Source organism: Arvicola amphibius, chromosome 15 (genome assembly GCF_903992535.2).
Source record: "Arvicola amphibius chromosome 15, mArvAmp1.2, whole genome shotgun sequence".
Classification (NCBI taxonomy): domain Eukaryota; kingdom Metazoa; phylum Chordata; class Mammalia; order Rodentia; family Cricetidae; genus Arvicola; species Arvicola amphibius.
In genome coordinates this window covers 30,981,239-31,124,771 of record NC_052061.1, presented here as the reverse complement: position 1 = coordinate 31,124,771, position 143,533 = coordinate 30,981,239, and the positions used below count along the sequence as shown (strand labels likewise).

The 143,533-nt window shown below is 41.9% G+C and overlaps 4 protein-coding genes and 1 non-coding gene across 6 annotated transcripts in view; 3 read left to right on the top strand and 2 right to left on the bottom strand.

Annotated features, from left to right (window-relative positions):
* Positions 1-25,934: 25,934 nt before the first annotated feature.
* Ca7 (carbonic anhydrase 7) lies at positions 25,935-34,610 on the bottom strand. The gene is made up of 7 exons (XM_038313071.1): positions 34,528-34,610; positions 31,855-32,052; positions 28,168-28,286; positions 27,703-27,798; positions 27,538-27,600; positions 26,924-27,079; positions 25,935-26,493 (listed from the first exon to the last, which is right to left on the bottom strand). The coding sequence occupies exons 1-7, from the start codon at positions 34,565-34,567 to the stop codon at positions 26,371-26,373; spliced, it is 795 nt and encodes a 264-aa protein (XP_038168999.1). The 5' UTR covers positions 34,568-34,610; the 3' UTR covers positions 25,935-26,370.
* Positions 34,611-43,007: 8,397 nt separating this feature from the next.
* Nae1 (NEDD8 activating enzyme E1 subunit 1) lies at positions 43,008-73,045 on the top strand. Its single transcript, XM_038312983.1, has 20 exons — positions 43,008-43,116; positions 48,164-48,267; positions 48,555-48,615; positions 50,088-50,118; positions 51,113-51,184; positions 51,411-51,490; positions 52,334-52,443; positions 55,026-55,135; positions 57,111-57,173; positions 57,823-57,886; positions 58,162-58,253; positions 61,462-61,521; positions 61,608-61,741; positions 63,202-63,277; positions 63,558-63,597; positions 64,626-64,712; positions 65,362-65,454; positions 69,414-69,528; positions 69,617-69,666; positions 72,807-73,045. Exons 1-20 carry the CDS (start codon positions 43,064-43,066, stop codon positions 72,914-72,916), a joined length of 1,605 nt encoding a protein of 534 aa, XP_038168911.1. The 5' UTR covers positions 43,008-43,063; the 3' UTR covers positions 72,917-73,045.
* A 3,914-nt stretch (positions 73,046-76,959) lies between these two features.
* LOC119802417 lies at positions 76,960-77,066 on the bottom strand. Its single transcript, XR_005283429.1, has one exon. It is a non-coding gene; the product is annotated as a U6 spliceosomal RNA (small nuclear RNA).
* A 12-nt stretch (positions 77,067-77,078) lies between these two features.
* Positions 77,079-131,263, top strand: Terb1 (telomere repeat binding bouquet formation protein 1). Its single transcript, XM_038313345.1, has 18 exons — positions 77,079-77,182; positions 83,071-83,181; positions 83,969-84,097; positions 85,235-85,366; positions 86,828-86,888; positions 86,976-87,091; positions 87,185-87,307; positions 95,447-95,599; positions 101,045-101,176; positions 102,203-102,328; positions 103,498-103,655; positions 113,004-113,350; positions 117,365-117,429; positions 117,709-117,801; positions 124,567-124,716; positions 125,528-125,593; positions 129,841-129,963; positions 130,668-131,263. Exons 1-18 carry the CDS (start codon positions 77,143-77,145, stop codon positions 130,853-130,855), a joined length of 2,313 nt encoding a protein of 770 aa, XP_038169273.1. The 5' UTR covers positions 77,079-77,142; the 3' UTR covers positions 130,856-131,263.
* A 2,730-nt stretch (positions 131,264-133,993) lies between these two features.
* Dync1li2 (dynein cytoplasmic 1 light intermediate chain 2) overlaps positions 133,994-143,533 on the top strand; it is a 25,804-nt gene continuing 16,264 nt past the window's right edge. Inside the window, exons 1-4 of one of the 2 annotated variants that reach the window (XM_038312738.1) lie at positions 133,994-134,310; positions 134,448-134,521; positions 136,365-136,481; positions 139,232-139,462. In XM_038312738.1, coding sequence (XP_038168666.1) covers positions 134,204-134,310; positions 134,448-134,521; positions 136,365-136,481; positions 139,232-139,462 — 529 coding nt within the window. In that variant the 5' untranslated portion in view covers positions 133,994-134,203. Of the gene's footprint in view, positions 134,311-134,447; positions 134,522-134,683; positions 134,705-135,380; positions 135,430-136,364; positions 136,482-139,231; positions 139,463-143,533 lie in introns of those variants that run through there. The other variant, XM_038312739.1, reaches the window with a different exon arrangement.

Here is a 143,533-nt window from a genome sequence, read left to right as displayed (position 1 = left end):
TGGTGAAGCACTCTGATCATGACTTAGAGGCCAGTCTGGGCTACAGACCAAGACTTTGTGTCAAAAACAAAAGCAGTCAAGGATGGTAGCACTTGCTTTAGTCCCAGACTCTAAAGGCAGGGGCAGCTGGCGTTCTATAAATTCAAGTCCAGCCTAGTCTACATAGTGAATCCAGTTGTGTCAGGACTACACAGTGAGACCGTCTTTCAAAATCAAACAAGCAAACAAAGCAAAACCTGCAATGAAACAAAACAAAAACAAGAATCCTAGTGACAGCTATCCTGTTAGCTTCTTCCTGTTCATCTTTTCAATGTCCTGTTCCAAACTTCAGAAAGGGACCCAAAGTTTCTAGTCTTTGTTTTAGACCTACAATCATCTCCACTGCTAAGACTAGCACAGCCTCACAAATATACTGTCCCCAACATAAGCAGTGGCCTCCCAGGAATGAGACTGGCCCCTTAAACAATGAGGACTTCCAGCCAACTTACTGGTTTTGTAAGGAGACAATCAACTAGACATCCCCAGGACCAGGGTTGCTAACTTATGCACACCTCTTGCCTCCTGCCTCAGGTCTTCATCCATCTCAAGCTTACGTCAGTACCTGTAGATAGACTGAAATTCTGCTCTCTGTCTTTGCAACATGGTTATGCAGATTAAACTCCTTCCTACCGTCTCACCATCAGATAGGTTTGCTATCTTTTGAGTGGGTGGTTAGACTGGACAAGTTGGAGCCTCTAGAGGACCACCTTCTGCATCCTAGTACTCTGTTACCCTTTCAATTTGTAGTAAAGAGACAAAGTGAACCTTGCAATGATAATTCTCCTTTTTGGATAATAATTTATTATCATTTTAACATCTGGTTCTGCATTTCTAGGGAACCTCATAACCTGTCCATATTTAATACAGGATAAGATCAACGTGAATTTATTCTACTTTAAGTGGAGTGCATGGTCATTGGGTGGGACCACCTAAGACAGCAGAGGGCATGACTAGAGAGCAACTAGGATTATTGTAATGGTCTGCTCTGTCCCTTTAAGAGACAAGCCACGCCCACTCCCCCTCCACCAAGGCAAGCTGATCTAGCCTGAGTCCCTTCCTTTCGATCTCTCTCTCTCTCTCCCTCTCTCACTCAGAGGCAGCTCTGTCTCTCCCTTCTCCCTACTTCTCCCCTCCCCCTTCTGTTTCTCTCTCTCTGCCTCTCTCTCTCTCTCTCTCTCTCTCTCTCTCTCTCTCTCCTCTTCTCAACCTTTTCCCCTTTCCCATCCATAACCCACTAAATAAATATCCAACCTCACTCTGCATGGCGTCCCTATCCGTCTGTCACTTGCCTGCCAGTGTGGCTCCCTACCCAGGACCAGCCACCTTTGGAGACCTGCAGCATGGTCTCGTGGCATGCCCATCTGTCTGTCTCTCCTCAGGAGACTGGCTTCCCCATTAGAGGTCTCTCACCCACCACGGCTCCCTGCCTGGGACTTGCTGCCCCTCGTGGCCTGCTGCAGCCACTTGGGGAACTACACTGTCCTTGCCTGAGACTGGCTGCTCTCAGGACCTGCAGTCCACTGCCTGCTGCCATTTCAGGACCTGCAGCATGGTCTCATGGCCCACTGCCCACTGCTGCCACTCGGGGACCTGCAGCGTTTTACTTTTACCATAACAATTATGGCTAAGGAACTTCTTTGGTATTCAGCTGGAGTCTCCAGCTGACCCCTGAAGTCTGAGAAGCCCCATTCCTATCTGTCTCCAAACCCCACCCACTCAGAGAGTCTCTGTAGGAGGGAGAGAAAGCCGCTTGTTGGTTCTTGGACCTCCCACACCAAGTCTCCAAACAAAGATACCAAAAGTCCAGTTCTGCCGTTCTTGGTGACTACTGCAATTTCCCTGTTGCCACCAGCCACCCAAGTCCCTGACTAAGCGCTCAGCTTTTGACCATACTTGGGCACAAACTTATTTTGTGGGAGACATGCCATCACCCCTCACCTACAGTCTATAGAACTTTCCCGCCCTGGCCTGGGTGCACAACTTCTCTGGCCTCAGTCTCTGGGACCGGTGAGCTTGCCCAGGAGTTGCTCTGTTCAATAAACCTGTTGTTTTACCTTTTCTGTTCAGCGTGATCTGTGGTGTACACCTTTAGCAAATCAATTTCCATATACCAAAACTTCTTATCTAAGCTGCTCAAAGGAACAATGCCAAGTGCAAATTCAAGTTAAAAATTGGTCCTCCCTCAACCAAGTTTTTCTTTTTTTAAAGATTTATTTATTTATTATTATGAATACAATACTCTGCCTGCATGTGTACCTGCACTCCTGAAGAGGGCACCAGATCTCATTATAGATGGTTGTGAGCCACCATGTGGTTGCTCGGAATTGAACTCAGGACCTCTGGAAGAAGAGTCAGTCCTCTTAACCGCTGAGCCATCTCTCCAGCCCCTCAACCAAGTTTTTCATAGGCTTTGAACCCCTAGGAAACTCTTGGATAAGACTTCCAACAGAAGGTACTGGAGACAAAAGATAGCAGTCACAAAAGGCAGATCAAAGCTAGGTGCTAACACTCTGGACTCCAACCAGCTACAGAAATCTGCAGGAACTCCCCCAATATTGATGGCTTCGTATTGGATAGCCAGTTGGGCCTTCTTCCCTGGGGAAGCCTATTTCTCTTGCTCTAAGCACTCCTTAGTTGTCTACAATTCTCTTCCAAGGTTTGGGACTTAAAAAGATTTAACCCATGTTCATTGTTTTCTTGTTAAGATCTTTTAAGGCAGCCATGTCAATAAAACTTGGTGAGAGTGGTTTCTAACATTCCTAGATGAACTCTCAAAGCCAACTTCCTCTTCTTCTTCTCTTCTCTTTCTGCCCTCCTCCTGTGATGATTCCAGAGCCCTGGGTGCAGGAGTTGTGCTGTAGATGGACTGGGTGGGGCTGTGCACCACGTGGTCACTTACTCTGCATTTTGATAGGTTGTGGTTTTTTTGTTTGTTTGTTTTGTTTTTTTTCTTTTTCTTTATGTTTTTTGATTTTTTTGAGACGTTTCTCTGTAGCTTTGGGGCCTGTCCTGGAACTAGCTCTTGTAGACCAGGCTGGCCTCGAACTCATAGAGATCCGCCTGCCTCTGCCTCCCGAGTGCTGGGATTAAAGGCGTGTGCCACCACCGCCCTGCTAGGTTGTGGTTTTCTGCACTGTCTCTTTTGCAAAGAGACATTTCTTTGACAAGAGGTGAGGTCTATGCTTATATATGAATACTTGAAAGTAGAAACTGTAGGACCCAGTCATGATAAGCTTAATAGAGGCCTGAGTCTCAGTAGTTTTCCCTAGAGCAATACCTGGTTGGAAGAAAGATCATAAATTGAGGCTACCCAGGCATCACCCAGGAACAGACCTTCCAAAGGAAATTCCTAATGTTCCAACCATTGTAGATAGGATCACCTGCCAGCACACACCCATCGCTTTTCACCAGGGCACCCCTAGACAAATGTCAACCAATCAGGATTGAACCTATTACCCCAAACCCTGCTAATGTAACTTTTCTGGTTTTTGCCTTTAAATAGTGCTCTCTAGAAGGGTGGGATACCTTCTTTAGCTGCTGCACTGATGAGGTCCCTACCGGCTTGTACTCATGCATGATAATAAACCTATAATAAATCTTGCTTTTGCATTTCTGTCAGTCAGTCTCCCTGGTGGTCTTTTGGGGTCCCCACGGACTGGGCATACCAGAACCATGGATGAGAAAGAACCTGTGACCTTTGTTTTTCTGGGTCTGGGTTACTTCACTCAGTATGATCATTTCCAGTTTCACCTATATACCTACAAACTTCAAATTTTTAATTTTTATGGAGTAGTATTCCATAATGTGTATGTACACATTTTCCTTATCCATTCGTCAGTTGAAAGACATTTAGATTGTTCCCATGTCCTAGCTGTTGAGCACAGAGCAACAGTGAGCATGACTAAGCAAAGAACAAAGGAGTAAGACACTGAGTCCTTTGGGCATATGCTGAGAAGTGGAACCGAAGGACCACATGGAAGACGTGCTTTAAGCTTTTTCCTCCTTTCTTCCTCCCTCTCTCCTTCTTTCTTTTTTCTTCCTTCTTTCCTTTTTTTTTCTTTCTTTCTTCCCTCTTATTGAAAATAGGTTTCTTTTCTCATATAATATATCCTGATTATGCTTCCCTTCTCCCAGTTTCTCCTCTACTCCCTTCCCATCCAGATCCACCCCTTTTCTGTCTCTCATTAGAAAAGAAACATGCTTCCAAGGGATAATAATAAAATAAGTTAAACAAAAACTAACACACCAGAATAGGACAAAACAAACAAGCAGAAGGAAGAGAGCCCAAAAATAGGCACAATAAACAGACATAGACACAGAGAGCCATTCATTTGAACACTAAGGTGTTGTGCAATATTATTTTAACTAGGCAAAGGTGTGCTAACTTTGTTTATGCTGCAGAATATTACTTTTACTGTATAAAGGCATGTTGTTTTGTTTATGTTGCGTTTCTTTTTTTCTTTTTTTAATTTTTTTATATTTATTGAGCTCAGGGATTGTTATGCCTCCAGAAGTTCTTTTATTGTACAGGATTGTTTTGGCTATCCTGGGTTTTTTTGCTTTTCCATATGAAGTTAAGTACTGTTCTTTCAAGGTCTTTGAAGAATTTTGCTGGGATTTTGATGGGCATTGCATTGAATCTGTGCTACGTTTGTTAATGATGTAAGGGCGTGTGTTTAATTATGTAAAGATGTGCTGCATTTGTTGCACCTTGCCTGCCTCTGGCAACTGATGGAGCTAATAAGGAGCAGAACAGCCAATAGCTAGGCAGGAGAGGGATAGACAAGGCTGGCATGCAGAGAGAATATATAGGAGGAGAAATCTAAGTTCAAAGGGAGGAGGAATGAGAGAAGAAAGAGAAGAGAACAAGAAAGAGATGTCTGGGGCTAGAAGCCAGGTAGCCATGGCCAGCCAGCAAACACAGAGTAAGACATACAGAAAAAAAAGTAAGAAAGGTAATAAGTCCTGAGGCAAAAGGTAGATAAAGAAAAACAGGTTAATTTGATTTAAAATAGCTAGCCAGAAATGAGTCGAAACTAGGCCAAGCATTCAAAATTAACATTAAGTCTCTGTGTCATGATTTGAAAGCTGGTTGGTGGCCCAAAAGAAAAAGCCTGGTACACTCAGAAATCCCACAAAAACACTAAACTGGAATCCATAATATATATTCAAAGTATTTGTAGGGTAAAAAGAGAGAAAAGATAGATAGGTAGATAGATTAGATAGATAGATGAATAGACAGACAGACAGAGACCCTATGTAGGTACCAGCTCAACTTCTACATGTTCAATAAGTTATGTAGGTGTTGTCTTCAGCAATGGGGACTTGCTGAAGTTTTTGTAAAGCAACCTATAGTCTTGGCAATGCCCTGTGTTGTTTAGGGGTTCCCATGAGACCCCATTAACTGACAACTTCCTTTCCGGGGCTTACTGGTTATGGTTTAAGTATGGCCAGCTGTAATCTCACAGAAATGGCATTTTCACAACTGAGGCACCCTATCAGTCTCAATATGTAGCACAGCTCAGGTTGTCCTTGAACTTGCTGGATAGCCCAAGCTAACCCTGAGCTCTTGGTTCTTTTGCCTCAGCCTTCGTCCTGTATGCAATATCATACTCAGTGGGAGGCATTTTCTTCCTAGGAAACCAACTGTGGTGGTTTGAACAAGAAAGGCCACCATAGGCTAATATATCCGAATGTTTGGTCCCCACTTAAAATGGAACTGTTGGCGAAGATTAGGAGGTGTGGCTTCATTAGCATGGATGTGACCATGTTAGAGGAAATGTGTCATTGGGTCTCGGCTTTGAAGTTTCAAAAGCCCATGCCAGGGCTACTAGTCTCTCTCTCTCTCTCTCTCTCTCTCTCTCTCTCTCTCTCTCTCTCTCTCTCTCTCTCTCTTTCCCTGCTGCCTTTGGTCAGGATGTAAAGCCCACAGCTACTGGCACCAGGCCCGTCTGCTTTCCAGCCATGATGATCATGAACTAAGTCTCTGAAAACTTAAACAAGATTCCAATTAAATTCCAATTAAATGCTTTCTTTTATGAGAGTTGCTTTGGTCACAGTGTCTCTTCAGAGCAACTAAGATGTGGGGGCCCACATATGTGATCCTGTGCCACCTTGACTAAAGCTCAGAGAGTTTGAGCTTCTTTTTACTCTTTCAAAGTTGTTGACAACAGGTGAGACCACAAGGGAGATGTCCTGACCTAGGGGTGTGGTTATTTGGTGTTTTGGACATTAAGATGGCCTATAGAGGTGGATCCATTCCACATTGGCCAAAGGTCAGAGAATTCAAGCCTATTCCTGCTCCTTCATTTTAAAATAGGAGGCTTGACCCAGGGAGTGGCTGCCTACAGGATACTTGGTCTAAGGTGTATTGATTGCATAATCTGCCCAAAACATCAGGATGCTTAACTCAAGAAATAGTGGCTTGATATCTCAAGTAATTTTTTTTTTTTGGTTTTTCAAGAGGGTTTCTCTGCAGCTTTAGAGCCTGTCCTGGAACTAGCTCTTGTAGACCAGGCTGGCCTCGAAGTCACAGAGATCCGCCTGCCTCTGCCTCCCGAGTGCTGGGATTAAAGGCATGTGCCACCACCGCCCAGTGATATCTCAAGTATTGAAGCAAATAATTGTTCCGGTTGTCCTTTGTGTTGTGTTAAAGCAGTCTTTTGACTCCCCCCACTTTTGGAGTTGGGTATATAAGCGTATAAAAAACAAACACAGGTGGACTCAGTATTCACTGAGTTGTCCTCCGGGTGCTATCCTATGTCTCTGTGTTTCTTTCATAGCTCTGTTCCTCCTACCTAATTTTTTAATCCGCATGCCCCTACCCTGGAATGTACAAACCTGTCAAGGCTGGACCCCAACACTAAGGCACCAACCAAGTTGCCTTTTGGTCTTCTGGTCTTCTGAGGGGAAGCTAGGGTATAGGTTAGGTGAGAGGTCAAGGGAAGCATGGGCTCAACCTTTTTCCTATGCCTCCAGAGGATCCAATACCCTCTTCTGGACACTGTGGGCATCTACACTTACACACACACACATATACACATATGTGTGTGTGCACACGTGCAATTTAAAACATTTTTTAAAGATGCATTTCTTTTATGTGTATGAGTTTGCATGTGTGAACCACGCGTGTGCCTGGTACCATCACAGGTCAGAAGAGGGCATCGGATGTGAGAGCTAAAGTTACATTTTAAGTTTTAATTACTAGGCCTAAAAGATCTATGAAACCAAATGCCTCTGATCTGCAAGACCCTTGCCCAAGGACAGACAGCTCCTGAGATGCTGGAGGATAGTGTTTATGGGAGATAGCAAGCCACGTGGTTTTCATTCCCCTAAACAAGTTTATTTGACCCAGCTGCACTGGCTGTGCTTGATCACATGTGGACGGGAGGTTCACAGGCTGGAGGTAGTCAGGATGTATGCTTGCCCTTGGTTGGAGCTGATAGGAAATGCAATGAACTGTGGATTTTCCTTCAGAAGCCACTGCAAACAGCGATTCTGGACCATTTCCCAGGAACCTGGGTATGAGCTGGACCAGAACCAATCCACCTGGCCAATATTTTAAAAAACCTTTTTTAAATATGGCTTTAAACTGTGTAGTGGTTTTAGTCTTGATCAGTGGGGTAAATACGGATTCCCCTGGAATTGTAGGTGCAGATGGTTGTAAGGCATCATGAAGGAGCTGAGAATTGAACCCGAGCCCTCTCCAAGAGCAGCAAGTACTCCTAGCTGCCAAGACGGTTCTCTAGCCCAACTTTAAAAAAATGCAAAGCCGGGCAGTGGTGGTGCACACCTTTAATCCCAGCACTCGGGAGGTAGAGGCAGGTGGATCTCTGAGTTCAAGGCCAGCCTGTTCTACAAGAGGTAGTTCCAGGACAGGCTCTAAAACTACAGCAAAGCCATGTCTCGGAAAACCAAAAACAACAACAACAACAAAAATGCAAAAGAAAACCACAAAAAAGCAAACAAACAACTCAAAAGCTAATAATCTAAAAACTTAAAACGAATCACTTTGAAAGTGATGTAGTTGTTAGATGGGCCTTGTGGTTATAGTTTGCACGCCAAGTTGCAAATGACTCATATCCTTTCGTGAAAGTATATTTGGAGAAGGGTGAAAGAAAGCCTTGGAAATTTGGCGTGGGAAGTGGCCAAAAAAAAAGAGGGGGGAGCAAGAGCAGCATTTCTGAGCCCGGTGGGAAGTGTGCTCTGGCTGTGCTTTCGCTTGCAGTAGCAACCAAGCAAAGGCTGCCAGTAGGGGGCGCCTCAAGCTCGCTCATCGAAGGATTCCAGCTCAGGGTACACGCAACGTCTTCTAGGTCAGCTAGCAAAGGTCTTGAATCCCAGTTTGTGTTACCTAATGGAACTGTAACTCTCCAGGAAACTGCGAGTGCCAGAGTCCCTCCCCGCCTTTCCTAGAGAGGCGCTGACTAGAGCAAGCCAGTGGTCAGCTCCAGGCAAAGCGGGGGACCAGCAGGTAACCTGGGATGTTCATGAGATTAGAGAGGTGTAGGGTGTCAGCGTCTGGGTCTCCCCTAGCAGAGCGTCTCCGCCCTGGCCTGAGAAAACACACCTTCCATCTATCAGTAGGAATAGATTTATCATTGGGTTGGAGTTAGCTAGGACGGAACGTGAAATAGAAAAGGGTGACTGTGACCAAGAAGAGAGAGCATGTGGATCATAACAATGGTGTGTGCTACCCCCACCCGTCCCTTATTGTGCTAGCCTATTTATCTGGAAAGAAAAGTTTAATGGGGCAGAGAGTTAAAAATGCTTGTTTCTGGGGAATGAAACTGTAGGAACTTTCACATCCTTTTAGAGTTGGTTGACTACTTTGCAGTTGAGAGACAGGGTGGGAATACAGCCCACTTTCCTGAGCACGCGCAGAAGAAATGGCTGGGTAGTGGGCAGGTCTGGTCCCTGGCCCCGGGGGGGTGGAGACTGTCTCTCTGCCTCTCTCTTTCTGTCTCTTCTCTCTCCCTCCCCCACCCTCAGATATTTTCGTCCTGGAGGAGGGTGCGGGTGTACCTGTGTCACAGCACGGACTTTGAGATCGGAGGACAATTTGCAAGAATTCTCTCCTTTCAACACTTGGCCGGCGGACGTCAGGCTTGGGGGGTAAAAGCCTTCACTAGCTGAGCCCTCTAGCGGCCGGTAGAGTTGCTTTCCTGCGAGAAACCTGGGAAGGCTCTCTCTGGTAAGGCTTTGGCAGAGATATGAAGTAACGAGGAAAAACACTCCCTATGATGCAAACAACAGGCCTGGCGGTCCTTGACTTGGAAGGACTTGGATGCTGTGGCCGGACCTGCCTGCCCTGTCTCCAGGCCGGCCGTTGAGCCGGGGCTGGATAGGACTGAAGGGCACAACTCCTCCGTGCTTACCGAGTTGTGCTCCTTGTGAGGCTCTATCCCACGAAACGCTCCGAGATAAAGGGCCAGAGTCCATTCCTTGGGAAGAAGGACAATTAGATGGATTTCCTGGTTATCATTCCCAATTACACAATGGCCTAGCTCAGGCTCTGTGGAACCCTGAAGAAAAATGACTTCATCCCACTTTGCAGCGAACGCAAATGTTGTTGTTGTTGTTGTTGTTGTTGTTGTTGTTGTTGTTAAATACATCTCGTTGTCCAGTCCTGGCTGTGTAGTCCAGGCTAACCTCCAGCTCATGACCGTCTTGCCTCCATCCCATAAGTATATAGGTTATATAGGAGTGATGGTTGCTTATGATTGACAATTTGATTGGATTAACAAAAGCCTAGGAGATTAGGAATGCAACCTATGAGTGTGTGTCTTAGGGTTTCTACTGCTGTGAAGAGACACCATGACCAAGGCAACTCTTATAAAGGAAGGCATTTCACTGGGGTTGGCTTACAGGTTCGGAGATTTAGTCCGTTTTCATCATGGCCGGACATGGCAGAAGGCAGGGAACATGGTGCTGGCAAAGGGCTGAGAGTTTTAAGTCTTGATCTGCAGGCAGCAGGGAGTGAACTGACTCGAAGCCTGCTCCCACAGAGCCACACTTCCTCCAGCAAGGCCACGCCTACTCCAGCAAGGCCACACCTCCCTGTGGCACCACTCCCTATGCAACGAACATTCAAACTCATGGGTCTCTGGGGGGGGGGGTCATTTCTATTCAAACCACCACAGTGTGTTTGTAATTTTTTTTCCAGCAACAGCTAGAGCATGGTGACCAGATGAATGCATGGCTTCTAATAGGTTTACATTATTGAGAGGTGGTAAAGGTAGAAGCTTATCACTGGGGACTCCTCTTGGTGGCTGTGTCTTGTTCTTGCTCCTTTCTGTAGGCCATTTTCCCTGCTTCCTGGGTGCCACATGGAGTGAATTGTCCTGCTCTGTTATACTCTCTATGCCATCGGGATTGGACTTTTAAAAGAAGGAGACAAAGTAAATCTTCCCTCTTTAAGTTGCTTTTCTTGGATATTTGGCGTCAGCAACACAAAAGCCTGACTGAATACACCTGTGTATGAAGAAGTATGAAAAGATTTGAGCCGGGCAGTGGTGGTGCACGCCTTTAATCCCAACACTCGGGAGGTAGAGGCAGGTAGATCTCTGTGAGTTCGAGGCCGGCCTGGTCTACATGAACTAGTTTTAGGACAGGCTCCAAAGCTACAGAGAAACCCTGTCCCGAAAAATGAAAAAGAAAGAAAGAAGGAAAGAAAGAAAAGATTCAGAGACTCGAACTGACTTTGCCTGATTCCTCTGGGTAACAACTGTAAGTTGATGGGTCAAATAAATGAATTTAACCTGGCTCTATGGGCTTCAAGTCTCCTTGAAGGGAGTATCTACAATCAGTTTTCTGAGGGGCTAGTGTGTTGTAAGTATTCTGTTGGAAGGCCTGAAAGGCTCTAAATGCATTTGAAAGCCCCCTCAACCCTAAGACATTTTTCTAAAACCTTACACTCACTCTCTCTTGGAAACGGACAGTCGCCCACACACACACATGCAGGACTGCTCATCCTCCTGTGTCCTTGTGAATAATCTTCAAACATAACTCCATTCTGGGAATTGAGGCAAATACAACCCAAAGATGTTGACTCAGTTCCTGATGTATTGATTTACTCACTAGAACAAAGTCAGGAAGACCACAGAGATGCTCCCTTATCTCACCCGATCACGCAGCTATTCTCCTGCTCTGGAATAGACCAATCACTAATCCAATAAGTTGGAAAACAACCTTCAGGTCCCCCCCCCCCCGTGTCTGTGGCTTTTTGCTTTAAAAGATGGACTGTAACAGCTATCGGAGGTCCTTCATATCCTGAACCTGAAGGGCCCTGTCATGACAGAATAAAAATCCTTTTGGTTTTGCATCAATTATGCCTGTGTGAGTGGTGTCTGGAGCGACTCCTCTCTGATGTTTGGACTTCTAGTCCAACAGCCAAGCATTCTTTCATCAACCAAAGGCAAAATCCAAAGCCCACAAGCTTCCACCTGATCAAGCCTTCAAGGAAGACCGAGAGCTCACTGAGGGCTGGGTGCTTTTTCTCTCCTGTGGACCAGGGTGACTCCATTAACCCTGAGGCTCATGGATGGACTGACAGACCCTTAACAACATTTCACATTTGTTTCTCCAAGAGTTTGGAAGTTCTGCCAGAGGACATCCTGTGTGGTGTGGCGGCCTACAAGGTCAGGTGGGCGTGAGAAACAAAGCGTTATCACTGACTGGATGTGCGACCTGGGCGGGGGACTTCTGTTGAATTTAGAGTCCTTTTTTCTGTACTCTCATGATGTTGGGCAGACACTTCACCTCCAACTGTGGGGTGACTGGCGAATGAGGGCGGGGAGGTGTATGTGGGGTGTGGGGGTGGCGCTGGCCTCCTTTCCTTGGCTCCAGAGTTATTTCTGTCTGAAGAACTGGGACCTGTGACTATAATCAGGGCACCCCCATCTCCAGGCTATGCTGGAGACTGGGTCAAAATGAATTGTTTTTTTCTCACATTACAGAACTACCTCCCAATTTTCCCCTTCCTTTTCCTCTGCTTGGAACGTCCTCCATCTCCCATGCCTTTGGGGAACAGTACAGCCAATAACTCAGCCCTCCACGTCAGCCAGTGGCTCTGGCCAGCTGTTCGCTGTGTCCACTGCACCTTTCTTGGCCAGCAGAGGAAGCAAGAGCTGAGAGCTCCAGAAAGGCCAGAGCACAACCACCGGCCGGAATGTGTCAATAGTGTGTTAACTAGTAGCCTCTTTCCCCTCATAGCCAGGCTTTGCAGAGGTCCCTAGTGGTGCATCAGTGGCTAGGATGACTCAGGGACCAAACAGCAGCTTTATATGAGCCACCAGGGGGCATAAACATGGCAGGAAGTGCGTGAGTGCGTGTGTGAATTTTGCTTGCTGCTACCCAAGCTAGCTTAGCATTAGGAAATGACATTGTCCTGGAATAATATAGCCGGTGATGGTGGCTGCTTAACTCCTGTTAAGGGCACTAAAGAATGACCGGACTCATCTGCAGATGAGAACAGTGCCTACCTCTCCGGGTGTGGTGGTTTATACATACCGTTAATCTCGGGAACAAGGCAGAAGGGTCCCGAGTTCCAGGCTGGCCTGGGCTACGTGGTGAAATCCTGTTTCAAACAAAAACAAAGACAAAAACAAAAACAAACAAAAAAAAAACCAAGCTGGATATTATAGCACACCCCTGTAATCCAAGCCCTTGGGAGCTGGAGACAGGAGGGTAACGAATTCAAGGCTAGTCTTGTCCACATAGCAAGCCTGAGGCCAGTTTCAGCTACACGAGATTTGTCTCAAATAAATGCTTACCTAAAATGGTTTGAATCTGATGGAATGATAGGCTCCATGGATTGCCGGTGTACCACAAAGAACAGGTCCTCAGGGACACCAGAGGAAGGGACTTTAAAATAATTTGTCCCCCAAAAATAAAATAATTGGTGCCTCCCATTTTAAAATAATACAGCATGAGGGACAACAGAGGGACTTTCCTCTTCCATATTATCGCCTGTCGTTGGGTATTATTTCATTTCCTTTCAAGTCCACATAGGGTTTTGAGCCACCTGCCTCCAGAAACAACTCTGCTCCCTGGGGACCTCGCTAGGGTGCTCTCACCTACCCCTCTACTTCAGCCAGACCCAGCCCTCCCCACACTCCCTAGACCCATGCTTCCACCCTAGTGTGTTTAGGAGAATCTAGGGGGGTTGGTACTGGTTGGAGAGACCTCAGGAATTTGGGGCAGTCAGGGGCGCTGGAGTCCCCCGAGACTGTGTGGGTGCTACCCTATGTTCAGAGAACCCACCTGAATGTCCGGCTGGGCGATCAATCTGCCTGTGAGCCCTGAAGCCGACACACTCACGCCACTTAATTTGGAAACACAAAATAATTCTTCCACAGTGTTCAAAGATAGCAAAATATCCAAGAATACTGCCATGTACAGTGAGGGGAGACTGTAGCACGTTCCTAGGCTTTGAATTGGGTTTGTCTTATCAAAACCCACGTGATAAGGCATTGATGTGCAATGAAACTTTCTTCTTTTTGAGCCAGGGCTCACCGTGTAGTCCTGGCCGGCCTGGAACTCACAACATCGATCAGGCTGGGCTCAAACTCCCAGGTACCTGTTTTTACCTCCAAGTGCTGAAGGCAAAGGAGTATGCCACCACACCCTGTGAGGGGTGATAAAGTTTTAAGATCGAATCAAAGGGCTAGGGATGTAGCTCCATTGGTAGAGCTTTCCCCCAAATACACAGAAAGTCCTGCGTTTGATCCCCAGCACCTGCACAATCTGGACAGGATGCCATACACCTGTGATTCTCAGCACCCTGGAGGTCGTGGCAGGATTCAAAATTTAAGATCATTCTTGGCTGCACACTGAGTTCAAAGCCAGCCTGAGTTGTATGAGACCCCGTCTCAAGAAGAAAATTAGGGTATGGGTATACATACATTTTTAGTGGAAGATTATCATAGTAGCAGCGAGACAGATCTAGCTATACCTCAGAACAGACTGTGAAAACAGCAAGTCTTTCTCCTTGACACGTTTTGTTTTGTTCTGTTTGGAGACAGAGTTTCACTATGTAGCTCTGGATGTCTTGGAACTCTCTCTGTAGATTAGGCTAGCTTTGAACTCACAGAGATCTGTCTATTCTACCTCCTGAGTGCTGGTATTAAAGGTGTGTGCCACCATGCCCAGCTTCTCTTTGACACCACCACCACCACCACCACCACCACCACCACCATCATCATCATCACCTCCTCCTTCCTCCTCCTCCTCTACTTCTTCAGCTTTCCTTTCCTTAAGATTTATTTTGTTGGGCTGGAGAGATGGCTCAGAGGTTAAGAGCATTGCCTGCTCTTCCAAAGGTCCTGAGTTCAATTCCCAGCAACCACATGGTGGCTCACAACCATCTGTAATGGGGTCTGGTGCCCTCTTCTGGCCTGCAGGCAGACACACAAACAGAATATTGTATACATAATAAATAAATAAATATTAAAAAAAAGATTTATTTTGTTTTAAAATTGTGTGTGTGTGTGTGTGTGTGTGTGTGTGTGTGTGAGTTTGTGCATGTGCGAGTGCAGTTGTCCTAAGAGCTCAGAAGAAGCCACTGAATCCTCTGGAGCTGTAGTTACAGGCAGTTGTGAGTGTGGTGGGTGAACTTAGGTTCTCTGCAAGAGAAATATGTGCTTGTTACCACTGAACCGTCTCTCTAGCTCCAATTCTGCTTTCTTAAACACTTTCCTGTCATCCCAATCTCTACTATGGAAAAAAACAAACAAACAACACAAGGAGCTGGGTGGTGGTACACACCTTTAATACCAGAACTCAGGAGGTAGAGGCAGGTGGTTCTCTGTGAGTTTAAGACCACAGCCTAGTCTACAGAGTGAGTTCCAGGACAGTTAACGCTACATAAAGAAATCCTGTCTCTGGGTGTGGGGGAAGCAACACAAGGCCCACACGAGGAATTGAGTAGATACCAGCTTTGAATCTTCATTTTTCTCAGATGCCAGAATTGTCACCAAAATTAAACACTCCTCCTCCTCTCCTTCTTCTCCTTCTCCTCCTCTTCCTCCTCCTCCTCCTCTTCCTTCCCTTCCTCCTCCTCTTCTTCATTTTCTTCTTCCTCTTCGTTTTTTGAGATAGGCTTCCTCTGTAGCTCTGGAACCTGTCCTGGAACTTGCTCTGTAGACCAGGCTGGCCTCAAACTCACAGAGATCCACCTGCCTCTGCCTCCCAAGCTCCGGGATTAAAGGGGTGCATCACCACTGCCAGGCTAAAACATCTCTCCTTTATAAACTACTCAGCGTTGGGAATTTATTACAACAATGGCAAACAGTGTTTGGAATTTTGCTGAGTTGTTCGACACCCAGGAGAAGCACTCACACTCCTTTGTTTCCTGCTGTGTATGGGAGTCTTGAATATGAATACAAACATTAGATGACATCAGCACATCGCATTTACATATCCATGCACACCACATTAAAATTACATAATTTGGGTATGTAAATGCAGTTTTGATTATGGCTGCATAATTGAAAGCCTATGTTGTGGAACACTGTTCTCCAGGTATGGCATGACCTTTGTCCTCTTGAAATCAGAGCTGCCATTAGTACCCATGTGAGACCCTTGGAAAAAGGAGCCTATTAACTTTTGCTTATGGAAAGTGGGAGAGCTCACAAAAGGAGACACGGTAAGAAATAGTCTGCTTAAGGCCTCATCCCTGGGGGAGGCAGGTCTTCTTTGGGTTTAGCCACTAGCAATTAGCTCATACAACTAAATTTATTGGTTCACCAAGCTCAGCTGAATGGACTCTTTTCTCTGGTCTGTTGTCATACCCTTGCTAGGGTGACTAGACATGTGTTTATCTCTCTCCAGAAAAAAGCAATACAACAATATCTTTTGTTGTTGTTGTTGTTTTTTCAAGACAGGGTTTCTCTGTAGCTTTGGAGCCTGTCCTGAAACTCTGTAGATCAGGCTGGCTTCAAACTCACAGAGATCCACCTGCCTCTGCCTCCTGAGTGTTGGGATTAAAGGCGTGCGCCACCGCAGCCTGGCTACAATATCTTATTATATGTCACAAATTACTATTCTTGCTATTACAAATAAAACATTTAATTGATTTTTTTTGAAATTGTATGTACAGGTAAATTATATTTTCTTTTTATTTCCTTTGAGGTTCCTACTGGGAGACAATGTAAAGTAATGTAATGCAATATAAAGAAGAGTTGAAGCCAGGTGTGGTGGTGCATGCCTTTAATCCCAGTAATGGGGAGGCAGAGGCAGGCAGATCTCTGTGAGTTTGAAGCCAGTCTGGTCCACTTCCAAACCTGTGCTCTGCAAGGACCTCTGATTAAATTTAGTGTGTCATTTTTTTAAAAAAAAGGAATGGAAGTAGGAAGGGAACTTGCTGGTAAAGAGGGGGTTCAAAAGGGGTGGGAAGGTATCAGAGAGGTTCATGGGTGAACAATATCAAAATACATTATATATACATGCAGGAAACTGGCAAAGATAAAAGAAAAGAAAAAACATGCAAGCAGGATCCTGGAGCACTCTAAAACAGGTCTGAGCATCCCTCATACATAAAAGTGAAAGAACCAGAAACTGAGAAGGTTTCTGAAGTGATGCCCTCCCTTACTGCAAGTTCAAAATCAGTCAAATGTGATTTGTGCTACTGTTAAGTCAGAATGGGTGTTTCTTTGAGAACATAGCCATTTAATGGTGGTATAAGAAGGTTGAGGTTCAGGAAAAGCACTGTGTTGATCTGGGTGCTGGGTACACAGGTCTGTTCGATTTGTAAATGTTTAACAAGGGATGTACTTTTTTCCTGTGTGTAATTTAATTTGCACAATTTAAAAAATATCAGAAAGGTCTTGCCAAGTATGTATGAGGCTCTGGATTCAAACTCCAGCATCACAAATGAGCCAACAAATGAATAATAAATAAATACTAATGGTGTTAGTAAAGAAGCATGCTAATGCTATACACCTATCAATATATCACATTAAAATAACATGGAGCCATTTCCCGATAGTCTATCTTAGTTCTTTTCTTGTTGTTGTGGTAAAAGCTTAGCAAAAGCAACTGAAGGAGAGAAAGGCTTTGTTCTGGTCCACAGTCCATCACGGTGGGAGATGCCAAGGCGTCAGGAGCTGAAGCCGCTGGTCCTATCACAACCACATCAAGAAGCAGAGAGTAATAAATACGCACTGCTGCTCAGTGTTTTCCCCCATTAATACAGCCCCTTATCCCAGCCAGGAAATAGTTCCACCCATAGCGGGCAGAGCCCACCTCAATTATATAAACAAGATTTCCCATGGGCATACCAAGAGGTCCATCTCCCTCGAGCTAGATTCTGTCAAATTGGCAATTAACACTACTCATCATACCTACAAAAGATATTTTTGCTGTCTTTTGAGACAGAGTATCTCCATATAACCCTGGCTGTCCTGTAACTCAATATCTAAACCAGGTTGACCTCAGACTCACAGAGATCTGCTTGCCTCTGCCTCCTGAGTGCTGGGATTAAAGGCATGTGCCACCTCACCCCCTCCAAAAGAATATAATTTAGATCTGGAATGTTCCTCCAACTGTTTATGTGATAAAAACTTGGTCTCCAGTAAGATGCTATTAGGTATTATGTGTGTAGATATAAAAGAGAGAAGGGGGTTGGAGGGATGGTGGCTCAGCAGTTAAGAGTGCTTGCTGCTCTCAAGTCCCAGGACAGCTACAGCTACCAGATAAACCCTGTCTGGAAACACAAAACGAAGCAAACAAACAGAAAAAGAGTGCCGCTCTCTGGAAGGAGGACCCTGAACCTGTTGACGGGTGTGAGCGAGCCAGCCCCAACGTTGTGAGCATGGGAGAGCGAGCTGTCCCCGTTACTCACCAGTAGTGGCACTTCGTTGGTATTTTATTAAATAGAGCTTGCCTGAAGATCAGAAAAGTAAAACAGCCACGCCGGCCAGCCTTACAGACCAGGCAGCAATGACACACACCTTTAATCCCAGTAGCCACACTAGTTTGCCATAGAAACCAGGCAATAGTAGTGCAAGCCCTTAATCCCATAACTAGAGAGGATTATAAAATGGGAAGAGACAGCTCTCATGCTCAGTCTCATTCTGAGATTTCCTGAAGGCAGGATTGCCATTTATGAACTGAGATCGAGGTAAGAGCCAGTGGCTGGCTGCTTTGCTTTTTTGGTCTTCAGGTTGACACTTCATCTGTTAAAATACAAACAAAATGCCACTACACTCATCTGTCATGTGGTGGCATGGGCAAGGGAGAGAGGACTCTCCTCACCCCAACCATCAATGCCTAAGGGAGGTAGAAGAGCTGGCCCTGACATCATCCTTATGATGCTCTTACAGGAGAAGTGTTCTGCCAGTCATCAACTGCAGCGCTTGGGAGAGTGGTCCCTACACCTTGCCTGGGCAGCACACAGAGCCGGGCCTGAAGGTGTAAGCTTGTGAGGATGGGTCCTGAGGACATTAAAGCATGAGAACTGGCTCAGTCCCTTGCTCATTGCTGCAAGGGATGAACTAGCCAGGGATGGAGCGCTCACCTGGTGGAGAAGACGGGGAGAGCTGGCGGGCTGATAAACCCTGCAACTACCCAGACCCAGAACAGAGTTCAGTGTTGATCCACCCCAACTTCCACCCCATCTATGATGTGCTGGAGCACAGGGGTGGGGTGGGGGGCGTCGGTCCTGTAGACCCAGAGCTGCAGGACTCCATGACACAGGGCAGCGTCGGGATGTCCAGGAAGACTCCCAGGGAGGGTCCAGCGTCAATGGTGTAGCAGAGACCATGGGCCTTGAACCAGACCAATGATTCTTTGAGATGAACGCCTCCGTGTAAAAATAAAGGGGTTTACTGGAGGGGGGAGGGGAGCTGCTGCTCTTCCAGAAGACTGAAGTTCAATTCCCAGAACCCACAGATGGCTCACAGCTGCTTGTAACTCCAGCTCTAGGGGATCCTGTATGCTTGTGTACACACACACATACACGCACACGCACATACAGAGAGAGAGAGAGAGAGAGAGAGAGAGAGAGAGAGAGAGAGAGAGAGAGAGAGAGGAGAAAGAAAAAGAATACACAGATAAGGCAGAGGAGGGAAAGGATCAAATGGCAAGCCTGTGGTTCTGCATGCAGTTGTTGTATTATTCTTTCAACTTTAAGTTCAAAATTATATTTAAAAGGTTTCTTTAAAAATCTTTTCAAAGTTTTATCAGGGATTGCTGGACCTGATTGCAGAGCTCAAAGTACTGGTCATTCCTTTCTCTACTTCCCCAACTGTGATGTCATTTCCCCGAGTATTGGTGTAAAGGGAAAAACCCACATGGTCTGGCCTGGCATGGTCAGGTCTTATACCAGCGGAATGCTCAGGGCCCAGCTCTAGGCTGCTTCCCCTCACGTAAGGACTTAGCAAAGCTGCGAGCTTGACAGAGCTCTTGCTTGTGAACCGACGCTTGACTTTTTTTCCATCCTTGCTCCAGGCTTTCTCTCTGGTTTAGTTTACTTTCTAGCACTTCTCCATATCTCCCCAGCATGACCTCTGGCCTCAGGGGTACCAGGTCCTGGACAGGAGCCTTGAAGGCTGCTAAGCCTGAAAAACTGCATGCCTATGCCCTGACCTGGACCCCCACGAGTTACTGGAACTGGTAATTGGTACTAATCTCAAGTGGTCAGGTTGGAGCTGAGGTCTCCAGCACCCTCCCACTCTGGGGCAAAGGACACATGTGAGTAACTACGCTCCCCAGAACCAGAGAAAAACGGAGGTGAGAAGTTCCCCCTCTAGGTCTTGGGAATCATCCCCAGAAACCACAGGCTTCTGGATTTAGCGCTGGGGCCAGACCTCCAAAGGCTTGGTCACCCCCAAAATGTTTTTTAAGCTTACCAGCCCCTGCCCAAAATAATACCATTAGAGCTCCGCTCTCCAGGGAAGAAATCGTTTTGTTTCCATGCATTAGCTTCTCTGAAAGTACAGATCTCACTGTTGTATGGGGTCAGGGTTCACAAACTTGAATATGTGAAAAACAGAACGACGTCTTTTTGTTTTCCGTAAATGAATTAGATTTAGCTCTGAGCCGATGTTGCAGGGAGCTGGTGGGAAATTCAGCCCCTGCAGTCTCTTTAGTGATGGGCAGAGGTCTGGAGGCCTTGGCAGCACCTCTTCCAGTTGCTGAGAGCCTGCGGGCTTGCCCAGCGCCATGGCTCCTTTCAGTTTGGGGGTGCCCAAAGGGGTTACTCACAGCTGATATTCAAAGCTCTTTGCCCCTTAGTTCAGTCCCGCGTCTATCTCGACCTCTAGGAAATCTGTTTTCTCTCCTCCTACAAGTCCTATTTTTTAAGCTCCCTCTACCCCTTTTACAAGTGGGGGAACTGGACACAGGGGCACGGTGGTCTTTAATCCCAGCACTCTGGAGGCAGAGGTAAGCCGAGGCCAGCCTGTTCCAAACCAGCCAAGGCCCCACAGTTAGATCCTGTCCTAAAACAAAATAAAAAGGGAGGAAACTGAGGCCTAGCAAACAAGGCACACAGTGGATAGAAATGGTGGTGATAAAATCAGCCCCTGAGAAAGAGTGTGTGTGTGTTCCTCAGGGGACTTAAATTCATCCAAAACCCGTGTCTTCACTGTGAATCGGGAAACTCAAATGGAAGGATTTGGGGCCCCATGGCAAGCAAGCAAGCAGGAAGTTGTTTGGGGACGTGGGTCTTTCTTTTCTTTTCCTTACAGAGTGGAGAGAATTAGTCTTAGAATCCTAAATCCTAGTTCTCCCACCCGCTCACTTCAGCAGGTTTTGTTCCTTTGTGGCCTCCGTAGTTACAACTGTCTAATGGTATCAGTTTAGATGTTCACGGCTTTCTCTGCCTAAAGGAGTTATACCCTCAAACTCCACTCCTGAACACTCGGCAGCGGTGGTTGCAAGGTCTCACTCACGACTTCCCCGGGGGCCTTGGTAAGTAGAGACAAAGTGGGGTGCCCTCCAGAGTCACACACACTCTCAACACCACCAGGAACTTGTTTAGAGTAGAGGCTGAGAGAGAAGAGGAGGAGGACCCTAAGTCCTCCTTCATGAAAACCTGAGAGACCCGGGGCTCACTGGCCCTGCTTATTCTCCTACACTCCTCAAGACAAAAACATCTGAGGTACAGCTGGAGAGACTTAGACACGACTCAGTGCCAGGCCCAGGCTTGAAGTCCATGCCGCAGGTTAAAAAGGGGCTCTGTAAAAAGTCATTGCTGGTACCTGATAACATTGCCCCAAAGTGTCTTGTATAGATAGTGAATTATGTGCCAGTGATATCCAGTACTTCATGAACCTAGGAAGGGCTCTTTCCTTTAAGTTAGCAGTCCTTGACTATTCTTAGATTTCTGGGGTTCCTATGGTCCTCAGCCAGAAGGGAAAACCTCTACTTGGCAGTCCCCAAACCCTGCAAGGTCTGGGCAAGTCCCCGAAACCCAGACCTCCTCTTAGTGAATCCATGCTGTGGGCAAGAGCTACTGCTGCTCCATCAGCGATGCGTGGTCTCCACCACTGGGGCTTCCTTCCTTCTGCAGTGATGCTAGCTGCTTTTGTCTGGGCCCACCCTTCAGGAAATCTTCCCAGGCCAATCAAGTTTTCTCAACCCAGGCAGGCTCTTTCTTGGGGACACTGCCACCCCATCAGTCCCCAGCAGCCACCTGTGATCATTTCCTTGCCAAGATTTGATCTTTCTACTTGGGAGCAAGCAAATGTTCTGCCAGGTCCTGAAGTGGGGCCAGCAGGGCTGGAGCAAAAGTTTCCTAGATGAGGCCGGCCTGGCACAGGAAATAGCTTGACACTAAATGACAAAGGCTGTTCTTGTGAAGGAGACAAAACTCCAGAGCAGGTCTGATTCCTTCCTGTTACCACTTTGCCTGGTTGCAGGCCCAGAGAGTCTTCCCAGAAGCTGCCAGCAGATAACCCTGTGATGAGTGACTGCTTAGGGACTGCACCATCTACAATCCCCACTGGCAGACACAGGTGACTCTTGAGCCTTTGAAATACAGCTCCTTCAAATAGAGAAAGTCCAAAAGTGCACACATAGCACACCAGATCCTAAAGGTTAATTCAGAAAATAATGTAAAATATCTCAGTAATTGTTGATGTTGATGAGTCATAAAATTAAGTATATTTGGGATATAGTTTAGGTTAAAATAAAATATTTTTTATCCTCGTTGCAGTGGTGAGAATTAAGCTCAGGGCCTTAGGCAACTGGGCAATTGCTCTACTGCTGAGCTACACCTCCAACTCTAAGTTTTATTATTAAAATGAGTTGTTTGAGCCAGGTGGTGATGGCGCACGCCTTTAATCCCAGCACTCGGGAGGCAGAGGCAGGCGGATCTCTGTGAGTTCGAGACCAGCCTGGTCTACAAGAGCTAGTTCCAAGACAGGCTCCAAAGCTACAGAGAAACCCTGTCTCGAAAAAAAAAAAATGAGTTGTTTGACTTGTTTTTAGCATGCTTGAATTCCAAGGTTCAATCTCCTGCACTAAACCAAAAGACTATTTCCGTTTACATTTTTATGTAGTTACAGGGAAAATTTGGAGCTGCAGATGTGGTTCACATTCTGCTGTTTCAATTTTACGGAGGAGGAAACACGTTTCAGAGAGATTGAGGGACATGTTCTGCAACGTCTGCCCCAGGGTTTGTGTCCCCAAGGGACGAATGCTAGAGAATAACAAACAAAAATGTTTGGTGCTCAGAGTCACCCAGCTCCCCTTCTCCCTGACTGTGACAATCAGTAGTACATCCTGTGTTTGAGGGCAGCCTCTGAGTTGCTGCTGAGACCCATGGGTGTTGCAAGTTCCTGAAGAAGTTCAGGTTTGACTGATACATTGTTGTTTGACTTTCCTCTCTGTCCTCAGCCAACTCCACCCACGACTAAAGGTCCTCTGCTACTTCAACCCCTATCAACTCGGCAACCAACTTCAGTTCCCCTTCCAGACAGTAACTCTTGTGAGGTTCCTCACCACCTCACATGACAGGAGCATCCTAGAGGGCGGATTTCCACAGCCAGCTCGGTCCATAGGGGAAATTCCCAGGCTTCTGCAGCAGCTTCTTTGACAGCAACCATGACAGTGGGAGAAAGTTCTTTGTAAGAAGAGCTCCAGGAGGTACCAACTTCATGGCTGTATACCTGCTTTGGGATCCTGGACTTGGTTCTTCTATGAGGTATTTGGGAGGGCAGCCTGTGGCCCTAGACTGGACACAGATTCAATTATGCCTGTTCCCCCGAAGGGCCTGTGTCTCTGACGCCCACCATGACTATCCAGGGTAGGCTTCTCTGGCTATTGTGAGCAAGCAGAATCTATTTTGTCTTGTATCCTTGAAATGAACCAAGGATCTTGCTCTGGATGAAGAGTCAAGACCCCCAGTAATAGGTCCCTGGAGGCCAAGTTTGCTGGTGGCATTTGGGATCCAGATGGGCTATCCCATTTAGATATAAAAGGGTCAGATTTTAGGCTGTGATTATAACATAAGGAGGCCACACTGGGTTTTAAAATAGTTTTAAATTTGAAAAATGAATTAAGAGAAAGGACTTGTGGAGTGAGGATTCTTGGCAGCCTTAGGATAATTATAAAACCAGCTCCAATTTCCCAAGTTCTTAACAGTGCCAAGCCTGAGGTGCCACAATCCCCAGAAGGACTGGACAAGGTCTCCGGCACACCCATTAGAATTTGACCATTCTGTTACCTCCAGGAGGCCACCATCATGCCCCCTTACATCCAGATGCTCTGGTATACAGCAAGAGAGTGGTCAGACAGATCATTTCAACCCCTGCTATGCCACACATCTTCACACCCGCACCTGTAAAATGAGGGTAACAGCAATTCTCAGACAGCAGGGAGGGGGCTGGACCTCTGCCTCGGGCCCTTGGCTGCTCTCGCAGTTCATATTGCTAGCATGGCTAGCTTTACTTCCCCTTTGCCGAAGCCACCTGCCCCTAACTTGGAAAAAGCTACCTCCAGACAACGCCCCTCCCCTTTGCTCCTGAAACCCAGAGAAAGAAGCCAGCCTGAAGTCAGGGACACAGCTGTGCCTGGCCCTGTGTCAGGCAGCCACTGTGGAGGGGCATCACCTTTCCTGTCCTCCTACCTTCAACTACACTGGAGGTGGATGTGCCCTGAAATTGGGAACAAGAGGTGCAAAAGAGTAAACCTTCCTCCTCTTTTTTTTCTCCCTGCCCATCCCTTCTTCCCTTTCTTCTTCCTCTCTCTCCTTCTCTCTTTCTTTTTATAGCACTGTGGACTGATCCTAGGCCTTGTGTATGCTTGGTAAGTGCTATGTCTAAGCTATACCTCCAGCCCTCTTTTCACTCTGATTTCTTATTTATTCTCTGGAAATTTCACACACGCATACAGTGTACTTTGATCTCATCCGTCTCCTCCGATTACCCCCCTCCAACTTCCCCAGGACCCACCAATCCATCTCACTCCCAACATCAAGTCGTTATTATTAATGGTCCACCAAGTCCAGTTAATGTTGACAGCGTGAGGCTGGCCATGGAACCACACGCTGACTCATAAGCAGCCAGCTAATGCGAGTCTCCCCAACAAAAGTGACTCCCTCTCTTACCAGCCAGCCACTGCCTATAGTGCCCCAGAGAGGGCCGGCACCTGGGGCCCCTTTCTCCTCCTTTGGCTTTCTATCTTGAGACAGTCTCACTGGGTTACCAGGCTGCCTTTGAGTTTGCAGTCCAGGCAGATCTTGAACTCACTCTTCCGCTTCAGCCTCCAGAGTTGCTGGGACTCCATGCCTATATCACCAAGCCTGGCAAGTTCCCCTTCTAACCTTCCAGAATTCAAAGTCAGAGGCCCAAGGCCCAGAGGTACCCTGTGACCAGAAGTGTCTTTTTAGTCTAATGAAAATGACAAGAGCTAGGGTGACCTGCCCTCAGCCTCTGCCAGCCCTGCTCTCAGCCAGGCTCTTCCTCCACAAGGTGCCCCTCAGCTGTCCCTCACTTGCACTTTTGCTGCACAGGTCCCTATCCTGTGTCCTCAGTCCTTTACTCCTCGGTCCTTTCACTGACTGCGCAGCTGCCTCCCTGGGGTCGCAATGCTCGCTGAGACTCTGAACCCCAGTGTGAGCAGCCACAGGCATTCCCTGCAAGAGAAGGAAGTACTTCTGGTGTAAATTTAAGGGGACACTCATTTTCAGGTTTTGGAAAATACAAAGTTTAGACCTAGATTTTATGCCACCTCAAATGTTCCTTCCAGGGCTGGTGAGTATGGACAGCTAATGCAATCAGTTCCTCTAAGGATTCTGTCCCACCCCTCTGGGCACATTCTCTGGGGGCATTCTCTGATCTCTTCTTTCTCACCTGTCCCCTGCTGCTTGCTGTTTCCGTGCTACTGGCCACCACTTCCTCCTCACTCCGTGGGAATCTGTCTCATTTGCACACCTGGCCCTGCCCATGGCTCCTCAGTAGTCGGGGCCCTCCCCCCCCCAAACCCTTGCCCTGTGGTCAACCCTACAGCCACATTGGGCTCTCACCTGGGAACGCCACACCTGCTCTCTCCTCTACCTCACACATGCTGCTCTTCCTTTCTGCCTTGGAATACTGGCTAGAAATACATTTCTTCTTCCAAGAGGGAGTCTCTCCTTCCTTCTACTCCATCAGCTACTGCCCAGTACCGGTCCCTCCTTGACTCACTACCGCCAGCTCCTCACAGCCTAGAACAGTACTGGACAGAGCAGAGGCACTCAGGTGGAGTTTGTTCCATGAATAAATGACTTTATTTGTTATTACATGAATGGATTGTTATGTAGGTGGCTTTGGTGGCTGGGTAGGAGGAACAAAGGGAGACAGTATATAAGCTATAGCCAGGGCCTGCCCGTGGCAGCATGTGGCTGGAGGAGGCCACATCACCTCCAGCATCTGGTTGCTATTTTAATGGCCTGGCAGTGAGGTGCATGTATGGCAGAGGCCTGCAAAAGAGGTAATGCAGAGTGGGCAGCTCTGTCCACCTCTAGTTATTGCTTGAGTCTTTATGGTAGAGACAGCTGCCTACCCCAGGGAGCTGTGTCTTGGCCATCACAGTGTGAGCTCCAGTCTGGGCCAGCAGGAAAGACAAGAGGACGTTCCTAGGGGCCTCCTTGGGGTCTCGGGGGAACAGAGGCAGCCCAGGCTTGGACCCTGCTCAGTTCCTGTTCTTCTAGCCCCCCAGGGCAGCAGAAGGGTACATCCAACTCCAGAGTCCCATCAAGAACCCTCCAATGTGGCTAAGGAGCAAGCCAGCTGAAGGAGGGCCCACAGCACCCTCAGGGAGCGAGCCTCAGATGGTTTGGTGTCCGCTGACATGGAAGCCCTTGGGAAGATGGTGCTCCAGTGGCTGGCTGGGCAGGTGGGAAGCTCAGGCCTGGAAGGATGCTCTGACCACTCGGCCCTTCAGTGGCTGTGGTGGCCGGAAGTTGTTTACCATGTGTATTCTGTCATCGTCCTCTGAGGTGAAAAGCAAGCTCCGAAATTTCTCCATCTTAAGACAAAAAGGATGGTCATGGCAGGGATGGGTGCTGTTTTTCTCTATAACCCCAGCTGCTGCTCAGGGAACTCTGCCCTCCTGCTTGGCTTCACTCTCTCTACCCTTAGTTATGTTTCCTAATGGGTCCCTGAACAAGGAACTAGAAGGCTAGTTCCAGTCATGTCTAGTGGAAGCATTTGGACAATTGGAACTCTTCTGACTGCAGCACACTAAGAGTGATACCAGGACCAGGTTTCTTCCTTTCTTGCCACAGTTGGGTCCTCAGCACTAGCAACCAAACTTACATCAATCAAAAAGCCTTCGGTTTGGTGGTCAAAGATGAGAGTCCCATGGGAGGGCCTAGACCATATCTAGCTGGTTGGGAATTACCCTACCATGGCTGAGATCTGAATGCTCCTACTCCTGGGACTCTGGGAGGACTCACCTGCCTCTCGGAGATTCTGATGGGCTCCCGGAGCACAATCCAAGTGACACTCTCGCTGAGTGGGGGTGTGGTCAGGGAGCCGGGATAGGTCCAGTAATGCCGGCTGGTGGGCAGGAGGCACTTGGGGTTGAAGTAGTTGAACTGGGCCTTGGTATCCTGGGCAGGATGGGAACACAGGAATTAGAACAAAGCTCCTACCAAGATCAGCCCAGCAGCTTCCTTGCTTATTGCTGTCTGCAAGATTTGGGGCCTCTCCTTGATATGATGATGCAAATTATGGGCAAATATCCGTGACCCCAAGTGCCACCTCCCAGCCAGGACCAGGCCCTCTCGTTTTCTTACATGTAAAAGCTGTGGCTTTGGGGGCTCCCTAGTCGTCATTTGGATGCCCTCACTGGGGCCAGGTAGCAGGCCACTATCTATACGATCAGTACTTTATACATACCCTACCAAGTTGTATGTTAGGCACCCAGGGATGACGAAGAAGACCCTCATCCTGGGTCTCAGCCAGAGGCGCTGGCAGAATGCAAAAGTGAAGTGGGCCACTCCATGAGCCAGTCTCCCCCATGCTGTCTCCCCAGCTGGCTGCTCTAGAAAGGAACCCCTGGTCTCACCTTAAACCGAACCATGTAGAGTGCATCTGTCAGGCGGTTCATGCTGGGGTGCTCATCTCCTGTCTGTCAGGGAGAAGACAGTGTGAGCCTCCAATCCCTTCATTCTAAAACTAAGGGCACATGCAACTCCCACACTCTTCTTCGCCCCGAGGGTCCACCACCCACCTCCAGGAAGACACCGACCACAGCCAGGCCATCAGGGGCTGCAGCCGCCTCTCCAAAAGTGCTGTACTTCTTGGCATTCCAGTGGACCAGATGTAGCTGGAGAGGCAAAAAGAAGCTAATCAAGGCCAGGGCTGAGTGCCTCCAGAAGCAGCGAGGGGCATGAAATCTGTCTCCCCATGCTCCCTCTGGAAGAGGCGGGGCTGCAAGCCTCCTTATCTTGGGATCCTAGGGAGCCCCTGGGGAACAACAGGGATCATCCATTCCACTCTAGGTCCTTCCTAAAATGCCAGGATATGTTTAGGAGTGTGGGCAGCATGCAGATGGGGAGAAGGTCTCTCCCAAAGGTCCTGGGTGCATTTCCACAGGTTCTCCAGAGCCCTTTCCCCGGGGTATCCTTGAGCCCCACCCTGTCCCATACACCTTCCTTCCCCAGGCAGCAGAGGGATGCAGCAAAGAAGACCTCACCTCGCTGGGGAAGGACTTGCCGTCCACGGTGTGCTCTGAGCCCACATCATGTTTCTTGCCCCAGTGGAAGTGGAGCTGCTTGAGACGATAGGGCCCTTCCAAGGGTCCGCCAGTCACCACTGTGGGTAGAAGAAGGATGTGGTAATCCATATGGGAAGTCACTCAACTAGGTGGCTGGCAGTGCGTGCGTGTGTGTGTGTGTGTGTGTGTGTGTGTGTGTATGTGTGTGTGTGTATGAGAGAAGGGGGGAGTTGGGGATCAAATGCAGGGCTTTATGCATGTTAGACAAGCACTTTATTAATGAACTACATTTCCAGCCAAGGGCTCCATACTTTATCAATTTTGACCACGTTGGGGATATAACCCAAAGCCTCAAATATGCTAAGCAAGCACTCTACCACTGAGCTATCTCTCACCCTTTTTGGAGTTTTTTTTTTATTTTGAGGTAGGAACTTGCTAAGTTTCTAGGCTCAGTTCTAACTTATTATCCCCCTGACTCTGCCTCCAGAGTAGCTAAGACTACAGGCCTATACTACTAAACCTGGTTAGGGGCTATAGTTTCCATATGGAAAACCTGCTGGATAGGATGTGGGTCTGTCCTACCAGTCCCTACAGTCTGACCCAAAGTCTGGGTCAAGGCAGAAGGTGTGATAGCCTTCTGGGTAGAGGGCTTTGCACTGGTTCCTCCTCCCAACTCCTGCCAGGTTTCCTGTAGACTGAGCTCCTGCCTCTCAGACTCTTTGTTCCTTTTAACAGTGGGCCTTAGTCCAGACCCAAGACTGAGTTGGAACAATTATTTTGTCTGTTATCTTAGTAGCTCAGGAGGGACAGGATTTATTTGGGGGCCAATTTTGTCTTACTTTTACTATTTATTTTGGAGACAAGGTCTCACTATGTAGATTAGGCTGGCCTTGAACTTTCAGAGATCAACTTGCCTCTGCCTCCAAGTACTGGGATTAAAGGAGTGTTTAAGTGATTAAGGAGTCATGCTTGTTTGGACCTATTTTATCAAGGAGGAAAATAGGACAAAACGAGGCGCTGAGTGCAAGCCCACAGCTTCTGTGTCCCAAAATCCTAGCCACTAACCAGGCTGCATTGCTTCCCTACAAACTGTACCCTTGCCAGAACATGGTATTGCCTTGGAACAGGAGGCCAGCTCCTGGGAGTCCCTACCCTCCCAGACAGTCTCAGGTTCGCCCAGGACCAGCCCCTGTACAAATGGCCTTTTTAAAGGTCCCCAGCCATGCTGGGGTGTCTTTCTCACCTTAGTAGCTGGTGATCTAGGGCTATGCATCAGGTCTCTTGAGACTGATAGAATTTCTAGCTGAAAGGGATCTGTTGGTGGAGAGGCCCCCAGCTAGGCCTGAATGTGAGCTCCTAGATCAAGTGACATCTGAGCTCGGAGTTCTACCAGGCCCCTTTATGATGGGTGATCAGGACAAAATCCAGAGGCCCGTCTCTGCTGCCCTGCCTTATGTTAGAAACAAGTTATCTAGGGCCGTAGTACAGGTTGTCAGAGTCAGGGCTTGGTAGTGGCTCTGCACAGATTCCTGGGCTGTTCTGTGTCTGAGAGGCTTCTGGGTCCATCTGTAGTGTTTCTCTCCTAGAACCCTACAGGATGGTGGCATGGTACCCGGGGGTATCCCCCTTCTCTCTTTCTCTGGTTCACTGTAAACTCTCTGTGTGTTTTGGTGCTCTGTGGATTTTAGCCCATTTGACCTCCGGAGTAACCTACAGCGGGTGGTGGCAGAGTCCCATCTGTCTTCCTCTTTCCACTGACTCTCTGGCTCCTCTGGCCTGGCAGGGAAGTAGAGCCCCAGTGAGGCCTCTCACGCAAGACTTCAGACCAGTTATACAAAAGCTCACTGAAGACTTGCCTCAGGCTTCTACCTAGGGATTTACCTTTGACACCTGGATTCTGGTCCTAAGGCAAAGAGGCCTGTTTGCGTTGAACCACTGAAGGCTGTTCAAAGGGACAACCATGAAAACTGCTCTTCCATGTCATTCATGGTCAATTAGGGTCCCATGTTGCCTTCCCAAGGCTCTGGATAAAAGACTTTGCTTAGAATCCAAAACAAGGTGACATACCGTCTGTCTTTTCTAAGGTTCTGCTAGGCTTCCTTCTGCAGGAAGGACTACGGCTGCGCCTCTTTTCCTTTCATTACCCTCCCAAGGGACTCAGAGCTAAGCAACAAATGTCATTCTCCTTAGGAAAGGCGGGGCTTTTCTTTTCTCTTAATTTTCTGTTTGACAGATAAATTCTCTTGAGTGCTTTCGTTGAGAAGAGAGGAGTGAAAAACAAGAAAGCTATTTCCTTACATAAAGAAACCCTCACAGGTCCTCTTCTTACCCCCACTCTCTCCCTCACAGACCCTGTGATGAGAACAAGAACAAGCATATTCCCAAGGCCTCTGCCAGGGAAATTATCTTGGAAACCTGGACTCTGGTCCTAAAGCAAAGAGGCCTGGGAAGGCACGGCCACAGTTTCCTGCAGGGTCTCACTCTGGTCCATGATGGTGAGGACCTGGAAGGTCATGGATGAATTGAAGAGACCTATGAAGTTGGAGCAGGCATGTTCAGGTCTACAAACTGCTCCTTCACAAACTGTCCTGTGTCTGAGCTCTCTGTGAAGGCTTTGTCTAGGGTCAGTATAAATGGTGCTTTGCCTTCTACTCCTGGGGGTCTCCTAGGCTTTCTCCCCTCTGCAGCAAGGACAGAGGCTTACTGAGCATTTGATAACCTACCTGATGAGGGGAGGGTGTTTTAGGCTGGGTCACTAGCCCAGGTTGGCCTTGAACTCACTATGTAGCCAAGGATAACCTTGAACTTTTATCCTCCTGCCCCAGTTCCAGAGTTGTGGCATTACAGTTGTGTACCTCTGAACCTGGGTTTTATGAGATGCAGGGGCTCAAACCTAGGGCCTTGTGCATTCTAAATAAGCATTGTACCAATTGAGCTGTATCTCCAGGGCCTTGTGCATGCTGGGTAAGTGCTCAACCACTGAGCCTCAGCTATGGCATTGGGTTCTTGGGAAGGCTAAATAATAAGAATTTGCCTAAATTCATCCATCCATTCATTTATTCTTTCTTATGTTTGTTTATTTGAGATGCGGTTTCCCTGTATAGCCCTGGCTGTCCTAAAACTTGCTCTGTAATAGACCAAGCTGACCTCAAACTCAGAGATCTGCCTGCCTCTGTCTCCCAAGGGCTGGGATTAAAGGCGTATGCCACTACTGCCCGTGTGAGGTTGCCTGAGTTCTTGCAATGTAGCCTGGCACAAAGAACACCTCAATCTCCTCCTCTTCCTTTGGGCCTGGTCTGATCTCAGGGAAGACGGCTTGGCCCTAGGCCACAAACAGGTCAGTGAGAGGCTAGGAATGAAAACAAACATGATTTGAAGCTCTGAGAGGAAGGGAAGGAAGGGAGTTAGCATTTCTTGAGCATCTGTTTTATGCAGCACTACATAACCGTCCCATCAGTTTTTTCGACTGCCCCCTCTATGACCCTAGAGAACACTATCGGTCCATTTTATGCAATGAGAGACTGAGACTGAGCTCTGGGCTTCACCGCAATTGGTGAGAAGTAGAGTTTCACTTCCCTACCACAGCAAGCTGCCCCTCCTAAGATTGCCCCACCCATGGTGAGGGCATGAGGGGATTAGTGCCAGATTTTGGTTGGGGCCACTTACCAGTTCTGTCATCACTGTCATTGAAGTCCACCTGGACAGAGTGGCCATTGTTGGTGATGCTGAGGGACATGCAGGCCTCATAGAAAAGCTCCAGTGGCTGCAGGCTGGGTGAATACACAGCCTGGCTGGACACGATATTGATGGGTGACTGGCGATCTCCCTGGGCAATGGGATACAGCTTGTGCCAGTTTGAGGGGCCTATAGGTAGGAAGGGAAGGGTCAAGGACTCAGATCAGCCAAGCTGTGAGCCAAAGGATGCTCGGGTGTGTGTGTGTGGGGGGGTACAGATCCTGAATTCTAATCCCACCTCTGCCACTTCTTGATTTCATTACTTTGTCTAGGAAACAGCCCCCCAAACCCTCCCCTTCCTTTACCTAGCACTGATAGGAGCCCAGAGAAGCACTGTAGGGCAGGGAATGTTACATAGCCATAGACTCAGAGGTGATTTTAGATAGTAAATCCACCCAGCCCCCAGAAAACACTCAGAGAGACCCTTGGGCATCCAAAGCCACTCTACTATACCTGACCCCAGCAGGAAGTTAGCCTCTTCCTTGTACCTTGAGGGACTTAGTGCAAATTTGGCTTTTGGAATAAAAAAACTCAAATCAACCTGACTTTCAGTAGGTGACATGCTTTCTCCCCACAGCCACAACTTTATGAGGTAGAAACCAGCATGATGTCCATGCCATAGATGAGAAACTGAGGACCAGTCATGCACGCTCATACATGCGCACATGCACTGGTATAAACACATAGTATGTGTATGGACTGCCTCTTCCTGTCTTCCCCATATATGTGCTGACAAGTCCATATAGATCCTCCTATGTACATACATGTAGGCATAAAATATGCAGTGACCTGAGCTCACCAGATCAAGAAGGTCCAAGCTTTTCGGGCCCGTCAGTCTTGCTGATTACATCTGACACACACATATGCCCCCTCATACATGAACACCTCCTATTGGAATCCCAATGAAAGGGCCACGGCAGAACACATACCCATGCACACATACACCCAAGAGTGCATGCACATACACACACACCTGCATGCACACCCACGGGCACCCACCACCTGCCTCCCAGAGGCTCCATCTGCAGTGGGGAGGCTCAACTTCTCCCCGGGGGAACATCCTGAGATGCAGCCTATTTTTAGAGCTACTGCCGGCTGGTGCTTCTCCCCCTTTTTGGCTTCTTAAGTTTTCCCCGAGAAAACAGCAGCAGGTGCCGACAGAGCTGTGTCCCCAATGGATGACTCAGAATGGTGGCCCAGCCTTACTGGGTTATTTTTGAAGTCCTGTGAGCGCTGCCGCATTTGGGCACCTCTGTCCTCTGTCCTTCCCTCCCCGAAGGTGGATCGCTCAGGTCTGACTGGGTGAGGGGTAGGTATCCGAAGACAACAAGCTGTTCATGTTGTTCAAGGCACAGAGCTAGAGGACAGCGCTAGCAGGAAGGTTAGGGACAGGGCACTGGGACTACGGGGGCGGTGGGGGTGGGGGAGGGCACTTAAAAGCAGATCCAGTGCATGCAGGGGGAAGACCGTCTTTCATCAACCTGGTATTTCTCTGCCTCTCTCTCCATCTCTGTCTGCCTCTTTCACTTTTTTTTAACCCTGAATGTCTCTGTTCAGTTTAGCATGTCCAAATCTGAGGTTCCCCTGCCAAAACATGATTCTTTGTTTTGGTGGGGGGAATCCCTGACAGGACAGAAACCGCAGCATCTACGGGATTCCCTCTGGTCAGCTTCCTAACCTATAGAATAGTCCAGTATGTTCGCTCTCCCACACACAAAGTGACTATCCCTAGAAAAAGTGGGGCCAGAGGAATAGTAGTACCCCTCCAGCACTTGCTCCCCTCTTTACTTGCCCTGCCTGGGTTCCCCTCCAGACAGTCACGATCTTGAGTGATCAACCTTCTTCTCTGGGAAATGGAGAAGCCTTTGCTTGGCCCACACCCTATCTCTTCTTGGCAAGAAACTCGCCCAAAGGGAGCTGACCTGCCCTATACCCACACTCAAGCTGTCTGGCTTCCTCCATCGTCCTTCCGCATACCAAAGAAACTGAGGCAGAATGGAGGAGCGGTCCTAGCCAGACCTGGCATCCATGGCCCCACTCACATAGGACGCGCTTAAACACTCTACCGGGTGTAGACACCGAGACATTCCTGTGTCCCCAGGTGCCCTTCCTCTTTCCTCGCATACCAGCCTGCACCGCTGCTCGGTCACTCCAGCGGAAACTCTCTCGCGGGGACACGGAGCCCAGTTCCGGAGAGGTTCCCGCATACCCGCTGTGCGCGCTCCCCGCAATGACACCCGCTCATGGCGCTGCGACGTGGCAACCCCCCTCCCACCGCCGTCGCCCTGAGCCACCTGCAAGCGCTGCGCACGCCGGGGGAGAGAGAGTGCGGGGCCGGGTGGGAGCCAGCGCTGCAGTCCCGCGCCGCGCGGAGGCGGCAACAAGACGCGCTCAGCTACCAAGTGGTTCCTTGGCGGGCCCGGGGCGCAGCACGGACTTTGCTCCCGGATCAGAGGAAGCAAGGCAAGGGTCTGATTTTGGGGACTGCACGAGAGAGAGGTCCGGGTGGGTTCTGGAGCTCGGGGCTTGAGGGTTCCGAAAACCTGGTCGGAAGCGCGGGTCGCAGCGAACCCAGCTGGGAGAGAACCGGGGGTCTGCGCCTACCGTCGTCCTGGCCGTAGCCCCAACAGTGGTGGCCGGTCATGCCGCTGCTGTCCCCGCGGCGGTGCACCTGCCGGATCCGCTCCGTCCGCTTGCTCCGTCTGCGGCTCCGGCCCCGCTTGCTGCGGTGGCAGCCTCTTAAAGTGGCGGCAGGCGGGAGGAGCGGTTCCCCAGGGACCCGCCCCCCACCCCCCAACAGAGCAAGAGAGGCTGGTCCTGCCCTGCCCCCACCCGCACGCTGGTCGGTGAAGTCCCAAGTCGAGGTAGGAGGTCAAGAAGAGATAAGACTATTCTTCCTTCTTATCAGCTGAGTCCCCACCACCCTCTTTCCTTTCTGCCAGCCCGTGCATGAACTCTGGGAAAGGAGATACTATCTATACTGAGGACTACAGGAGTTCACTTCGCATCCTCCACCCCAGGCTTGTCTCTGGGCAGTCAGTGCCATCATTGAGGACCTGGGTTTTGGGTTCCCAAGTCCCCTGGGATGGAAAGAAAATGTTGCACTGGCCCGCAAGTGTCCCTAACCGAAGCCTGACCTGTTTTCCAGATGCTATGGTGGGGGCTGGGTCAAGCTTTAGGTCCTTACTGTGATACAGACACCTCTACAAGCCACGGTGCTTACACTGATGCTATGTAACAGTGTAGAAGACTGAGGTCGGAAAGATGGGATGACTCACCCAAGGTCATCTAGCTAAAGTACCGGGAATCTATTCCGTTTGTCTCATTTCAGATGCTCTAAGGACAAGGAGATTCTCTGGATATAAAGAGCAGGGCACCTGGGTATAGATGTGAGGGCTAGGCATACGATTGTCAATCTTCGAACCCTTGACCCAAGTGCAATTAGAGCCCCGGAGTGCAATTAGGAAAGAGGGGCATCAACCAGTGGGCTGGGAGGAAGCTAGACCCACTGAAGACATTATGGTGGAATCACGCTTGAAGTCTTGCCTCCTAGTCTCCCTCTGACTCTCTGTAGCCTCCCTGCTTCAGGGACTTTCTGCTTACCTTTCTAAAGCCCGCTGTTTGTGCCTCCTCTCTTTGCCTCTCCGTGGCCATCAAGGCACCTCCTGGGCATTTAGGCTGTCCCCTTTGTTGACACAGTGAAAACCTGCCTCAGCCCAACATTTTCCCATCCACCAGCCTGGTCCTTGCTGTAGCCTCCTCCTGGCATGTCTTCTCTCTTCCGCCCACTGGCTCCAGTAGGTACCATCTGATTCATCTTAGCATGTGGCCTTGTGCCAAAGATAGGGCTTGTTTCTGGCTCGGCCTCAGCAGGCAGTTTGGGGAAGATAAACAGATGGGTGGATGGAAGGACAGACATAGTTTTACCCAGGGCCCTAGGCCCACGAGGAACCATTTGTAGAATCTCTCTGCTGGTGAGACGTTGACCGGGGAATACTGTTCCAGCTTCTGCTCTTGGCTGACCCTGGGAAGTATATCACCTATTATCTCCTCATGTACCTGGCTTCCCTACATGTCTGACACTGTCTCAATCTCTTCTTCCAGTTCCCTAGATAAAGATGTTTCATGAAGGGATAGCTAGCTAGTCAGCTGGACCGACTTCAGTGATTTGCTAGTCCTGTAAAGTTGCCCTGCTTTGACCCAAGAGCAGGAAGAGGCTCTCAGTACAGATCTGACCTCAGGGTAGGGGTCGAAGACTCAAGTTTCAGATGTAGGGGGTGGTCTCCAAGAAAGCAACCATAGACAGTCCATTGATATCTGTAGCCCTGGCTGTCCTATAGAACTGGTTTTGTAGATCAGGCTAGACTTGAACTCAAAGATCTGCCTGCCTCTGCTTCCTGAGTACTGGAATTAAAGGCATGCACCACCACACTTGGCAATTTCAACATTATCGAAACCCTAGATCTCCAAGCCAGAAACACCACCTACAGATTGGCAAGACAGTGGCCTCCAGTCTTGTCTACTAAAGTGAACCAGAAACCCTGCTCCTGAAAGATTTACAATGCCCTTCAAGATCTTTGGGTGGTACAGACTCCATTGACCCCTCCACTTCACAGCAATGGAAGTCTTTTCCATATGTATTTATAATACTTAAAGAATAACATTGGAGCCGGGCGGTGGTGGCGCACGCCTTTAATCCCAGCACTCGGGAGGCAGAGGCAGGCGGATCTCTGAGTTCGAGGCCAGCCTGGTCTACAAGAGCTAGTTCCAGGACAGGCTCTAGAAACTACAGGGAAACCCTGTCTCGAAAAACCAAAAAAAAAAAAAAAAAAAAAAATAACATTGGGTGGCTGGATGGCTCAGTGGTTAAGAGCACCTGTGACTCTTGCAAAGATCCCGAGTTCAATTCCTCGCACTCACACAGCAGGTCACAGCAGACTGCAACTCTAGTTCCAAGAGTATCCGATGCCCTCTTCTTCCTTCCTCAGACACCAGACATGCAGGTGGTACATAGACATATATGCAGGCAAAACACCCATACACATAAAAATAAATGTTAAAAAATGAATAAAACTGGAATTCTTCACATCGATGTGCATCCAGTATCACCTGGATAGTAAACCAGGGGAGATTTTTTTTTCTTTTTTTCTTTTTTTTTTTTTTTTTTGAGACAGGGTTTCTCTGTAGCTTTTTTAAAGCCTGTCCTGGAACTAGCTCTTGCAGACCAGGCTGGCCTCGAACTCACAGAGATCCGCCTGCCTCTGCCTCCTGAGTGCTGGGATTAAAGGCGTGCGCCACCACTGCCCGGCTACCAGGGGAGATTTTTGCTCCATTTTACAGATGAGGCTAGCAAGGCTCAGAGAGGTTGAGTGATGGGTCAGTCATACACAGTGAATGACAAGGTAAAGATGACAATCCAGGCTGTGGGGCTCCTCATTTAAGCCTTTAAAAATCACAGGGAGTGGATTTCACATTTGTTTCTCATTTGTCTAGACATATGCAAAGAGTCAAGGAAAGTGAGGAAGAACGCTGTGTAGATTTGAGGGAGGAGACCGAAGATGGGAAGGGTGGGGAGGGTACAAGACACAGGTGGGAAGTTCTCCTTACTAAGGACTCCTTTGCACTTAGAAAGATTAGAGCACACACAGTGTATTACACCAAATGAAAGACCCCAGTTCTTTCTCTCCTGCAAGCCATTCCTCAGTAATTTCCCCTAGTGCTGGGGATTTAGACAGGTAAGATCCAATGACATCTGCCCTCTCAAGGGAAGGCCCGGTGGTCCCTGCGGCCCACTCAGGTCAACCTGGGGGAGACTGTGCCCCTACTCAGAGACCTCCAGTTCCAGTTACATGCTCTCTTTAAAGCCAAACTGATTTCTCTGATTGAGAGTTTACTATCTGATCTCAAAGACATCAGTGGCTCCTGGTTTTCACTATGGTGCAGGGGGATAAAGGATGTGGGACTATGAGAAAGGGCTGAATAAAGAGAGTGTGAGCAGCTCGCAAAACCAGGCCTCGCTTATCACACAACCTTGGCCAGGTCTCACTTCCCTTTTCCAAAGTACAGTGTTTTTGCTCTAGAGGAGAGTGACGGGGTTGCCCATCCTACAGGGATCTCCGTGGACATGCATTGAAGCAACACATGCCCAGTGCTGCACCAAGAGGCAGAATCATGCCTCCATCTCACTCCTTGTTAAATATGGGAACTGTGAGCCAGGTTTGAGTCTTTACTTTTAGTACTAAAAAGAATTTCTTGGATTTGATCCATAGCAACACACACACACACACACACACACACACACACACCACATATAATGCCACATCAAGTATGAGTGTATGTAGATAGATAGATAGATAGATAGATAGATAGATAGAGATATATTATGAAGTAATGGGCTTGGATTGTAGACACAGATAAACCACACAGATGTTGCCCATACAACTTTGTGACCTGGAACAAATTGCTTCACCTCTTTGAGTCTGCATTTACATTTTATTTATTAATTAATCTATAAGATAGGAATAGAGAGCCTAGCAGGCCAAAAGATGGTCAGATAGGATGGTAACCGTGGCTTCTGGTACCCAGAATGCAATTCTCTCTTCCTAAGATTTCTACCCTTTCCCTTTTGCGTAGTTTTTTGGAGAATCTAAAACCCCAAGCACTTCTTTTCAAATTATAGAGACACATTTACTGCAGAGTCAGGAAAACACATGAAAGAAAATGTAAGTCACTGTGCTGTCACCCTCCAAGCATTGCCACTGCTAATATTTTAGTGACTCTCAGGCCGGGCTTTTCTACTATGTGTAAGCAGCCAAGATTATGTATATAGCCTGGTCACCAGCCTTTTTACTCACTGCCCTAAGTAAGCATGCCCCTGCTTGATTAGCCTTGGAGAACTTCACACTGACTCTTCATACACTGTGGTGCTATAAATAACACTGTATTGAACATTCTCATTCATTCATCGTGTGTGTGTGTGTGTGTGTGTATGTGTGTGTGTGTGTGTGTGTGTGTGTATGTGTGTGTGTGTGTGTGTGTGTGATGACTTCCTTAGGATAAACGTCGAGAAATAAAATTACCAGATTAAATGATATACACACTGCCAAGTATCACTTTAAATGGTTTATTATTGCATGTGTGCTATGCATGTGAGGAGGCTTTGGGGCATGTGCCATGGCATGCATGATAGTGGAGGTCAGAGGACAACTTTTGGGAGTCAGTTTTCTCCTTCCACTGTTGGTTCTGGAGATCCAACTCAGGTCACAAGGGTTGGAAGGCACTTCTACCTGCTGAGCCATCTTGCCAATGAAAGTAACTATTTTATATTTATTCTGTTTTTTTATGTGTGCAAGCACATGTGTCCGTGTTTGTGTCCGTGTCCTTGTGTGTGTGCGTGTGTGTCCATCCAGATGCCATGGCATAAGTGTGTAGGTCAGAAAACGAATTTCAGGACTCAGTTCTTTTTTCCCCACCATGTGGCTATCAAACTCAAGCTGTCAAGTTCAGCATTAAGTGTTACCTGCTAAGTCATCTTGCTAACCCCCATATTTTATTATATGTATGTCTGTCTGAGACACAGTCTCACTATGTAGCCCTGTCTGGTCTGGAACTTGTCATGTAGGCCAGGCTGGTCTTGAACTCATAAAGATCTGCTTACCTCTGCCTCCCCATGTGCTTGGATTAAAGGCATGCAATACCATATCCAACTCCCGAGTAACATTTTAAAGTGTAGAAAATAAAGTAGGGTCTGGAAAGATGGCTAAATGGTTAAGAGCACTGGCTGCTCTTCCAGAGGATCAAGGTTCAGTTTCTTGCTTCTGTAACTGCAGTCCCAGAGGATCTGACGCCTTCTTCATGCTTCCAGCAGTTTCTCCACTCAGGTCATGCACATAAACCCACTCGGGCTCACACACATAAACAAAAACAAATAGTTAAATATATAAGTATTTTCCTTCATCCTTTCATTCAGCAAGCATTTATCGAACACTTTGCAAATGTTAAGTGGGGGGCATGTTGTGAGGGATGTGACCGTGAACATTACAAGACCCACTGTTGCCTCAGGCCCTTGTGAGGTTAGGGAGAGAGACGAGAATCAGACAATGAACATCTGGTGGAGAAGGGCAAAAGTGGTCAAGGGCAGACAGGCAGGGCTGGTGGCCAAGCACCAGAAGATATGTTCCTCTTTTCTTTCTTGGCTGATCTCTCACGAATCATAGGCTCTCTTCAACTTCCCCTAAAACTATAGACCAGTGTCTCTGGGCAGAGATCAACAAGGATGGATGAGATAACAGACTTGAATTGGGTCTGGCCAGAAATGTGAGAGCATCTGTTTCTAATTCTCAAGGGGGGCTATTTCCCTCTCCCATTCCAAGCCTATTCTCTGTGTGTAAAGCAGCCTGCGCATGTACAAACAGTAAATGTTAGTCTCTTCTGTCAAGCACCATAAAACGCTTGTTTACAAAAAGGAATTCAACTCTTCTTATCACCCCCACGCTGTGAAACCTCAGTGGGCGAATGTTGTAAGTTCCAGGACAGGTACCCAAGCTTCAGAGAAACCTTGTCTCAAAAAAAAAATTTTTTTTTCCTTAAAGGAGAAGCACCAAGATGGCTCAGAAGGTCAAGGCTCCTGCCAAACTGGAGGACTTGGGTTTTCCCTGGAACTTGCGTGGAAGAAGAAGAGTGTCCTCTGCAAGTAGTTCTCTGTCCTCCACAGATGCACCATGACATTCTTGTACACAGTCACAAATAAATAAATATTAAACAATTGCAAGAAATGCATGCTCTGAGGTATCTTTTTACAGACACTAACAACTCAATCCTTCTCAAAATCATGCATTCACAGGCAGTATCCCCCTCCCCGGTGTGTTTCATTTCCAATCACATTTGTTGATCTTTCCTTTCCTGGTGCCATTGTGCGTGAGAGGCTCTGTAGTGAACTTCCACCTGTCACTTTGGGCCTTCTCACATTCCCTGGGTGTATTTTATTATCTCTCATCTTTCACCTGTCTAACTGGAGAAGGAAATGTGAAAACAGACGCACAGAAGGAGCTGGGAAAGCCTCATGCCTTTCTCTCCCATCAGTTGGGTTCCATAGGGGCTGGTAGGGAAGTCATGGCAGGGTGTGTCCTCACCTCATTCCTGACACTGTGCCCAGGGGAAGTGCATTTATCAGTGCTGCAACATTACTGTCAAACCTCTTCTGTCCCCTCCACACCTCCCATGGATGGAGGGAAGGTGTGTGAAAGTGTACACTTAGGATGGGCTGGGATAGCAGTCTCAGGATCTAGCAATCATTAACCTGGGGGCCCCTGTAGAGATTGGAATGCAGAAGGGAATCCTTATCTCCTTCCTTAGTTGCCACCAAACCTCTTACTTCCTCCGTCCTCAACTTGCGCATCAACTGCTTCCTTAGCATTGGGCACGACAGGACAGTCATCCTGTGTCACATGGCAAGCGCAGCTTGAAATGTCTTCTTGTTCATGGTCTTCATAGCCAGCCTCAGCTGCCTCTCAAGCTTCCCAAACCTCTTCTTATTTGTTACCTTATGGAACTCCCCCCTCCTTTCTCTCTTCCAAGTCAGGGTTTCTCTGTGTAGCCCTGGCTGTCCTGGAACTCTTAATAGACCAATCTGGCCTCGAATTCAAAGATCTGCCTGCCCCTGATTCCCAAGTGCTGGGGTTAAAGGCAAGCACCACCTGGCAATGAGGGAACTCTTAAGAGATGATACTGTTCCTTCCTGTTCAAAGTATCATTCCATCCCTCCAACACAGGGAACATTCCTTTTTTAAAAATTTTTTTGTTGTTGATTTTTATTGAGTTCTATATTTTTTTTCTGCTCTCTTCCCTGCCTGTCCCCTCCCCTTCAACCCACTCCCAAGGTCCCCATGCTCCCAATTTACTCAGGAGATCTTGTCTTTTTCTACTTCCCATGTAGATTAGATCTATGTAAGTCTCTCTTAGGGTCCTCATTGTTGTCTAGGTTCTCTGAAGTTGTGATCTGTAGGCTGATTTTCTTTGCTTTATGTTTAAAAATCACTTATGAGTGAGTACATGTGATAATTGTCTTTCTGGATCTGGGTTACCTCACTCAAAATGATGTTTTCTAGTTCCATCCATTTGCCTGCAAAATTCAAGATGTCGTTATTTTTTTCTGTTGTGTAGTACTCCATTGTGTAAATGTACTATATTTTCCTCATCCATTCTTCAGTCGAAGGGCATTTAGGTTGTTTCCAGGTTCTGGCTATGACAAACAAAGCTGCTATGAACATAGTTGAGCACATGTCTTTGTGGCACGATTGAGCATCCTTTGGTCAGGGAACATTCTTGGAGGGACGCAGACAGTGGGGTGGGACTCCTCTGTCTACCCCAAAAGGGGAGCTTCTTTATATAGGAGAGACACCTTGGTAAGTCTGCTGGTGTACGGTCCCTTAGCTGGCTCTCAGGTACTTAGAACTCACCCAGAAGAGAGATGAGGTTTATCAGTGTTTGTCTCACTGATGGGAGCCGCTGGCTCTGTAGTTCGAAACAGGTCCTCAAGGTGTGGGCTTGCCTCCTGGCAGGAGGGGAAAAATGGGTTAACCTGAGGAATTGTAGTGAAAGTCGATCATACAAGAACTTTTGAGAGTCTGACCCTCTCTGTATTTGAAATCTCAGTTCAAACCCCGCATGGAGGTATTTGCATTTAATTCCAGCACTCGGGATGCAGGTCTTCTCTGTGAATTCGATGCCAGTCTGGTTTACATAGTGAGTTCCAGGCCAGCGAGGGCCACATGGCTAGACTGTGTCTCCAACAAACAAAATCTCATTTTAAAAATGGGAAAGCTATGCATTCCCATTGCACAGGTGAACAAAATGAAGACTTGAACGGGAAAGAGCCATTTTTACAATTAGCGATTAAAATCCAAGTTGGCTTGATTTAAAAAGCGGAGTTTCCCACAATAACAGCACCGACAGAGAAACACACTACCCAGCTCTGGTTTGCCGGGCTTCCCGGTGACGCGTGCGCAGTGCAGTGGTGGCGCCCCCTACCGGCGGCGCGCTGAAGGCCGCGGTCCCCGAAGGGCGCCTAATGCGCCTGCGCGACAGTGAGTGGGAGGCGGCCTACTCTCTCGGTTTCGCTGTTCCCTGCGCGGGCAAGGCAATGGCGCAGCAGGGGAAACTCCTCAAGGAGCAGAAGTACGACCGGCAGCTGAGGTGAGCCAGGATTTCCGAGGGAGCGAGCCGGCGGGTTTGTGGGGCCCAAGTGCCTAGGCTGCGTGGGCGGGCCTCCTTCAGGCCTGACGCGGCGGCCGGCGGTGCGGGGCGTGGGGAGCCGGCGCTCCGGGCTCGGTCACTGGCCAGCGTGCTGGGCGAAGGCCGGGGCTCCTCTTCCCGCAGGGCCGCGAACCTGTGCTGCACGGTCGCGGCCGGCCCCCGCGTTCACCGAACAAGGGGGTCGGGGGGCACCCCATCCCGGCCGCAGTGTCGTTCTACGCCAGCGCTATCCAATAGAAATGCATAATGCTATTTTCGGGTGAGCAATCTGTGTTCGTAATCATAATTTTTATTGTAGCTACGCACCTTTAAAATAAGTTCAAAGAAGCCGGACATGGTGGCGGCCGCAGGTTGGTAATCCCAGCGCTTGAGAGGCAGAGGCAGGTGTATCGGAAATTGGGAGCCAGCCTGGGCTATATACGAAAGAATCTGGGCTTGGGGAGAGTAAAGAGACAGGGGAGTAATTTGGCTACTGCTGCCCCCTCCCTACCCCTTTATTTTGAGAAATGGCCTTAAGCAGCCTAGGCTGGCCTTGAACTCAATCATCTATTTCTCAAGTGCTGAGATTACAGCTGTTTTCTGCCAGGCCAGGCTCAAAAATAAGTTTTTGCCCTTCCTCCTTTGTTTCCGTCTTTCACCCTTGAGTGCCCTGGAACTTGCTATGTAGGCCTGACTAAGACTCTAACTTGCAGCAATCCTCCTGCTTCTTTATCCCCAAAGCTGAGATTACCCGTGTGGACCGCTACATCCATTTTATTAGGTGCTAAGGATGGAACTCTGGGCATCATGCATGGTTGGCGAGCTGCCAAACTGAGCTTCACCCCCCCCACACCGGAATCAATTTTTATAATGTTTATTTAACGTCGTATACCCAAAATATTACCATACGTCGTATCCAAAATATTACCATTTCAACATGTAATCACTGTAAAAAGTTATTATTTTGTTGTTGTTATTCACGCTGTCTTATAAATCAGGTATTTCACATATAACGAATGTCTTAATTCATGCTAACTGCATTGCTGGGACTCAGTAGCCATTTGTAAATACCTTAACGAACAGGTCTTATCTACGCCATCAGGTGGATCCTTCCAACTACTTCTCCATCCTTGCTTTTTATTGTTTCTCTCTCTCCATTCCTTTTTATTTCTGTGTGTTGACTCCGTAGAAGTTGTGAATGTGCTTGCGGCCACCTCTGCTCTCAGGAGCTCCCACGCCGATACTCCGTGTCCCTAAAGGGGGGGGGGGGGAATTCCCCGTTGTCCTGACAGCCTCGTTAGCACTGTGTCAGGGATTTAGACACTTAGCTCTGAGACTGTCCTTGAAGGCAGGCAATCTTTGATACAGACAGGGAAACCGAGACTCGTAAATTAGGTAACTGGTCTAGATTTGTGCATGTTTCAAAACATCCAGGTTTTTCGTACTCATCCTTTCTCCCAAGCATGGAGAGAGAGAAGGACAGTAACACAACTATAACTACTGTGAGTTCTTACACACTCTTGTGTGAAGTGTAGGTAGAACCATAGGCAACAAAACTGAGAAGGTATGTAAGGTTACTAGACACTGGGAGAGGATTTTTATTGAGTCTATTCCTTAAAGTACTAAATTTTATCCGTCCTAACAAGAACTGCTTTATGGCTTTAGAAGGGTCAGAAGGAAACAAAGTTGGATGAGCAGGTAGCAGCCATTGATCAATGCCTGACTCTTAGGCCAGCAAGAAAACGGATGCACCAGTCAGTACTCTAAGGCTCATTCTCCAACTATCCTACCGTTTATTACTGATAAGACTGTGTGTCACCTTTCCGTAGAGAAGAAAAAGTCCATTTCTGGTCTGTGTGGCTTTTCTAGGCTTCCCTCCATTTGACAGCTGTTCAGTGCCCAGCTCTTTAGGCAGAGCCCTTTGCTAGCAGCTCAGGGACCCTTAACAGTGAAGAGATCTATGCCCAGTAAACGAAAATGCAAATGGTGCAGTTGGTTGGGCTGGGTCTTATTTTGGTGACAGGGAAGGAATGTCACCTTAGTCCTTCAGCATCTATTCGTACTTGCTGACAGTGGCGTTTTCAAATAATTTGGACTTCCTATTCTGAAGAGAAAATAGTAGATTGTTGGTTGGTTGGAGTTTCTTTGGGGTGTGTATTTATGTCGGGGAGTGGGTTAGTAAAGGAGACCAGCTTGGCCCCCAAACCATGGCACGTGTGTAATTATGAACTTGTTAATGATATAGCAGTATCAATCAAGTTATAACTTATATTTCTAATTCTTATTATACCTCTGTGTTTTTTAATGTATGCATCTCTTAATCATGCTATTAGAATATTCGATGGCTGTAGCACAAGTAATAAAAACCCAGAGACAGATATTGGGGTTCAAGCTGAAGATCAGAAAAGCAAAGCAGCCAATCCACTAGAGAGTTCTTACCTCTACCAAGGCTCAGACAAAGGGGCGATCCTGCCCTCAGCGTGACTACAGACTGCAGTGGTCTCTACCAAATCCCAGACTGCCATGAGCCTTTTTCTCCTCCTGCCTTATATGCCTCTCTCTGCCCAACCATATCATTCCTGTCTCCACCTCCCTAATGCTGGGTTTAAAGGCGTGTGACTCCCGAGCACCACGGTGTGAATTCTGTTTCTCTTTTTAGACAGATTGAATCTCATGTAGCCCAGGGTGGCCTTGAGTCCAGGAATTAAAGGTGTATGCCACCACTCTCTGGCCTCTAGTGGCTTAACTCTGCACTCTGATCTTCAGGCAAGCTTTATTTATTAAAACACAAATAAACTATCACTACAGTTCGCTATTATATTTTTATATATTTTATATATTTTGATTTTATATATTTTTCAATTAACATAATTTTCTTCCCTTCTTTCCTTCCTTCACTCTCTCCTATGTACCCCCTTGCTCCTTCTCGAGATCATGGCCTCTTTTTCTCTGTTACTGTTACACACACACACACACACACACACACACTACTAAATATTTAAATACAACCTGCTCAGTCCATTTAGTGTTAATTATATGTATATGATCTCAAGGCTGGCTGTTGGGAGCTGTCAACCCCCAGATCCTGAATTTCTGGTAAACAACTTGTAATGCTTGCAGCTGCTCTGAGCACGAGACCCTCAGGAGTTCCTGATGGCAGGGAAATGATTTCTGGTACGTTTGGCTGGGGCGTTGCTATCCTATATAAGCTGCCCCTGGACACAATAAAGGGGCATTCTTGGGGCATTCCTGTTTCAAAGATGACTCGTGTCTCTCTGTCTGTGTATCTTTGTGTGTTTCAATCTCCAGCCCCTTGCCCGATTCATCAACAGCATGGCGGCGCATACAGCACAGACGTGGTGCATTGCAGCTGGCCACTTGATATTCGCTAACCAGTGGGGGGCTCATCTGTGAGAAAGACTGATGCTCTGCATTCCTCAGTTGCCTATAGTTCTTTGTCTATGGGTGGGGTCTCATGGGATTTCCCCCTTCCATGTTAGCATGTATGTTAGTGTTTCGGTTCTTCAGGCCTTATTCGGGCAGCCACATTGTTGTGGTATCAAAGATGTACCTTCCCTGTCATTTCTGGGAGACATAGTCTCACAGTCGATTTCTTAGCCCTGAGACTTTCACATTCTCTCTGCCTCATCTCCCTTCGTGATGTTCTCTGAGCCTTAGGTACAGAAGTTGTGTCGTAGATACATCAATTGAATCTGAGCACCCCATGATCACTTCTTTGCGTTTTGACTGGTTGTGGTTCTTGGTAATGATTTCTGTAATAATTACAAAGAGAAGTTTCTTTGATGAGTGGTTAGAACTACACTTACCTGTGGGTATAAGAGTAAATACTTAGAATGCAGGTAGAAGTTATGCTAGTTAGTAAAGTGGTGGCAACAGGTTCTTCTCTAGCATCCATGACCTCTCTAGCCCTTGGTCGTTGGTTAAGTTTCCAGTAACAGGTATGATTTCTCTCCTGCTGAGTAGGCCTTAAGTCCAGTGGGAGAGCTGTTGGCCACCACCAATATAGGAGTGCCGCTATTGAACCCTCATGGCTATCCTGCCATGGTGGTCGTCACCCTTGTGAGTCATAGGCATTACAGCTGATAGGATTCAGTGCTTTTCTCCCTCACCAGTTTGTGTACCATGAAAGCTGGTCCTCAGGCAGAAGGCTTCCAGTCAAATCCCCTTCAGTTCCTGTGGTCTTGTGTCTGAAGTGCATGGTGTCTTCAGCAATAGGGAGTTACCTTTAACATCTGGAAGGCAATCAAGGGCAACATTAATATTGTCTATTATATTTTAAAGCACTTCTGCAGAATCCAATGCAAGGCTTTTCCAGATGATAATAAGTAAGTTTCTTGATAAAGCTTTTGCTTATTCTTATAGATGTCGCAGGGGAAATGTCCTATATCAAGATCTTAAATATATCGGCTCCACATCACTTGAAGAAATGAAATTGAGAACAGACTAGGTTTTAGGTGCAAGATGTCTGCCTGCTTTCCTCCCTTTTCTTTTTCTTTCTTCTCTTTCTTCTTTATCTCTCTTTCTCTTTTCTTTCTCTCTTTTTCTCTTCCTCTCTCTTTCTCTCTAGTAGAGCTTCACTGTGTTGTTCAGGTTGACCATGAACTTGCTTCGAGGGATTCTTCTGCTTTGCTTCCTGAATAGCTGAGACAACAGGGGCATGCTGCTTCACTTGGCTAAGACCTTTCTTTAATGTTGATGAGTGTATCTCTAGGCTTTCTGGGCTATACATTATCTGCTTTCAAAGGAGGAGAACAAAGACTAGAAAGGCAAAGCTTAATAGTACTGGTTATATCATGCAAAGGATGATTTATCAAAGTTTTCAATTACATTGTCAGATAACCCCACAATATTATCAGTTCATACCTCACATTTGCTGTGATATGTTATATGTTATTTTTATGAAAGAATACTTTAAATATCATTATTCAAATAAGAAAGTCATATTTTGGAGAACCCTTCAATATTCAATCTGTTTTTTGTTTTATAGGTTGTGGGGTGATCATGGACAGGAAGCTTTGGAATCTGCTCATGTTTGCCTAATAAATGCAACAGCTACAGGAACTGAAATTCTTAAAAACTTGGTACTGCCAGGTAATGTAATATTGGTGATTGCATTCTAGGTAACTTCTTTAAGGTCGGTATAAAAAGTTACATATTCTTGGCTGACAGGATGGCTTAGTGGATGGGTACTTGCTGTCACACTTGACTGATCCCTGGAGCCCATATGGTGAAAGGACTGAACCAACTCCCATGGGTTGGCCTCTGACCTCCACACGTGTGCAGTGGCACATGCATACTGACATCTAAATTGGTAAGGGTAAAGCCAAAACAAAATAAACCAAACCAAAACATAATTTGACTGTCTTCTGTCTCCCCAGGTATTGGATCATTTACAATTATTGATGGAAACCAGGTCAGCGGAGAAGATGCTGGAAACAAGTATGTCCTGTTCTTTTAAATAGGATCCTGTTAGAGAAGGCAGTGCACGCAGAGTGAGGCCTGAGTACTGATTTACTCTCATGGCCTTGTTTAGGTTATGGTAAAGAAGATGAAGTACTGGGACAGTGCTGGGAAGTTGGCCATTAGCAAACAGGACTCACTATGACTGTCTTTACTGCTGTTAGTACAAGGCAGTAGTCATTTTTCTCATACCTGTGAATTCTGAGTACTTTCTAAGTCTGTAGTGTTAGTGCGGAGTAATGGTCATACTTAGGACATCAGATATAATAAGCAAGAATGATAGCTGGCCATGATGGCACATGTATTTAATCCCAGCACTAAGGAGGCAGACAATGATGGAAGTTGTATTATTGTTGCTTCTCTAGCTGATTATGTAGGATGTGCTGAGTATAAGGTTTCTCTCTTTCTTCCTTCCTTTCGTTTTTTTTTTTTTTTTTTTTTTTTTTTTTTTTAGTTTTTCGAGACAGGGTTTCTCTGTATAGCTTTTAGCTGTCCTGGAACTTGCTCTGTAGACCAGGCTGGCCTCAAACTCATAGAGATCCACCTGCCTCTGCCTTCTGAGTGCTGGGATTAAAGATGTGCACCACTACCACCCAGCCATCTTTTTCTTACGGAACTATGTGCCTTTGCCATAAAATTGTGCCCTGACTCTCATGAGCAGCCTGAGTTTGGGCCTTTGGGATGTGACTGGCATATATGTGGGAGGAAGCCTGAATGAATCTTTTGTGATTTCTTGCAAAAGCCAGTAGTTCACCACGGCAATTTCCAGGTGTCTGTGAACACTGTTTATAGGAGATGTTAATACCTCTTAAGTGGGACAGTAAATTTAATGGCCAAAAGAGTTTGGGAAATGGTTCACAGGAGGTTAAAACTTATTTACAATAAAACTCTATTATCAGGTGATGGAGGAGAATCATCTGTCTATGTGTTACTTTCATTGGTTAATAAAGAAACTGCCTTGGCCCTTTAATAGGACAGAAAATTAGGTAGGCAGAGTAGACAGAATTGTGGGAGAAAGAAAGCAGAGTCAGGCAGACGCCTCAGGCAGTCGCCATGCCTCTCCTCTCTGAGACAGGCTCAGGTTAAGATCTTTCCCGGTAAGCTACCACCTCGTGGTGCTACAATCAGGTATATTATGACTTTCCAAGGAGGTATATCATCATATGGTGTTTCTTCTTTTGCAATCTTGGAACTCTTTTCTCTCAGAGCATCTTATGAAATGTGTGCCTTGGGGAACATTGATTTACTAACCAGTTTGCTTTTCTTACTCCATGAAGACTGTTATAGTCTTTATGAGAATAGTGTTTATGGGCTGGGGGCATAGCTTAGTGGTAAAGGACAGTAACACACACGATTTATCTTCTGAAATCAATACACACACTATTATAAATGGTAAACAACTTTTGTTTTATATCCATATAAATCTTGATTTTTTTTTCTATCCCCTTTAGTTTTTTCCTTCAAAAAAGCAGTATTGGCAAGGTAAGCAGTCACAGTTACAAAGCAGGGTTGTGTGTGAGCATCTAATAATGCCACTCTGTCTTGGCTGCTAGAAAAGCTCTGACTTTAAAAGACCTTATTTTCTGAGTGAAAAGTTGGCTTAGGTCATTTTCTAATCTGGTAAATGTCTTTTAGTAGTTGAAGAATTTAGAATACGCCTCTGTGATTTTACACTGTCCTCTATTAAAGTCTTAAATAATGTTGATATTTAGTGGATTGTGAGGCTTGGACAGTCTGTGGGGCCACTGGCAGGGAGATGAGGATTTATACCTAGAGCTTGAACTGGTATCAAGGAGCACATTCTTTTTGGAGGGACACCTTGCTCAGCCTAGATATGGGGGAGGGTCTTGGTCTTGCTTGCCTGAAAGTGTCAGACTTTGTTAACCCACCATGGGAAGCCTCACCCTTTCTGAGGAGTGGGTGGAGGTGGAGTTGGGGGGAAGGTGGAGAAAGCGGGAGGAGGGGAGGGAGTGGGAACGGGGATAGCTATGTAAAATGAGAAAAGATTATATTAAAAAAAATTCTTAATAAAGAAACTAGTCAGTGGTGTTAGCCAGAAAATTCTTTATTTTTGTATTTCAAACGAAAACCTTAGACATCTGTGTTCATATTCTGAATGGAAGTTGCACTTATTTAGTGATTGGCCACTCTTTGATGGGATTATAGATGTGGGTGGTTGGAGTGGGTCTGAACTTGATCCAGTATAATCCTGCCTGCCACCTATTTTTTGTCATTTACCTGTTCAGAAAAGTGAGATAAAATAATGTGTTTATTTAAGAACTCTGGTGGTAGTAATCTAGTTCAACACTGAGTGTCATTCTACTTGAGCCTCAGTTGAATACTGAGGAGCAGAATTGTCACATCTATGCATGGAATTTGGAAATTTAAACAGTGAGTTTTTCTTAATCTATAAGATCTGGGATCACCTTGAGGCTAAGTACTTTCTAATTCAAGTCAAATGCTTTGTTTTTGAAAGAACCGAGCTCAAGCTGCCATGGAATTCTTACAAGAACTAAATAGCGATGTCTCTGGAAGTTTTGTGGAAGAGGTATAATACATATATCTATATCTATATATATATACACATTGTTATTTCTGTGCTACAGTATGTTTTTAAAAATAATTCAAAGCCCCAGAACATAGAATTTTGAATCATTGTGTCATTTGTATTTAGTTGGAATTTAATTTGTCAACTCATTTATTTTTAAAATAGCTGTTTCTTCCATGTTTAATATGTGAAATTGTTGAATTTTTCCTCCCCTTGTCTTATTTAGAGTCCAGAAAACCTTCTAGACAATGATCCTTCATTTTTCTGTAGGTTTACCATTGTGGTTGCAACTCAGCTTCTTGAAAGGTAAATTTTAGGTGTTAATATCTCTCTTAGTCTTACTTGATTTGCATAGTTTTCCCTAGGTATGTTCGTCTGTTTTTACATTTAGTTTGATTTCAAAAATTCTTTTTTTTTTTTTTTTTAAAAAAAAAAAATTCTTAAAGTAATGTTTAATTTGGTGTTCTTGTAAGCTTTGAAAGGATAGAGAAGAAAAAATGAGATATTTGGATATATTTAGAGTATTTTAAGTGAACATTAGATATTGCTACGTGATGAAAAACTAATTAGAAGCCAGGTGTGATGCTACACACCTGTAATTGCAGTATGCAGATTCTAAGTTTGAGGCCAGCCTGTCCTATACAGTAAGTTTCAGGTTAACTTGAGCTACATAGTGAGATTTGGTGTTTCAGAAATCTCAAAACCCAGAAAACTAAAACCAAACTAGTTAAGTTATTATTGATTACTAGAAGATTTATAGTATATACATGTTATAAATGTGTTTTACTACCATAGAAATGTTTAGATAGACCTAGGCATGGTGATGCACACCTTTAATCCCAGCACTCAGGAGGCAGAGACAGGTGGTTCTCTGTGAGTTTGAGGCCAGCCTGGTCTACACAGCGAGTTCTAGGACAGCCAGGGCTGTTACACAGAGAAAGCCTATCTGGAAAAAAAAAAGTTTAGTGCTTTCACCAGCATTCTTCCTTATAAAACAGACTAAGGTCTCATATCCCTCTGGTCCAACACTTTTGAGGTTGCAGCCAAGTGAAATTGCTTGCTTTGCACTCTCCCCTTGCCTGCTTATGTTAGAGAGTTCCCTGTCTGGCATATTCACTGCTTATGTTCTTACTTTGCCTTCCTTTACAGTACATTACTGCGGTTAGCAGATGTCCTCTGGAATTCCCAGATCCCTCTTTTGATCTGTAGGACATATGGACTAGTTGGTTATATGAGGATTATTATAAAAGAACATACAGGTAAAATTGTTAAGCATATGGGACTTGCTATTGGTTGCTTGAGCTGTAATTTTAGAAAGTCAGTTTTAAATTATGAAACAAGTTTATGGCAGTGCATCTCTGGCTGCAGGTTCAAAGAGGCAATTGGATTTAGTAGGGTTTTTTTTTTAACTTATTTAAATGTGTGTGGATGTCCTGCCTATATCTGTGGCTATGTAGCAGGTGTATGCCTAATGCCTGCATAATCTAGAAGAGAGCCTCATATCATCAAGAACCAGAGTTACAGATGGTTGTGAGCCTCTATGTTGGTCCTGGTGATTGAACCTGGGACCTCTGGAAAAGTAGCCACTGTTCTTAGTCACTGAGCATCCGTCTAGACTGATTCAATAGGTTTTTGTCTGCTATTCCCTTACATACCATTATAGATGGATGTAGATCAGAGACATAATGGACTACTTCATCTTGTTAAGAGGCTTGATAGCTATGTAAGTGCCTGGTTTCTCTTGTTTCCCAGCACATAGTTGGGCACTTAATGGCTACCTAACAAGAGTGCGTGGGTCACTTTGACACAGACAGTACACTAGTGGTACTCAGCCTTCCTAATGCTGTAATCTTTTAACACAGTTCCTCATGTTGTGGTGACTCCCAACCATAATATTATTTTTGTTGCCACTTCATAACTAATTTTGCGACTGTTATGATTGTAATGTAAATATCTGATATGCAGGATATCCAATATGCGAGCTGCAAAGGAGTTACAACCCACAGGTTGAGAACCACTGCATTGTAGTAACATTTCACACCAGTCTTTTGTTCCAGTTTCATACTGGTCTTTGATCTCTCCATTTCATGTTCAGTTACACATGATAAGCCTTTTTCCTAACTCCTGTGTCCTATGGAAACAGTGTTAAAGGAGATCAGAGACAGTCGTAGGCAGGCCTGTATCAGCCCAGGACTGATATCGGCTTTTCCTATAGAATCTTAACCTTAGAATTTTATAAAATTTTCCTTCGGTACTCTAAAAAATGGTTCCACTGAATTGAGTGTTGTCATTCTGTGCTAGCTGTGATGTGAGCCAGGCACTCAGTTGGTGTAGCAATAGCTGTTAACCTTGACAGTGTCACTAGGAGTAGTGTCATTGGGCAGTTAGGGTAAGCTTTTGGTAAATGATGTTGGACTATTTAAGAGCTAAAATTGTGTGTACGTGGGGAGGGGGGTGATGGCACAACTCCTTTAATCCTAGCATTCGGGAGGCAGAGGCATTCAGATCTCTGTTAGTTCAAGGCCAGCCTGGTAGTCTATAGAGCGAGTTCCAGGACACTCAGGGCTATGCTGAGAGAAACCCTATCTCAAAAAAGAAAACAACAACAAAAAAAAAATGTGGGAAAGTGACAGTAAAATTTTTGTTTTATGTAGATCCATTCTAATGTTAAGTAGAGAGTGAATGGACTTAAAGGAGCAAAGGTTGAGGGTTGCTAAATTTCTGGTGGGGAGAAGGGAGGAAGAGAGGATGAGAGTCTCTAGCTTAGGGAAGATATTAGGAATGGATAAAGGAGACAGACGGTAATGAGGGTCAACAGTGTTAGCTGTATGTCTGCTTTTATGTAAGTGATTTCATTTACTCTTAAGAAGACCTTTATTAGGCTGATACTGTTACATCTGCATAGGAAGATATTTGTTCTTTGTCTACTGTGACATGACAAGTGGCAGAATTATAATCTAGTTACAAACACTCATTAAAAATGTATATTGATTTGTATTTGGAGAGCAGTGTCCAAAGTCAGATCAGGAAGTGAGAAGTAACTGATGTTGAGGTAAAAGGAGCAAACATCCAGGATATCCTCAAGTTTCTAGGGAAGAAGGCTACATAGGTAGTGATGCTTTCTGCTGAAGATGATGAAGATGATGGATAGATTGCCAGGTGTTGCCTGTGCATACATTTGTCAGTCTGGAGCTTTCTTAGTTATAGTAACAAATTCTGTTCTAAAGGAATCGTACTTTCATTAAAACTTATAGTCAGCCAGATATGGTAATGCATGCCTATAATTCTAGCACTAAGGAGACTGAGCTGGGAGAAACTAGAGTTCAAGGCAAGTTTGGGGTTGCTGTAAAAGAAAACAGACCCATACAACTCACTATTTTTGTGTTTACTATACATAACTTGTAATTCAGTAACACAGTGAAAACTCCATAGGCACTGTGACCATCAGAATTATAGAATTTCAGCCAGTCATGGTGGTGCACATCTTTAGTTCCAGCACTTAGGAGGCAGCTCTCTGTGAACTTGAGATCAGCCTGTTCTGTAGACTCAGTTCCAGGCTAATCAAACTTAAAGTGAGAATCTGTTTCAAAAAGACAAAAAAAAAAAAAAAAATAAAAATAAAGGTTTCCATTCAGGTGTTGGTTGCTCATGCCTATAATAACAGCAGCTAGGATGATGAGGCAGGAGGATTGCTATGAGCTCAAGGCTAGCCTGGGCTATAGAGTAAGTCCCCCTCCCAATTTCCAGCCAACCAATCACACAAACAAAATGTGTTTGTGTCTTAAGTTCCTATAATGTAGTATATTACTAAAGAAATATATCTTTTGGTGTTGTTTGACAGTAATAGAATCTCATCCAGATAATGCATTGGAGGATCTACGACTAGACAAGCCATTTCCTGAACTGAGAGAACATTTTCAGTCTTATGATTTGGAGCATATGGATAAAAAGGTTGGTGGTTTGTGTGTGTGTGTGTGTGTGTGTGTGTGTGTGTGTGTGTGTGTGTAAGAGAGTGAGAGAGCGAGACCTTAAGTTTAGAGTTAAACTTTTTTCCTTTTTTTTTTTTTTTCCTCTTTTGGCTCTTTTGAATCAGAGTCTCAAGAAATAACTCTGGTTGGCCTAGAACATGCTGTATAGATCAATCTGACCCTAATTTGTGATAGTCCTCCTGTCTCTGCCTCTTCCAGAGTGCTGAATGAAGAGTATGTGCCACTGTGCCTGGCTTCACATTTTTTTAATCTAAGATTTTTTTTTTTGTGGGTAAATACACACACACACACACACACACACTGTGAAAAAATATCATAGTGGCATTTTATTTGTATTTTAATAAATAAAGCTTGCCTAAATCTCAGAGAGTAAAATAACTCCTCTGGTCAGCCTTTCAGACCAGGCAGTGGTAACACACACCTTTAGTCCCAATAACCACACCAGTTTGCCATGGAAACCAGGCAGTGCATGTCTTTACTCCCAGCCCTAGAGAGGAATATAAAATGTGAGGAGACAGCTCACAGACTCAGTCTCATTCTGAGATTCCTGGAGGTAGGATCACCATTTTTGGACTGAGGTCAAGGTAAGAGGCAGTGGCTGACTGCTTTGCTTTTCTAACTTAGGTTGAACCCCAATTTCTGCCTCTGAGTTTTTATTAATCGTGCTTCAAAGTATTGTAAACTTCCATATTTCACAATAGTATTTTATTTTGTTTTCTTTCAATAAATTTATTTCCCCTAAAGTTAAAAAAAAAAGAAGAACAACAACAACAGTAGACCGGACTAGCACCTAACTCACAGATATCCGCCTGTCTCTGCCTCCCAGGTACTGAGAAAAAAGGTATGTTCCACCACACCTGACTAGAAAAACTTTTTTTAAAAAGAAAAGTAGATAAACTGAAGTTTGCTGTATAGTCACTACCTAAGTCAAGAAATTGGACATTAACTTATCCTAGAAGTTCTCCCCATCACCTTGTTTCTCCATAGGTACATGTACTTTAACAAATAGTTTGAATATGACAGATACAGTGGTGCACATCTGTGACCCTAGCACTCAGGAGGATGAGACAAGGTAATTGAAAGTGGAAGCCAACCTTTCTTCTAGAACAGAACACACATATATGAGTAGTTTAAATTTTAATGGTATGTTTGTCGAAAATGTCTCAAAACTTAATTTCTAGAGTTTGAAAATTACCATGCCAACTATATTTCATTACAGAAGTAATCATATTTGTAACAAACTCTATAATGAGCATATATTTCTTTCAACCTACAGTTAATTAAATGCAAATATTCATTTGGTTATCAGAAAACAGCAAGTTCTCATTTTTCAGCCTAGTATTGATACCTCAAATTAAGAGATTTCAGCTGTACCATTGGGTGTTGTGTCTGAGGCTATTTTCTTGCTGAAGAAACAAAAGGGACTATTGTATACTTGATATATCAGGGTTAAAGTAGATTCTGCCTTTAAAATCAACCTCAGCCTCAGCCTTTCTCCGTGTGTGTGTGTGTGTGTGTGTGTGTGTGTGTGTGTGTGTGATTTGCAGAAAGCTGTGCATATACCTGTGGAGGCCAGAGGTCAACCTCAGGTTCTCTCAGTTGCTTTCTGCTTTGTTTTTTGAGACAGCGTTTTGTCACTGAGCCTGGGGTATTTTATTTAGGCTGGTTGGCCAGTGAGAGGGCCAGGGTCTGCCTGCCTTGACTTCCATCACTGAGGTTTCAGCTTATAGCCATGTCTGTCCAGCATTTTACTCACTGAGCTACTCCATAGCCACTCAAATCATTTCTAAAGTCATTTCTACAACCGGTTCATTTGTCTCTGTTTATTACTTCATATGTATTGGAAGATAATTGTGAATATTGAAAATAAGATGGTATAAGTGAAAATTAACATTAACTAATGCTGATATTTTCTTCAATTTGTGTCTCATTTTTAGGACCACAGCCATACTCCATGGATTGTGATCATAGCTAAATATTTAGCACAGTGGTATAGTGAAGTACGTCTTTTTTTTTTTTTTTTTTAAATTATATGTGACTGTATTTTCAAGCTCTTTTGAGGGTGTGGGAGGTTAAGTTTTCCTGTGTGAGGGTGTATTGCAAGTGAGAGATTTTAAGTTTGAATCCAACTATCACTCTTTCAATACTGATTGTTTTTCTTTTCTTTGGTTTTTCAAAATAGGGTTTCTCTCAAAAATCTCAAAAAATATAGATTTTTGTAGCATGTCCTGGAACTAGCTCTTGTAGACCAGTCTGGCCTCAAACTCACAGAGATCTGCCTACCTCTGCCTCCCGAGTACTGGGATTAAAGGTATGCGCCACCACTGCCCAGCAATCTTTTAATTAACATTAGAATTTCAGTAAATTTCATCCTAAAACTATTGTGAGGAATGAATGGAAAGAAATGGCCTACAATTACTCTTTCCAAATTGAGAGCTTCTGATGTCACTGGTATATATTATATGTATGTATATATATTAATATATATGTGTGTGCATATATGTGTACATATGACATATGCATACATATATAATATATATGACACTTTTTTATGGAATCTTACTGTGGAGAATGAGGAAAACTTTAGATACTAAATTTCTATATTATGAGTTTTGATAACTAGATCTTTAAAATTTTTAATCAATTTAGACAAATGGACGAATTCCTAAAAGCTATAAAGAAAAAGAGGACTTCAGAAATTTGATTAGACAAGGTAATTTTCTGAATTATAACTTAAGTGTTATATAAATTTGAAAAAAATAATTGCTTGAAGCCAATATTTATTGGATTTCTCTTGTCAGATGATGCCATCATGAATTTTTAATTTTACTTTTCCCTTAGGAATAAATTTTTTTCAATATTTTAAGAACAAATTCTAGCGATATCTCTTGTTAAGACTCAGCATTCTGATCCTCTGTTTAGATCTGATCTTCTGTGTTGGGAAGACAGTGGAAAGTCATTATTTGTTTACATATCTTACTTTAATAGGGATTTTAAAGAATGAGAATGGAGCTCCAGAAGATGAAGAGAATTTTGAAGAAGCTATTAAAAATGTGAACACAGCACTAAATATAACTCAGGTATTAAAGGAATTACTGGTCATAACTAATATGTCTGATATGAGAGTTGATATAACAATTTACCATAATATTGCCTAAATATATATTAAGTGCGAAGTAAGTACCTATAACTTAGCTTGATTAATTTTTAATGCTTTTTTTTTTTTTTTTTAAAAGACAGGTCTTTCTTTGTAGCCTTGGCTACCTCAGATTTGCTGTATAGACCAGGCTAGTCTTGACCTTATTGTGATACTTCTGCCTCTGCCTCTCAAGTGTTGAGGTTTCAGGTATGTGCCATGCCTAGCCCAAACTTGAGTTTTCTTTTAATACCATTTTGAGCCCTGCATGGTGGTGAATACCTATAACTCCACTACTTGGAAAGGGCGCAAGAAGATCAGTAGTCATCCTTGGCTGCACAGCAAGTTCAGAACCAGCTGGACTACATGAAACTTTGTCTCAAAAAAGTTTAAAAAACGTTTTCTGTTATCTTCATTAAAATGATGTTAGTGCTTCAGCATATAATGGCATTAAAACAAATAATTTTTGTTCTTTTTCATTTAGAGAAATATTTAAATTATTTTAAGTATATAATTTATGAATAGTTGAGAATTTGGAGATAAGAATTATAAATGATATTTTGCTAGTCAAAAGAATGGCTATTCAGCTGGGCAGTGGTGGCTCAGGCCTTTAATCCCAGCACTCAGGAGGCAGAGGCAGACGGATCTCTGTGAGTTCAGATCCAGTACAGCTGGGTTTCACAGAGAAACCCTGTCTTCAACTCCCCCCCCAAAAAGTGTTACACAAAAACTTAAAATTTGTAACCCTGCATTTTCTTTTGACGGCAGTTATTTAGAGTGGAGGTGTTATGAATGACTTGTACACTTCAAAAGATTATAGGGTGGGTATGGTGGCTTATACCTGTAATCTTGGAATTTAGGAGGTTGAGGCAGTTTGGTCAGTTTTGTTTTTAATTTGGAGAGCTATGGAATAAGATACCTGGAAGATTTTTAGAATTTTCTTTACAATTTATAGCCAGAGTCCTGCCTTTGATATCAGGAAAGCACTGAAGTCGCTGTAGACAGTTTGCAGACGGTGAAACAGTATTGCAGAGTCCAGCTAGAGAGGACACCGTCTGTCTTCATGGGAGGTGTTGAGAATGTCTGTGTATGCACATCAAATTGTACATGTTAGTATTACAGAGTCCAGCTAGAGAGGACACCGTCTGTCTTCATGGGGGTGTTGAGAATGTGTGTGTGTATGTACATCAAATTGTACATGTTAGTATTGCAGAGTCCAGCTAGAGAGGACACCGTCTGTCTTCATGGGAGGTGTTGAGAATGTATGTGTATGCACATCAAATTGTACATGTTAGTATTGCAGAGTCCAGCTAGAGAGGACACCGTCTGTCTTCATGGGGGTGTTGAGAATGTATGTGTATGCACATCAAATTGTACATGTTAGTATTGTAGAGTCCAGCTAGAGAGGACACCGTCTGTCTTCATGGGGGGTGTTGAGAATGTGTGTGTGTGTGTGCACGTCAAATTGTACATGTTAGTATTGCAGAGTCCAGCTAGAGAGGACACCGTCTGTCTTCATGGGGGTGTTGAGAATGTGTGTGTGTATGCACATCAAATTGTACATGTTAGTATTGCAGAGTCCAGCTAGAGAGGACACCGTCTGTCTTCATGGGGGGTGTTGAGAATGTGTGTGTGTGTGTGTGTGTGTGTGTGTGTGCGTGCGCATCAAATTGTACATGTTAGTATTGCAGAGTCTAGCTAGAGAGGACACCGTCTGTCTTCATGGGGGTGTTGAGAATGTGTGTGTGTGTGTGCGCATCAAATTGTACATGTTAGTATTGCAGAGTCCAGCTAGAGAGGACACCGTCTGTCTTCATGGGGGGTGTTGAGAATGTGTGTGTATGCACATCAAATTGTACATGTTAGGTCTGTGCACTTTACTGGAAAAAATCAGTTTTAAAAACTGGAGAACTGATTATTCTAAAGCCAGGCGTGGTGGCTTATGCCTGTAATCCTAGCACTGGGGAGATGGAGGAAACAGATCAAGACCACATTGGTTGCATAGTGAGTTCAGTTCCAGCCTGGGCCACAAGAGTCCTTGTTTCAAAAATTAAACAGCAAAAATGGTTCTAGGAGTTGGGGAACAGTAAACCAAATAATCAGATACTAAATTATAAACAAAAGTAGAATATGATAAGGCAAAGGGAGTCTGGGTTTGGGAGGCAGTATTAGATAGAGAGCCAGAAAAGACCTCATGAAGTGACGTCCAGAGGTCTGGTGGAAGAGCTTTTTCAAGCAGAGGACACATACAAAGACATGAAATGAGATGAAGTTTCACATTTGTTAAAGGATTAGTAGGAAAGTCAGAGTGGTTGAAGAAGAAAGAAAATGGTAGGAAGGATTTGGGTTTGAAGAGGTAGAAAGAAAGGGCTGTATCATAATAGAAGCTTGCAGACCACTGAAAGATTTTGAGTAGGAAGTAGAAAAATCTGATGTTGAGATAGGATCTCACTGTATGTATCCCTGGCTAGCCTTGAACTCAGTAGTAGACCAGGTTGGCCCTACTTCTGCCTACTTGTGCAAGATTAAAGGTGTGTGCCACTACACTGGGCCATCCAAAGGACTATTTTGACTTTTGTGAGTAGACTAGAGGGTGTGGTGTTGGAAGCTGAGAGACCAGTCAAGTAGTTGTCACGAAGCACTCTCTTTTATCTATGCAGTAGTAGAATCAAAGCCTATGGTTTGGAAAGTTTTTATTAGGGTGGTGATCTTGCTAGCAATAAAATTGGATAATTACTTATTTTTTTTTCAGAGTGGTTGTCTCTTTCAGCCGCCTTGAATTAGGGTACATGGATTTCGGAATTTTCATAAGCTGGGAAACCATGAGCAACTTAAAATCTAGCTCTGTAGTAATGCCCATAATCTTTGCTGTCTTCAAATATAATGACATAAATGACTTGCTCCACGTGTGATGCAGGAGAATAGGCTTGTCTGGAATGCTGACAGTGGACAGGAGAGGATTTTCTTCCATTCTCTTGCCCCATCAGATTGCTGTCAGATTCTGATTCTAAATAAAACTAAACACATCAGAAGTTGATATTTTATTGCACTTTGAAACTGCAAAGTTTCAAATCCTATTTGAAGAAATAGCACTGAAAGTAAAGGTGGACAGAATTCTTAATGTAAATAAATGTTTCATGTTCTTTTGTTAGGTCCCAAGCAGTATTGAAGATATATTTAATGATGATCGCTGCATAAATATCACCAAACAGGTAACAAGAAGAAGTAAAGATACTGCTGCCTTATACTCCAGCTCAAAATAAACACCCCTTACTTGTAGTTTCTTCTTTCCTTTTAGACCCCATCTTTTTGGATATTAGCCCGTGCCTTAAAGGAATTTGTGGCCAAAGAGGGCCAAGGAAATTTACCTGTTCGAGGCACAATACCGGATATGATTGCAGATTCAAGCAAATACATAAAATTGCAGAATGTGTAAGTGACTGTTTTTGTTGTTGTTAGGTTTGTTTTTTGAGACAGGGTTTCTGTGTGTACCGCTTACTGTCCTGGAATTAGCTTTGTAGACCAGGCTGACTTTGAACTTGCAGAGATCCACCTGCCTCTGCCTTCTGAGTGCTGGGATTAAAGGGTGCGCCACTACACCCTGCTAACTGTTTTTAAACTGTGTAACAGACTACTTATGTCTGCCCTGCTAGAGGGACTCAGGACCCTGGTTTCTGACAGAAGACCCAAGAAAATACTGAACTAACAGCTTCCCTTGTTGAAGTCAAGTCCAAGGAAAAATCACATACTTCAAACCTGCCTAATAATACAGATCATGCAAAATCTTTTTCAAATGTTATATTTTTAAAATGTTTATATATCTATAAATTATATATATATATGTGTATATATATATATATGTACACACACACACACATATTAAATGTTATCGCTTACTTTGTAAAAATGATCAGTATTAAAGCTGAGTCTCTCTCCCAGGTAAGGCCATACTTCTTTTTCGGGTGAACGTGGGACTATTGGAATTGAATCTAGGTCCTCATACTCATGCTAAGAAAGAACTCTACTATTGAGCAATGTCCCTAAAGTAATACTAGTTTCTATCTTCAATTATCTTTTTCTAAATTTTCAGTGTTTCAACTCTTAGACTAGGATAACATCCAAGATTTGCTAGACACTAAGATCTTCTCTGTGTGGCAATACTTGTCCCTGGAGGACTCCAAGCCAGTACCCTTGGATTCATCAGATCCATACCCCAGTTACCCAAAGATTACATTCATGGAGACCCAGTCTATGTGTGTCAGGGTAGGATACCTGGATAGTAGGTATTTATTTACAGTCATTGACTCCTTAAGTTATGAAAGATTGAAGACCAAAGGAAAATGGTTAAAAATAAAGACTCATGACTGGAGAGATGGCTTAGCAGTTAAGAGCACTGGCTGCACTTCCAGAAGTCCTGAGTTCAATTTCAGCAGCCACATGATGGCTCACGATCATGTCTAGTGGGATCTGATGCCCTCTCCTGGCATAAAGGTGTACATGCAGATAGAGCACTCATCCACTAGAGAGAGAGAGAGAGAGAGAGAGAGAGAGAGAGAGAGAGAGAGAGAGAGAGAGAGAGAGAGAGAGAGAGAGAGAGAGAGACAGACAGACAAAATAAAGACTTTATGAATTGTGCTTGGATGGATTTAAGTTGCATGCTGTAGGGTATAATGGGAGTCTTGGTTTTAGAGGACTCCAAAAGTCTTACTGCTAGCTATTGAAAGACCCCTAACTAGTAAGAGGTGTTGCTGGTGGCATTTCTCTAGCCTTTTCACATTTTTATGTTCCTAAATCAGTATTTTTGTATTAAAAATAAAGTTATGTTGACTTAAAAATGATTTAAGTGTTGCTAATTTTAGAACTTGTTTATTTTGGGTTGTTGTTCTTTTTAGTTACCGTGAAAAAGCAAAGAAAGATGCTGCTGCTGTGGGTAATCACGTTGCCAAATTGCTTCAGTCTGTTGGCCAGGTAAGCTGCAGCTGCTGAGCACATTGCCCCTTGACAGTGAGTACTTCTCCCTGTGGGCGTGGGATCAGCCAGGGAGGGGCTAGAGATAGAAGGCATTACCCTGGCTTTTTGTTTCTGTAGCAGAAGTGCCTACTTGCCTGTGTTCTCCCACAGAAAGCTTTTCATTTCACAGCCGTTGGCTTTGTACTGTGCCCACTGTTATCTTTGTGTGTGTGTGTGTGTGTGTGTGTGTGTGTGTGTGCATGTGCATTATTATAAATCTGCATTTATCTCTTTATAGGCACCAGAGTCCATTTCAGAAAAAGAATTAAAATTGCTTTGTAAGTCCTTTTAATTTCCTTCTTTTGCTTGATAGAAATATGCCACAGAGAATGTTCTCCAGAATTTTAAATGGTCAACATTCTCAAATTGGGGTGTGTGTATTCTTAGGTAAATTTTATTTTATTATCTTGTAATAAAAAGGAAATTTTAAGACTGAACTGTAGGTACTCATTTGATTTTTGTTAAGTGACTGTAATGAAATTAAGAATTTGCCATATAGTTCGTGACTGGGCTTATGGGTTTTCTCCTAATTGTCAGTGGGTAGGAACATTTTCTTTGCGTCAGGTACAGGTTGGGGAGGTGACTCTGTAGGTTAAGTGCTGACCATGCAAACATGAGGAGCTGAGTTCAGTCTATCTGAAATGGTGAGCTCTACATTTATACAAAAAAAAATGGAGAACAAAAAAAGAAAAGAAAAGAAAAAATAATATGGTAGAGATTGGTAGAAGATACTCAGAATCAATCTCTGTCAACCACATGTATACATATGGGTAAGCACATGCATGCATACACCACACACAAGTAAAAGCTTCAAAAAGTTAGTTGCAGGGCTAGAGAGATGGCTTATCAATTAAGCAGAGGATGCTCCAAGGAACATACACATGAACACATAAAATTATGTCTTAAGCCTTTCCTACACACAGAACTGAGAACAAAACCAAGGCAGGAATTAGTTCATACCATTGATAATCAATATTTAACATAACCTACTGTACTGTGGCCACTCAATACAATTTTTAATGAATAAATTCTTAAAATTTTTATTATTTTTAAATTCTGTGTATGCCTGTGTATGGCTATGTGCACCTGCAGAGATTAGCAGTGAAAATTTCCCTTGGAGCTGGAGTTACATGTAGTTGTGAGGTACCTGATGTGGATGCTGGGGACTGAACTCAGCTCCTCCCCATTAACAGCTCAATCTCTTAACTGTTGAACCATTGTGTAGCCCCAGTTTCTTGTTCTTAAAGTGACCCATAATTCAGCATATTCGCCTGTCACACCTTCCTGAAGTCTTTACTCTTTGCAGGCAGCAATTCTGCATTCCTTCGAGTGGTAAGATGTCGCTCTTTAGCTGAAGAGTATGGTTTGGATACAGTCAACAAAGATGAAATTAGTAAGTATAACAACTAGATGCTAGGTTAAATTATTAGTAAAATGTGTATAATTACTGTTGAATAGTGTTATAAAATATATAGTGTATATTCTATTTTATAGATTTACCTGAATGATTTTAATTTACATAACCTACTGTACTGTACATATGCTATACAAAAATAAATACATAACACTGTATTTAGATTACTGAGTGCATTGTTTGTTATACATAGGAACTAACACCATCATGTTTCTGCTTTGATTTTTTTTTATTATTTTGTTTCATTTTGTTTTATTTCTTTGAGACATGGTTTCTCTGAATAGCAGTTCTGGCTGTCCTGGAACTCCCTTTGTAAACCAGGCTGGCCTCGAACTCAGAGAGATCCACCTGTCTCTGCCTCCTGAGTGCTGGGATTAAAGACGTGTGTCACCACCACTTGGCTGTGTTTCTATTTTGATAGAGACTCCAGCTAGTATTCCATAAGACTCCTGGATTACTTGTTAATGTATTTCTTCTTATTTTTAATTTTATACTTTATGTTCATAAAATACTTAGTTTTTGCTAAGATTGTCTCGTATTCTGAAACTTAAGTATGAATTCAGTCTTTTGTTGTTTGTATGCTGTAAGTTGTCCAGTTGTACTATTTTTTTTCTTTTTTTTCTTTCAGTTTCTAGCATGGACAATCCAGACAGTGAGATAGTCTTGTACCTAATGTTGCGGGCTGTTGATCGATTTCATAAACAGCATGGCAGATACCCAGGTAAGAATGGCAGTTGACTTATCAGATACAAAGAAAATAGCCAGATGGTGGTGACACACACCTTTAATCTCAGCACTTGGGAGGCAGAGACAGGCAGATCTCTGAGTCTGAGGCCCATCTGCTCTACAGAGCGAGTTCTAGGACAGCCAGGACTACATAGAGAAACCCTGTTTTGAGAAAAAAAAAAAAAACCCACAAAAAGCAAAAAAAAATCTTTTGGCTTCTTACTGTTGTTTTGTTTCATTTGGGGATTTTTTTGTTGTTGTTTTGAAACAGGATCTTACTTAACTCAGGCCGGCCTTGAACTTGTAGTCTTCCTTCATCAGACTCTTAAGTACTGGATTTATAGTCATGAACTATCACGTTTGGTCAATAAAATCTTGAATAAATTCTTGGCTTGATGCCAGATATGGTACCCTCACCTTTAATCCCAGCACGTGGGAGTTAGGCAGGTAGATCTTGGGAGTTTGAGGCCAGACTGATGTACATATGAGTTCCAGGATAGCCAGAGATACACACAGAAACCCTGTCTCAAAACTGAACAGAAAACCCCAAATAAAATAAAACCTCATACTTGACCTGAATTTTAGTATTCTGCGGGTATTTAGAGGAACTAACATTTGATTTTTAAGGCTAACTACTTATAGACCATTTGATTCAAAACTATTAGAGAAGAATATTGGTTGAATACATATAGAAGGAAATTTTTTTCTGCTAGTTGTCATAGTTTACTTCTATTTTCCATAATAGTCTTTTAAATTTTAAGTTACTAACATGTCTCCTGTCTCTCTTTTTTGTTTTTTTAAGATGTGTGTGTGTGTGTGTGTGTGTGTGTGTGTGAGTGAGTGAGTGAGAGACAGAGAGACGGAGGGAGGGAGGGAGAAGGAAAGGATTTCATTCTATAGCTCAGGTTGCCCTTGAACTCATTGTATAACCTACACTGGCTTCAGTCTTGTAGCAATCCTCCTGCCTCCATCTCCAAAGTGCTAGGATTACAGACATGAGCAATCACAATTAGCTCTTTTAGTTTTTAAAGCCTGACCTGGGACTTGCTGGCCTTGAACTCTTGATTTTGTTTTTCCTTCAGAAGACTATATTATAAATGTGTACCACCATTCCCAGCTCATAGTTTACTTAGTAATTCGCTGACTTTAACCTGAAGGAATAGAAAACCCGTAAGCAGTATATCAGTGACTTCTGAACTTTGAACTCTGTAAAGATACAGAGATTTCTTTGCTCAGTATTTTTTGTTGTCTGCAAAGGCAGTAATTGGAAAACTTGTATAATCTTTTTTTTTCCTAAAGGTTTACTTATGTATACTGTATTCTGCTTGCATGTATTCCTGTATGGCAGAAGAGGGCACAGATCTCATTATAGATGGTAGTGAGCCACCATGTGGTTGTAGGGAACTGAACTCAGGACCTCTGGAAGAGCAGCCAGTGCTCTTAACCTCTCAGCCATCTCTCTTGCCCCTAAAAACTTGTATAATCTTAAAGGTCCACAGTACTTAGAATATTTTTTGGTAATTATAATTGTGCAGGATTATTATATAGCAATACATTCTAGATAGTTCATAAAATCACTTGCTCCAACTAATAAAGTAACCCCCAGTTTATAGACACAGTAAACAAATTTATCAGAAGAGAAAAAAATTCCATCATTAAACATGGATTGGTTTATTTATATTATTTGACTAGAATGTACTTTGGTTATTTTTTGCATAGCAAACTGGTTACTCAAAAATTTAGTGGTGTAAAACAAGCTAGTAGGGGAAGGGGTATGTGTGTGTGCACTTGTGTTTCAAAGTCAGAGGTTGACATTGGGTATCTCCTTTGGTTGCTGTTGTATGAGGGGAGTGGGCTGCGTCCCGCTGCCCGGCTAGCTTAACCCCTGAAATAACCACAAAGAAATTGTATTAATTAAATTACTGCCTGGCCCATTAGCTTTAGCCTCTTATTGGCTAACTCTCACATCTTGATTAACCCATTTCTATTAAATCTGTGTATCACCACGTGACTGTGGCTTACCGGCAAAATTCTAACCTACGTCATCTGTCTTAGGCCGGAGATTCATGGCATCTGCCTGTCTATCCTCCTTTCCAGCATCGTGTTCGGGCTACTCCGCCTATCTAAATTCTGCCCTATCAAAAGGCCAAGGCAATCTCTTTATTCAACCAAGGAAAACAACACACAAACAGAAGAACCTTCTACACCAGGTTGCTGTCCATGTTATATTTTGAAACAAGGTCTCTCACTGAACTGAGAACTCACAGATTTGGCTGTACTGACTGGCCAACAAGCCCTAGAGGTCCTCCTGTCCTGGCTTCCCCAGTGATGGGATTATTGGCATATGCCACTATGCCCAGTGTTTTATGTTGGTTCTTGGGATTTGAACTCTGATTCTCTTGCTTAGTATAGCAGGCATTTTACCAACTGACCCATATTGCTAGTCTTGAAACAAATTATGTCTGGTCTTTTGAAGATTGAGATGAAGCAGTTCTCTTTTAGGAAGAAGTGCTCATGTAGTTGTATGATACTTAGGTTTGAGATTCCAAAGGCTTGACTGAGTTCAATATCCAAGAGACATTTTCACGCTTTTTACTGTGATGTTTGGCACCTGGGTGTGGTTCATACCCATAATACTAACATTCAGGAGGCTGAGGTGGAACGATTTCTGAGTCTGGATCATCTTGGGTTACAAAGTGAGACTTTGTTCCAAACAATAGAAAAGAGAAAGAAATAACTTAGGACTGGCTTGGTGGTAGAATGCTTGCTCTAGCATTCCTAAGGACCTGGATTTAGTTCCCTGAATGGGAAAACAACAACAAAATGCTTGTCTCACATTTTGGTTTTGCTGTTCATGAACTAAGTAATTTAATTTGTCTATGTCTTAGCTCTTTCACCTATAAATGGGAATAATTGTAACTACTTCATAGAGTTCTTATGAGAATTACATCAGTGCATAAGCATGAGGTACTTAGAATAGTATCCAACATCTGCTGTTCATAGATAAATAATAATAATAATAATAATAATAATAATAATAATAAATGCTATTTATTATTAGGGCTTTATTACTCGGTGTCATTTAATCACTTAGAAATGGAAATTAAGAGCGGGGCATGTAGCTTAATTTTCAGTTGTAGCATGCATGAAGCCCTAGGTTTAGTGATCTCCACCACTGAAAAAGCACATGCCTGTTATCCCTTCCACCCAGGAGGTAGAGGCAGAGGAATCAGAAGTTCAGAGGCACCCCTGGCTACATAGCAAGTTTGAGACCAGCATGGATACATAGACTCTGTTTCCAAAAAGAAATAAAATAAAAATTTAAAGGATATAAGTAAGGTATTTTCTCTTTAGTTCTTTGAGCAAATAATTATTGAGTATTATATGTTACTCTTCTAGAACAATAATTAACAAAGACTTAAACAAACAAAAACCACACCAGAATGCTGGGATTATGTGTCATCATGCCTGGTTTAGGTGGTTTCAGGTTCAAACCCAAAGCTTTGTTCCTGCTGAGTCCACACTTGACCAGCTAAGCCATGCCTCCAGCTGGACCTGACAGAGACTTACTGAACTTCAATTTGTGATAGATTTTAGTTATCTCTTAACTTAGAGATTTCAGATATTTTCACATGTTGGTTTCATATTAGTACTTTATACTTTAGTTTCATATATTACTGTTTTGATTAGACCACCTGAAACTGGATTAAGTAAAGAAGATAGCCATTAATTTGAATCACTTACCCGCCCCCTCCCCCTGAGACAGGGTCTCTATGCAGCTCTGGCCATCCTGGCACTCACTATGTAAACCAAGGTATTCACAAACTCATAGAGATCTGCCTGTTTCTGCCTCCTCAGTGCTGGGATTAAAGGTGTGTGCTACTACACCCAGCCACACATTTATTTTAATGAAAAAAAAATATATATGTATACATAATATATATACTTTTTTAGGAGTATCTAACTACCAAGTTGAAGAAGATGTAGGGAAGTTGAAGTCCTGTCTTACTGGCTTCCTTCAGGAATATGGGTTGTCTGGAACGGTGAAAGATGATTACGTCCATGAATTGTGAGTATTCTTTAGAGGACACAGAAGTGGTGGTCTCCCTGTTTGTGGTTAGGCTAATAAAAATTCAAACCGCCCTCGTCTCCTGTAGTTGCCGATATGGAGCTGCTGAGCCGCACACCATTGCTGCCTTCCTGGGAGGTGAGTTTTATAGATGAAATGATTTATTTGTTGTTATAGAATACAGTTATTTCTATTAACTCTTTGTTTTCTTGGCTACTTTAATTAGTGAGGTCAGTGAAGCAGACTATTAGGTTTAGGTTAATCGTTAGCTCTCCACACTGTTGTCCTACCCTCGGTTTTTCCCATGGTCATCCATATTAAGCTTTTTATCATGAACCGCACTGAACTTTCTAATCACAAGTACACACTCAGACCTTCCTTCCTCTTCTTCCTGTTTTGACTTCCTGCCCCAACAGTTCTCAAAAACAAAGACTAACTTGACTTAAAGGTCCTGTGTACTTTCTTTTCCCTGAAACATGAGGTCTTTGTACCTCAGAGTCCAGTTCAAAACTGCCATTTCTCTCATAAAAACTCCCTTTATCTGTTTGTTCTCACCATTTCTTCGAGTCAGTTAAGTTAGTTATTGTATGGGTACCTTATAAACATCCAAAATTAATTTCTTATAGTTTACAAAGATCAAAATGAGGATGCCAACATAGTTAGGATCTGTGGGAGCTCACTGCAAGAATCATCTATGGTGTTTTTCTTGTATTGCGTCCTCCTCACATATTATGTTTTTTTAAAAAAACATTTATTTATTTATTTATTTATTTATTTATACGATATTCCGTCTGTGTGGATGCCTGCAGGTCAGAAGAGGACACCAGACCTCATTACAGGTGTTTGTGAGCCACCATGTGGTTGCTGGGAATTGAACTCAGGACCTTTGGAAGAGCAGGCAATGCTCTTCACCGCTGAGCCATCTCTCCAGCCCCCACATATTATGTTTTTAAAGATGTCCATAGAAATCTGCAGGATCTCCTTTATAAGGGCATAAACCCATTTGTGAGGGCTCCACCCTCATGGTCTAATCACTTTCCAGAAGCCCCACCTTCTAATTCTGTTGCATTGAGAGTTTTCAGCATATTAATGACAAGGGGAGGGGAACACTAATAGTAAGTGAATAATACCTTAAAAAATTATTCTCCTGTCTATTACTGCCAATAACCTGAGCTATTTACTTATGGTATTTTCCTTTCCAGATGATTATTTTGCAGGTAGATCCAGTTTGATTAGTAGTGTTCAGAATGCTAATAATGTATACCTAAGAAAACCATATTTTAAGCAAACAGAAAAAAGCCTGATTCCTGATAATCTGTTTAAATGAAATCTTTCTTTCATGTCTAATAGTAATCTGGAAAATGCACAGAAAAGGGCAGAATATTATTTACTTAGATCTAGGCCAGATTCTAAGAAACATAATCAGAGAGGTCCAACAAGGGTCAATAGAAGATCATTATTTTTATGTTTTGTAATGATTTTGAACTCTGTTCTCTGAGGCTTTCCCTGTATGAACTTGAGCCACATCTCTTAACCTCTTTCTTTTTTACCATAGCATTTGGTCATTTTACATACTATACATTTTATTTTTAAACTGTTTTTTCTCTTGCTGCTAAAGACCCAAGTGAGCAGGCAGCAGATATTTTTGTCTCTTGTATTCTGCTTTCTCTATGGTGCCTGAAAGGTGAGTTAGTGTACAGTAGAGTCTTAAGTCTCACAGCCTCAGCATTTTAGAAAGAAGTTGCTTCAGTTAAGAAAAGAAAATGACTTTCTTCCTTTGATGGAATTTGCTGTTTTTGTGTGTTTTGAGTACTTTATAAGAGCTCTGTGGTTTTTAATTATTTCTAAATTGCAAATGAATTTCAAAGCTGAGGATGTGGCTCAGTGGCAAAGTGCTTAACTAGCATTGAGTCCCTGGTTTGATCCTCAGTAAATCTCACACACACACACACACACACACACACACACACACACACGTGTGCACACATCACAGAGAGCGAGGTAGACAGAGACATTGATTGATTTAGAACAAATATACTTTCATCCTTTTTTACTATAAAAGTAGAATAGATAAAGGTAGAATTCAAATGCAGTGGTTAGAGGAAGACCAACCAGAGGGGGAAATGAGGAAGGGCAAGGTTGGGACAAATAAGAACAAAATGTAGTAATAGGTATGTATGAAAATGCCCCAGTTAAACCCATTTCTTGGTATATTAATCAGAAATACTAATAAAGTGTGCAACACAGCCCTTGAGTGCAGCAAAAGGGCTTTCTTTGAAGAAGATCTTTGTGTGTGTGTGTTTGGCTTTTTTTGAAATGGTTTCTCTGTGTAGCCCTGGTTGTCTTGGAACTCGCTCTGTAGACCAGGCTGGCCTCAAACCCAGACAGAGATCCGCCTGCCTCTGCCTCCCAAATGCAGGGATTAAAGGTGAGCGCCACCATTGCCTGGCCTTTGAAGAGGATCTTTATGCTTCTTTGTATTCTTTCAGAAAGTTCCTTCAACCAAACTACTATTTAAACTTTGCTTTGTTGATTCACTGTATCTTGCCAGCTTTCCAAACCATCATAATCAAAAATACTTTATTTTTAAAATTTGTTGCTCAGTATCTCATTGAGTAATTCCTAAAATGAGCCTTCTATTTCCTTTAATAACATAGTTATAAAGAATTATAGTATATTGCAGGGCGTGATATCATACCCTTCCTTAATCCCAGCACTTAGGAGTCAGAGGCAGTTGGATCTTTGAGTTTGAGGTCAGCCTGGTCTATATAGTGAGTTCTAGGACTGACTCAATAAACTATGTTTGTTTTGGATTACTTTTAAACAGCTTCGCTTTCTTTATGGAATTCCCTCTCTCTCTCTCTCTCTGTCTCTCTCTCTCTCTCTGTCTCTCTCTCTCTGTCTCTGTCTCTCTCTGTCTCTCTCATATGCTATGCCAGTCTGTAGTGTCTTCTGTATATTGTAGATCTCATGTACTCCTGCTCCCTTTGTAACCGAAACTGGCCATGAACTCATGATCATGACTCTACTTCCCAAGTGCGATGCGTATAGTCATGCACTACCACACCTGGTTCTTTGCTTTTTTGTTCAGGGTCTCACTTGGCTGGCCTAGAACACATTATATTTAGCAGACTGGCTTTGAACTCACAGACATCTACCTCTCTGCCTCCTGAGTGCTGGGATTAAAAGCATGCACCACCAGGCTCAGGCTGGCTTTTATTATTTAATTCTTAAAATTTATTATTTTTAAAAATTTACTTGTTTCCTTTTTCCCACAGGAGCTGCTGCTCAAGAAGTTATCAAAGTAATCACCAAGCAGTTTGTAATTTTTAATAATACTTACATTTATAGTGGCATGTCACAAACGTCTGCAACTTTCCAGTTGTAGAATAAGTGCCATGTGTAATATGTTAATGATTGAAGCTGTAATTGTCTTCATATTGTGCTTTAGTTTGTAAAAATCTGTTAAAGAAGAGCAGTAAATTGTTTCCTTAATAAACATTTTCCTCGTTTGTAATGTAGTCTTGTTGTTTGGGGTGCTGGGGAGAAAGCAGTCATTTTTCCACAGAATAAAAGCTATCTCTTTGTAAGTTAGTTCATTAATACTGGCTTACTGTTTTTCACTTATGTATCATAGACATATCTGTTTCATTAGAAAAAGTTAAAAAAAGATCTTAATGAATTGACATGTGGATTTTAACTGTTGACATTTTTATTTTAATATTACCATTTTTCCCCCTAGACAGGGTTTCTCTGTGTAGCCTTGGCTGTCTTGGAACTTGCTCTGTAGACCAGGCTGGCCTCAGACTCACAGAGATCTGCCTGTCTCTGCCTCCCGAGTGCTGGGATTAAAGGTGTACACCACTGCCTGGCAGCTGTGGACATTTTAAGATCATTATTTGTTAAAGAAGCATTTCGGGATTTGTAGTTTTATCAGAAAACAAACCTATTTCCTTATAGTCATTCATTATATAGAACTAAAGATTTTACTCTGTACCTACTTGTTGAAATTTCATAGGGTCATCCCATCCATAAATTTCATTTTAGCGAATAAGCAAATTGAAATAATAGCATTTACCATCAGGTTAGATGGGAAAGAAAATTTCTTAAGAAGAGGAATAGCAGCACTAGAAATACAGAAATGGAAGCAGGGCTGTGTTTGACTTGTGTGTGGCTGGCTGAACGTGTCAATGTGACTCAGAAGCTCAAGGCCTGCAGTGTAATAGTCATTAAAGGCAATCTCCTGTGTGAGAGCCTGTTATAGATGACGAAAGGGGAGGGGTTAATAGGGCTTTTATTTTCTTGGATACTAGCGTGTCGTTCTTGCTTGGCTGTCTAAAGTGACTCTCCCAGAGCATGGACGCCCTCTGACAGTACTTCATCTCCATTTCCCTACAGTCCTAATTGGATGGACTCTGTTAAGAAGGAAGCATTACACCTGGACCGCATTTAGACTCGAGCTGTGGTTCTTGGGTCTACACAGTAAGAAGTTGGCCAGAACCAAAAATTGTGGTTTATGAATTCACCCAGTGACGCTGCTTTAGTGTGGCGAGGTGTCTGCCAATGGAATAGCCATTGTAGTTGAGAAAAGCCTGTCGGGCAAGGTCAGGAGGGAGCAAAGGGTCGTTTCCTAGAAGGGAAGTCCCAAATACTAAGGCAAGGTTAGATTATCCTAGAATTTCTCTACAGCCCAGCACCACGCGCTGAGCGAGCGACCCGGCCAACTGCGGCTGTGAGCGCGGGCTCCGCGTGCGTGCAGGTGTCTGGCCGGAAGTCCCGCCCAGCGGATGTCAACCTGGCGCGTGTTGGGTGGGAAACCCAGTCAGGCGTCGTAGTCTGGTCTTCCTCAGGGCAGAGCTGCTGTGGGGCTCCGGGGTAAAGGCCCCAGCCGGGTTCCAGTGTCGCCTCAGCCCAGCCCAACCTTGCTGCTGCCTTCTGGGGGCAGGTGGGCGCCTGCCGCAGAGCTATGGTGCTGGTGTGGCCCCGAGGGGACCCATTGAGCTGAGGGCAAGGGCTGCCCTGAGCTACGCCACCCGGGCCAGGCCGCAGCTGCACAGCCTGCGGGAAAGGGCGCCGTACTCTGATTAGCCTGACGGCTGTGGACGCCCGTGCTGCTCCAGGTGCTTGCGGTGTGTGGAAGGCGTCGTTTGAGAAAGACGGGGCCACGTGTCCCGGGAGCCTCAACCGAACCGCGAGCCTTAGGAATTGGGAGCCGGGCTTGGGAGCAGGACGCGCTGCCCAGCGGAGAGCTGTGGAGGAAGGAAGGCCGGGGGCCGCCGACCCTCCTGAGAAGACTTCAGCTCTTTAGGTGAGCCGTGCTAGCCTTGAGCCAGCTCTTTAGGTGAGCCGTGCTAGCCTTGAGCGAGACCCCTGGAAAGATGATGGCCCCGGGGCAGGTGAACCCGGGCTAGGGTGAAGTGTTCCCCCCTCCCCAATCTCATCCATCCAGAACTGCTTCCTGTTGCCCTCAGTATTTTCTGGGACCTGAATGACTTATATCAGTCCCTTTAAACTTTTGAAGCAGAAAGTCTATAGTGCCGCTTAATAATAGATTCTATCTTGGCTTCCATCCCTAGGACCGAAGAGGGTGCAAAACAATACTCAACTACTTTTCTTATTTATTTTCTCTACTAGTTTTCCTTATAAAGTTAGCGCTTGACGTTAGTGTTTTGGAGAATCGGTTCTCAACCTGTGGTCGTGACCCCCTTGGATTGCATATCAGATATTTACATTACGATTCATAACAGCAGCAAAATTACAGTCGTGAAGTAGCAACGAGATAATTTCATGAGTGAGAACTGTATTAAAGGGTCGCAGCCTTAGAAAGGTTGAGAACCACTGTTTTGGATAGTAAATTATAAACCTGTAAGGATTATGCTTCCTGTTATGTGAAATGTTTTTGTGGTTTTGTTTTTTTCCCTATGAGAACACAGAAAAAAAATTTTTTTAATCTCACTGTTGGTGATAATTTGTATCTATTTACAAAATTACTTAAAATTATATATATATATATATATATATATATATATATATATATATTTCTATATATTGGTTTTTCAAGACAGGGTTTCTCTGTAGCTCTGGAACCTGTCCTGGAACTAGCTCTTGTAGACCCGGCTGGCCTTGAACTCACAGAGATCCGCCTGCCTCTGCCTCCCGAGTGCTGGGATTAAAGGCATGCACCACCACCGACTGGCGAGTTACTTATAATTTTAAAATTATCTTTTTTGAAAATTGCAACTGGTCCTTTACTATAAATATTTATTTTTAATTAAATCTGTTTCTTTATGTATGTACCTGTGTGTGTGTCGCGTGCGCACACATATATGGGTCAGCACATGCATAGCTGGAAGGTAACCAGTGAGTGTTTTCGCCTACTATGTGGGTCCCAGGGATCACCCTTCCTTTGATTGTGAGGATTTTCTGTTTGTTTTGAGACTATCTTTTATCTCCTCACCCCCTCTTTCTCTCTGAAATTCCTGGGTGACCTGGAACTTTTTATATGTAGCTCAGAGTGGCTTTAGACTTGGTGGGTCCGGGATCACACAATGATGTGGGGACAGACAGCCAAAGTATATTCAACCAAAAGCAAGCTTTATTCCAGAAAAAGGAAAATATCACCATGGGGCACAGAAAGCTAATCAACTATAGTTGTGATCACAGCCAGGTGGGCTTGTATAGCTATGGCAACGGGGGGCTGGTTTTGAACCCCTTTTTATAGTAAAATAAAGCACCGGGTGGGGTCAAAGAGCTTTTACAACTTGAGGTCAGGCCTAAAGTCACATTACATTTTAAGTTTTACAACCTCTGGTTATAGAATGTTAACTTATGATATTTGTGAAAGCATGTGGCTGACTCACTGTCCCTAAAAGAATGCAAGGCAGAGAGTAGAGTCACATAGGGACAGATAAAAATGAAGGGAATACAGCAGAGGGTCCCATAATAATTAGAAGCTAACTTTGTCCCTTTGTCCCCGGTACCTGCCTAGCTGGGAAGTTAGGAGGCAGGAGACAATTGTTAGAAGTTTGCCGCTGGTCAGGCGGTGGTGGCATGCCTTTAATCCCAGCACTTGGGAGGCAGGGACCGGCTCCAAAGCTACAGAGTGATACCGTCTTGAACCAACCAACCAACCAAACAAAAAAAACCCCAAAACAAAATTTTACATCTGTACACAGTGGCTGCCAGGGTGTCTGCTCTTAAGGCAGAAAGTGTTAAAGGTTTACAGTGGCTTCCAGTTTTATTTATTTATTTTTCTCCCAAAATGTGTTTGGGCTTACAGCTTTATATTTCTGTATTTCTGGACTGGACCCTTTATTTCTGTATTCTGTTCCTGGACTCCTCAAGACTCATCATCCTCCCACCACTCCCTTTCCTGCCTGAAGTTACAGACATGCACTGTCATGCCCAGAATATTTCATTCTTTCAAATTTTTTTAACATGGACTACTTCATGAATTTGTGTCTCACTCATCCTTGTGAAGGAGCCATGCTGATCTTCTGTGTATCATTCCAATTTTAGTATATGTGCTACTGAAGCAAGCATACTGCCCAGAGTACTCCTTAGAAGCTGATCTAACTAAAAATCCCCTATCTTCTAGATGAAATGTAAGGAAAAATGACAAGCATGGAAAGTGAGAATACAAAGAAAATACAAGGTGAGAAATCCATGAATCATGTGATTAGGTTAGTTTTATGTACTTTATAGTTGTGCAGTTGTGGGTACATTTGTGTGTGTGTGTATCATATCTAACAACCTCTAGAAAATGAAAGAATCATTCATCAATTCACATAAATAACATTATTTCTGGGGGACACGAACAATTGCTTACCCCAGACAGGGAATTGCCAATAGACCAAAGTAGGGATGTCACCAGGTCCTACTCAGTAGTGAGTCTACTGGCTTCCTTGTAGGCATGTGAGTGTAGAGTTCTTTACAGTATGGGTGACAGCTCATGAACGTCACAGGCAGCTTGACAGGTTGGAAAGTCTCTTCCAGGCAGTTTAGTTGGTCTAAGCTTCTTTGAAGCAACACTTTTGGTCTGTTGTTTCTCAGCAGTCCTTACCCCTTAAATAACCTTAGGCAAGGAGGGACCTAGCACAGCAGGTTAGTTTCAGGGACTTCCTAAATTCTAGGTTGTTTATTTCCTAACTTTTAAGGGGCCTCACCCTGAGTTTTTTAATTTTTGTTTTTATTTATTATTTTTGTTTTGTTTTTGATTTTTCGAGACGGGATTTCTCTATGTAACAGTCCTGCTGTCCTGGAACTCTATCTGTAGACCAGGCTGACTTCAAACTTGCAAAGATCCACCTGCCTCTGCCTCTCAAGTTCTGGAATTGATTAAAGGTGTACCACCATGCCTGCTCCCCACCCCCGGTTTGAGATAGGGTTTTTCTATGTAGTTCTGACTGTCCAGGAACTCACTTTATAGACCAGGCTGGCCTTGAACTCACAGCGAGTGCCTCTGCCTCCCAATTGCTGGGATTAAAGGTATATGTCACCACTGCCATGCTTCCATCCTGAGTAGTAATGAGCTTTCTTACAAGATGGTATATATCAACTTGAAGGAAATTGCTATGGCATAACATACATATTGACACCTACTTTGTGCCTGTCATATAATTCCTGACCTGAGGAAACAGACATGGGAGATGTCATGCTGATACTTAGAGTGCCATATGAGACAGGCATGGTAGATCATACCTTTAATCCCAGCACTCAGGAGGCAGAGACAGGTAGATCTCTGAGTTCAAGGCTACTTGGTTTACATAGTTTTAGACCAGCCACGAATATAGTGACTCTGTTTGGGGGATGTGGGGCATATGGTAGTTCATTTACTGACAGAATATAAAAGAATATTAGTCCCTAGACATGTGGCTCATTGTTTGAATATGTTTGTGTCTGTCTACAGTGTCACAATTGGTTTTTTTGAGACAGACTTTCATGCGGTCCAGTCTAGCCTCAAGCTCATTATGTGGCACAAGATGAACTTAAAATTTCTGATCTTTCCGCTCCCAGTTCTATCTACCTATATAGAACTGGCGCTCCCAGTTCTATCTACCTATATAGAACTGGGATTATAGGTATTTGTTTGCAAAAATGCCTGTTTTATGTAGTGTTGGAGATCAAAACTGAAGCTTTGTTTATGCTAGGCCAAGTGCTTTACCAACTGAACTGTATCCCCATCACCAGAATTTATTGACTATTAGTAAGTTCACAAGGTATAATTACTTCATTGGCATTGATTTGCCACATAGTGCCACTTTAATTAATAGCCTGCCCAGGCAAAACCATGTTTATTCCAGTTTTAACTACGACTAATATTAACTCTCAGATCACACATTACATATCACATAGTGAACCTGTTTGTCTCTCTGACTACAAAGGGTTAAAGAGGCCTCAGCAGAGTTCAGGCAGTTTTGTTTTGAGGTTTCTGTTTTTATTTTTATTTTTTACTTTTCAAGGCGTGGCTTCTCTGTGTAGCCCTGGCTGTCCTGGAACTCGATCTGTAGAGCTGGCTGGCCCCAGACTCAGAGATGTGCCTGCCTCGTAGGACTGGGACTAAAGTCGCACCACCGCACCAGGCTTGAAGACTTTTTAAAGAGGGCGGAGAAGTAAAAGCTGGGAAGCTATATAGGGATGCAAAGATAATGAACATGGCTGCTGGAGACTCAGGCCACTCCCAGGCACAAGTTCGAGAGAAATAGAGAAGTGAAGAGGTGGAGGCAGAAGGAGCAAGACTTCCTCTTTAGCGCCATAGCAAGACTGAGACCATTCTGAGCCCTATTAAGACTAGGTAGGTAGGTAGGTAGATAGATAGCTAGACAGACAGACAGACAGACAGACTAAAGCTATGTGGAAGTTGGTGAGATGGCTCAGTGGGTAAAGATCATTAAACCTGACAATATGAGTTTGTTCCCCAGGCTCCACATAGTAGAAGGAGAGAACCAACTTTCACAGTTATTCTCTGACCTCTACACCCCCCAAAAAACCACTAATTTAAATTTTTTTATGTATGGGTATTTTGCTTGCATGTATATTCACACTACTTACATGCCTAGTGCCCATAGAGGTTAGAAGGCCACTTCAGATCCCCTGAACTAGTTACAGACAGCTGTGAGCAGCCATGCAGGTCCTGGGATCAATCTCAGAGGATGAACACACACTTTTATTGAATATCTAATTTGAAAATATTTCCTTCTAGTTTGAGATGCTTTTGCAATCTGCATAGTATCTTGAAACATAAAAGCTTTAAATTTTAAACCAGGTGAGATGACGAGCCTGCCTTTAATCCCATCACTCAGGAGGTAGAAGCAGGCAGATTTCTGCATGTTTAATCCAACCTAGTCTATATAATGAGTTCCAGGACAACAAGAGCTATATAGTAAGACCCTGTCTAAAACAAACAAACAACAGCAACAAAACAGCCAGATGGTGATAGCATGTGCCTTTAATCCCAGCACTCGGGAGGCAAGGAAGCAGAGGCAAGTATATCTCTTGAGTTCCAGGATAGCCAGAGCTAAACAGAAACCCTGTCTTGGTAAAAGAACAAATACAAATTTAAAATTTTAGATCTATTCTGTCCATTTTCTTTTATATTGATTGTTGCTTTTAGTATTGTATGCACTTCAGTTTTTGGTTTTTTTTTTTTTTTTCCTTCAGGAATTGAAGGAACTAGGTTGCTCAGCTCAAAAAAGGTTAAATGAAGATGAAATGTCAATTGTTTGTGTAAGGAGGTGCTTTAGCTAAGAAGGGAAAGAGTATGATAGGAAATCTTAAAGTCTGAGAAGGAAGTGCTAAAGGCAATAGAGGAGTAAAGCCTATGTTGTGCCCAGAACTGAAAAGCACCACACCCTATCTGAAATTTTCTTTGGCATGTTGTTAACAGGACATTGATATCCATACAGACTTGTCATTTTGTAGATTTGTTAATGATATAATGGTGAATAAATGTTGGCAGTTGCCCAAAGTCAACTCAATAATAACATTTTTACTATATATTATTCCTAATAAATTGAATCACAGGGCTAGAGAAATGGCTTAGCAGTTTCGAACACTGGTTGTTTTTCCAGAGGACCTGGGTTTAATTTCCAGCACCCATATGGCAGCTCACTACTGTCTGTAACTCCAGTTCCAGGGATTCTGACACCCTCATACAGATACATGCAGACAGAACACCAATGCACATAAATAAATTTAGCAAATTGTTAGGTGATTTTTTTTTAAGTAGAAGACTAAATATTGATTGATGTATCATAGATTTTTGTAGTATGTGCCTTTTTATTTTAAGTCTACCCATTGCAAATGTTAGTTCAAGACATGTCAAGGATGGCAAGATGACTCAGCTGGTAAAGGCACCTGCTGCCAAGGCTGACAACCTGAGGTTGATCCTTGGGATCCACATGGTGGAAGGAGAGAACGGATTCCTACAGATTATCCTCTGACCTCCCCATGTGTCTCCTCACAAACAAATGAATAATATAACAAAATACTTTTAAAGCCAAGTAAAAGAAATAAAAACGTCAAAAAACAAAAAGTTATTCTGATACCTAGAAATCATTTACCTGGTAAAAGAGGATTTTAAATTTAGTTTGAAATGTTATATTGACTGATTTTCAATATAATCTGTCAAATATGAAATCCATGCTGTATTCCTTGTATAAACCAACTTGGTCATGATATATTGTTAATATATTGTTGAATTCAATTTACTAAAATATTTTTGCAAGATTTTTTTTTACATGTTATGTTCATGAGGGATATTGGTCTACGGTTTTGTCTTTCTAATGGTTTTGGTTTTGGTACAAGGGTAATGCCAATCTCAAAATAAGTTGAGAAGCCAGGCATAGTGGTGTGTCCCTGGTTACTGAATAGCTGAAGCACGAGGATCTGAACTTTGAGATCAATGTTTGGTGGAGTTTTCAAATAAAATCATCTGAAACTGGAAATTTCATTGTGGGAAGTTTTGTAGCTATGATTTCAGCTTTTTCTATAAATATAATATTCAGATAATGTATTTTTGAATGCATTTGGATGATTTGCATCTTTCAGCAACTTTTTTCTCTTTCATCTAAGTCATTGAATCTGTATAAAATTATGCATAATACTTTCTTTTGAATATCTTCAGACTCTGTAGTGGTTACTTATTTATAATGTCTTTCTGTTGCTTAGGCTGGACTGGAACTCACTATGTAGCCCTTGAATTTGTGGAAATCCTTCTGCCTCTACGTCCTAAATGCTGGGATTATAGGTGTGAACCATTTAATACTGACAGTTTGTGTTTGTATTAGTCTGGCTAGAGAATTATCAGTTTCATTGATCTTTTTTAAAGAACCTTTTTAATTGTCTAAAAAGATTTATTTATTATATATACAGTGTTCTGCCAACATGTATCTCTGCACACCAGAAGAGGGCACCAGATCATTACAGGTGGCTGTGAGCCACCGTGTGGTTGCTGGGAATTGAGCTCAGAACCTCCAGAGGAGCAGCCAGTGCTCTTAACCTCTGAGCCATCTTTCCAGCCCCATCTCTTTTTAATTTTTAAATTTATTTTTATGTGTGTAGATGTTTTGCTTGCATGTATATCTGTGCATGCCTGATGTCTAAGTGAGGTCAGAAGATGGCATTGGATCCCCAGAGATTAATTACAGACAGTGTGAACTGTCATATGGATGTTGGGAATTAAACCCGTGTCCTCTGGAGGGCTGGAGGGATGGCTCAGCGGTTAAGTAAGAACACTGCCTGCTCTTCCAAAGGTCCTGAGTTCAATTCTCAGCAACCACATAGTGGCTCACAACCATCTGTAATGATATCTGGTGCCTTCTTGAGGAAGAGACCTGGTCAGTTGTCCTCACCAACTTAGACCATGAAATCCAATATAGACAAGTTCAACAGAACTACCATATAAGTACTGTGCATGTATGCTTAGCATTGCCAGGGCATAAATTTCATTCATTCATTTTCATTCCTCTGGAAGACAGCCAGTGCTCTTAACCACCGAGCCATCTCTCTAGTCCCACTCTCTTTCCTTTTTCTGTTTCATGATTTCAGATTTGTCTGTATAGTTTTTTTTTTCTTGCTTACTTTTGGCTAAGTTTGCTCGTTTTCTAGTTTCTTAAGGTGGAAGCTAAGGTCATTGAGTTAGGAACCATTTTCTTTTCTAACATAGGCATTTAGTACTAGGAATTTCCTCATAAATACTGCTTCATTAGCATCCTATAAATTCTAGTATGTTGTATTTTCATTTAAAATAACAGTTTACTTAAAATATTTTTTTTTTTTTGGTTTTTCGAGACAGGGTTTCTCTGTGGCTTTGGAGCCTGTCCTGGAACTAGCTCTTGTAGACCAGGCTGGTCTCGAACTCACAGAGATCCGCCTGCCTCTGCCTCCCAAGTGCTGGGATTAAATATCTTTCTTAGATTATAAAGTAAATATTTACTTATTTTAAAAAATCAAGCACTTCAAGGGTGTATAATCATAAAATAGAATTTGAATTATTGGTCTTTGAAAGAAAACTTTGCTTTTAAAATAATTTTTCTCTAGTAGAAATGAAGACTGACCTGAACTTACTGTTGGAATGTCTGAAGTATCACATGGGCAACCCTTTGTCACAAAAGGAAGTTTTGATCACTATCCATTCCGTTTGTAAACAAAACAGTAAGACTTAATAATGAACTTTATTCATAATTCCATTATTTTTTCTATTCTTTTCTCTTGCCTTTCTTCTCCTTCCTTCACTCCATCTCTCTCTGTCTATGCTTGCCTCTTCCTCTCTTCCTTTTGGTGTCATTCATCTCATTTTCTCATGTAACACAAGCTGGTCTCAAAGTCTTGATCCGCCTGACAGTCTCCTCAGCATGGGGGTTTCATGCATGTACCCCCACAACCTGTTGACTGATGTTTCTGTCCCACCAGGTCCTACAGCCATTTAGTCCCAGATAAACACACAGAGGTCTATATTAATCATAAACTGGTCGGCCTAGTAGCTTGGGCTTCTTATTAACTCTTATAACTTATATTAGCCCTTATATTATATTATATTCTTGTCTGTGTTAGCCACATGGCTTGGTACCTTTTTTGGTGAGACAGTCACATCTTGCTTGCTCTGTGTATGACTTCCTCTGTGTCTGGGTGACGACTGCAGACTGACTCTTTCCTATTTCCAGAATTTTCCTGTTGTCCTTGCCACGCTTCTACTTCCTACCTGGCTACTGGCTAATCAGTATTTTATTAAAATACAATTGACAAAGTATAGACCAATGTCCCACAGCAACAACCCACTCTGGTTCCAGTTTTGTAGTACTCTACTATATTAATATGCATGGCTGTTTCTCTTCTACTCAATGTATGTGTTATATTACTTTATTCATTTGGTTCTTTTATCCTTAACAGAATAATCAAAGTAATTATAATTTCTATCTTGTTTTATCTGCAAACCCTACAGGTGATGCAGGTGTTTATTTCCGGGAAATTGGTGGTTTGATGTTTGTAGAAAGTCTTGCAAAGTCAAGTGAGCATAGCATGGTAAAAGAAGCAGCCTTATATACATTAGGATCTATCGCAGAAGGAAATGGTAAAATACAAAATTTTATTTTTATGGTCCTTAAAATAATTTTAAATAAGTATTTAAATTTTTTTCTTTTTATTTAAAAGTGAATGCCAACACACCTGGCTTAACTTTTATTTTTAGGGTTATTTTGTTGGTTTCCTATGAGTTTTTTTTCTTTTTAGAGTCAAGGTTATCATAAAGTACAGGCTGGCCTTGAATGCAGAGTTCTCCTGTTTTGCTTCCTAAGTATTAGGATTGCAGCATGCCTAGTGTTATTTTTGAACTTTGAAAGACTTTTGCACCTCCAAATGTCTTAAGAAATATCATAAAGACTGGGCAGTGGTGGCGCACGCCTTTAATCCCAGCACCTGGAAGGCAGAGGCAGGTGGATCTCTGTGAGTTCGAGACCAGCCTGGTCTACAGAGCGAGTTCCAGGACAGGTTCCAAAGCTACAGAGAAACCCTGTCTTGAAAAACCAAAAAAAAAAAAAAAAAAAAAAAAAAAAAAAAAAAAAAAAAAAAAAAAAAAAAAAAAAATCATAAATATTGAAATATTGCTTGTCCCTCTCTTTTTCCAAAGCAGATATCTGGATTTTTTTGAAGTTTTTTTTTTTCTTGCTTTGTTTTTAGGTAGTCTTCTCACTTGGCCTCACTTTTCACTTCTACTTGGTTTTATTTTCATTTTTTATTTGCTTAGGATTTTATTGGCAATTCTAGGGTATTTAAATGTTTGCTTTGGAGCTTAGACCAAGTAATTTTGATTAAGATATTGCTTGTTTGGGACTGACTAGATGGCTCAGTAGTTAAAGGTTCTTACCTGAGTTTGATATGTGAAACTCATATGAAGGGAAGAGAGAACTAACTCCCATAAATTGTCCTATGATCTGTAAGAACATTGTGGTATGTCTGCACCTGCGGGTGGGCACATACACTCATGTGCATGTACACATATACAAGTAAATAAATAAATGTAATTAAATTTTTTAAAATATAGCTAGTTTGTTCTGTTAAGAGCATATCAAGTTTTCATAGATTTTTTTTCTAGTATATGTCAATTAAATGACATCTAGTTAAGAAACATCCCCAGTTTGACAACTTTTTATTTTGTTCAATGTATTTTTGTGCTAATATATTAAAATGATAATTGTATTTTATGTTTCAGTTTACTGTCAGCAAACTTTGTGTACTTCAGAATTATTTCAGGATTTAATTTTGCTCTTATCTAATGATGATTCAAATACAAATTTGAAAAGAATGTCCATCTATGTTCTTTTGGTTCTGGTTTCAAATAATAGTAAGTATATTCTCTTATGAATGTTTAAAAACATTTTAATATATTTTGGAATAGTCATTAATACTTTATTCTCGTCATTCTGTTATATTAGTGCCTTTTTTGAGACAGTTTCACTATGTTGACTACAGCGATCCACCTGCCTCTGCTTGCCAAATGTATTAAAATGACTTTTCAATCTCATTAACATGCAAGAGATATGAGCTCTAAGAAAGGAATTAATAATAAGCATTGAATCATTGATATTTGTTAATTTTAAGAAATAGTGAGCCGGGCAGTGGTGGCGCATGCCTGTAATCCCAGTTCTTGTGAGGCAGAGGCAGACAGATTTCTGTGAGTCCAAGGCAAACCTGGTCTACAGGAGCTAGTTCCAGGACAAGCTCCAAAGCTACAGAGAAACCCTATCTCGAAAAACCGAAATTAGTGACATTATTTTTATTACATAATCTTTAAAAATAAAAACAAGTGTTTAATGAATTGGTTGACTTTTTCCTGAATTGATCATTTTGTTACAAGATTTACTATATTAGACCATGTTTATTTTGGGATAATTTTAGATTTACTGAGAAGTCAAAAATATAGTATAAAGTGTTCATGTATACCTAGTTAGGACTTTGCATGTGTATGTTTGTGTGTGCTTGGTGTAGAAACTGGAGGTTAATGTTGGGTGCCTTCCTCAATCAATTTTCACCATTGTTTTTTGAGACAGAATCTCTGGGGCTTTCCAGTTTGACTGGTTGCCCAGCAAGCCCCAGGGATCAGACACAAGCTACTGTGCCTGGCTTTTTATTTAGTTTTTATATGGGTACTGGGGATCAAACTCAGTTCCTTATGCTGCCACTCTACTGACTGAGCCATCTCCCCAATCCCTTCATCTTTTAAAACTTGCTTCATCTAATTCTTGAAAATGTTAGGTTCTTGAATTACTTCTAGATTTTTTTTCCTACTTTGAAAAACCTGAAAAAGATTTGTATTTTTTTCTACTTTTAAGATTCTTTTCATATTGTAACAGAACTATAACTTAAGCATTTGTAATTTTTAGAGGAAAACTGAATGCTGAGCATAGTATATTTTCCATAATAAAACCAGTTAAAATTTTTAAAAAATCAAAATTTTATGTGTGTGGATGTTTTGCCTATATGTATAACTGAACACTAACTTGTGTATGCCTGTTACCCACAAAGGTCATAAGAGAGCATCAGATCCCTTGGAACTGGAGTTGTTAATCCACCATGTGGGTGCTGGGAATTGATCCCAGGTCCTCTGCAAAAATAGAAAGTGTTCTTAACTGCTGAGCCATCTCTCCAGCCCCTTGATTACAAGTTTTTTCCTACTGTAATTCTGTATACTTTATAATGCTTTAAAGTAGCTTGAAATCTAATTAAAATATTTTTAAATGTCTTAATTTCTATAAAATTATTTCTAAATAAAAGTCATTCATGTAACATATGGCTATTTTTTAAGGGAATGGACAAACGCTTGTAAGAGAAACAGGTTGTATTGAAGTTCTGTCACAGTTGTTCAGGTAAGTAGATAAATATCTTCTTATTTCATTGTTTAGGACATTAGTGCATTTATAATAATTTATTACCTTTTCTTTTTAACCCAATAGGACAGTTCTTTCAAATTATGAGTTGAACTTGTCAGATAATAATGTTTTCCAGAGTTATCTGTTGTGGTCTTCAGTGTGCAGTACTCTGTGTGTCTGTGTCAACAATCCTCAAAATGGTAATTATTTCAACTATTTAAATACAAATATAAAAACAAAGGTGATATTTTTCAAAAGTCAGATTAAAACATGGTCGGCTTTTCTCCTTTCAGACGAGAATCAAATGCTTTGTTGTTCACTTTTTCCATATGTGAATGAATGGCTAGTGAATTGTATGAAACCTGAGATAATTCGCCCTATATGCTCATTTATTGGACTTACTCTTGCAAATAATAGTAAGTATTCGTTATTTTCTAGGTTTTACTTTAAGAACTCTATTTTAAAACATAAAAAAGACTATTAAGCCGGGCGGTGGTGGCGCACGCCTTTAATCCCAGCACTCGGGAGGCAGAGGCAGGCGGATCTCTGTGAGTTCGAGGCCAGCCTGGTCTACAAGAGCTAGTTCCAGGACAGGCTCTAAAAAAGCTGCAGAGAAACCCTGTCTCGAAAAACCAAAAAAAAAAAAAAAAAAAAAGACTATTAAATTCATTTAGTGATTTTGATGCTTCTAATCTGGACCATTTTGGATATAGTTAGATGGCTTTGTTTTGTTTGAGATAGTTCTCACTGGACAGACCTGGCTGGCCTAGAACTTGCTGTAATGGACCAGGCTAGCCTCAAATAGATACTGACCTGCCTCTGCCTTGAGTTCTTGGCTAGACTTTTGAAGATAAGAAAATCTTGGAATTAGGTATTATTGGGAGGACATTGGAAAGATGGTGACAGCAGCATAGTTGTTTCTTGGGAGGTGGGGTTTGAGAATGGTCTCCTGTAGCCCAGACTGACTTGTAGATCTCTCTGTATGACTAAAGATGACCTTGAGCTCATGACCCTTCTTCCCACACCTCCTAAGTTCTGGTAATATAAATATGTACCACTATCCCCATTCTGCAGTATAGTTTGTTTTGTTTTGAATCTTCCTAAATACTGTCATGAAACAGAGCAATGAAATAACAAAACTAAAACCCCACAGGATGACAATCTGGCCAAAATTAGAATTAGATTAAAAAATGAAAAAAAAAATTGGGGCCAGTGAGATTGCCCAGTCTATAAAGACTCTTGCCATTCAGTATGATCCAAGTCTGATGATTCAAATTTGGTCCTCAGAACCTACGCAAAGGTACAAGGAGAGAACTGACTTCACAGAATTGTTTTCTTTTTTTTTTTTTTTTTTTTTTTTTTTTTTTTGGTTTTTCGAGACAGGGTTTCCCTGTAGTTTCTAGAGCCTGTCCTGGAACTAGCTCTTATAGACCAGGCTGGCCTCGAACTCAGAGATCCGCCTGCCTCTGCCTCCCGAGTCACAGAATTGTTTTCTGACTGCTATAGTGCATGTAGGTTTACACACACACACACACACACACAGCCACACAGCCACATACAACATCCACACTCATAACTCCATTATAATAAATACAATTTTTGGCCGGGCGGTGGTGGCGCACGCCTTTAATCCCAGCACTCGGGAGGCAGAGGCAGGCGGATCTCTGAGTTCGAGGCCAGCCTGGTCTACAAGAGCTAGTTCCAGGACAGGCTCTAGAAACTACAGGGAAACGCTGTCTCGAAAAACCAAAAATAAATAAATAAATAAATACATACATACATACATACATACATACAATGTTTTAAATTTAAGTAATATTCTTTAAAAATTTTTAAAATACATAAGATAAAGCAAAAACTATCATCAGAGTTGAGCAAGACAAACAGGAGGAAAAGAATCCAAGAGAAGACACAATCAGAGAGCCCCTTGGTTTCATACTCAGAAATCCTATAAAAATGCTAAACTAGAAGCCATAGTATATATTAAGAGAACCTAGCTCAGACCTGTGCAGGTCCTGTACAGGCTGCCTCAGTCTCTATGAGCTTTGCTCATTTTGATTTAGAGGACCTTGTTTTCTTGGTGTCCTTCATCCTCTCTGGCTCTTATATTTTTCCACCACTTTTTCCTAGGGATTTCTAGAGCCTTGGGGTGAGGGGAATTTGATAGAAATACCCCATTTAGGGCTGAGTATTCAAGGTCTCTCACTCTCTGCATAATATCTGGCTGTGTGTCTCTATTTCTTCTCATCTGTGGGAGGAAGCTTTTCTTCTGATGGCTGAGCAAGGCACTGATATGCTTCCCTGGTCAGAACATTAATACAATTAAAAAAAATGAACAAAAAAACCCTGACAAGATGACTGATAGTCAAATATGTGGTTATTAAAAATTGGATTTCTGGAGGTTGTGGAAAGCTGAGAGATAAGGATTGTTGAAAGTTCAAGGCTAGCCTGGGTTACATATATTGTGAGTTTCTGGCCAGACTAGGCTACAGTGTGATGTAACCTCCCAACCCATCCCCCTTGAGAAGATCTAAATTATCAATCTAAAATACCATGAAAAGTTACATCACTTTATATTTTGTTTCCTAGTTGTTTTTTTTTTTTTCCGAGACAGGGTTTCTCTGTAGCTTTAGAGCCTATCCTAGAGCTAGCTAGCTCTTGTAGACCAGGCTGGCCTCGAACTCACAGAGATCCGCCTGCCTCTGCCTCCCGAGTGCTGGGATTAAAGGCGTGCGCCACCACCACCCTGCTGTTTCCTAGTTTTTATTTGATGCGTATGCCTGTTTGTCTGCATGTATGCCTATCTACTACATGTGTGCCTGGTACCCATGGAGGTCAGAGAAGGAGTTGGATTCCATGGAATTGGAGTACAGACAGTTATGAGATACCTTTTGAGTACTAGGAATCAAACCTGTGTCTGCTGGAAGGGCAGCCAGTTCTCTTAACTGCTGAGCCAGCTCTCCACCCTTCACTCAAGACTTATCATAGTTTAACAAAATAATAGTATAAACAGTTTTATACCATGCAATTAGACAATTCTAATTAATTGGACAAATGCTTTAAAATATAGAAATTACTAGAACTTACTCAAAAGAAATAGGTAACTTGAATATTCCTGTTTTTTTGTTGCTGTCGTCCTTTTTTATTTTTTATTTATGTTTGAAGTTTTGTTTTCTTAATTTTTATGAGTATGAGTGTTTGCCTGTATGCCCATGTGTGCAGTGCCTTTGGAAACCAGAAGAGGGTGTAAATGCCCTGGAATTTGAGTTACAGTTGTGAGTGCTGGGAACTTGTGGGTGCTGGAAACTGAACCAAAGTCCCCTCCCATCAAGAGGAGAGAGTACTCTTAAACAATGAGCCATCTCTCCAGCCCATGTTTGTTATTTTTTTTTCAAGACAGGGATTCATGTAGCTCAGACTAGCCTTGAATTTACAGTATAGCTGAGGGAGGTTGGCCTTAAACTGGTTCTTCCCTTCCACCTCCAAAGTGCTGAGATTACAGGTGTGTGCTATCACACCCAACTCCATAGTTCTTTTTCTTTTTCTTTTCTTCTTTTTTTTTAGTTTGTTTTTTTTCGAGACAGGGTTTCTCTGTAGCTTTGGAGCCTGTCTTGGAACTAGCTCTTGTAGACCAGGCTGGCCTCAAACTCACAGAGATCCGCCTGCCTCTGCCTCCTGAGTGCTGGGATTAAAGGCGTGTGCCATCACAGCCCAGTCATAGTTCTTTTTCAAAGACTCAGAATTCACTGGGCATGGTGGCACATGCCTGTAATCCCAGTACTTGGGAGGCAGAGGTAGGCAGAGAGCTCAGTGAGTTTGAGGCTACCGTGGTCTACAAAGCGAGTTCCAGGACAGCTAGGACCGTTACACAGAGAAACCCTATCTCTGAAAAACCATAAAGAAAAAAAGTAACAGAATTCATATATTAAACATTATATTTAATAATATATTATGAATATATTAATAATATTCATATATTAAATATTATATTTCTGTAATAAACAGAAAAGAAGTTCAAAGCTTGATAATTTTACTGGTGAATTCTATCAACTATTTCAGGGAAAAAGCCCCCCCAAAACCTAATAAATTATTCGTAGAGGTAGAATTGGAAGAAACACTTCTGAATACATTCTATAAGACTAGCATTACACCCAAGTTGAAAGAAGGCATTACAACAAAATTATAGGCCAATATCTATTATGAGCATAGATATAAAGATACTATTTGTTTATATGAGACAAAGTCTCATGTAATTTGGTTGACTTAAAATTCTCTATGTCGCCAAGGATAACTTTGGACTCCCAAACTTCTTGCCTCTATCCATCAAATGCTGGAATTAGAAATGTGCACTATCATTCCTGTTTTATGCTTTAACTTTATGAAACCATAATCACTGGTTAGAAAGAACTATAAGATAATCTTAATAGTTAAAGGAAAAGTAGTATGTATTAATGTAACATGTCTTCATGATAAGAAAGAACTCTTAGTAAACTAGGAAAGAAAAGAAACATATTTAATGTGATAAAAGGCCTATATATAATGCTACATGTGACTGCTATTCTCATTATTTTTATTTAGTATTTTATTAGACATCCCTAGCCGGTGAAATAAGGCAAGAAAGTAAAATAAAATTAATAGAGGTTGAAAAGGATTTTTTCCCACAAATGACATGATCATGCGTGTGTGTGTGTGTGTGTGTGTGTGTGTGTGTGTAAATCGAGACACACTATTATAGCTAATAGTGATTTTAGGAAGATTGCAGGATATAAGGACATACAAAATCAATTGTATTTCTATATGCCTCAACAAACTATTGGAACCTTAAACTGTCATGTGTGTCTGTGTGTATGTTGGGGGTGTATACTTGCATTAACTTATGGTTGCAGGTACACTTCCTGTGAATTCCAATGTGGAGATCAAGAATAACTTTGGTATCTTCCTCTGTCACTCTCTACCATACTTTTTGAGTCAAGGTCTCTCACTGAAATTGGAAATTATTGTTTCAGCTAGGCTTGCTGACTAGCAAGTCCCAGGAACCTGTCTATCTTTGTTTCCCCAGCACTGGGGCCATAGCCACACTGTGCCTTGACCAGCTTTTATGTAGTTATTGGTGATCCAAACTCAAGTCCTCATGCTTTCTGGGAAGTGCTTTACCCATTGTGCCATTTCCCCAGCCTCCATCATTTATCATGATATACTTTAAAAAAAAAAAAAGCACTAGCCTGGACTTTAAGACGTAAATCAAAAGTTAAGAGTACTGACTACTTTTGCAGAGGACCCGGGTTCAATTCTCAGAACTCATATGGCAGCTCACAATTGTAACTCTAGTTGTAGAGGATCCAATGCCCTCTTTTGGCCTTCATGGGTACCAGGAATGCACATGGTACACATACATATAGGCAGACATGGATATACATGAAATAAAAGTAGCTAAACCTGGGGGAAAAACAAACAGTATGACACACAAATTCATCCCAGCACTTGAGAAGCTGAGGCAAGAGGACTTCAGTGAGTTTGATGCTATAATGGATTACATAATGAATTAGAGACTAGCCTGAACTACAGAGAGATACCCTACTTCAAAAAATGAAAATACTTGACTAAATACTTAGGTGTAAATTTAATGAAATATATGCATTGCCTATGCTATCATATTATCATAAAATAAGTGTCTTCCAAAGACCCATGTATTAAAGGTTTTGTCCTTATTATAGTGTTATTTGGAACTCATGGATTCTTTAGGATGTAGGTCCTAACAGAAATAAGTCATTGAGATGTGCCATTGAAAAGGATGTAAGAGCCCTTGTTCCTCTCTGGTTTTGTCTCCCTGGCTCCAGCGGGTGATCAGTTTTCTTTAGCATGTAGTCATGTCCTACCTTGCCATAGGCTCCAGAGCCAAACCATAGACTGTCATCTCTAAATGATGACCCAAAATAAACTTTTTTCCTTTTAAGTTGTCTTAAGTATGTTGTCACTGTGATAAAGTTGACTAAGACAGCAAAATGTTACAAAAGTAATGCCTCAATTGTGAGGAGATTTATAATGTTCATGGATAGGGTGCTTATTTGTCTGTATATGCACTACATGAGACCTCATCTCAAAAAATAAAAATAAAAGCTAGATTTTGAAAATTATAAACAAGAACAAAACCTTCGTTTTTGAAAAAAATAATTAAAAATACTTTGTAATGAAGATGCTGTTTTGTAGTTACCATAATATTGAAAATGTGCTTAGACAAGAAACCAAGATAGCAAGCCAGGCGGTGGTGGCGCACACCTTTATTGCCAGTACATGGGAGGCAGAGGCACGTGGATCTCTGAGTTCTCTGTGAGTTCCAAGGCCAACCTGGTGTACAAAATGAGTTCTAGGACAGCCAGGGCTACACAGAGAAACCTTGTTTCAATACCATGCAACCCCTCCCCCCCCCCAAAGAAAAAGCAAGTTGGCAAGATGGCTCAGAAGGTAGAGGCTCTTACCATTAAGCCTGAGTATCTGAGTTTGAGTCCCAGGATTCATATCATATAAGTGGAAAACCATGTCTGAAAGTTGTCCTCTGACTTCCACATGTACGCTGTGGTACATGTGTACACATGCACATGGATAAGTAAATGTAAAAACCATAAAAATTTTTAAGTGAAGCGTTTTTTGTTTGTTTGTTTTAAGGCCCATGAAATTAGTGAGGAAAGGTGCTGTCTGCCAAGCCTGACATTGTGCTCATTCCCAAGGTCCCACGTGGAGGAAAGTCAGAAACGACTTCCACAAGTCCTTCTCTGACTTCCTTTTGCACTCCATGGCATATACCACTTCCACCCTTCCCATGTAAATAAATGTAAATAAAAATATATTCCCATATAAATAAAAATAGAAATTTTTATTACATTGTTATATGCTTCAGTTTCTTTCTAAGATAGTGGCACAAACCTGTAATCCCAGCCCTGGTAGAAGCAGGGAAATCAGGAGTTTAAGGCCAGTCTTAGCAACATTAGCCACCCTAGACTACATGAGGCTGTCTCCAAAAACAAAGTTCAGTACATAATTGAATAAACACAAAATATGTTTTTGGAAAGGGGTGGTTGGAGATGTAGCTCAGTGGTAGAGTGCTTATGTTCTGTGTATACAGATCTGATTTCAGTCACTAGTACCAAATAAGTAAATAATGTTAAATTCTGGATGTGACATTATTTCATGTTAATATATCTTTTATTTACAATATAATAATTTTTCCTTTTAATCATCTTGGCTTTTAAATCATCGTCCTTGGAACTAGGCTAAACTAGGAAAAAGTTTTGTGGCAGGATTTTAACTGCTAGCCTCATCACCATTGGTCATAAGCCTGTTTCTAGGGTAAGAGCTATAGAGATACTGACTTCAGAGCTTCAGAGAGAGCTTTCTCTTCAACACTGTTTTCAAACTAGGGTGTGGTGGTACATGCCTATAATATCACTTGGGAAGAAGCAGCTAGAGAATCTTAAGAGTGAAGCCAGTCTGGGCTAAATAGTGAGACCTTGGCTCAAAAATATACTTCAATATACATAATATATATAAACATACATTTTATGTGTGTGTGTGTGTTACTGAATCTTTACTAAATAATACATTAAAATTTTGTGGTCCAAGAAGGAAAAAAATTAGGTATAAATAAAAGGCTGATGTGGCCAGGTGTGGAAGTATACACCTTTAATCCCACCACTTGGGAATGTGAGTTCAAGGGCAGCCTGATCTACATAGTGGGCTTCAGGCCAGCTAGGACTATATAAAAAAAAACCTGTTTCTCAAAAAAAGCATATGTGTTTTTTTGAAACAGTGAAACACATTGTCATTTATAGAGTAAAGCAATCTGTGATATCAGTTACATTGGAATTTAGAAAGTAATTGCTGATTATAATGCCAAGAGAAACGAATGAATCTGTTCTTTCATTGTTATCATGTTGTTAGGGTCCTGCTGTAAGCCTAGGCTACAACTCATTATCTTTTTGCCTCTGCTTTCACAATGCTAAGATGATAGGCCTAGACCACTTTTCCCTGCCCCTACTGAATCTATTCTTTATAGCGCTATTAAAATACTTGTTTAATAGTTATGAAGGATAATTTAATCGTATCATAGAGCATGCCAGTTCTCAGAAATGAAATAAAAGCTCTCCTACACAAAACAGAGCACTATCCTACTATACATATAATTGTCCTGTGTCGCTTGGTGGTGGTGGTGCATCACACCTTTAATTTCAGTACTTGGGAGGCAAAGGCAGGCAGATATCTGTGAGTTCGAGGCCGGCCTGGTCTACAAGAGCTAGTTCCAGGACAAAATCCTGTCTCAAAAAACTAAAAAAAAAAAATTGTCCTGTGTCGAGGGGAGGTGTTACTATGTTAATATGTGAGGATGTGTGTGTGTATATACATACACATAAATAGATGAAAGTTGAATTTTTAATTCTGCAATTTTGGGGAGTTTCAGTATTTGAAAAGCCATATTAAAAGTATTTAATATAAAATAATTGTACGAAACCATCACCTGCCTTTTTTGAGAAATTAATGGTTTTGCTACTTCATTCTTGAAGCACATGTCCAGAACTGCTTTGTGTCTTCGGGTGGACTGGACGTTTTGTCTCAAGTTCTCGTGCAGCTGGAGCTGGATTCACACAATACGTTTTCCAGTGCAAAACTTGCAGTGATGGTGACAAAGACCTTAGATGCATGCATTACTAATAATTGTAAGTGAAAATCTTAATCAGTTTTCTATAATTGAACTTTGTTTGAACTGAACATGGTGAATGTTGAAATGCTACATTAGATACTATTGTTGGCAAAATTTCCAGCTTCTTACAAATGGGAGGGAATCTTCGAAATTACCTAGTCCTGTTCCTTATTTTCCCATCAGAAGTTACAACTGCCCTAAGAACGCACATTTAAGTCTTTTGACTTTAGGTCTAATAAGAGAGTCAAAATAAAATCCTATTATTCTTAAGTTTATTTCACTTAAAAAGCTGTTTTAGCAAGATGTTATGGTGCACACCTTTAATCCCAGCTTTTGGGAGGCAAGGCTGGTGGATCTCTTGAGTTCCTGGCCAGCCATAGTAACAGAGGGAGACCTTGTCTAAAAAGAAGCAACTTTTCTTTAAAAAAAATTTTAGATGACAAACCAAAAGACACTGAGATATTGGAAAACCCAATGTACAAAATTTTAGGAATTATGTAAATAATTAAAGGTGGTCTATAGAGGTGCTTCAGCAGTTAAAAGCTCTTGCTGCTTTTCTAGAGGACCTAAGTTGGGCAGCTCACAGCCACTTGCAACTCCAGCTCCAGGGGATCCAACACCTTCTGGCCTCTGCAAGAACCTGCACACATGTGGCATATCCTTACATAGAGACAAATACGTATACATAATACTTAAAAAATTAAAGCATGCCTTTGTGAGGAGGGTGATGTCCCACATACCTAGTGCACTAGAGAGCAGTAGAACCAGATCTAGAACACATCTGCTTCTCATTGGTACACTCAGAGTTGATAGTCTGTAAATCCTTGTCATGAGGAACCCTTTATACAAACAACCCGAAAAGTAGATGGTTGAGTTGTTTGTTTTTTGTTGATTTTTATTGAGCTCTACATTTTTCTCTACTCCCCTCCCTGCCTCTTCCCTCCCCCTTCAACCCTCTCCCAAGGTTTCCATGCTCCCAATTTACTCAGGAGATCTGTCTTTTTCTACTTCCCATAGATTAGATCCATGTATGTCTCTCTTAGGGTCCTCATTGTTGTCTAGGTTCTCTGGGATTGTGATTTATAGACTGGTTTTTCTTGGCTTTATGTGTAAAAGCCACTTATGAGTGAGTACATATTATATTTGTCTTTCTGGGTCTGGGTTACCTCACTCAATATGATATTTTCTAGCTCCATCCATTTGCTTTCAAATTTCAAGATGCCATTATGTTTTCTGCTGTATAGTACTCTATTGTGTAAATGTACCACAATTTCTTTACCCATTCTTTGGTCAAGGAGCATTTAAGTTGTTTCCAGGTTCTGGTTATGATAAATAATGCTGCTATGAGCATAGCTGAGCACATGTCCTTGTGGTATGATTGCTTATGACTTTTACCAATGTAAATCTTAGAATCAATTTGTAAAGTTAAAGTATGGGAATTTATAGACAGGTATGATGGGGCATGCCTTTAATCTCAGCACTGACGGGATTCATTTCTGATTTTCTTAATTTGGATATTCTCTCTCTGCCTTTTGGTTAGTCTGGATAAAGGTTTGTCTATTTTGTTGATTTTCTCAAAGAACCAACTCTTTGTCTCTATGATTCTTTGTATTGTTTTCTTTGTTTTTATTTTGTTGATTTCAGCTCTCAATTTGATTATTTCCTGTCGTCTAGTTCTCTTGGGTGAGTTTGCTTCTTTTTGTTCTAAAGTTTTCAAATGTTCTGTTAATTCACTAGTGTGGGATTTTTCCAGCTTCTTTATGTAGGTATTTAGTGCTATGAACTTTCCTCCTAACACTGCTTTCATTGTGTCCCACAAATTTGGATATGTTGTGTGTTCATTTTCATTGAATTTTAGGAAGTCTTTAATTTCTCCCTTTATTTCTTCCTTGACCCATTGATAATTCAGGTGAACATTGTTTAATTTCCATGTGTTTTTGGGCTTTCTGGAATTAGTATTGCTGTTGAATTCTAGTTTTAAGCCATGGTTATTTTATATTTCAATTTTTTTGTATTTGTTGAGGTTTGTTTTGTTACCGAGTATGTGGTTAGTTTTTGAGAAGGTTGCATGAGGTACTGAGAAGAAGGTATATTCTTTTCTGTTTGGATAGAATAGTCTATAGATGTCTGTTAAGTCCATTTGAGTCATAACATCTGTTAGTTCCCTTATTTCTCTGTTCATTTTTTGTCTGACTGACCTGTCCAGTGGTGAGAGGGGAGTGTTAAAGTCTTCCACTATTAGTGTGTGGGGTTTAATGTATGGTTTAAACTTTAGAAGTGTTTTGCATAGATGTTCAGTATTGAGATTTCCTCTTGATGGATTTTTCCTGTGACTAATGTAAATTGTCCTTTTTTGTCTCTTTTGGTTGATTATATTTTGTTTTGTAAGATATTAGGATAGCTACACCAGCTTGTTTCTTAGTCCATTTGATTGGAAAATTTTTTCCAACCCTTTACTCTGAGATAATGTCGTCTTTGAGGTTGAGGTGTGTTTCTTGTATGCAGAAGAAAGATGAATTCTGTTTTTGTATCCAATCTGTTAGCCTGTGCCTTTTTATAGGTGAGTTGAGTCCATTTATATTAAGGAATATTAATGACCAGTGATTGCGATCTCCTGCTAATTTAGTTTTTGTTGTTGGTGATGTTAATTTGTGTGGTTTTCCTCTTTGAGATTTGCTGCTATGAGACCATCAATTGTCTGTGTTCTAGTTGATGTAGCCAGCTTCCTTGGGTTGGAGTTTTCCTTCTAGTACTTTGTGTAGGGCTGGGTTTGTGGCTAGGTATTGGTTAAATCTGGTTTTGTCATGGAATATCTTGTTTTGTCCTTCTATGGTGATTGAAAATTTTGCTGGGTATAATAGTCTGGGCTGGTATCTGTGGTCTCTGAATGTCTGCATAATACTTGACCACGACCTTCTGGCTTTCATTGTCTCAAATGAGAAGTCAGGTGTAATTCTGATAGGTATGCCTTTATATGTATGTTATTTGGCCTTTTTCCTTTGCAGCTCTTAATATTCTTTCTTTATTCTGTATGTTTAGTGTTTTGATTATTATGTGGTGAGGGACTTTTTTTTTAATCCAGTCTGTTTGGTGTTCTGTAAGCTTGTATCTTCATAGGCATATCTTTCTTTAGGTTGGGAAAATTTTCTTCTATGATTATGTTAAATATATTTTCTGTCCTTTTGAGTTGATCTTCTTCTCCTTCTTCTATAGCTATTATTCTTAAGTTTGGTCTTTTCATGGTGTCCCATATTTCCTGGATATTTTGGGTTAAGCTTTTGTTAGATTTAATGTTTTATTTGACTGATGTGTCTATTTCCTTTATTGTATCTTCAACACTTGAGATTCTCTCTTCCATCTCTTGTATTCTATTGTTATGCTGCATTTGTTCCTGATTGTTTTCTCATGATTTCTGTTTCTATAATTCTTTATTGTCTCTATTTCAGTTTTCAACTCTTAGTTTCTTTCATATGTTTGATTGCTTTTATTGGTTTTCTTTAGAGATCTGCTGATGTCTTCCAATTTTTGTTTGTCTTTTCCTTCATTTCTTTGAGGGAATTTCTCATTTCCTCTTTAAGAGTTTCAAACATTCTCCTGAAGTTATTTTCTAGGTCACTTTCTTCTGTTTCATGTATATTTGGTTGTTCAAGTCTTGCTGTTGTAGGATCTCTAGATTTTACTGGTGTTGTGTTGTGTGTGTTCTTACCTTTTCTACTAATCTTTTCCTCTAATAGGTGTGGTTGGGGCTGTCTGTGATTCTGGTGATTAATCTTCTGAGTGCCAGTGAATCCAAGGCTCAGATGGTTGTTCCTCATGGTACAATCTGTTTTAGTTGGTCTCTCTGTGTTTCTGGAAGTCGCTCAGCGCTCCTGGGCTTTGTTCCCCTCCCATTGATTTGTTGTCTCAGGCCTGCTCTGGCCTAGGTTGCCGGCTCAGACCTGTTTTTGTAAACATCCCTGGTCTGGATCTGCTCCTGCAGAGGTCCTTGGCTTGGGGTTGGTCCTGCAAAGGTCTCAGGCTCTGATCTACTCCCTTGGAGGTTCCAGACTCAGGTGCGCCCGGACCCGCAGAGAGCCTGGCTCAGGCCTACTCTCTCAGAGGCCTTAGACTCATGCCTGGACCCACAGAGGTTTCTGGTTCCTGACTAACCCCTTTGACTACCAGACCAACGCCCAGACCCACAGAGGTCCTGGCTCAGGCCTACTCCCTCAGAGGTCCCAGACTCGTGGATGGCTGAGGTTTTAAAGATTTATTTTATGTGTATAAGTTTTTGCCTTAATGTTTGTATGTATAACATGTGTGTTCCTAGTGCCCATAGTGACCAAAAGAGGACATTAAATCTTCTGGAACTGGAGATATAGGTGGTTGTGAGCCACCATGTCAATTCTCTGTATCTAATCTGAATCTTCTTCTTTAAGACCAGCAAGTTCTCTTAACTACGGAGCCATCTTTCCAGCCCCTAGATGGCTGTTTCATAAGCAGTTAATGAATACCTGGTGTGTGCTGAATCCCAAAGACATAAAAATAGTTGAGATATGTCCCTTCGGTCATGAGATGTATCAGCAGGCAAAGGTTCCATCAGACCTGATGACCTGTCTTCAATCCTGGAACCCACGTGGTGGAAGGAAAACTGACTCCTAGATAAAGCTGCCATTTGATCACTGTGTGTGTGCTACGTACACACAGACACAATAAGCAATTGTTAAATAAATAAATAAATAAATAAACAAACAAACCAACCCCATAAAAGACTAGTCATGATGATGCACACCTTTAATCTAGGGAGACAGAGGCAAGTGGATTCCTCTTGAGTCTGAGACCAAACTGGTTTACATAGAGAGTTCGAGGTCAGCCAGAACTACATAGAGAAACCCTGTCTCAAAACAAAAAGAATGTATAATGAAGACTATAATAAGCCATCATCTTATTATAATATATTTAGTTAAATTAACATATGTATATATATTGGATACTACATTGATGTGGGATTCCCCTCTGTATGCTGTGAATATCATTGGTTAATAAAGAAACTGGCTTGGCCTGATAGGGTAGAACAGAGCTAGGCCGGGAAAACTAAACTGATTGCTAGGAGAAGGAAGGCAGAGTCAGGGGAGAAGCCATGGAGCCGCCACCAGAGACAGCTGAAACCTTGCTGGTAGGCCACGAGCCTCATGGTAAAATATAAAATACTAGAAATGGGTTAATACTAGATATAAGAGCTAGCTAGCAATACACTTAAGTGATTGGCCAAGCAGTGATTTAAATAATTCTGTGTGATTATTTCGGGAGTCTGGGCGGCCAGGAAAACAAACAAGCAGCTTCCTTTTATACTATATGATATGTATATATTAGATAATATATAGGCATATGATTTTTTCCTAAATAAGCTCTGAAAAACATAATATATTTATACTTAGAAATTTTAAACTTGTACTTTTTCTCCTCTATATTAAACTGGTAGCTTCTTTTTCACTGGTATTATCCAAATACCACATTGTTTCAAAACTTGTGTCATTACTGCTTCATGAAAGTCTTGATTTGGGAGAAAAATTCAGCATCTTACTTGCCATTGGTCACTGCACAGAGGATTGTGGTGAGTATTCGGTTAACTCAGTGTATGTAGTTAAACTGTGGGTGGAAACATACTTTTGCTTCTCTTCCCTCTTGTTGTACGAAAGGCTTAAAATCCAGCTTTCCTCCTGGTCACTTAAGCGCTTACGTTCTTTCTCATATTCTGTTCAGTTAGTCACTGAGGCCTCTGGCTGTTCTTCTCTTTCTTATTCCATACTTCTTTCCACTACCCCAGCCCATTGCCACCTTTCTCCAGGACAACTGTAGCAGCTACATTATCTGCTGCTCCTTCTCTCTCCATTTCCAGTCCTCTTCGAGTTGGTATACAAATCTAATCCTGTTATCCCTTGCAGAAAGCTTTGAAAGGCCAGTTCTCCCAACCTTCAGTGAAAGCTTTCAAAGATTTTGTTTCCTCTGTTTCCATCCCAGTCTCCCTCTAATCTAACCTATCATTCCAAACAATCTCCATTCTCCTCTCTTCTAATCATTTCCCTTCTTCCTCTCACTTTCTCACTTCTCTCTTCTCCCTCGTTTCTTCTGTGTTCTTCCTTCAATTTTTGTTTTACCAGTTTCTCTATTCTTTCCCTTAACTTTTTAAGAATGTTTTTCTTATGCATATGTATGTGTGCGTGTGTGCGTGTGTGCGTGTGTGCGCGCGCACCCACAGAGGCTAGAATTAAAGGGGTTATGAACTACTTGATGTGGGTACTGGAAATCAAACTTGGGTCCTCTGCAAGAGCAGCAAGGGCTCTTACCTACTGGGCCATCTTCCCATTCCCTACTCTTGATCTTTTTGAAACCAAATGAGAGCTATTTGTTTACTCTTATATGGTGTGGTACACTGTGGCAACATTTTAGAAATTATCTTATATGAGACTTAGCTTCTGTAAACAGATTACCAAATTGAAAATACTTTTGAGATTAGATTCTTTATTTTAAAATTTTAATTATGTTCATACTTATCACAGTGATGAATCATGACCTCATGCAAAGCTTTATAAACTTTATGAAAAAATAATCACCATTTTAATTTTTGATATTTTTACAGAGGAAAATCAGTATGAACTTTTAAAAAGCAATGGGCTTCCACTAATGATACAAGCCTTAACTGAATTTAAGAATGAAGAACTAAGCAGAGCTGCCACTTACGTACTTCACAACTGCAAAAAAATTAGTAAGTTTGCTGTTACTTTAGGGAAATATCAGTTAGCTTGGCATGGTACTTTAAACCTTTATCCTAGCCCTGGGAGGCAGAGGGAGGCACATTTCCTATGAGTTCAAGGCCAGTATCTACAGGAGTTCCAAGCCAGCCAAAGCTACATAGTAAGCCTTTTATCTCAAAGTAATTCTTTAACAGAGATCTGAATGTTTAGAGTTAATCATGTGAAAAAAGAAAATGTTCCATGGGCAAATGACTCAGGCCTAAGCAACAAGTTCTAGTTTAGGAGGGGGGTGGGTGTATTCAAAGAATTGATGGACAGTCTAGCTGGAGCCCAGAGAGCTGGTAATAGCTATAAGATTTCTTTGTGAATGAAAAATATGGACGTAATAAATTTTTAAAAAGACTTTAAGCATATCTATATCCTCTAGTTTGCTTTCTACTGTTGTTATAAACATTATGACCAAAAGCAACTTGGGGAGAAAAGGATTTATTTCTTCTTACACCTTACAGTACGTTGTAAAGGGAAGTAAGGACAGGAACTCAAGACAGGGACATGGAAACAGGAATCAAATCAGAGGCCATGGAGGAATACTGCTTACATAGCTTGGTCAACTTGCTTTTGTATATAACCCAGGACCACCTGCCCAGGGATAGAACCTCCAGTGATTCGGGCCTTCCTACGTCAATCATTAATCAAGAAAATGTCCCAGAGACTTGTCTACATGCAATCTGCTACAATATTTTCTCAGTTGAGGTTCCCGCTTCCCAGATGACTCTATGTCAAATGAATGAAAAACTAACCAAGACAATCTATTTTGGGCTAGAGATGTAGTTCAGTGATAGAGTATATGCTTAGCATGTGACTGACTCTGACTTTAACTCTTGTATTCCAAATAAACTACTTTAAAACCAGTAACCTTGTATCTGGAATAACATTTTCATGTGTTATTTTCTAAAACTATGAGAACTAGAGTCTAATTTTTTACTAAGTCCTAGGCATCTGCTATGCCTTTTTTCACTTATTTCAGTACCAGTTATTGTATATGGATATACAAATTAAAGATGGGATGGGGTGGAATATGTAGTTGTCCTTTAAGTGTGATAATAACATTTCTAGTAATGATAAACTCACTATTTGCTTTCCCCTATTTCTGCCTCCCCCTGCATCCCATATTACAAAGCTGAGAAATTATCTCTAAGTCTACGAGACATTTCTTTTGATGAAAATGAAGCCAATCAACAAAAGGACATAAATGAAAAAGAGAATCTTGAAGAGCACTGGAAGACAGCAAAGGAAATTGTATGCAGAATAAAACAATTTGAAAGAGAAGGAAGAGAGGTTGGTTTTATCCATTTCACAGAACTCTGGCAAATACTTTAAAACAGTAGAAGTTTTGGCATTAAAAATGTTTTTCTATAGTTATTTTTTAAAATGTTTAATGTAAATTTTAGCAGTAGTACTTAAAGAACTCAACACTAGACATAGAACAACTTTTTGCATTTTTCTTTATTATTAAAATAAATTAATAAAGTGTGTGTGTGTGTGTGTGTGTGTGTGTGTGTGTGTATAGTGTGTCTCCAAAATGCCTGAAGGGATCAGAAGAGGACACTAGATCCCCTGGAGCTGGAGCTATAGGTGGTTGTGAGCTGCTTGACATGGGTGCTGGCTCATAGTCTGTAAATTCTTAACTATTGAGTCATCTCTCCATACCCTATTTCTTTTACTTTTACTTTTATTTATGTGTATATGCACACCACACATTTAAGGGAGCCCTAAGAAAATAGAAGAGGGTGTCGGATCTCCTGGAGTTAGGCTTACAGGTAGTTATGAGCCACTTGATGTGCGTGCTAGAAACTGAACCCAACTGCAAGAGTAGTTATGTTCTCTTAACCACTGAGCCATCTCTTCAGCTCCTAAATGATTTATTTTAATTTAATTTAATATGCATGGGTATCTTACCTGCATTTATGTCCTTGTACTATATGCATGCCTGGTACCCAAAAGGCCAGAAGAGGGCATCAGATCTGGTAACTGGAGTTAAAGTTGTGAACTATCTGGGAATCAAACCTAGGTTATCTGATAGAGCAATTACTGCTTTTAACTCTTGAGCCATTTTTCCAGCTGTCCGAAATGATTTTTAAAGAGGTGTGTGGGTGTGCGCGCGCGCGCGTGCGTGTGTGCGTGCGTGCACATATGTGAATGCCTTTGGGGGCAGATCCCCTGGAACTGGAGCTACAGGTGATTGTGAACTACCCAGTGTGGGTTCTGGGAACTAAACTCAGGTTCTCTAGAAGAGCAACAAACTTTCTTAAACACGGAGTCATCTTTCTAGCCCCCTAAAGAATATTTTTTCAACGTAGAAATGGAAACAGGATAGACTAACTACATAAATGATAAAACTAAGAAATCTAACATCTGAATAATAGTTCAACAATTTTTCAAAAGAAACGATCTAATTTCATTCCCTCTTCTCCACTCCTAGACACATACACGGTCTAAATGGCAGGAGTATGGTCTGACAAATGCATCAGTAGATAATTTCATAATTGTACAGGTGTAACAGTAAGACAGTAAAGGTCAAGAGATGAAATACATTTAAGAATGAGGGCCTGGACAGTTGCTTAGTGGTTAAGAGCATTTGTTGCTCATGGAGGAGACCTGGGTTCAGTTCTTAGCACATATGCAGTGGCTAACAACCATCTGTAGCTCTAGTTCCAGGGAATTCTACACTCTCTCTTCTGCCCTTCACAGTTACCAGATATACATGTAGTGAATATACACACACACAGGCAAAACACTCATATACTTAAATTCAAAACAAATCAATTTTTACAAAATGGGGGGGTTACATAGGAGACTTCTGCTGACTAAAACAGTGAACTGTTTTATAATAAACTTTAATTTTTATTTCTTTTTTATTAAGTAGAAGGAATATACTAAAATAATGATAAAAGTATAGCATAGTAAATTACTATGGGATATTTGTATACTGTGTGAAGATATATTGCTTTGATTGATGTAATAAAAAGCTGAATGACCAATAGCTAGGCAGCAGGTTTAGGTGGGATTTCTAGGAAAAGAAAGGAAGAGGAGGAATCTAGGCATGCAGGGGAAACCAGGAGACATGGAGAAAAAACAGGAGGTACAAGATGCCACATGATAGAACGTAGATTAATATAAATTGGTTAATTTAAGTTATAAAAGCTAGTTGAGGGCTGGAGAGATGGCTCAGAAGAGCACTGAGTGCTCTTCCAAAGGTCCTAAGTTCAGTTCCCAGCAACCACATGGTGGCTCACAACCATCTGTAATGAGATCTGGTTCCTTCTTCTGGCCTGCAGGCATACATGGAGGCCAAATGTTGTATACATAATAAATAAATCTTTAAAAAGAATAAAGTTATATTTAGGAAAAAAGCTAGTTGAGACAAGCCTAAGCTAAAGGTTGAGCTTTCATAATTAATATTAGTCTCTGTGTTATTATTTGGGTTCTGCCAATTCCTCTGAGCCTCAACCAGGGAAGGCATTGCTCCCATGGGTCTAAGGCATTGGGTCCTTGACATAGCTGTGCCCATGTCAATAATACACATTCACTCTGGACTTACCCCTCTCCACACACATTGTTGGGGGAGAGTGCACATGTAAGCCTATGGAAGTCAGAGGATACCCTTAGGTGTTAGTCCTCAGGTGCTTTCCATGTTTTGTTTGAAACAGTTTCACATTGGCTTGGAACTTTACCACATACAGCACAATAGCTAGCTTGAAAGCTTCCAGGGATCTGCTTGTATCCCACCTGGATTACAGGTGTGCACCACTAATCCCTAGATTTTTATGGGATTTCCGGGGATCTGAATTCCAATCCCCATGCTTTCAAAAGCAGGTATTTTACTGACTGAGCCACTGACAGTTTGAGATGTAATTTTTATTCTATTCATTTGTTACCTAATACAGTGGGTTTTAGTTAACTACACTATTTGTTCTTTTAAATTGTGATAAAATATATAACAATATTTAATCTCAAACTTTTTTTTACTTTTTTGAGACTAGGTCTTATTTTGTAGCCCTTGCTTGCCTGGAACCTGATGATCAGGCTGATTTTATTCTTGTAGCAATCTTCCTGCTTCTTCCTCCCAAGTACTGGGATTATAGGCATGAGCACCTTGCCTGGCTTCGTTTCAGTCATTTTTCAAACACACAATTATGTGATATTAAGTCTTTACAGTCCAGCCCCAAGACTCTTTTCAGGGTTCAAACTGGATGCTACAGCAAGCGAAAGGCACTTTTTTTATTAGGCTATCTAAGGGTAAACGAACGAATTCTCTCGCTCCACGCTTTTTCAAATCAATCTCTTTATTTTCCTGCTTCTATAAGTCTCCTGTCCTAATTCTAATTTCTCCTAGCTTCATCTCCCTCTAGCCTAAAAACTCTCTCTCCCTGAGGAGGCTTGGAGCAATAATAAAAAATTACAAGAGTTACCTCTCATTGGTCAAAAGCATATTCAAGCAGTAGGGAGTTGAACCATTGTCATGGCAATGCAAGATTCCAAAGTTACAAGAGTGTAAATGGAGGTTTCTCTCCTGCCCACCAGTTTCCAAATAAACACTCAGAGGCTTATACTAATTATAATTGCTTGGCCAATGGTTCAGGCTTATTACTAACTAGCTCTTTCAAATTAACCCATTTCTCTTATTCTATATTTTATCACAACTCTTGTGATTTATCACATCTTGCTTCTCTGATGATTGCTGGCATCTCCCTTGACTCCTGGCTATTGGCCAAATTAACTTCTTTATTAACCAATGACAGTGAAATATTCACAGCATACAGAGGGGCATCCCACATCACAGGAGTAAGACTGTGTTCAGATGTGGGGGGCACATAGTGCTCAGTGACAAACTTTGAGACATAGGTCTATTGTTGACAGACTTGACAAGCGAAGAATTGGCATGCTTTTCTTAGGGTGCTTTGTGTAACAACCTAAGTTGAACAGCTGTGTCTCTGACCTTGTGCATAGCTGTAAAGTTTGAAACTCATGATCTTTTATAAAAAGCCTTTAATCTAGTTTGAACTTGCCTTGAGGTGAAAATGAGCTAATTATATGCAGTTAGTCTGAGCAAAAAGGAACAAAGCAGGCTTTTAAGTGTCTACAGTTGTCGTGGGACAAGTAGATCTAGTTATAAAGCATGTCCCAGTATGTTTTATATATAGTTTTATATATATATACATATATATATATATCGAAATTATATAGCTAAATGAAAAGTCATCTTCCTGACCATTCACAGATATATGTGCCTGTAAGATTGAGATGCAATCATGAGATTACATACACACATTACATGAAAATTCATGGTAATGGGGAGATATCATAGCTGTTATTTCACAAATGAAATAACAGATAAAAGCAATAGTCTTCAGAGTCAGTGGTCCTGAAGGCCCTGCCTGGATTCCTCCTTCTGAGAATAATTTCCCTGGTGGGTTGACATCTGAATTATCAATTGCTATAAGCTATAATTGTATCATGGCCCACAATAGCTTGTGATAAATGCTCCTGACAATTAAGGACATTTATAATGTGCAATTATGTCCCCTAATTCTTGTTTCTAGATTTTCCATTTATTTACTTATTTGTTTGAATCAGGGTCTCACTTTGTAATGGTGACCGGTCTATAATACATAGACCAAGTTGGCCTGGTACATGGGTAGTTTTTGTGCTTCTGGATTCTGACTGCTGGAATTATGGGCATGTGCCACAAGAACCAGCAGGTTGGTGGGTTTGTTATTGCTGTTTGTTTAAGGCAGATCTCATACAGCCTTAGACTCAGTGTGTAGTAGAAGGTGACCTTGAATTCTTGATATTGCTGCCTCTTCCAAAGTGCTGGGATTACAGGCTGTGGCACCACACCCTTTCTACCTATTTTTAAATGTGCTAGTTGGTGGAAATACCTATTATATGTAATCATTCAGAAGATAAAATATTGAGAGAGATGCAGATGATGGAGGCCTGGTTTGTGAAGTTTGAGAGTTAGACTATTGGAAAGTTGCATGTTTGCAATTTTGAATTAAGATTCTATAGTTCTGGTTAACTGGGGCTGAGGAGTCAACTGTGATTAACAAGAGACCAGAACCACTCAATCAAAACCTTTGCTTTACTGGGACAATTGATCTGATTAGCTGGAATTGAGAAAATAACTATGATTAAAGAGACCAGAATTGTGAGGTGAAATCTTCTGAGAAGTGTTTCTGAGAATCAGTGCACAGTAGCTGTGTTCTAGAAGCAGGCACAGTTTTAACTAGTGCTGGAAGCTGAACCTGGTAGTGTAGGAAACACCCAGGTGATGCTGGTTTGGAAGGCAGGAAGTCATGAAAAGCAGCTAAGGCCAGGAAAGGCCCCTGGAGAAGATACAGCTTTAATAACAGTTTAAGCCTCAAGTCTGAAGGGGTCATGCAGAGGTGATGAGGTTTGGCACCACAAAGAAGAGCCCAAGAGATGCTATTAGTGGAAGTGCAGCCCAGTTGTAACACAGAGCCCAGAATTTTGGAGATGCCAGTACCATGGAATAACCCTGAAAGAGCAGTAGTGATGGAGTGAAGCCCGCCAGAGTCTGAAAGACAAGCTGTGTGTGCTACAGACGGTAGAGCCAGAGTGGTGACCCCAAGCCCTTCAGAAGATAGTGAGTGAGTGAATCCTCAGTATTGGACATTGAGTTAATTATACTGTTGGAGTTTGGTTTTATTTTATTCAGGTTGTAACTGTGCCCTGGTTCTTCTCTCTTGAAATAAATAAAAGTACTTTAATTTTGATTTTATAAGAGCCCACAGTTGAGAGAATAAACTTTTTTAAAAAGGAGATTTTGGAGTTTTACAGGGAATTTAAATTTTAAAAGAAATTGGATATTTTTAAAAACACAACTTTTAAAGTGTTTGAATTTATAAGGCTGTGGGACTTTTTAAGTTTGTAAAATGTTTTATATTGTGATATCTTTATTAATATGTAATCTTGGGGATGAACAAGAAAGAAAAAGTTGTGGCTTAACAGTGATGTATTTATGTGTCAAGTTAACAAAAGAGGTCAGCTCTTTGCCTAGTTTTATGTCAACTTAACACCAGCTAGAGTTATCAGAAAGGAGGGGACCTCAATTGAGAAAATGCTTTCCCCTAAGAAGATTGGGCTATAGGCAAGTCTGTGGGGCATTTTCTTATTCAGTGATCCATGTGCGAGGACTCATCCCATTGTGGGTGGGGCTACCCCTGGACTGGTTGTTTAGGTGGTATAAGAAAGCAGACTGAGCAAACCATGTGAAGCAAGTCAGAAAGCAGCACTCCTCCATGGCCTGTGCATCAGCTCCTAAGTTGTCCATAGTCCTTTCTTCCCCAAGTTGTTTTGGTCATAGTGTTTAATCATAGTAATAGTAACCCTAAGACTATTCCCAGAATGTATTCATCATTCTAAACTGAAACTTGTGCCCATTAAATAACTACTAACTTTTATCTGCTAGCCCTGGTAGCCACTCTCCTACTTTCTGTCCCTACAGTGATTTTTTGTATATAATATAAGTATATATTACACTGAAGGCATGTTGGCTTCTCAAGGTGTGTTTATGGCTTTCTAATTTACACTGCTCCAAGGACAAAATTTACAAGATATAAACATTAAGGAAAGTTTAAAATTTGAGTAAAAAATATAAGATGGTTCACTTAGTTCTGTTATCATAGAGAATCTCCTATCAGGCATTGTGGTATACACCTGTAATCCCAGCACTGAGGTAGGGGCAGGAGACCAGGAGTTAAAGGCTAGCATTGGCTATATAGCAAAATTCAAGGCTAGCCTGGACTACATGAGATCTGTGGTGTGCTATTTACAGGCACCAGAGGTGTGAGTGACCATACCCAACTATGTTCCAAGGTGTATGCGTGGTGGTCAAAGGACACCTTTGTAGAGCTGGTTCTAACTTTATGTGAGCTCTGACAAATGAGCTCAGGTCATCAACCTTGCTTGACAAACTGTCTTTACCTGATAAACCATCTCATTGGACTATGTTGGAGTTTCTTCAGTCACAGCCATCAGGCCAAACACACTAGATTCTAGAGTGAAAAATATGTATCCTTCACTCTCCCTTTTTCATGTGCCCTTAATTTCCCTTCTTCTGTCCTGCTTCATTTCTCCATTGTGTTATAGATTTCAATGTTATTCTTCATGTCCAAAGCCATTCTGATCCCTTGGTGTGACATACTTTCTTTTAATTGGAAGCCTATATGATTCTAGTCCCCAGCATTTTAAATTTCACTTTGATATATCTTTTAAGGGTTTATATCTTAGGTAATCAGTTTTGGATTCAGCTATAGCAAACCTACATAGGTTATTTGCCTGTCTTTTGGTTTTGATTGTTTTTAGCTTTTATTTCTTATTCCATTGCTGCCTGTTATTGTGGATTTACTCCTTTTAGAAAGTTGATCTTTAATAAGTTTTATAGAGGACTAAAGTAAAATATAAGCACTTATTTTATTTTTACTGGAAACTATTCTTTGGCAGATTGTTTCACTGAATGAATTTACTAATACTATATACAGCTATTAGGTATTATGTTGATATGTTAAATGTAGGGTTTTTTGTTGTTGTGGGTTTTCTCTTTTGGCTCTTTGGGAACCCATCACCTAGCTCCCAAATAAGTCACACAGAGTCTTATTGTTTCTTATGAATGCCTAGCCTTACCTTAACTTGTTTCTAGACAACTTTTCTTAACTTAAATTATCCTGTTTACTTTTTCCCTCTGGGCTTTTATCTTTCTCTATTCTATAGAACTTTCTTTACTTTTTATTCTGTGGCTTGCTGTGTAGCTGGGTGGCTGGCCCCTGGTGTCTTCTCTTCTTCACTTTTTCTCATTCCTCGAACGTCTTATCTCAGATTTCTCCTTCTATTTATTCTCTCTGCCTGACAACCCTGCCTATCCTTTCTCCTGCCTACCTATTGGCCGTTCAGTTCTTTATGAATCAAGTGTTTTAGACAGGCAAAATAACACAGCTTCACAGAGTTATATACAACATTAAAAAAGCATATCTTTATCAGTAAGCAAATGTTCTACAGAATAAATAAATGTAGCACATCTTTAAGTAATATTTCACAACATAAAAGTTATCAGTAGGATTTTTCTTATACATACAGGTTTTATTGTAAAAGTTGTCAAAACAGAAATAAAGCAAAGCAAAAATTTAAAGGCTGGGCATGGGGATGTTTGCCTTTAATCCCTCTCTGGAAGCAGAGGCAGGAGTATCTCTATGAGTTTGAGGCCAGCTTGGTTGATATAGCAAGTTCTAGACTAGCCAGGGCTAGTTATTTAGTCCTGGATACATACACTCTAGCCAGTAATGCTCACTGTCTGTTGCTCCACATGCTTTGAATATGTCTTGGTAAAGAAGGAAGATGTTGCAGTGTAGTTTCAGTAGTTATTTCTCTTATTACATACAATTAGGTAGGGGAATTTTTAATATGTTTAAGAACTACTCATGTTTCCAATGAATTATCTCCTTTGCTTATCTTCCCATATGATTGTTGATCTTTTTCTTAGGTAGGTGTTTTTTTTATTAGTGTCATTTAAGAGTTAGCCAGATGTGGTGGTGTACGCCTTTAATCCCAGAGATCACAGGGCAGGATCGTTTACAGAGCAAGTTCGATGACAGCCAAAGCTACACAAAGAAATCCTATCTTGGAGGGGGGGAGAGTTATTCTCTGATATAGTATATGATTTATATATGATTTTCCATGTCTTGGTTGCCATTGGTTTTGCTTCTTGCCCATTTCCCCCTCTAAGTCCATTTTCCTTCGTTGTCCTTGGTCTTTAGAAGAGCTTTCAAAGTTATTTTATATGATCAAGCGTATTAGGTTTTTCGTGATATGGTTATTGTTTACTATTTAGAAAGGTCCTTTACCCCTTGAGAATAGTTTCTTTTATAATGAATATACTTTCCTCTTTTCTAACTTATCAATTTTTTTACATCTCCCCCACATCCTCTCCTCCCAGTCCTTTGACCCCATCTCCCACCCTATACTTTCTTTTTTAACCTCTATGTATGTATGTATGTATGTATTATTTGTGTGTGTGTATGTGTGTGTGTGTGTGTGTGTGTATGTGTCTCACGCAAGCCCAAAGACAACTTGTGGGTCTTGGGAATCACACTTAATGTTGTCAAACTTGGCACCAAGCACCTTTACCCACCTAGCCATCTCCCTGGGCCTATATAATTCATTTAACATTTTAAAAATATTTGGTTCACTTTTATCTTATTGTTGTGAAACTATCATATAGCTACATTTTCCCCCAGGTAGCTTCTTAAGTATCCTAATATCATTTATTAAATCAATTTTCTTAAGCCGGGCAGTGGTGGCACACGCCTTTAATCCTAGCACTTGGGAGGCAGAGGCAGGCGGATCTCTGTGAGTTTGAGGCCAACCTGGTCTACAAGAGCTAGTTCCAGGACAGGCTCCAAAGCTACAGAGAAACCTTGTCTTGAAAAAAAAAAAACAAAAAACAATAAACAATTTTCTTTCTTTTCCTAATGTAAGTTATTCCTTTTATTGTAAATGTTATATTAAAAATCATAGTTTTATATATTACTTAAAGCAAATGTAATGCATATTAGAAAAAAAAACGATTGTATTGAAATTATTTACTTGCTATTTTTTATATTGTAGGAGAAATTACAAAGTGACCAATACAAGGATAATGCCTCATCTATGAAAATAAGAATACAGAACAGTTTGAAACGTCTCTGTGCAGATAGTATTAGAGGTACCAAAGCAGAAAATAAGACTACAAACCAGTCTAGACAGCTTCACAGTTCTAAGTCCGATGGCATCACATCTAAAACTTGTGCAAATGAAAACCAAATGAAGACTCTGAAAAAGAACACAAGTCCACTTAATCCTTGCTATAGGGAGAGAATGCAAAATAAGAATTTACATAAAGCCACTTCAAGCTGCACCCAAAACTTAAATGAAAAGATGACTTTTGATCAAAAGGATTCTGTTTCTCAATCAAGGTATAGTTAATGATTATAGTGCTTATTTATTCAATAAGTATTTATTGTGTGCCATGTTGTTAAGCACTGTGGATATAGGAATGGTTAAACCTGGTAGTGGGAAGAGCCTAATGTAGGAAATCTTTTTGTTTCCTTTTTTTTTAAAAAAAAAATGTATTTATCCTTTTATAATTTCATACATATAAAATATACTTTATCTTATTTCCCTTTCACAGTATTCTTATCCTCTGCCAATACCTTTTTTCTTCTAGTGAGTGCCCTTCCTACTCCCAGGCCTTATAGTGTATGTGCTTGTGTGCCTCACTGTCTTTCATTAGGGTTGCTTTCCATGAGCACGAATGGGAGAGGAAAACAGTTGAGACAGGATCTCCTATATCCCAAACTTGTATGTAGCTGAGAATGACCTTGAAATTCTGACCCTCCTACTTCTACCTCCCAGGTGCTGATATTACAGGCAAGTATGACCACACCCACGTTTTACAGTGCTGGGGATTGAACCCGTGACCAGTTGACACTGGATAAATACTCTACCAACTGAGCTACATCCTCAGCTCTAAAGGTTGCATTGTTGTTTGTTTTCTTTTTTGAGACAAGGTTTCTTTGTGTAAGAGCCCTATCTGTCCTGGAACTCTGTAGACTAGACTGGCCTCAGACTCACAGAGATCTACCTGCTTCTGCCTCCTGAGTGCTGGGATTAAAGGTGTACACCACCACTGTCCAGCGTTCTAAAGTTTTTTAAAATAATTTGAATGAGGAGATATGGATGCTAGTTAATCAAGGGCTTTGCATGTTGTTCTCAGAATATGGAAGTTTAATCCAGAGGATGTGGGGAGCCCATGAAGACATTCTTGCTTATTTTCTTTCTTGAAACAGGGTCTCATGAATACAAAAAAAACGCCTTCAATGACCTGTTTAACTGATGATGACCTTGAAGTTACCTTTATGTGTACTACTACCCAAGGTTTATATAATGCTAGTGGTCAAAGCAGGGCTTCATGATTTTAGGCATGCATTCTACCAACTGAATTGTGTCCCAAGTTCCTGAAGTTGTGTTGGATAGTTTCATGTCAACTTGACACAAGCTAAAGTCATCTGAGAGGGAGGAATCTCAATTAAGGAAATACCTCGATAAGATCGGGGCTGTATGGAAGCCTATAGGACCTTTTCTTTTCTTTTCTTTTCTTTCTTTTTTTTTTTTTTTAAGAATTAGTGGTTTATGGGACAGGGCCTAGCTCATTGTGAGTTTTGCTCTCCCTGGGCTGGTGGTCCTGGGTTTTATAAGACTGTGCAAGCCATGTAGAGAGCAGGCTAATAAGCAGCACTCTTTCATGGCCTCTGCCTCAGCTCCTGCCTCCAGGTACCTGTCCTATTTGAGTTCCTGTCCACACTTCTTCAGTGATGGGCTATACAACATGGAAGTGTAAGCCAAATAAACCCTTTTGTCCTCAGCTTGCTTTTGATTATGGTGTTTCATCACAGCAACAGAAACCCTAAGATAATCAAATCTGAATTTTAGAAATTATGCTTACAAAAGAAAACTGGCATACCGAGCAATGTCAGTCCATAAGGAGCTTTTCAGTGGAAGAGGAAGAGGGTTTCAAAGAAAGAGAAAAAGTCCAGAGTGCAATAAAAACATGCTTAGGCTTTTGATCAGTGTCTAAAAGAAAAAAACAGAAACAAGTCAAAGGAAAATTTACACTTTAGTCAGAACTGAGAAAATGAGGCAGTTTAGCAGTGCTGTGTGGAAGCTCTGTCAAGACTCTTCTCAGTGATGATTTTAACCTCATTCCTCAGGGATAGAAAATTGCAGAATGCTGAGATATGTTTTGGGGCCAGCCTTTTTGCCTTCTGTTCCAAGGTTTTCACCCATACTCTTTTTCCTCTTTTCCAATTGACCCTGTTTTTATTTATTATTTTGTGCATCCATGTCTATGCACTATGTGTGCCTGATGCCTACAGAGGCATTGGATCCCTAGAGACTGGTTATAGACAGCTGTGACATGTGTGTGCTGGGAATCAAATCTGTGTCCTCTGTAAGAACTCTTAACTGGCCAGTGCTCTCAACTGCAGAGCACTCACTCTAACATTGGCCATGTTTCCATCTTAGCTATTATTAATTTAGTGTCAGTTTGAGTTACTCATACTTGCATTTTAGCAGTCTGAGGTTTGGTGGAAACAGATATAGTCCAGAGATGCAGTCTGGGGTCATGATCACCCCTTTGGTCTAAGCATTTGTAGAACACTGGAGAGATGAACATAGCTTGAGCAAAGGAAACCTCAAAGTCCACCCCCACAATGACCCCAGTAAGTCCGTACTCATTCCAACAAGGTCATGCTTCCTAATAGTGCCACTCCCTATGATCTTATGGGGGCCAATTGCATTCAAACTATCACAGATAGTGACAGTGATTATTGTTAGATTATTGTTTGCTATCCTGTCCTCTGTGTTCTTCTCCCACTGATTTTGTTCTCTCCCTTTTGGCCTTCATTTCTTCCGTTTTTTTCCTCTTCCTCTTTTTTTTTTTCTTGAAATCAAGTCTGTATTCCCAGACTGTCCTTAAACTCACTCTGTATTAGAGGATGACTTTGAATTTTTTTTATCCTTCCTCTTCTACCTTCTGAGTGCTGAGATTAAGGTATGAATTACCACACACAGTTTATATAGTACTAGGGACTGAACCCAGGGCTTCACAAATGTTAGGCAGACCCTTTACCAGCTGAGTTATATCCCTAGTTTATCTTTTCTTCTTTTAAATTTTATTTTTTTCTGTATTCTGTAGAACCCAGACTAATTCATTGATCCATTTCTCCCACTTACATACTTTGTCATATGCTAGGAATTAAACAGGTGTATGTCCTTTACCACATAAAGTGGGTGTGGTAACACGTAATTCCAGCACTTGAGAGGTAGAGGTAGAAGGATAAAAAATTTCAAAGTCCATTTGATTAGTTTGTCACCAAGGCCAGCTGGACTGGGACTGAATGAGCATGTGATCAAACCAGACTCTCTGAATGTGGCTGACAATAAAGGCTGACTGAGAAGCCAATGATAATGGCACTGGGTTTTGATTGTACTGCATTTACTGGCTTTTTGGGAGCCTAGTCTGTTTGGATACACACCTTCCTAGACCTGGATGGAGTGGGGAGGGCCTTGGACTTTTCACAGGGCAGGGCACCCTGACTTCTCTTAGGACTGGAGAGGAAGGGGGAGGAAGAGAGAAATGGGAGGAGGTGGAAATTTTTAATAAATCAATTAAAAAATTTTCAAAGTCACCCTTTTTACAGAGCAAGTTTAAGGTCAGTTTGGGATATAGGGAACTTGGGTTTTTTTTTTGTTTTGTTTTGTTTTAGAGAGAGGGGAGCTACATCCCTAGCCCTCTGTTAGTGATTTTTTTAAAAAAAAATATTTTGCTTATATCTTCTTCTAATCGATGTTTTTATTCTCTGGAGTCTTGTTTACTTCTACAAATAAGACACTGACTATTGCAGACGCTACTTTAGCCAAATTTGTTGGTGTGGTAGTCAGCTTTCTGCCATCATTACACAATACCTGAGGCAATTAACTGTTATAGAGAATAGGTTTGTTTTGACTCATGGTTTGGGAAGTTACAGTCTGACATAGTGGGCTAAGTGCCCTTTGCTTTGGGTTCTCTAGCAAGGGCAGCATAGAGGGTCAGGAGCATCTGTTGGAGCAGACTACTTACCTCATGAGCTAACAGAAACAGAAGAAATAGAACAATCCAGGGTGGCACAGTCCCCTTCAAGGATGTACACCTGGTGACTTTAAGACCTTGTACAAGGCCCCACTTCCTAAAGATCTCAAAGTCTCCCAGTAGTGCCAAGCTGAGGATCAGGATTTGAATGATGAACTTTGGGGGCACACTTGACATTCAGATTATAGCAGTTGGTTTTGGAAACAGCTCCATCTGCCTGCCAGACATTCAGAGCCACAATACTGTTTAAAATTTCCCCGACACCTTTATTTCTCTTAATGTAGTATTCATTTTCTTTTAGTGACCATGTTGTTAAACATCCGATTCACACTGTCAAAAATAGAAAGCAGCAGCTACCAGTAACAGGTATGATTTAAAGTGTTTCTTCTTTGGTATTTCAAGAAAATAGGTATTTGGATGACTGAAACTCAAATGTAAATTAGTATATCTGTTCTGTGTAAGCCATATTTTTGTCTCTGGCCTTTATTACCATTTATTCTTATGCAGTATCTTTCTCTTTATCCACTAAGATGACTGGATATGTCATAGTGAGAGAAAATGTATGAAAATCTGATGTTTAATAAACATTATAAATTTCAGAACCTTTCCATTAAACAAAAAAATCAATGTTTTGCATTTTTTTAGATCCATTTACATTGTGTTTAGACATAATAGATAAAGAAGTTGGTTTTCAAGCAACTGACAAGTCTTTCAAAATGTTGAAATATAAGTGCTCAGGTAAATATTTTTTAATTATAATAATTTCATAATTGAATCTATGTGCTACTTACTGGAATTTATAACACTTCTGCCTTATGATTTAATTTCATCTCTTTTGAATATATGACAATCTGAATTTTGAAAGCATTCAAATCAATATTGTCTGTTTTGCATTACGTCATGCCCATATGAGTAAATGCAATTAATATGTCTATTATTGTTGTTTATGTCACAACACTGTCTATAACTTTAAATGAGCAAGATAAATGTTTTTAGAGAATAGAGAAATATTTATATTATGCTTTAAAAAGGTATTATGTATCCATATATAGTTTTATATTGCTAGTAAATTTATTAATGTTCCTAGTGTCCCATGCCCCACTGCTGATGTTTTTCTATAAGATTTTATCGATCTGATCTAAACTTTTCTTCACATCCTACAATTTTCTCTTTTGTTCTTCTCTTTTTTTTCTAAGCAGGGTTTCTCTGTGTAACAGTCCTAGCTGTCTGTCCTGGAACTAGCTCTTTAGACTAGGCCGGCCCCAACTCACATAGTCCGCTTGCCTCTGCCTCCCGAGTACTAGGATTAAAGGAATGCACCACCACTGCCCAACTTCCTCTTTTCTTCACGTTCACTGTTCTATAGAGAAAACTGAGGTTGTTCCATGTTCAGTTCAGAACATCAGTATTGTATTTTAGATGAAGACTTTCATCTGTTATTCTGAAGCTGATGTATAACCATATATAAATCCCATATCCTCTCTCGTCTGTCATATAATTGTAAAATCTTTCTTTTCTTTTTCTTTATTTATATTTGCAGTACCTTTCTTTAAATCAGCACACCTGTATTCCAGCTACTTAAGATATTGAGGCATTCTGGGTGGTGGTGGCACATGCCTCTAATCCCAGCACTCGGGAGGCAGAGGTAGGCGGATCTCTATGAATTCAAGGCCAGCCTAGTTTATAGACAGGGTTCCAGGACAGCCAGGGCAGTTACAGAGAGAAACCCTGTTTTGAAAAGCTAAAATAAAAAATGTAGAAAGAAATTGAGGAGATTTTGAGGCAGAAAAGGTCATTATTATTAGAGCCTACAAATTCCAGGCTATCTTAGGCCATGTGTTACTACCTCATCTCTCAGACACACAAGCAAACAGTCAGTGTCATAGTCACAGTTTTTTTTTCAAGATGGCATGCAGGCAGGTGCTGGAGGAGTAGCTGAGAGCTACATACTGGTCTGTAGGCCGAGAGAGAAAGATTCTGGACTTTTGAAATCTGAAAGCCTACCCCCAGTGACATACTTCATACAATAAGGCCACACCCCCTAATCCTTCTCAAGTAGTGCCACTCCCTTTTGACTAAGCATTCAAATATATGCACCTATGGGGCCATTCTTATCCAAACCGCCACAGACAACATTAATATAAAAATTGTGGTTTAGTCTCAAATTTCTTTTTATCTGATTTTGAAACAGAGTATCACACTGTAATCAGGCTGGCTTGGAACCTACTATATAGCCTAGGCTAGTCTGAGAGTCAGCTATGAGCTATCACTCCCAGATTAACCTAATATTTCAGTGCTGAAACTCTGAACTCCTTGATTAGGTAGTCATGTCTAGTAGATGCTGAATACTGTTGTATCAATTTCACAGCATTTATAGTACCCTCTTGAGTTCATTACAGAATACCTAAGCAAATAGTTTGGACTGTTACATCCATTTGTCCTACCTGAACCAAGCTTATTTTTCCTCATCCTAAAAATCCAAATACTAGCTGGGTGGTGGTGGTACACGTCTTTAATTCCAGCACTTGGGAGGCAAAAACAGGTGGATCTCTATGAGTTCGAAGCCAGCCTGGTCTACAAGAGCTAGTTCCAGGACATGCTCCATAGCTACTGGGAAACCCTGTCTCGAAAAACCAAAAAGAAAAAGAAAAGGAAAAGAAATCTAAATACTTAATACAGTTTGCTTTCCCTTTAAATGTCCATCTGCTCTGTCTACCATCCCTTTTTCCTTTAGGGAAGAGGAATTTGTGTGTGTGGGGGGGGGTTGCTTGCATATATGCCTGTGCATCACTTGTGTCTGATGCCCAAGGAGCCCAGAACAGAGTGTTAGGCACCCCAGAATTGGAGTTACAGACTGTTGTGAGCCGCCATGTGGATACTGAGAATTGAACCCTGGTTCTCTGAACGAACAGGTAGTGCCCTCAACCACTGAGCCATCTCCCTAGCCCTGAGAGGGATCTTTTGAGATGAAGTTTGATTGTGGAGTCTTTTCTGTGTAGACCAGACTTGTACTGAATTTTCAGTGATCCTCCTGCCTCTGCCCTTCAAGTGTTGGAATTATCAGCATGTATACCCATGCCAGGGTAGTATTCTACTTCTGTTGGTGACTCTTCTTGATTCCTTCTCTCTCAATACACTCATTCTATTAATTCCCTAATGTACCATGAATTCTAACTAGTCTTAATAAATAAAACCTGGAGTCAGATATTGGGGCAAAAGCTGAAGAATGAGAGGAGCAGTGCGGCCAACCACTAGTGAGACCTTTTACCACTACCAATGCTGAGACCAAGTCGGTGATCCTGTCCTCAGACTGTCTCCTCAGACTGCACTGAGCTCCTGTCTACTCCTGCCTCATATTCTTCCCTCCGCTCATCCATATCTTCCCTCCCTAGTGCTGGTATTAAAGGCATGGAATCCCAAGTCCCAAGTGCTGGGATCACCTTTTTGTGAGCTCTGTTTTCCTTTTAGACAGATTCAATCTTGAGTAGCCCAGGACAGCCTTGAACTAACAGAGATTCCTCTGCCTCTATCTCCTGAGTCCTGGGATTAAAGGTGTGTGCCACCATTCCCTGGCCTCTAATGGCTTAAGTCTGCACTCTTATCTTCAGGTAAGCTTTATTTGTTAAAACACAAAGTGTATCACTATACCCTAAAACGTGGCACTTACCCTCTTGTTCACTATCACATGCACTCTTTCCATCACTGAGGATTGAATTTAGGGGACTCGCACATATTAGACTATGACTATGGCTATGACTATGACTTATTCTCTTTCTCTTTTTCTCTTCCTCCTCCTCCTCCTCCTCTTCCTCCTCCTCCTCCTCCTCTTCCTCCTCCTCCTCCTCCTCTTCCTCCTCCTCCTCCTCTTCCTCCTCCTCTTCCTTCTCCTCCTCCTCCTCTTCCTCTTCATCATCATCATCATCATCATCATCCTGTCCCTCCTCTCTCTCCCTTTCTTAACCCTTCTACTTATTTTTATACGTTAAAGCTACTCAAAGCTTCATTTTCCCTCTAAAACCAGTTAATTGATTTTAATTATTTTTGTCATTTTACTGAACTTTAAATGTTAGTTTATCTGGAGCCTTTTCCTCGTAAAACTGGTGACTTATTCATTATTAACTCATTCATTTCTTTTTTTTTATTTATTGATGTTGGTTCTCATTTTGTAGCTCTGTTACCAATGGCCAGGATTAAGATCATGTGTTTTCAGGTTCTTGACCTCTTATCCAATGAGGGCAGAGTTTTTCTGTCCTGCCAACCTGCTCCCAAAAAACCACACAGTGACTTATTATTAATTATAAATGCTCGGCCAATTGCTTAGGCTTGTCTCCAGCCAGCTCTTATGAATTAAATTAACATTTATTTTAATCTATGTGCAGCCCTGAGGCTTGTTTACCTCATCTCTGAACTTCCCATGTTGCTTCTTTTACATCTGGCTTGAGATTCCTCTGACTCCCCACTTTTTCTTCCCAGCATTCTCTCTGTCCTGAAAATCCTGCCTAGCTATCAGCCAATCAACTTTATATTAACAACTAGAGCAACACATTTTCACAATGTACAGAAAAATTATTCCATAGCATTTTCCTATTTTTATCCAAATAAAAAGGAAGGTTTTAACTTTTAACATAGTAAAATTATAGACAACAAAACCAGTTATCAAGTAAGAATTACAAATACAACATCCAGTCCATTTGTATTTGGCAAATTTAGAGAAAATGTTCTATTATCTTATCTTCGTGAGTTTAAAGTTTTATACCCAATTTACCTTTTATCATAACTAAGGAAAACTGTAAGTCTAGTTATTTAGTCTTTAACTCTATTAAAGACTCCAGAAGACTATAATGTTACTAATGACAGGAACATCTGGCTGCCTGGAGGGTCACCCAAAGTTCTTCTGTAATGTTGGGGCATCCAACTTTGGTATACAGGCCTAGTGTATTTGATAGACATTTTTGAGAAGCATGAAATTTTGAGGGGCTCTCCTACCTTGTCTTGGCAAAGTTTGATAGTAACTTTTTTTTTGGTTTTTTGAGACATGGTTTCTCTGTAACTTTGGAACCTGTCCTGGAACTAGCTCTTGTAGACCAGGCTGGCATTGAACTCACAAAGATCTGCCTGCCTCTGCTGGGATTAAAGGTGTGTGTGACCACCGCCCAGCCTGGTAGTTACTTGCTTTTGTGTCCTGTTGGTCTATTTTGGACACTATACTGTCAGCAATTGAGACAAGGGTAGTTTCTTGCTCAGTGGTTAACTTTTGCCACAAGGAAAGAAAACTCCACACGGGATTTTTTCTTTTTTTTTTTAATATTTATTTAGCCTGCATGCCTGCACACACACACACACCAGAATAGGGCACCAGATCTCATTATAAATGGTTATGAGCTACCATGTGGTTGCTGGGAATTAAACTCAGGACCTCTGTAAGAGCAGCCAGTGCTCTTAACCTCTGAGCCATCTCTCCAGCCCCACATGGGGGTTTTTCAATGCCCACCACCTCATCTGAAGTAGATTGAAGCTGCCGGGAGCAAATGTTTCTCATTGTCATGAAAAGCCTTAAGTTGTTAAACATATTAAATGGCATATTCTGTAGGTCTTTGAAGTGTGTGAAGACCATCTATCTAAATTTATCTGGTTAACCTTGAAAATATACCTAATGTGACTGCAAGTTTGATTGCTATAGACGACTAACTGCTAGCCTGTATTTTTAATTATACTTTATATCTTTAAATCAACTGCATAAGCACAGTATCTCAAACAAGAGTAGAAACATAAATACAGTAAAACAAAATTAACTTTTAATTTATGTGATTAAACCAAAATTCATACCAATGTAAAATATTTTGAGATTAGTAGTTTTTTTATTTTAAAGACTTATTTATTAATTATATATACAGGGTTCTTCCTGCATGTATGCCTTCAGGCCAGAAGAGGGCACCAGATCTCATTACAGATGGTTGTGAGCCACCATGTAGTTACTGGGAATTGAACTCAGGACCTCTGGAAGAGCAGTTAGTGCTCTCAACCTCTGAGCCATCTCTCCAGCCCCAGTTTAAGATTAAAGTAGATTCAATAATCTATCCTTTTCCTTTCGTTCCTATATTTTAGTCCCATTTTTTTTTCTTTTAAAAAAGAGATCTTTGAGTTTAACTCTTTTGTGTAGCTTTTTTCATGACTATGACCAATAACAACTTGTAATCAACCCCCCTTAAATGATAACAAGCATCCATAACCCATCTTTTATGGGAATTTGGGCATCATTCTCTAGACTACTTCCTGTTGTTTTTGGGTGCTAGTATCTTTGTGAGAACCTGTCGGGGACTAGCCATGAGAAAAATACCTCTCACCAGGGTAAGGGTGTGGGGATTTAGAAATATAGTAAAGACTGTGAATTTCTAAATCTTGACTGGAATAGTTTGTGAGGTTGGACCATCTCAGCCAGCAGCCTTAAAACTGTTTTGGATGCTGGATCACCTGGGCCGTCTGTTTTTACTGGTGTCTGGTTTCCTTGTCCTGAAAATATATAAACTTTTAAAGACAACATACATACATGTCTATGTTAATACAAGGATAAACTGTGTATTGTACATAAGTTAGGCAAAGATGAAATCTTTTATCTACTCAAACATAAAACAAAAAAAATCATCTTTTGCTTTTCTATTTGTTTATTGGAGACAGTCTCACATATCCCAGACTGGCCTCCAGTTGATAGTGTAAGCAAGGATAGTCATGAACTTCTGATTTTCTTGCCTCTGGCTCCTAAATGCTGGGATTACAGGTGTGTTCCCAATTTTTTGCTGTGCTAAGGATTTAATCCGGAGTTTTGTGAATGTTAGTCAAATATTGTACCAACTGAACTAATCCTTAGCCCTTTTTCTTTTTCAAAACTGAACCTAGGGCTTTGCACATGCTAGACAAGCACTGTACGCTGACCTGTAGTAGCCCTTTAATTTTTTGTCTTGTTTGTATTTTGGGGTTTTTTGTTTTGTTTTTTGTTTGTTTGTTTGTTTTGAGACCAGATTTCACAAAATTGCCCAAGCCAGATTGAACTTGCAAACCTCTTACCCTTCTGCCCAGGCCTCCTAAGAACTTACGATTGTAGGCATGTGTTGCCACAGTGAGTTGGATGCTTCTTTTCTGAGTGATTGTAACCTCTTATTTCTTTGTATTTATTTATATTTTTTACTCTCTGAGATGAGTTGAGGTTTCTTGAAATACTTCATACATTTCTAATTTTACTTCAGTTTATCATCTTAGAGGTGTCTATTTTCTTTTTGGGGGGCGGTTTCGAGGCAGGGTTTCTCTGTAGCTTTGGTGCCTGTCCTGGAACTAGCTCTGGTAGACCAGGCTGGCCTTAAACTCATAGAGATCTGCCTGCCTCTACCTCCCGAGTGCTGGGATTAAAGGCTTGCACCACCACCGCCTGGCAAGGGTGTCTACTTTCACAGCGTTATTAGTATATAATTTTAGAATATCTATATGTCAACTTAATTTGTTTTCTTTCAGGTTGCATAGCGGTGAGAAAACTACTCAACAGTCGAAATTTTAGCAAGCTTTTGCACTCTTGTACATACCAATGTGATTATCATAAAGTCATTATGGAAGCTGAAGATAAATATAAAAGTGAATTAAGGAAAGCACTTATCTGTGACAAAGGTAATTAATTTAGCAACTTTAACTGTAATTATGGCTACACATTCTGAACTGTCATCTAAAGTATTAGGTGTATTGACTAGAGAGTGTAAAATACTGTTGAAAAGAAAACCTATCTCTAGATTACCAATAACTTAAGATATACTAGAGTAGATTTAGTCTATAATGACTTAAAAATTCTCTGTAAACTGGGTATGGTGGCACATACCTGTATTCTCAGCCTTTGGGAGGTAGAGGCAAGAGAATCAGGAATTCAGGGCCTACCTTAAATATACAGAGTTTGGGGCCACACTGATCTATCTGATACGCTGCCTCAAAAAACAAAAAAAGATCTAGGTGTGGTGGCACATGTCTTTTATTTTCATTACTTGGGAAGCAGAGTTAGGCAGATCCCTGAGTTCAAGGACAGCCTGTTTTACATAGCTAGTTCTTGGACAGCTAGGGCAACACTGAGAAACCCTGTTTCAAACCCAAAACCCCAAAAAACGTCAGTCTGGGGAGATAGCTCAGCAGTTACGAGCGCTTGACTGCTCTTACAGATGACCCAGGTTCATTCAGTCCCAGCATCACAACCATCTGCAATTCCAGCTCCAGGGAATCAAACACCCTTTTCAGGCACACATGCAGTATGCATACACACAAGCAGGCAAAACACTCACACACAGTAGGAAATACAATAACAAACAAAATTATTTCTAGTTCACTTAAGGATTCCCACTAGACAAGGGTAACACGTATCATACTATAATAGAATTGATATATGACTACTTAGATTGATATCCTAAGTATACTAAATGTTTTCTATATTTTTCAGAAATTTTGCTGACTCCCCGTAGAAGAAGACAACTTAGTAAAGTGTCTACTGCCTCTGAAGGACTAAGTGAATATATTTAATTTTTAAATAAGCTTAAATTCTACATATTACTAAAAAGAGAGCAGATGAATGCCTGTTCTCATTAATTAGTTAAAATGATAATGCTTGGCTTGTATGAGATTATACCTATTGAAAAGAGACAGTCTTTTCCTCTCTATGGTGTTTGTTTACTTGTTGCCTGCTACCTGGGGAATTCTCTCTAGGAAACAGACATGTCTTTTTATTTATTTATTTTTAACTGGCATTATAGATTTATTTTATGTGTATGATTATTTGCCTGCATGTATGTATTGCACCAAGTGTATGTAGTGTTCATGGAGTCCAAAGACGATACCAGATCTCCTGAAACTGGAGTTGTAGAGGGTTGTAAGCCACTCTGTAGGTGCTAGGAATTGAACCCTGGTCCTCTGGTGCACTTAACCACTGAGCCATCTCTCCAATCCTGACATTTACTAAGCATCAGATACATGTTAGGTGTTTTATAGATATTATGTCCTTTGATTGTGTTAATAATCAGTTGGAAATCACAGAACTTAGATTCAAGTGCAAGACATCTAGAAATGCTTGTTATATCTGGTTCAAATTTCAAGAAAGTTATTCTGTGTACAAGTACTTCAAAGAGACATTATAGAAGGCTTCTCATAACTACTGAATTTTAAACAATAAAAATTAAAGAGACAAATGGAGTAAATTAAGTTTCTCTTTTAAAATAAAAATCCTTAGTAAGTTAGCTTATAGAATGCTAAGGAATAGGGAGATGAGTCAGCTGAGTGCTTGCTGTACAAGCACAGGGACCTGAGTTTGGATCTCTAGCATCACATAAATGCTGGACATGGTGGTACATCTGTAGTTTAGTGCTGGCAGGGCAGAGACAGGCAAATACTTCCCTGAACCAACAGGGTATCCAGTCCTGCCAATAGGTGAGTTTCAGGTTCAGCTAGAGAACCTGTCTAAAAGATGTAGGTGGCAAGTGATAAAAGGAAGAAACCCAACATTGACCTCTGACTTCTATACATACTGATTGATTGACTGATTTATTGATTGATTGTGCAATTTTAATTTAACTGTAAGGTTAGAGCTTCTGGCTTTTCATCATTCCAAATTTATCAGAGAGATTTCAAGAGTGTTATCATTTTCTTCTAATCCTAGGAAACTAATACCTTCAGGTTAAGAAAGTGCAGTGGGGTCTCATTAGTGTCACCTGGAGATTAGTAATATCAGTGGAGCTACTCTCTTGTTTATTACAGATTTTGAACTTGTGTATCCCAAAAGCATTTTGTCTCACTTAGCATTTATTTGGTTATTTTCACTGCCAAACCTTGAAAGCTACTTAAAATTCACTTTATACATCTTGAGTCTTTCTCTGCATTAAAAGTTATTTGTGGAGCTGGAGAAGTAGTTAAGTAGTTGAGAGTGCTTACTGCTCTTGAACAGGCCATGGGTTTTATTCCCAGTACCCATATCAGGTTGTTCATAACCACCTATAACTCAAGTTCCAGGAGATCCGACACCCTCTAGTCTCTGAGGGCACCTGCACTCATGTGATGCACATAAACTTATGTAGACTCATACATATACATAAAAATAAATAAATCTTTTTTTAAGTTTTCATAGCCTGGTGGTGGTGGTGGTGGTGGTGCAAACCTTTAATCCCAGCACTCGGGAGGCAGAGGCTGGTGGATCTCTAAGTCTGAAACCAGCCTGGTCTACAGAGTGAGTTCTGGGACAGCCAGGGTGGTTACACAGAGAAAACTTGTCTTGAAAAAACAGAGTTCTTCATGTAGAGGCAGGTGTGGTGGTATGTTCCCATAATCCAAGCCCCCAGGAGGCAAAGGCATGAGAATTGCTGAAATTCAAGGCCAGCATGGTCTACATAGCAAGTTCCAGACCAGCCGGAGCACATACACAGCCAGATCCTGTCTCAAAAAATAAAATATAAAACCAACAAAAAGGTTATTTTTGTAAGTTAAAATTAAGTACAGTGCTACTCTTTTAGATACTGAATAGCTCAGTCTCCCAAATGCTGGGATAACAGGAATAAAGTGCTGTTCCTGGAATGAAATGCCTATTTTTCTGTAATAGTAATAGTTTCTGTAGTAGCTATTACAAAATGGAAACTTTGTCCCATACAGACATGTTGCACTTAGAAATTTTGTTCTTAGTTCAGTATGGTGGTGCATGCCTTTTATCTCAGCACTCAGGAGGTAGAGGCAGGTGGGTCTCTGTGAGTTCGAGGCTACAAAATAAGTTTCAGGACAGCTAGAGCTTTTACAGAGAAACTTTGTCTCAAAAAAAAGAAAAAAAGAAAAAAAATTTCTTGGCAAGGACTTGACATCAAATTATCAATAGATTTTTTTCAGTAGTATCTTCAATGTAAATAAATAACTAAAAATTAGTCTATAATTAATTTATATTGAAAAATAATCAGCAAACCTCATGCAAATGGGCATAATTATGATTATATACTAATTATGCAGAGTGATCCTAAATACTGTTATGTGACATTGACTTCAAATACCAAATGCTTATTTTTGTAGGTTAGACTTAGTTAATTGAAAATAAGCAGTTAATAATTTGCCTGCTTTGTTAGAATTTACAGGAATATTTTGAGGAAGTTTTAATTTGACTCTTAATCTTTCTCTCTCTTTTTTTGCTTTTTGTTTTGTTTTGTTTTTTGTTGTTTTTTTGTGGGGGGTGGGTGGGCAGGGTTTCTCTGTGTTGCCCTAGTTGTCCTAGAACTCACTCTGTAGACCAAGCTGGCCTTGAACTCACAGAGATCTGCCCTGCCTCTGCCTCCTAAATGCTGGGATTAAAGGTATGCACCACTATTATCCAGTTTAATCTGTCTTTTAAGTCAAACTATGAATATTTAATATGTGACCACTTTTTCCCTCTTGATTAGTTTCCCTTTCATATTAGGTGTCTCACTACCATTCATTTAACTGTAGTTTATACATAAATTTGAGCCTATCATTTTGAGGAATACCATGTAAGTATTGATGACTCCTCCAAAGCTCTTTTTAGGATGACTTGCTGTGTTGAGAGAATTTGACAAGTAAAAATTTCTAGAATTAAGCCCTCTTTCCCATTTTCTTCTGTAACACACAGTGGATATTAAGAATAGCACTGAGGCTGGGTGTGTGACTCATGTCTCTAATCCCAGAACTAAGGCAGAAGGCTCATAAGTTTGAGGCAAGTGTGACTATATAGCAAGACTTTCTAAAAAGCCTAAATAATAATAATAATAATAATAATAATAATAATAAATAATAATAATAATAATAATAATAATAAATAATAATAATAATTTTTAAAATTGTACTCAAAAGGCCATGTAGTGAAGAGTCTTTTTCAAAACTACCCAGTCCTCTGCTGTAGAATTTGTAAGTCAGGAAAATGGCAGCATTGGTGGAAATGGGGGGCTTTATGTGAACAACTTTTAAGGCCTTAGTATCCTAAAAGTTATAACCTGCCTAGTCCTGATTACAAGGAGATCAAGTCACTTATCAAATGAAACTTCAAAGAAACTGGGTAACAACAGTTTTCCAGCGTTACCAAAACTAAGGTGTAACTTCATATACAAGTTTTGAGATAGTTTTATCAATAATAACTTTTCTCTTAACAAGTACTAGTGGTTGTCTACTGTATCTGAGATACTGTTCTGAACCTGGGCAATACAGTGGTAACTAAGCTACTCAGAAGTCTCACCCTTCGTGGAGCTTGCATTTTAAATACTAACTACTAATAATAACACTGACTTCTCAGCTTCTGCTGGGAAGATGTTCTCTTTTGTTTTAAACCATCGCATTTACCTTAGGAAGGTAGACAAATGGCCAGCACTGTTTGCTTGCAAGTGTCAAATTTTATACATCTATCCCTTACATAGTAAGTAGCATCCTCAAGCAGAAATGCTGATATGCGTCTCTCTGGCATCTGTCTACAACGGCACACAAGTTATTAGTGAACTCCAAAGTGGAAGGAAACCATTCTTGGGACTGGAGAGATAGACCAGGAGTAGAAATGCTTGCAGCTAAACCTCATGACCAGAGTTTTATCCTCAGAGCCCATATCAAAGTGGAAGAAGAGAACTGACTCCACAAAGCTGTTCTCTGTTCTCCACATGCATGCGATGGCATGAGCGTGTCCATACACATCACATGCTCACACAGTAATAATAAAACTGCTTCCTTATAATAATCACCAGGAGATAACTGAAATAACTGTTGACCAGCTGTGTATTCTTTCTGTTATAGAAGCTATTCATCAAAAACCAGATAGTCAAAAACTTCCAGGTTTGGAGGAACATGCTCGTAATACCAGCATTCTAGAGGCTAAGGCGAGAAGATTCCGTGTTCCAGGCGAGCATGGACTACATAGTGAGTTTGAGGCAAGCCCACACTACATAGGAAAAACCTGTCTCAGAAGAAAAAAAGCGAAGAGAAAAGAAAACCTACAGACTTCTTTTTCCATTATGTAACCCGTTTTGCTTTTATGTTTTGATAAGCTGAGCACCTCTATAGATAGTACATCTGTTTTATTTTTTAAGTGAACTTCAAAAGACTCTTAAAAATAAAACAATGAAAACTGGTGTTCAGAATAACAAATGTTATTCTCTATTCTGTGAAGTTATGGAGCCTTTGAGAAGACTGTATCTGTAAGATAGTTAAGCTGTTTGTTAACCATCCTCACAGCAATGCTGCATTAAAATCTAATGTTTATAAACTTGTTTTTTGATTGATAGATGTGGATAGTGTTTCAATGATTAAGTTATAATATTAAAGAAATTACAGTGATAGCACCTCACTTAGTGATTTATTAAACTGAAGTAAATGTCCATTTGAAAAGTGTCTCTGTCTCTGAGTTTGAGGCCAGCCTGGTCTATAAGAGCTAGCTCCAGGACAGGCTCTAGAAACTACAGGGAAACCCTGTCTCGAAAAACCGAGAAAAAAAAAGTGTCTCTGGCATTGAACTGTCTTATTCTGTAGTTTATATCTAGGGAATAAGTTACACATTTATTTGAGTCTTAGGATTTCTTATTTCAGCAAGTATTAATATATTCTACAATTTCCATTCATTACAGGAAAACGAAGAATTCGTAAAAACTTTACCAAAGAAGAAGTAAATTATCTTTTCCATGGAGTTAAAAAAATGGGAAATCATTGGAATTCAATTTTGTGGTCTTTCCCCTTTCAACAAGGACGAAAGGCTGTAGACCTTGCTCACAAATACTACAAGCTGATCAGAGGCCCCAACTGTGCAGCCATATGACTAGAAGAGACTCAAGTTTTTTGTTTGTACTCTTAAAATAGAATTTCTTAGGAGATATAAAATGTTAAATATTCTTCTAAACTCTTAAGAGATAGGATATGAGAGTTGAAATGACTTTTGTGATACAAACTCTTCAAAGTATTACAGTAATTTATAAAGCAAATGCATTTTCAGAAATGTGAAAATTAGATAGAATTTTTCTGAGGCCAAATATGTTGTGGCTTTAATTTTTCTTATAGTCAAAGAACTTAGATCAGAAGAAAAAATTAGCAGCCTTTAAACATTACTTAACATTATATTGCCACAAATACTATATGAGACATTTGCTTTTCAATATTTTTGCCTAGTGCCAGTGTTCACTCTAGAACTCAATTTCTCAAGCTGTTCAACTAAGGCTCTCACCCAACAAATAAATGGTTGCCATTTGTTAATTGAAATGATTCCTCTTCTAAAGGTCAATTATGAGGTTGTACTAGCACTCTCATATTCTGTGATCAAATTCTCATTTTGCTGTATGTTTACTTGCTTTGTTTATTCATTACATTGTATTGATTTATTGTATATTTGGGCACATGTGACGGCCAGAGAAAACAATGTGCAGAAGTTAGTTTTTTCCTTGCACTGTGTCCTAGGGGTTGAACTCAGTTTGTCAGGTAAGGCAGCGAGTGCCTTTACCCACCAAGTCATCTTGCTTGTTGCTTTAGTTGTTTTACGGTGTCTCTCATTTCCTCCTCCTGTCCTTCCACATCATTTTTGCCTCATGTTAATGAGCCTCAGCTACTTCACGTTATAGCAGGTCATATCCTCTAATGAGCTTAGTCACTGTTGGACATACTATTGTCTATTTGTAATGTATGCCTTAGGGCTCAAGTTTTCTCCTAAGCTATGCCCAATTTTATGAACCTAATTTTGATATCTTTTGACCAGCTTTCCAATAATAGCTAATATAGCTATATCTTTTACATTATAATTGGAATCATTTTCAAATAATTCTATCCTGTTGGATTAGTTTGTGATGTGATATGGTCTTACGTAGCCCAGGCTGGCCTTGCACTTGCACTCACTGTATATCCTAGAATGACCTTTGTTTTTGTTTAGCAGATCTGGATTTTGCCCCTAGAACATTGTGTTTGCTAGTCAGATGTTCTCCCACTGAGTTACAGCCCAGGCCCTGGTTTTGTTTTTGAGACAGTTCTCACTCTGCAGCCCAGGCTGCTTTTGAACTCATTATCCCCCTGCCTTAGCATCCCAAGTGTTGGTATCACAGGTTTCTGCCTCCAAGCCCAGTTTGTGGGATGCTAGGAATGCATCCCTGCCCCAGCACTGTTAGCTGAGTGGTATCTCCAGCCCATGGATTGTTTTTGTTAAACTCTACTATAGGACTGTAAGAGCTTATGTTCAGTTTCTCATTTTGTTAGTCTGTGCTGTTTGTCATCCAGTATTTTGGAAACACTTCTGTGTCTGCTTATGTGAGTATGCTGCTGAATTCTCCTCTAAATATCAGATAACACCCTGAATGGGCTATTGGCAAGCCCTGGCATCTCTGGTAGCCCCTTCTCTCTACACCAGGCCAGCCTCCTCTTTATTTTTCAGACAGTCTTGTGTAGACCAAACTGGCCCTGAATTCAAGCTCTTCCTCCCTTAGCCTTCTCAGTGCTAGGGTTATAGACATATGCCACCACCAGGACGGGCCTGGTCTTTAGCAAGCTCAGTGTTATCATCCAGCCCATTTTTTATCCTCTTGTTGTGAATTGTTCAATTCTTTGTTAAAGTATTCATCCCCTATCTTTGCAGCATCCTCCCACCTGGTATTCCTACAAGAAAAGAAAGCTACTATATGCATTTACATCTGGTGCTATCTTCTCCTTTTGCAACTGGTAACATTAGAGAATTTCATGTAGTGGGGATTAAAGCCTACTGGCCCAGAGTTTTCAACTCTACTGTCCTGTGAAAACTCATACTGCTTGTCCTTGTATGATTTCCAGTATTGCCTGTACTTCCTCCCATTTTCCTTTTTCCAATTTACATTCAAAATGGCAGATTGTATGCCCTTCTTGGATACTGTAATTTATGCTGCTAAGTTTTTTTGGCAGAGCCAGAATCACTATCCTTCATACCTGGAACCCACTTAGGTGACTGCTTTTCCCGCCATATCACTTTTCCTTGTATTTATCAATGCTTTGTAAAGTTAGCCTCCTTTCATAGAGAACAGCAAGAGCCCTCAGGTCGAGGCCATACCTTAATTTACCAATAATAAACACAAACATTTTTCTCTTCTCCACTACTTCTCCTGTTCGACATTTCTTCTTTACCTTTTCACATCCAGTCTCTCCCCCACTACTTTCTCCAATGAAGGAAAGCAGTTACAGCCAATTGTTCTGCTGTCAAATGTTGACTCCCTAAAAGATAGCATTTTAAAAAACTTGAAACAAAGCCAAGAGTATTAACTGTGGTAAAAAAAAAATTATTCACAGTTAATAGTCTACAGAGGAGGAGATGAATGACAACAATTGAGGATTTGTGATATTCTATGAATATCATATATTATGCCAGATTCATTATATAAGAATTCAGGAATAATGACCGTGACTGGGATGTTCTAGCATTGGGTCTGGGACTGTGTTTTCAGACAAGGTCTTACTATCTAGCCCTAGCTAGCCTTTAACTTGCTATGTAGACCAGGCTGGCTTCAAATTTACAAAGATCAACCTGCCTCTGTCTCCCAAGGGCTGGAATTAAAGGCGTGTGCCACCATGCCAAGTCCATTTTAACTTTATTTTTTTGAAGCAGTGTCTCACGTAGCTTGTGCTCAGTTTAACTTGCTATGTAGTCTAAGACTTTGAACTTCTGATTTCTCTTCTGCCGGATTCCCGTTGCTAGGATGACAGGCAGACATGCCCAGTGAGTTTTTGCAGAGCGTCTTTCATGGTAGGCCACATCCCAGCCCTTTTATATTTCTGAGCTATAGTTTCCTCACTTACTAAGAGTTAAGCAGGATTCTATGGGATAGCTTGTGACACACACGGTGAAACGTAAACGGGGCTGTCTTCTAAAGCTTGGGCTCGCAGCGTCTAAGCCTGCAGGAGTCGCCAGCTTGTACTCGGTTGGGCGGGGCCCGTGGCTCCACCTCCCGCGTAAGGCTGTCCGGCTCGCTGCCTGACCGAGCAACCACCCTCGCTGCGGCGCTTCCGCCACCCGCAGACGCACGCGGACATCGCCGGCCCGTCGGGACGCGCTGGATAGCGAAGCTTCTGTGGTTTGGCGGGCGGGCGGCGCGGTCCGGCCGGGGTCCTTGAGGGTCCTCGACCGGCCCGGGGGAGGGCCCTCTTTGTGGCTGCAGTTGGCAAGATGGCGCCGGTGGGGGTGGAGAAGAAGCTGCTGCTGGGCCCCAATGGGCCAGCGGTGGCGGCCGCCGGCGACCTAACCAGTGAAGAGGAGGAAGGCCAGAGTCTATGGTGAGGAACGTACAGAACCACGGATGGCGTGGCCGGGCAGAGAGTGGGCCGGAGCGGGCGGTACCGTGGGCAGACATTGACGGGCCGAACGGTCCTGGGCGGTCCTGCGCTGACCACTCTTGTCATTGTCGCCGCAGGTCTTCGATCTTGAGCGAAGTGTCCACCCGCTCCAGGTCCAAGCTGCCGTCCGGCAAGAACATTCTGGTGTTCGGTGAGCAGCCGGGTACTGCCCTGGGGCGCCGGGGTGGGCCAGGCAGTGCCCCTCCCACAGGTTCCTGCCTTCTCCACCCTTACTGCCTGCTTGTTGCTGGCCGGCCGGGGAGGCTACCCTGAACTCTAGCAGGGCAGCCGGAGGGTCTCCAGGCCCACACCTCTCCTGACCCCCAGAATGCAGGTCCGTTTGGAGTCCAGTGATGTAGCGTGGGCTTGTGGCACATTCCTTCAATCATTGGCTGAGCCCTCAGCCTTGATCTTCTTCATAACTTAGTCTTGTGCTCACCAAGTTGAGGGTGTGGAGAAAGGGAAAAGAGGATGTATGTGCAGGCTGGATGGAGAAGATGGGGGAACTAGGTGACCTGGGCTGGGAACTGAAAAGTTCTTCAGCCCTCGTGGGCTGCTGAACAGAGGCACAAGGGACTCCCCAAAGGCAGCAGACCTTGGGAGTCAGCCCTAGGAACTTTCTTGCATTACTCCTGCAGTCACTGCTAGATTGCCAAATCAGTCATTTAACCTCTCTGGCTTCAGTTATCTCATACAAATGAAAGGGATTAGGTGCGTTCACACGCAAAGCTGTTGGGGTTGGGGTGAGGGCTGAGCAACGGGACAGCACAGCTGAGCTTAGACACTGCAAGAATCCCAGTCTAGCAGGGGGAAGATGTGTGCGTGGTTGCCCTGCATCTTTCCTGTCAAGAGCAGACTGCTGTGGGTGCATCACACTGCTTGATGTGTTGAAAGAACTTGTGGAGTCGGGTGTTTTGAAGGGTAACTGTTTAAGTGCAGGCACATAGATTAGTCCTTTCCTGAGGCTCCTGCTTTTCACAGATTTTTATCTTCCTCTATCCTTCCCCAAGCCTTTAGGAAATAACTGCCTGGTGGTTTCCCAGTGTTTCTCTCATCCAGGTAATGGCCACTGTGGTCAGTTATAGCCAGATATGGGCTTTAGGGAAATAGCTCGGGCTGCAGAGTGCTGGGTAGATGAGAATGAGCAGGTGCTGAAATCAGGCTGACACACACTCACCATGGTCTAAGTGAGTTGTGACCAGCATGAATCCAAGGGTCTTTAGTAATAGTGGTTCTGTTAGGGGTATTGTGTGGGGGAGGGTGTTGGATATAGATAGTCCGAGAGAGATGAGAAAGCACTTGGTACTAAGACTATACTTAGGAGTTTTGCTTAGGTCAGTAATTACTTTTTCCCCAGCTTCCAAGCCTTTAGGTGTGAAGATGTTTCAAAATCAGATGCATGTAAATAATATTTATAAACTTCATGATTATGAGGCAGAAGCAGATTTGTTTGTTGGTTTTTCAAAACAGGGTTTCCTGTGTGGCCCTGATTGTTCTGGAATTCACTGTGAAGACCAGGCTGACCTCGAACTCAGAGATTTGCCTGTCTCTGCCTCCCAAGTGCTGGGGTTAAACCCAGCTCAGAATCAGAATTTTAGTTCAGTGTTCCTAGACTTTTGAGGTTAGTTGTGTTTTGAAGAGTTCTTTCTTTTACTGTGATAAAGATTTATTTTGTGAGAAACTAGTCCCACCTTTGACGTTCACTTCTCTGAATGTCTGTCTTAGAAACTTAGAGCTAGTGGATTTGCCTTATTCCTTCCCTTGGGACGTTAAGAGAAATGCAGTAGAGGGTTCTTTGGGATCTTGGGGCTGGCTGTCTTTGCCTCTCCTGGTCACTCTTAGAGCAGATTTACTTTGTTGATGGGAGCTGAGGCCTTAGGGGCAGGCTTGCTTCAGAGTCTTAGTCGTTCCTTATTGTGTTGATATTATGACTTGCCATCTTTGCCTAGCATGACACACAGTACATTTTGTCTTTTCGTGAATGTCACTTGTAGGAGAAGATGGTTCTGGTAAAACAACTCTCATGACCAAACTACAAGGAGCAGAGCATGGCAAAAAAGGAAGAGGCTTGGAGTATCTTTACCTCAGCGTTCACGATGAGGACCGGGATGGTGAGTGATGTGTTACTCCCTTGTAAGGTGACATGCAGCACTCTGGCTCCTAATGCGTAGGCCTTCCCAGTGCTCTGTTAGAGCTGAAGAGAATGGGTGAAGTGTTTGTCTTTGCAGGACTTAATTCACTTTTAGCGTGGTTTTGTTTTTTTTGAGACAGTGTCTTACGCTATGGCCCTGGCAGGCCTGAAACCCACTGTATAGACCAGGCTGGCCTTGAACTCTCAGAGATGCTACTCCATAATAACTCCTTTATAATTTTTCAGGTTTTACAGTCAGATCTTTTAGTGACTATAGAATAGTTATCAGTGCCTATAGTCTAAAGATGAAGTATGTTGATTAATTTCATTTTCTATATTTGCCTTTGCCTGTTTAAATACTAGTGATCATGTTTTAGGGTGATTTTATAAAACTCCCCTACTTTCTTATTGCTAAATTGAAGAAGATAAACCAAAAAGCTTCTGGCACTACAATCCTGCTGTCTGTAAGCTATTGAGTAGAGGACATGGGTAAGGGCTCTTCCTAAAGCTCGGGCATGTTTATGTGCTAATTTAGATCTCAGGGATTTTAGCCCCTTTGCCTTGACTTTGTCTTTTTGAACATTCCTTAAAGGTCTTGAAAAGAATGCAGCAAGTAGGCCCGGTGTCAAGGCCTCTTGTCTTCTCTCAGAAAAACAGGCATTGAGTGTATGTCTCAACTCAGCCGTCAATGCTTACATGAGTGAGGCCACTAAACCAAGCTAGGGGACCTTGCATGTTTGCATCTTTTGCTTCCTGCCTTTGTAAGGTGCTATGGTTTTTTTGGGAAAACCATGGCCTTGGGAGAAAGAGAACTGGTTCAGAATGCCTCCAGTTATGGTAGCCTAACCACCGTTCACTTCCATTTCCTCATATGAGGAGGAGGATGATGGTACATTTTGCAGGTGGACAGAGTGTGGGAGTGGGATAGGATCACTGGAGACATGGAGAGAGGGCAGACCGGTGTAGATGCTCTGAATCTCTGTGTCCTCTGGTGTTTCCAACACTGAGGCACATTGCAGGACAGAGCGTCCCAGTAACCGCATTAGTTGGCTTTGAGTTGAAGTTCATGCTGACATCTGTTTCAGATTGCTTTCAGGTCTCTACTAGACCTTTTCCCTTGCTGCATTTATAGAACTTTTCTTTCGGCTACTTACTTAGGAGTCCTTGTCTGATGGAAGAGTTGCCCTTACCTTAGGTTAATTATATATCTTTCAGCCCTAGTCTTTTTAATGTGTGGTATGACTGGGTTGTAAGTACACCCTTCACAGATAATCACCTGCTAAAGAAAATAGTCTCTGGTTATATCTGGGTTGTGGTAGGACATCCGTGTCAAAGGACCACTGCCTCTCAGTTAGATATCCATCTAATGCTGCATGGCATATGTGATTCCCACAAATGGGTAAGTGATGCATAGTTAACACTGGCAAGAAAAGCTGAAAAAAGGAACTATACTTGCTGATGGGTAAGCATATAAACCTCATATGTCTGGAGTTGGTTCACAGACCCAAACTAAAATATCCTGGAGTTTTGGAACCAGTGAGGTAGCTCAGCAGATAAAGTCACCTGCAGCCAAGAGAGCCTGAGTTTGATCCCTGAGACCCACTTGATGGAAGGAAAGAACTGACTCTCCACAGGTTGTCCTCTGACTTCACTCTGGAATGTGTGCTCCTACACATACCCTTCACTTATACTCTAAAGGGCACACATAGCTCTTATAAAGTTTTTAAATAAGAGCTGGAGAGATGGGTCACTTGCTACTCTTCCAGGGGATCCAAGACCTCTGGCCTGAGAGCACCTGTACTCTGGCGCACAAAACCACATGTAGGCACACACACACCTGTATAGAATTAAAAATAATAAAAATAAGTCTAAAATTTTAACATAATTTAGAGGTTGTAAATACAACTAGATGTAGATACTTTTATGTTCAAGCTCATCAAAATACATTTTTATAGATACTAATAATTTGGCTATATCAACAAGGAAGCTAAAGAAAAGTAGGTTTTAAAAGTATATGTTGGAAAGGAAATTAATGAAATGATATTTTGATCTTAGGAGTTCCCTCTCTCAAGATACTTTTATAGAAAAAATTTTTAAGGAATATACAGGTGTGTGTGTGTGTGTGTGTGTGTGTGTGTGTGTGTATGAAATTTTCTAAAAATATCCTATTAGAAAATTACCTTCTATAGTTGAATTATCACACTTACCAGCTATTGGTACATTTTATTTCAGCTGTATCTTAAGATCTCCCTGTAGTCCACATTGGATTATTTTTGATCCAGTTTCAGACATTAATACCATTTCATCTGTAAATACTTCCATATGTACATCTAAAAGATAAAGGTGCTTGGAGTAGATGACTTATTATTCTAACAACTATAGTTGCTTAGTGTGCCACACAAAAGGATTTAGTCAGTTTCTTCACCACCTCCCAGATCGCTGGTGTCTTAGGACAGTAGATTACTTAGTTCATCAATAAACGTTAGTGTTCTTCGGTTGTTACTGAAAGCTAATTCCTTTCACTCTTTAATCTTAGAGGCAACCTGTATGTGATAACTAAACCTTTACAAGTCTAGGCAGTTGGTTCTGTGTAGGCTGGTTTGTTGGCTGCTGGGTAGACACTACCTGGGCTGGGATTTCTGTGGATTCCTTCCCTCCCTAGTGCTGCTGTTCTCATTGTCTGCAGACAGTCACTGTTAGGTGATGGTGGCACATCATTTCTCTCTGCAGATCACACCCGCTGCAATGTGTGGATCTTAGATGGAGACCTCTACCACAAAGGCCTGCTGAAATTCGCAGTTTCAGCTGAGTCTTTGCCGGAGACCCTGGCCATTTTTGTTGCAGACATGTCTAGACCTTGGACTGTAATGGAATCTCTACAGAAGTGGGCTAGTGTCCTACGTGAACACATTGACAAGATGAAAATTCCACCAGAGGAAATGAGGGATTTGGAACGAAAATGTGAGTAAAATTTACTAGTCTTTTTGGATTATTGGGGCCACCTTCTTTTTCAGCCAAGAGAGTTTACTTGGCATAGAATCTGCTTTTGTTCTGAAATATTTTTCAGTTATTGAAATTCAGTAATCAAGAATAATGTAAAGGGCTGGAGAAGTGATTTAGTGGTTAAGAGTACTTGGTCTTCTTGCAGGGGACCCAGTCTCAGTTCCCAGTACCCTTATTAGGTAGCTCACAACCTCCTGTAACTTCCGTTTCCAGGGCATCTAGTCACTAGCATGCATATAGTGTATATATAGTCAGGCATTCAAGTGTATGCACACACAAACACGGATGGATGGATGTCGTGGTACACGCCTTTAATCCCAGTACTTGGGAGGCAGAGGCAGGTGGATCTCAGTGAGTTCAAGACCAGACTAATCTACATAACAAGTTCCAGGTCAGCTATAACTACATAGAGAAACCCTATTATTAAAAAAAGAAAGGAAGGAAGGAAGGAAGAAAAAACTTGAAAGATTATCAATGCTTTGTTTCAGCTATGTTTTCAGAGGTCTCAGTTCATGGTCACTTGGCTATTTCTTGGCCTGTGATGAGGCCGTCTTATCATTGCAGAAGGGAGGCAGAGAAGGGGAAAGGGGAACCGTCAAGTACTGCCTGCACTGCCTCCTTCCTTCCCGCTTGGTCCCTCTTCTCATAGCCATTTAACCGAGTGCACATAGCAGAATCCACTGAGAGCTTCCATCCAGTGCCGTTTCCATCCAGTTATACATAACTCAGTAATACCACCAGCTAGGGACAGTCTTGGGGAACATTTTTTTTCCAAACCCCAAACCCATGTTTTTTGAATCCCATAGAGATCCCATGTCTCCTTGTTGATGGGTTTAATAAAAGTCTAAAGAAGAGAACTCTTTCATTTCCAACTAGTTCATTTTGGAATCTAGCAAATATGATTGGAAAATTGTTTTTTGTGGGAGGGGTCATTAAAATACAATAAAAGTTATTTTAGGGTTAAAGACATATGAATCCTTCTGAGGACAAAGAACTTTCAAATTAAAGGAAGTTTGGTGGATTTTCAAATGTGGTTCAGAAGCTTGTTTTTCCTTCCTTTGCTTCTGTGCAGTTACATCAGCTTCTGTCCCTTTGCCAGGGAAACGGGAGGGGCAGGCAGTGGAACCGGCAGCCGCAGTGTCTTGGCCTGTGGAAGCTTGGCTGCCTCTGGCTTAGTGCCACAGGGTGACATCACTCCTTTTGGTGGATTGACAAGGGCTCTGGAGCATGGCACATAACATAGTATCTGTACACTAACTAGCAAGAGAGTTCTGAAGTTTTGATAGTGCTTTTCAAATTGAATTTTCTACTGCATGTCTTCCTGTCCCACACTTCATCTTGCCCGTCCATCATTAACTAAAACAGGCAGTTTAACACCTTATTCTTCCCTTTGTTGCATGTGTGCTTCCTGGCTCATCCGCATGTGGGTATAGTGATTATCATGCAACGCAGCTCATCTCTTTCCAACCACTGACCCTTTAGATAATGCCTCTTTCTTGCAAAACAGAGATGTTAAAGACAACTCAGCAGAGTAGTTCTGAGGCTGAAAAGCTGTTTCTAGACCACTGCACACAGATTCATACCCAGACTAGTGAACTAATGTGCTATAGTCCTGTGAGCACATTTTCTTGAATTGATAACCTTATAGAGATTTATGAAACTAGAAAAAAAGGCACATTGGCTAAGGGTGCTGCTTTTTCTCAGATGAGGAAAATGAGGAACAAACTAGGTGGTGTTCTAGGTGCTGGGGATACAGCAGACAGGATACCTATTCTTGGGGCGCTTGTGGAATGAGGCACTGAATTAATTTAATGGTCTTAGTCATTGGTGTCTGTGCCACTGAAGATTAGATTCAGTGACATATGACAGAACCCTGGAGAGGAAGATGACTTCAGCAAGACTGGAGTTTATTTCTCCTGAAAATGAGACCGAGAGGAAGGCAGTTTGCAGCTAGTGAGCAGCTCTGGGAAGACTGTGCTTTCCGCTTTGTCATTTTGAGGGTGTGGTTCTTTTCCTCCTGACAACTAGGATGTTAGCAGCCTGTCTGTTCCAGGAAGGCAATGCTGAGGTGCACGTGCCTCCTATCTTTTAAAGAGGATGAGATCAGAGTCTTTTTGGTTGTTTAGAGTGTGTGCACTTGCACATGCATGTGCAGGAGGACTTTGACTACAGGTGCTAGGGGTTGACCTCAGTGTTTCACAGGGAGCACTTTGATCTGCTGACCCCGCTGACAGTCCAGAAAAGTCTTAATTCTGTGTGTTCTGAGCAGGGTTCTGTTGGGTTAGGGGAAGAGAAGAGAATATGTGTATATTCTGGAGGGTATGTAGCAACTACTGAACCATGTCTATGTCTGAGGGTCTCTGCTTTACTGTCCCTGGTCTTTAATGTTTGGAGTGGTAGCCATGCCTTTGAAGGAGTGTCTTTGTTCACACTGGTTTTAGCTTACTTTTAGGGAAGTAGTTGTTGATATTCTTGCTCAGAGGACTGCTGCCTTCCAGATTAATTAGACTCTTCAGTATTTTCTTATTAAGATTTATTGTATTTTCAATTATGTGGGGAGGGGCACAGTATTCATTCATGTAAATACAGATTCTGGCAGAAGTGTTGGATCCTCCTCAAGCTGGAGTTATAGGAGGTTGCTAGGCAGTGCTGGGACGTGAACTCCGATCCTTTTCAAGAGTAAGATGTGCTTTTAGCTCCTGAGTATCTCTCCAGTCCCCTATAGTATTATTTTCAAGTAAACACTGCTTTACAGTCCAGCTTCCATCCCAGCCTGTCAGATTGGAACTGCTTTGTGATCAGCCACTGGAGCCAGAGCTGGCCAAGGGAAGCAAGCCCTAGACCCACTAGAAGGAGATGCTTGTTTGTAGGTTTTGTGGACTAATTATTGTTCCTGAGACAACGGACAAAGACAATGTAAAGAAGGGTTTTTGTTGTTGGGTTCTTCTTTTGTGGTGGTGGGGGGCTTTTTGAGGTAATACAGTCCATCGTTGTAGGAGGCCGCTTGTTTGTTCCTGGCTGCTCAGCCCCGAAATAATTACACAGAAACAGTATTTTTGTTTGTTTATTCTTCTCTCATATATTATATCCCAACTGCAGTTTCCCCTCCCTTTTCACCTTCCAGTCCCTCCCTTTGCCCTTCTCTCTCCCTCAGATTCATTATTCCTTTATTTTCCTTCAGAAAAGGGCTGGCCTCCCAGAGATATCAACCAAACATGGCATAGCAAGTTATAATATGACTAGGCACATACCCTCATATCAAGGCTGAACGAGGCAACCCAGTGGGAGGAAAAGGGTCACCAAAGAAGATGAAAGCATAAGAAACATTCCTGACTCTCACTGTAAGGAGTCCTAGAGGAACATCAATCATAACATATATGTGAAACCATATTATTTAAATCACTGCTTGGCTCATTAGCTCTAGCTTCTTACTTGCTAACTCTTATATCTTAACCCATCTCCATTAATTTGTGTATTACCATGAAGTCGTGTCCTACCAGGAAAGTTTCAGCGTGTCTGTCTCCATGGCTTCTCTTGACTCCACCTTCTTTCCCCCAGCATTCAGTTTAGTTTTCTCTGTTTAGCTCTACTCTGCCATATCAGACCAAGCCAGTTTCTTTATTCATTAACCAATAAAAGCAACACATCTACAGAAGGACCTTCCACACCACATCATGGCAAGGAAGGAGAGCATGGAGTCAGGAACATAAGGCTGTTGTTGGTCACAATACATCTGCAGTCAGTAGGCAAAAATGAATACTAACTAGTACTCAGCTTGTTTTCTCTTTGTTGTTGTTTTTGTTATTGTTGTTTTTATGTAGTCTAGGAGCAGGGATTGTGGTATGGAGACGTGGTGAAAGCTTTCCTACCTTTGTGAAGGGGTAGACGAGCATAGATGCTCTGAATCTCTTTATTCCTAAACTGTAAACAAACCATAGATCATCTGGAAGCACCCTTACCTGCACACCCAAAAGTGATTATTTAGTTATTGAATGAATATAGGGTCTCGCTGTATAGCTCTAGCTATCC

Coding starts and splice junctions, on each gene's coding strand:
- Ca7 (XM_038313071.1), bottom strand. CDS start 34,567: ATGACCGGCCACCACTGTTGGGGCTACGGCCAGGACGACG. Junction 28,287..31,854: donor TGACAGTGATGACAGAACTG/GTAAGTGGCCCC, acceptor TTCTACCCACAG/TGGTGACTGGCGGACCCTTG. Junction 27,799..28,167: donor GCAAGTCCTTCCCCAGCGAG/GTGAGGTCTTCT, acceptor TTGCCTCTCCAG/CTACATCTGGTCCACTGGAA.
- Nae1 (XM_038312983.1), top strand. CDS start 43,064: ATGGCGCAGCAGGGGAAACTCCTCAAGGAGCAGAAGTACGACCGGCAG. Junction 61,522..61,607: donor GCATAAATATCACCAAACAG/GTAACAAGAAGA, acceptor CTTTCCTTTTAG/ACCCCATCTTTTTGGATATT. Junction 64,713..65,361: donor AGTCAACAAAGATGAAATTA/GTAAGTATAACA, acceptor TTTTTCTTTCAG/TTTCTAGCATGGACAATCCA.
- Terb1 (XM_038313345.1), top strand. CDS start 77,143: ATGACAAGCATGGAAAGTGAGAATACAAAGAAAATACAAG. Junction 84,098..85,234: donor ATCTATCGCAGAAGGAAATG/GTAAAATACAAA, acceptor TTTATGTTTCAG/TTTACTGTCAGCAAACTTTG. Junction 124,717..125,527: donor AGCACTTATCTGTGACAAAG/GTAATTAATTTA, acceptor TATATTTTTCAG/AAATTTTGCTGACTCCCCGT.